The sequence below is a fragment of the Oncorhynchus mykiss genome, unplaced genomic scaffold (genome assembly GCF_057628025.1).
Source record: "Oncorhynchus mykiss isolate SJ-2025 unplaced genomic scaffold, ASM5762802v1 scaffold101, whole genome shotgun sequence".
NCBI classification, from domain to species: Eukaryota; Metazoa; Chordata; class Actinopteri; order Salmoniformes; family Salmonidae; genus Oncorhynchus; species Oncorhynchus mykiss.
The window spans coordinates 2,538,216-2,682,394 of NW_028322100.1; the positions used below are offsets into that span (position 1 = coordinate 2,538,216).

The following is a 144,179-nucleotide window of genomic DNA, read 5'->3' on the forward strand; positions in this document are numbered from 1 at the left end:
CTGCATCCCTTATGGGGTCCTATGCTCAGCCCTGTAGAGCAGTGCCTGCATCCCTTATGGGGTCCTATGCTCAGCCCTATAGAGCAGTGTCTGCATCCCTTATGGGGTCCTATGCTCAGCCCTATAGAGCAGTGCACTGCATCCCTTATGGGGTCCTATGCTCAGCCCTATAGAGCAGTGCACTGTATAGGCAATAGGGCACCAGCTGGGACTCAGCCTGGTACTGGTTCCTCCAGATCCATATTTTTCTGTGATGGTCACGTTCATTTTTGATTCACAAAGTTCAACACAGTGACTGAAATGACATTAAAGAAAGGGGTTAAAGTCGACCAGGGAGGGGAGGGGATATCATGATATCGAAGATCTTCAACGGTTTACGTTTTTAAGTGTTTGAATTTTACTGAACAAATATATATAAACACAACATGTAAAAGTGTTGTTCCCATGTTTCATGAGCTGAAATAAAATATCAGAGAAATGTTTTCATACGCACAAAAATGTGTATTATTTCTCTTCAATGTTGTGTACACATTTGTTTACCTGCCTGTTAGTGAGCATTTCTCCTTTTGCCAAGATAATCCATCCACCTGACAGGTGTGGCATATCGAGATGATTAAACAGCACGTTCATCTTACAACCTGGCTCGAGATTGTAACAAACAATGGGAAACAACACATAAATTTATCCCATAAATAATGTAAACACTCACAACAATAATCAGATGAGGCATGAAGGTCAATAAATTAGGTGTCAACTGCCAAAGTCACAACGAAACATCAATAAGATATGCATGGAGAGAGGAATCGCTTGCTGAATGGGGAAACGGTGGCTTTATGCCACAGCTGACCTTTCACAGGCGTGCCCTATCAGCACTGACCACCCTCCCAGCTCCGCCCATCTCTCCTACTCCACCTATTAATCTCCTGCAGGAAGTAAGCTCAGCAAAACCCAGTAGACAGAGCAGGGAGGGGCCGACACAATCATTACACAGGTGCACCTTGTGCTGGGGACAATAAAAGGCCACTCTAAAATGTGCAGTTTTGGCACATAACACAATGCCACAGATGTCTCATGTTTTAAGGGGGCATGCAATTGGTATGTTGACTACAGGAATATCCACCAGAGCTGTTGCCAGATACAGTATTTGAATGTTCATTTCTCTACCAACGTCGTTTTAGAGAATTTGGCAGCACTTCCAACCGGCTTCACAACTGCTGACCACGTGTAACCACGCCAGCCCAGGACCTCCACATCCTTCTTCACCTGCGGGATCATCTGAGACCAGCCCCCCGGGCACAGCAGATGAAACTGAGGAGTATTTAAGTCTGTAATAAAACTATTTTGTGGAGAAAAACTCATGATGATTGGCTGGGCCTGGCTCCCCAGTGGGTGGACCTATGCCCTCCCAGGCCCACCCATGGCTACACCCCTACCCAGTCGTGTGAAATCCATAGATTAGGGCCTAATTAATTTGTTTCAATTAACTGATTTCCTTTTATGAACTATAACGCTGTAAAATTGCATAATTGTGTTGCTTGTTGAGTTTATATTTTTCTTCGGTATAGATATGGAAATAAGAAATGTGAAGGAGGTTGCTTCTCAAACGGCACCCTATTCCCTATGTAGTGTAGTGCACTATTTCCCATAGGGCTCTGGTCAAAAGTAGTGCACTATAAAGGGAATAGGGTGCCATTTGTGAAATGTAATGTAGGTAAGAGGTTAAAGAGCAGAGTCTTAGATCATACCTTATCATGGTTTCAGTATTATCACTGTTATAGGTAGTATCACAGTTATCCTGTATGTTGGCCTAACATCCTGTATGCTGGCCTAACATCCTGTATGCTGGCCTAACATCCTGTATGCTGGCCTAACATCCTGTATGCTGGCCTAACATCCTGTATGCTGGCCTAACATCCTGTATGCTGGTCTAACATCCTGTATGTATGCATATTTGTTCACTTGAGATTGAAATGTAAAAATGTCAGCATATTTATTTTGTCTGGTTAAAGTAGTGATCTGCGAGGGGAGACAATGTGCCCGCTGACATCTCTGATGTCACGCTGGTTGTTGGGAGGCACAAACGCTTCCTGGCAACCCTGGCAAGGTGAGGCAGCTCTGATGCATGACCCCTCCATCACACCAGTGGATCCTCTTCAGCTGGAATTGGTGGCAGAGATAGGTAGACCTTGATCTCTTCTTCTGGGGTGGTCGGAATCTGACCCTCTTCACCTCTCTGCTGCCTTGTTGAGGTAATCTTTCTCAGCAACCAGCCAGGCTATTCCCCTCCGATGCCGCTGTGAGGGTGTTGGTGGTGGTGGTGGAGGTGCTGCTGGTGCTTTGTGGTTCTTCCCTGAATTGTGCAGCTGTCAGCTTCAAGGCCTCCTGGACATAGCTGTCAGCTTCAAGGCCTCCTGGACACAGCTGTCAGCTTCAAGGCCTCCTGGACACAGCTGTCAGCTTCAAGGCCTCCTGGACACAGCTGTCAGCTTCAAGGCCTCCTGGACACAGCTGTCAGCTTCAAGGCCTCCTGGACAACAGCTGTCAGCTTCAAGGCCTCTTGGACACAGCTGTCAGCTTCAAGGCCTCCTGGACACAACTGTCAGCTTCAAGGCCTCTTGGACACAGCTGTCAGCTTCAAGGCCTCCTGGACACAGCTGTCAGCTTCAAGGCCTTTCATCTCCTTGGTCAGGGATGGCTCCATAGGAGTCTTGTATGGGAGTCCTGTATAGGAGTCTGGTACATGAGTCTGGTATAGGAGTCTGGTACATGAGTCTGGTACAGGAGTCTGGTACATGAGTCTGGTATAGGAGTCTGGTATAGGAGTCTGGTACATGAGTCTGGTATAGGAGTCTGGTATAGGAGTCTGGTATAGGAGTCTGGTACATGAGTCTGGTACATGAGTCTGGTATAGGAGTCTGGTATAGGAGTCTGGTACATGAGTCTGGTATAGGAGTCTTGTATGGGAGTCCTGTATAGGAGTTTTGTATAGGAGTCTGGTACATGAGTCTGGTATAGGAGTCTGGTACATGAGTCTGGTATAGGAGTCTGGTACATGAGTCTGGTATAGGAGTCTGGTACATGAGTCTGGTATAGGAGTCTGGTATAGGAGTCTGGTACATGAGTCTGGTACATGAGTCTGGTACAGGAGTCTGGTATAGGAGTCTGGTACATGAGCCTGGTACATGAGTCTGGTATAGGAGTCTGGTATAGGAGTCTGGTACATGAGTCTGGTATAGGAGTCTTGTATGGGAGTCCTGTATAGGAGTCTGGTATAGGGGTTTGGTACATGAGTCTTGTATAGGAGTTTTGTATAGGAGTCTGGTACATGAGTCTGGTATAGGAGTCTGGTACATGAGTCTGGTACATGAGTCTGGTATAGGAGTCTGGTATAGGAGCCAATAGTGTTTCTCCTGTCGGAATACTTTTACAACCAAGTCGACTGCCGGATTTTAAATGAAAAAAAGATGTTGGTTTGGTGACTAAACTACATAACGTGTTATCGTCTGCAACGGTAGGCTAGGACACATTACATTTTAAACAATGTTTTTTTTCTGATAACTAGTTAATTGCATCTGCCGTGGAGCCCAGTTTCATAAAATGACTATAATTCCCAGCTGCTTGCCGTCGTTTTGAAGTAATCACGAAAAAACAGGCCTTATTTTAGGTCATTTTTCACCCTGCCAGCTCCTATTGGTTCTATTGAGCACCGTGGCAACAACTCGTCTTCCGAACGTTCTATTCCCAGACCATTGTTCTATGTCACAATGCCTGCTTCACTTTCATTGGCTATGAGACCTGATCACGTTGTTGGTAGTTCAAATGACTCATGGAACTATGAGGTCGTCCCATTGTTTCCTATAGGGGAAATATAGGCATGTCTGTATATTTAGACAAATATCTCGCAATGTGTATATTTAGATTTTTTTTTCAAGTTAGTCGTCAATTTAATCATGAGAATCTCCTCTTTGTAATGATGTAAGTCTGGGCAGCGAGCTCGGATGTCATCAAATGCTAGCCCCAAAATACGTTTTGCCTTGGAAAGCTGAGCTCCCCCCATTGTTTTCCTACGGAGAGGCATGCCGGTCTATATTCAAAACGGGTTTTAATCAGGAGAATCTCCTCTTTGTAATGATGTAAGTCTGGGCAGCGAGCTCGTTTGTCATCGATTACTAGACCAGAAATAATCAGAAGTGTTCATTTCTTCCCTACTTTCTCATTACGCAGACATAAGCACAGTTGACACCATCGAGTGTTTTTTTTCCAGTTTCTTGAGACGAACAGATTGTAGTGGTAAAAAAAAAGGGATATAATTTTTTGTGCAGTTTAGGCGAAATGGTATTCTAAGCATCACTCCAGTCAAAACAGGCTGTGCGAACATTCAAATCCATTCATTCATACCTGCTCTCTCTATCAAGTCATATGTAGATCATATCTGCTCTCTCTATCAAGTCATATGTAGATCATACCTGCTCTCTATATCAAGTCATATGTAGATCATACCTGCTCTCTATATCAAGTCATATGTAGATCATACCTGCTCTCTCTATCAAGTCATATGTAGATCATACCTGCTCTCTCTATCAAGTCATATGTAGATCATATCTGCTCTCTCTATCAAGTCATATGTAGATCATACCTGCTCTCTATATCAAGTCATATGCAGATCATACCTGCTCTCTATATCAAGTCATATGTAGATCATACCTGCTCTCTCTATCAAGTCATATGATTATCATACCTGCTCTCTCTATCAAGTCATATGTAGATCATACCTCATCTCTATATCAAGTCATATGTAGATCATACCTGCTCTCTATATCAAGTCATATGTAGATCATACCTGCTCTCTCTATCAAGTCATATGTAGATCATACCTGCTCTCTCTATCAAGTCATATGTAGATCATACCTGCTCTCTATATCAAGTCATATGTAGATCATACCTGCTCTCTATATCAAGTCATATGTAGATCATACCTGCTCTCTCTATCAAGTCATATGTAGATCATACCTGCTCTCTCTATCAAGTCATATGTAGATCATACCTGCTCTCTATATCAAGTCATATGTAGATCATACCTGCTCTCTATATCAAGTCATATGTAGATCATACCTGCTCTCTATATCAAGTCATATGTAGATCATACCTGCTCTCTCTATCAAGTCATATGTAGATCATACCTGCTCTCTCTATCAAGCCATATGTAGATCATACCTGCTCTCTATATCAAGTCATGTGTAGATCATACCTGCTCTCTCTATCAAGTCATGTGTAGATCATACCTGCTCTCTCTATCAAGTCATATGTAGACCATACCTGCTCTCTCTATCAAGTCATATGTAGATCATACCTGTTCTCTATATCAAGTCATGTGTAGATCATACCTGCTCTCTATATCAAGTCATGTGTAGATCATACCTGCTATCTCTATCAAGTCATGTGTAGATCATACCTGCTCTCTATATCAAGTCATGTGTAGATCATACCTGCTATCTCTATCAAGTCATATGTAGATCATACCTCATCTCTATATCAAGTAATATGTAGATCATACCTGCTCTCTATATCAAGTCATATGTAGATCATACCTGCTCTCTCTATCAAGTCATATGTAGATCATACCTGCTCTCTATATCAAGTCATATGTAGATCATACCTGCTCTCTCTATCAAGCCATTTGTAGATCATACCTGCTCTCTATATCAAGTCATATGTAGATCATACCTGCTCTCTATATCAAGTCATATGTAGCTCATACCTGCTCTCTCTATCAAGTCATATGTAGATCATACCTGCTCTCTATATCAAGTCATATGTAGATCATACAAGCTCTCTCTATCAAGTCATATGTAGATCATACCTGCTCTCTCTATCAAGTCATATGTAGATCATACCTGCTCTCTATATCAAGTCATATGTAGATCATACCTGCTCTCTATATCAAGTCATATGTAGATCATACCTGCTCTCTATATCAAGTCATATGTAGCTCATACCTGCTCTCTCTATCAAGTAATATGTAGATCATACCTCATCTCTATATCAAGTCATATGTAGATCATACCTGCTCTCTCTATCAAGTCATATGTAGATCATACCTGCTCTCTCTATCAAGTCATATGTAGATCATACCTGCTCTTTGCTGTAAAACATTTCTGTAGGAGCAAAAGAAAGGTACTTCCTTTTTAATCAGGAAAATGGCATAAGCTCCTGCCAAGTTAAAACGGTAGAACGATAAAGAAAATAAGAAATGTAGAAAAGAAAGAGGTTATCTGATGGTTATCCCACGAAGAAGACATTCCCTGATGGTTATCCCACGAAGAAGACATTCTCTGATGGTTATCCCACGAAGAAGACATTCCCTGATGGTTATCCCACGAAGAAGACATTTCCCGATGGTTATCCCACGAAGAAGACATTCCCTGATGGTTATCCCACGAAGAAGACATTCGCTGATGGTTATCCCACAAAGAAGACATTCTCTTTCACTTTTCTCACACTAGATTAAGTCCTGTATAGTCATTACCCTCCAAGGTGGAACAGTGTCTGTCTCACAACTTCAACACATTTCTATAGAAGTCTATAGAAGTCAGTTCTGTATATTCCATCACGTAAATCTGGTGTTGTAAAATCCTCCCTGTGCACATGGTGTCCTATTGGGATAATCCTTTACAAAGCCATTTCAGATCATATGAAGGTGAAAATGATTCTGTCATGTCGAGGAAGGGAGAAAAAAAACAAGGTTATATATTGACCAGTAGTGAGTGACGTTTAGAATTCTAAGGTTCTATCTGCAAAAAAATGACTCAGAGATAATTGGCTTACATTTCAGAACCCCCATTGATTTGAATAGTGTGAGATTGATTTTTTTTTAAATCTTGTATTATTTAAATTGAAAGACATGACTTGGTGTAATTAGATGAGGTGGAGAACATTGCACAGAACAAGGCTATGTTAATAAATACATGTTGACAGAAATCCCAAGCTCTTGTCATATAATTACAGATGCACACATCAACATTCACACAGTTACAACATACATAAGGGGAAATACAACACTCCTCCATAACTGTAAACTCTGACAGTACGGCCAAGCATTGACCGTCCCTCCCCACAGTCATCCAACATGGACGTAGCAGCTGGACGTGTCACATGAAAGTCTGGCTATCATCATCGTTTCATTTATTCCCGTCCTCTGGTGAAGAATCCCTCTCTTACTATGCCTCTCACTGTTGACTTGTCTGGCGCTGGCAGGTAGGGGTGTTATAGCTCATCCTGTGAGCTCAATGAAGTTCAGTGTAATGGCTGTTGCTTTTACCGGAGGCTCCCCGTGGGCCGGCTTAAATCGGAGATTTTTCATGACGGACGTGTTAGGGGCATATCTGTCCACAGCTGTAACTCCTGTATCTAACTCTCTGTGTTGCTTTCAATGGCTGTCCTTCACTCAAGTAGTGCTTAACTATGACTAGATTACATGAGCTGATTTAAGTAGTAGTAGTAGTAATAGTAGTAGTAGTAGTAGAAATAGAAGTAGTACTGGTGGTAGTAGTAGTAGTAGTAGAAATAGAAGTAGTAGTAGTAGTAGAAATAGAAGTAGTACTGGTGGTAGTAGTAGTAGTAGTAGAAATAGAAGTAGTAGTAGAAATAGAAGTAGTACTGGTGGTAGTAGTATTAGTAGTACTGGTGGTAGTAGTAGTAGTAGTACTGGTGTCAGTAGTAGTAGTAGTAGTAGTAGAAATAGAAGTAGTACTGGTGGTGGTAGTAGTAGTAGTACTGGTGGTAATAGAAGTAGTACCAGTGGTAGTAGTAGTAATAGTAGTAGTAGTAGTAGAAATAGAAGTAGTACTGGTGGTAGTAGTAGTAGTAGTAGAAATAGAAGTAGTAGTAGTAGTAGAAATAGAAGTAGTACTGGTGGTAGTAGTAGTAGTAGTAGAAATAGAAGTAGTAGTAGTAGTAGAAATAGAAGTAGTACTGGTGGTAGTAGTAGTAGTAGTAGAAATAGAAGTAGTAGTAGAAATAGAAGTAGTACTGGTGGTAGTAGTATTAGTAGTACTGGTGGCAGTAGTAGTAGTAGTACTGGTGTCAGTAGTAGTAGTAGTAGTAGTAGAAATAGAAGTAGTACTGGTGGTGGTAGTATTAGTAGTACTGGTGGTAGTAGTAGTAGTAGTACTGGTGTCAGTAGTAGTAGTAGTAGTAGTAGAAATAGAAGTAGTACTGGTGGTGGTAGTAGTAGTAGTACTGGTGGTAATAGAAGTAGTACCAGTGGTAGTAGTAGTAGTAGTAGTAGTAGTAGTAGAAATAGAAGTAGTACTGGTGGTAGTAGTAGTAGTAGTACTGGTGGTAATAGAAGTAGTACCAGTGGTAGTAGTAGTAGTAGTAGTAGTAGTAGTAGAAATAGAAGTAGTACTGGTGGTAGTAGTAGTAGTAGTAGTAGTTTATGGATCCCATCTTGATGTTAATCTTCCTTCAAACTTTCCTCTCATCTAATTGGAGGACAAATAACAAACTGTCGTCCTAATTGGACCCCTAGTCCCTATCTAGTGCACTACTTTTGACCAAGGCCCATAGGGGTCTCTGATCAAATGTAGTGCACTAGATAGGTAGTGTCCCGCACTCTATTCTCTAAGTAACAACCTAATTACAGTAGACTAGGAGCTGAATAAATCACACAGAAAGGTGTTTATCTACCACAAAGACTTGATGGATTAATACTTGGCTCGGTGAGTGTGTCATCTAGCTGTAATAACAGAGCGTTCGTTACTGGTAAAACACTAACACACTCTCCATTACACTGATCTCCCTTCGCAGTATGGTTAATGAATTAGGATCTTGTTCAGTTTAATGTTTTAATAATATTTCAATCATTAATGTCTAAAGCTATTACGTCTTTAATTCATTGGGTAGTCCGTTTTCATTTATCTAACTAAAAAAAGTGGAGTTAATTTGTCTTTTGGCTGTTTCAATTGCTTAGTCTGGAAGTAGAATGTTAGTGTATTCATGTGTTGTTGCTAACTTTTTGTATTGAACAAAATATATCTAGGGGACTTTTTAAATCATAAATCATGCTCTCCCACTGACCCCACGCACTCCTGCTTAAACCCATCTCTCTCTCTCTCTCTCTCTCTGTATCTTTGCCCCATCCATCTATCTTTGCTCCACCCCCTTTACCACATGTTGTGTTACTTAACCGATCTATCCTCTGGCTAAGTAACGATATGATCCTGTGGAATAATGAATCATGTGCATCATAATAAAGATTACATTATTTCACTAGGCAATGTACCCAAATGTGATGCCCTCTGTGCAAAGGATTTATTCATTCCTCATTAATATATTCTGAAAGATTCAGTTCCAGACAGACTGAGAAGGACATAAGTCCTCATAGACCACAAAGGAAGTCCTCATAGACCACAAAGGAAGTCCTCATAGACCATAAAGGAAGTCCTCAGAAACCACAAAGGAAGTCCTCATAGACCACAAAGGAAGTCCTCATAGACCATAAAGGAAGTCCTCAGAAACCACAAAGGAAGTCCTCATAGACCATAAAGGAAGACCTCATAGACCACAAAGGAAGTCCTCATAGACCATAAAGGAAGTCCTCAGAAACCACAAAGGAAGTCCTCAAAAACCACAAAGGAAGTCCTCATAGACCATAAAGGAAGTCCTCATAGACCACAAAGGAAGTCCTCATAGACCACAAAGGAAGTCCTCATAGACAACAAAGGAAGTCCTCATAGACCACAAAGGAAGTCCTCATAGACCACAAAGAAAGTACTCATAAACCACAAAGGAAGTCCTCATAAACCACAAAGCTTACAGGTGCATTTCTCTGTGAGGAAAATAGCCAATTCCCCTAACAGGTATTCAACAGGAATGGGAGTAGATGATGAAGTGATCCATCCCCAGTCAGGCAGCTCTGCTCAGAGAAATCCATCCGTCTGGTTCTCTGTTGGAGGCCTTCTCTCCTGTAGTTATCTAGTAATGATTCCTGGGCAACGATTCTATTCCATAACCATGTATGTGGCCCGAATGGAACCTTACATTCCCTCTATAGTGCACTAGTCTTGACCAGGGCCCATAGGGTAGTGCACTAATTAGTGAATCAGTTGCCATTTGGGATACAGACCATGTGATATGGCAACAGACCCAGGTCCTGTAGGTCAGTTAGACAACACATGTAAGCAGTCATTCACCCTCTGGGGAACATAATGACTTTATCCATCAAGTCCAAAGACCTTAGAAGATGATTGACTAGTTTAAGAAACAAATCTGGATTTTCTTCAAGTATTTGCTTGTTTTTATTTATTTATTTGTGCTTTAAATACATAAAAAAAATCCCAACCATCTTCATTTGACAATAACACGATAACCAAACCGGATGCGCGCCATTGTGCGCAAATAGATTTTGTCCCCCCACATCAAACGCGATCACGACACGTAGGTTGAAATATCAAAACAAACTCGAAAAGTATCAAAGGTGGAAAAGCATTAAACATTCATGGCAATTTATCTAGCCAGCTTGCTGTTGCTAGCAAATGTGTCCTATTTAGCTAGCCAGCTTGCAGTTGCTAGCAAATGTGTCCTATTTAGCTAGCCAGCTTGCTGTTGCTAGCAAATGTGTCCTATTTAGCAAGCCAGCTTGCAGTTGCTAGCAAATGTGTCCTATTTAGCTAGCCAGCTCGCTGTTGCTAGCAAATGTGTCCTATTTAGCTAGCCAGCTTGCAGTTGCTAGCAAATGTGTCCTATTTAGCTAGCCAGCTTGCAGTTGCTAGCAAATGTGTCCTATTTAGCTAGCCAGCTTGCTGTTGCTAGCAAATGTGTCCTATTTAGCTAGCCAGCTTGCTGTTGCTAGCAAATGTGTCCTATTTAGCTAGCCAGCTTGCTGTTGCTAGCAAATGTGTCCTATTTAGCCAGCTTGCTGTTGCTAGCAAATGTGGCCTATTTAGCTAGCCAGCTTGCAGTTGCTAGCAAATGTGGCCTATTTAGCTAGCCAGCTTGCAGTTGCTAGCAAATGTGTCCTATTTAGCTAGCCAGCTTGCTGTTGCTAGCAAATGTGTGCTATTTAGCTAGCCAGCTTGCTGTTGCTAGCAAATTTGTCCTATTTAGCTAGCCAGCTCGCTGTTGCTAGCAAATTTGTCCTATTTAGCTAGCCAGCTCGCTGTTGCTAGCAAATGTGTCCTATTTAGCTAGCCAGCTTGCTGTTGCTAGCTAATGTGTCCTATTTAGCCAGCCAGCTTGCTGTTGCTAGCAAACGTGTCCAATTTAGCTAGCCAGCTTGCTGTTGCTAGCAAATGTGTCCAATTTAGCTAGCCAGCTTGCTGTTGCTTGCTAATTTGTCCTATTTAGCTAGCCAGCTTGCTGTTGCTTGCTAATTTGTCCTGGAATATAAACGTTGAGTTGTTATTTTACCTGAAATGTACAAGTTCCTCTACTCCGACAATTAATCCACATAAAACAGTCAACCAAATCATTTCTAGTCATCTCTCCCCCTTCCAGGCTTTTTCTTCTTCGAACTTATATGGCGATTGGAATCTAACTTTCATAGGTGTAGTACAATGACTGACTGACCTCCGTTCATCTTTCAGTCATCCACGTGGGTATAACCCGTGAGGAGATGGCACGTGGGTATCTGCTTCTATAAACCAACGAGGTGGGAGATGGGAGAGGCATGACTTGCACGACGTTCAGCCTCACAAATAGAACTGACTTCTATTTTAGCGCCTGGCAACGTAGACACTCGTTGGCGCACGCGAGCAGTGTGGGTGCAATGATTGAATAACATGTATGTGTACATTTATTTTGCAACGCTCGCGCATGGTGTGGCCAGCATGTCTGGGTGTTATTGGTCAGCTCAATGTGATGTAACCTATAGGTAACCCTGTCTGGGTGTTATTGGTCAGCACCATGTGATGTAACCTATAGATAACCCTGTCTGGTCAGCTACATGTGATGTAACCTATAGATAACCCTGTCTGGTCAGCTACATGTGATGTAACCTATAGATAACCCTGTCTGGTCAGCTACATGTGATGTAACCTATAGGTAACCCTGTCTGGTCAGCTCCATGTGATGTAACCTATAGATAACCCTGTCTGGTCAGCTACATGTGATGTAACCTATAGATAACCCTGTCTGGGTGTTATTGGTCAGCTACATGTGATGTAACCTATAGGTAACCCTGTCTGGTCAGCTACATGTGATGTAACCCTGTCTGGGTGTTATTGGTCAGCTACATGTGATGTAACCTATAGGTAACCCTGTGTGGTCAGCTCCATGTGATGTAACCTATAGATAACCCTGTCTGGTCAGCTACATGTGATGTAACCTATAGGTAACCCTGTCTGGTCAGCTACATGTGATGTAACCTATAGATAACCCTGTCTGGGTGTTATTGGTCAGCTACATGTGATGTAACCTATAGATAACCCTGTCTGGTCAGCTACATGTGATGTAACCTATAGATAACCCAGTCTGGTGTTATTGGTCAGCTCCATGTGATGTAACCTATAGGTAACCCTGTCTGGTCAGCTACATGTGATGTAACCCTGTCTGGGTGTTATTGGTCAGCTACATGTGATGTAACCTATAGGTAACCCTGTCTGGTCAGCTCCATGTGATGTAACCTATAGATAACCCTGTCTGGTCAGCTACATGTGATGTAACCTATAGATAACCCTGTCTGGTGTTATTGGTCAGCTACATGTGATGTAACCTATAGATAACCCTGTCTGGGTATTATTGGTCAGCTACATGTGATGTAACCCTGTCTGGGTGTTATTGGTCAGCTACATGTGATGTAACCTATAGATAACCCTGTCTGGTCAGCTACATGTGATGTAACCTATAGATAACCCAGTCTGGTGTTATTGGTCAGCTCCATGTGATGTAACCTATAGGTAACCCTGTCTGGTCAGCTACATGTGATGTAACCCTGTCTGGGTGTTATTGGTCAGCTACATGTGATGTAACCTATAGGTAACCCTGTCTGGTCAGCTCCATGTGATGTAACCTATAGATAACCCTGTCTGGTCAGCTACATGTGATGTAACCTATAGATAACCCTGTCTGGGTGTTATTGGTCAGCTACATGTGATGTAACCTATAGATAACCCTGTCTGGTCAGCTACATGTGATGTAACCTATAGATAACCCAGTCTGGTGTTATTGGTCAGCTCCATGTGATGTAACCTATAGGTAACCCTGTCTGGTCAGCTACATGTGATGTAACCTATAGGTAACCCTGTCTGGTCAGCTACATGTGATGTAACCTATAGATAACCCTGTCTGGGTGTTATTGGTCAGCTACATGTGATGTAACCCTGTCTGGGTGTTATTGGTCAGCTACATGTGATGTAACCTATAGGTAACCCTGTCTGGTCAGCTCCATGTGATGTAACCTATAGATAACCCTGTCTGGTCAGCTACATGTGATGTAACCTATAGATAACCCTGTCTGGGTGTTATTGGTCAGCTACATGTGATGTAACCTATAGATAACCCTGTCTGGGTATTATTGGTCAGCTACATGTGATGTAACCCTGTCTGGGTGTTATTGGTCAGCTACATGTGATGTAACCTATAGATAAGCCTGTCTGGTCAGCTACATGTGATGCAACCTATAGGTAACCCTGTCTGGTCAGCTACATGTGATGTAACCTATAGATAACCCTGTCTGGTCAGCTACATGTGATGTAACCTATAGGTAACCCTGTCTGGGTGTTATTGGTCAGCTACATGTGATGTAACCCTGTCTGGGTGTTATTGGTCAGCTACATGTGATGTAACCTATAGGTAACCCTGTCTGGTCAGCTACATGAGATGTAACCTATAGATAACCCTGTCTGGTGTTATTGGTCAGCTACATGTGATGTAACCTATAGATAAGCCTGTCTGGTCAGCTACATGTGATGCAACATATAGGTAACCCTGTCTGGTCAGCTACATGTGATGTAACCTATAGATAACCCTGTCTGGGTGTTATTGGTCAGCTACATGTGATGTAACCTATAGGTAACCCTGTCTGGTCAGCTCCATGTGATGTAACCTATAGATAAGCCTGTCTGGTCAGCTACATGTGATGCAACATATAGGTAACCCTGTCTGGTCAGCTACATGTGATGTAACCTATAGGTAACCCTGTCTGGGTGTTATTGGTCAGCTACATGTGATGTAACCTATAGATAACCCTGTCTGTGTGTTATTGATTTATTTGCCACGTGTGCTGAATCAACCTTACAGTGAAAAGCTTTCTTACAGGCTCTAACCAACAGTGCAAACAAGGGTGAACAATAGATAAGTAAATAAATAAAAACAACAGTAAAAAGACAGACTATATACAGTAGAGAGGTTATATACAGTAGAGAGGCTATATACAGTAGAGAGGCTATATACAGTAGAGAGGCTATATACAGTAGAGAGGCTATATACAGTAGAGAGGTTATATACAGTAGAGAGGCTATATACAGTAGAGAGGTTATATACAGTAGAGAGGCTATATACAGTAGAGAGGCTATATACAGTAGAGAGGCTATAGACAGTAGAGAGGCTATAGACAGTAGAGAGGCTATATACAGTAGAGAGGCTATATACAGTAGAGAGGTTATATACAGTAGAGAGGCTATATACAGTAGAGAGGCTATAGACAGTAGAGAGGCTATATACAGTAGAGAGGGTATATACAGTAGAGAGGCTATATACAGTAGAGAGGCTATATACAGTAGAGAGGTTATATACAGTAGAGAGGCTATATACAGTAGAGAGGCTATATACAGTAGAGAGGCTATATACAGTAGAGAGGCTATAGACAGTAGAGAGGCTATATACAGTAGAGAGGGTATATACAGTAGAGAGGCTATATACAGTAGAGAGGTTATATACAGTAGAGAGGCTATATACAGTAGAGAGGCTATATACAGTAGAGAGGCTATATACAGTAGAGAGGCTATATACAGTAGAGAGGGTATATACAGTAGAGAGGCTATATACAGTAGAGAGGCTATATACAGTAGAGAGGCTATATACAGTAGAGAGGCTATATACAGTAGAGAGGCTATATACAGTAGAGAGACTATATACAGTAGAGAGGCTATATACAGTAGAGAGGCTATATACAGTAGAGAGGCTATATACAGTAGAGAGGCTATATACAGTAGAGGGGCTATATACAGTAGAGAGGCTATATACAGTAGAGAGGCTATAGACAGTAGAGAGGCTATATACAGAAGAGGGGCTATATACAGTAGAGAGGCTATATACAGTAGAGAGGCTATAGACAGTAGAGAGGCTATATACAGTAGAGAGGCTATAGACAGTAGAGAGGCTATATACAGTAGAGAGGCTATAGACAGTAGAGAGGTTATATACAGTAGAGAGGCTATATACAGTAGAGAGGCTATATACAGTAGAGAGGCTATATACAGTAGAGAGGCTATATACAGTAGAGAGGTTATATACAGTAGAGAGGCTATATACAGTAGAGAGGTTATATACGGTAGAGAGGCTATAGACAGTAGAGAGGTTATATACAGTAGAGAGGCTATATACAGTAGAGAGGCTATAGACAGTAGAGAGGTTATATACAGTAGAGAGGCTATATACAGTAGAGAGGCTATATACAGTAGAGAGGCTATAGACAGTAGAGAGGTTATATACAGTAGAGAGGCTATATACAGTAGAGAGGCTATATACAGTAGAGAGGCTATAGACAGTAGAGAGGCTATATACAGTAGAGAGGCTATAGACAGTAGAGAGGTTATATACAGTAGAGAGGCTATATACAGTAGAGAGGCTATATACAGTAGAGAGGCTATATACAGTAGAGAGGTTATATACAGTAGAGAGGCTATATACAGTAGAGAGGTTATATACAGTAGAGAGGCTATAGACAGTAGAGAGGTTATATACAGTAGAGAGGCTATATACAGTAGAGAGGTTATATACAGTAGAGAGGCTATAGACAGTAGAGAGGTTATATACAGTAGAGAGGCTATATACAGTAGAGAGGCTATATACAGTAGAGAGGCTATATACAGTAGACAGGCTATATACAGTAGAGAGGCTATATACAGTAGAGAGGCTATAGACAGTAGAGAGGTTATATACAGTAGAGAGGCTATATACAGTAGAGAGGTTATATACAGTAGAGAGGCTATAGACAGTAGAGAGGTTATATACAGTAGAGAGGCTATATACAGTAGAGAGGTTATATACAGTAGAGAGGCTATAGACAGTAGAGAGGTTATATACAGTAGAGAGGCTATATACAGTAGAGAGGCTATATACAGTAGAGAGGCTATAGACAGTAGAGAGGCTATATACAGTAGAGAGGCTATATACAGTAGAGAGGTTATATACAGTAGAGAGGCTATAGACAGTAGAGAGGTTATATACAGTAGAGAGGCTATATACAGTAGAGAGGCTATATACAGTAGAGAGGCTATATACAGTAGACAGGCTATATACAGTAGAGAGGCTATATACAGTAGAGAGGCTATATACAGAAGAGAGGCTATATACAGTAGAGAGGCTTTATATAGTAGAGAGGCTATAGACAGTAGAGAGGCTATAGACAGTAGAGAGGCTATATACAGTAGAGAGGCTATATACAGTAGAGAGGCTATATACAGTAGAGAGGCTATATACAGTAGAGAGGTTATATACAGTAGAGAGGCTATATACAGTAGAGAGGCTATATACAGTAGAGAGGCTATATACAGTAGAGAGGTTATATACAGTAGAGAGGCTATATACAGTAGAGAGGCTATATACAGTAGAGAGGCTATATACAGTAGAGAGGCTATATACAGTAGAGAGGTTATATACAGTAGAGAGGCTATATACAGTAGAGAGGCTATATACAGTAGAGAGGCTATATACAGTAGAGGGGCTATATACAGTAGAGAGGCTATATACAGTAGAGAGGCTATAGACAGTAGAGAGGCTATATACAGTAGAGGGGCTATATACAGTAGAGAGGCTATATACAGTAGAGAGGCTATAGACAGTAGAGAGGCTATATACAGTAGAGAGGCTATAGACAGTAGAGAGGCTATATACAGTAGAGAGGCTATAGACAGTAGAGAGGCTATATACAGTAGAGAGGCTATAGACAGTAGAGAGGCTATATACAGTAGAGAGGCTATAGACAGTAGAGAGGTTATATACAGTAGAGAGGCTATATACAGTAGAGAGGCTATATACAGTAGAGAGGCTATATACAGTAGAGAGGCTATATACAGTAGAGAGGTTATATACAGTAGAGAGGCTATATACAGTAGAGAGGCTATAGACAGTAGAGAGGTTATATACAGTAGAGAGGCTATATACAGTAGCGAGGCTATATACAGTAGAGAGGCTATAGACAGTAGAGAGGCTATATACAGTAGAGAGGCTATAGACAGTAGAGAGGTTATATACAGTAGAGAGGCTATATACAGTAGAGAGGCTATATACAGTAGAGAGGCTATATACAGTAGAGAGGCTATATACAGTAGAGAGGCTATAGACAGTAGAGAGGCTATATACAGTAGAGAGGCTATAGACAGTAGAGAGGTTATATACAGTAGAGAGGCTATATACAGTAGAGAGGCTATATACAGTAGAGAGGCTATATACAGTAGAGAGGTTATATATAGTAGAGAGGCTATATACAGTAGAGAGGTTATATACAGTAGAGAGGCTATAGACAGTAGAGAGGTTATATACAGTAGAGAGGCTATATACAGTAGAGAGGTTATATACAGTAGAGAGGCTATAGACAGTAGAGAGGTTATATACAGTAGAGAGGCTATATACAGTAGAGAGGCTATATACAGTAGAGAGGCTATATACAGTAGACAGGCTATATACAGTAGAGAGGCTATATACAGTAGAGAGGCTATAGACAGTAGAGAGGTTATATACAGTAGAGAGGCTATATACAGTAGAGAGGCTATATACAGTAGAGAGGCTATATACAGTAGAGAGGCTATATACAGTAGAGGGGCTATATACAGTAGAGAGGCTATATACAGTAGAGAGGCTATAGACAGTAGAGAGGCTATATACAGTAGAGAGGCTATATACAGTAGAGAGGCTATAGACAGTAGAGAGGCTATATACAGTAGAGAGGCTATAGACAGTAGAGAGGCTATATACAGTAGAGAGGCTATAGACAGTAGAGAGGCTATATACAGTAGAGAGGCTATAGACAGTAGAGAGGCTATATACAGTAGAGAGGCTATAGACAGTAGAGAGGTTATATACAGTAGAGAGGCTATATACAGTAGAGAGGCTATATACAGTAGAGAGGCTATATACAGTAGAGAGGCTATATACAGTAGAGAGGTTATATACAGTAGAGAGGCTATATACAGTAGAGAGGTTATATACAGTAGAGAGGCTATAGACAGTAGAGAGGTTATATACAGTAGAGAGGCTATATACAGTAGAGAGGCTATAGACAGTAGAGAGGTTATATACAGTAGAGAGGCTATATACAGTAGAGAGGCTATATACAGTAGAGAGGCTACAGACAGTAGAGAGGTTATATACAGTAGAGAGGCTATATAAAGTAGAGAGGCTATATACAGTAGAGAGGCTATAGACAGTAGAGAGGCTATATACAGTAGAGAGGCTATAGACAGTAGAGAGGTTATATACAGTAGAGAGGCTATATACAGTAGAGAGGCTATATACAGTAGAGAGGCTATATACAGTAGAGAGGCTATATACAGTAGAGAGGTTATATACAGTAGAGAGGCTATATACAGTAGAGAGGTTATATACAGTAGAGAGGCTATAGACAGTAGAGAGGTTATATACAGTAGAGAGGCTATATACAGTAGAGAGGTTATATACAGTAGAGAGGCTATAGACAGTAGAGAGGTTATATACAGTAGAGAGGCTATATACAGTAGAGAGGCTATATACAGTAGAGAGGCTATATACAGTAGACAGGCTATATACAGTAGAGAGGCTATATACAGTAGAGAGGCTATAGACAGTAGAGAGGTTATATACAGTAGAGAGGCTATATACAGTAGAGAGGTTATATACAGTAGAGAGGCTATAGACAGTAGAGAGGTTATATACAGTAGAGAGGCTATATACAGTAGAGAGGTTATATACAGTAGAGAGGCTATAGACAGTAGAGAGGTTATATACAGTAGAGAGGCTATATACAGTAGAGAGGCTATATACAGTAGAGAGGCTATAGACAGTAGAGAGGCCATATACAGTAGAGAGGCTATATACAGTAGAGAGGTTATATACAGTAGAGAGGCTATATACAGTAGAGAGGTTATATACAGTAGAGAGGCTATATACAGTAGAGAGGCTATATACAGTAGAGAGGCTATATACAGTAGACAGGCTATATACAGTAGAGAGGCTATATACAGTAGAGAGGCTATATACAGTAGAGAGGCTATATACAGTAGAGAGGCTTTATATAGTAGAGAGGCTATAGACAGTAGAGAGGCTTTATACAGTAGAGAGGCTATAGACAGTAGAGAGGCTATATACAGTAGAGAGGCTATATACAGTAGAGAGGCTATATACAGTAGAGAGGCTATATACAGTAGAGAGGCTATATACAGTAGAGAGGTTATATACAGTAGAGAGGCTATATACAGTAGAGAGGCTATAGACAGTAGAGAGGCTATATACAGTAGAGAGGTTATATACAGTAGAGAGGCTTTATACAGTAGAGAGGCTATAGACAGTAGAGAGGCTATATACAGTAGAGAGGTTATATACAGTAGAGAGGCTATAGACAGTAGACAGGCTATATACAGTAGAGAGGCTATAGACAGTAGTGAGGCTATATACAGTAGAAAGGCTATAGACAGTAGACAGGCTATATACAGTAGAGAGGCTATATACAGTAGAGAGGCTATATACAGTAGACAGGCTATATACAGTAGAGAGGTTATATACAGTAGAGAGGCTATATACAGTAGAGAGGCTATATACAGTAGAGAGGCTATATACAGTAGAGAGGTTATATACAGTAGAGAGGCTATATACAGTAGAGAGGCTATAGACAGTAGAGAGGCTATATACAGTAGAGAGGTTATATACAGTAGAGAGGCTTTATACAGTAGAGAGGCTATAGACAGTAGAGAGGCTATATACAGTAGAGAGGCTATATACAGTAGAGAGGCTATATACAGTAGAGAGGCTATATACAGTAGAGAGGCTATATACAGTAGAGAGGTTATATACAGTAGAGAGGCTATAGACAGTAGAGAGGCTATATACAGTAGAGAGGTTATATACAGTAGAGAGGCTTTATACAGTAGAGAGGCTATAGACAGTAGAGAGGCTATATACAGTAGAGAGGTTATATACAGTAGAGAGGCTATATACAGTAGAGAGGCTATAGACAGTAGAGAGGCTATATACAGTAGAGAGGTTATATACAGTAGAGAGGCTTTATACAGTAGAGAGGCTATAGACAGTAGAGAGGCTATATACAGTAGAGAGGCTATATACAGTAGAGAGGCTATATACAGTAGAGAGGCTATATACAGTAGAGAGGTTATATACAGTAGAGAGGCTATATACAGTAGAGAGGCTATAGACAGTAGAGAGGCTATATACAGTAGAGAGGTTATATACAGCAGAGAGGCTTTATACAGTAGAGAGGCTATAGACAGTAGAGAGGCTATATACAGTAGAGAGGCTATATACAGTAGAGAGGCTATATACAGTAGAGAGGCTATATACAGTAGAGAGGCTATATACAGTAGAGAGGTTATATACAGTAGAGAGGCTATAGACAGTAGAGAGGCTATATACAGTAGAGAGGCTATAGACAGTAGAGAGGCTATATACAGTAGAGAGGCTATATACAGTAGAGAGGCTATAGACAGTAGAGAGGCTATATACAGTAGAGAGGCTATAGACAGTAGAGAGGCTATATACAGTAGAGAGGCTATATACAGTAGAGAGGCTATAGACAGTAGAGAGGCTATATACAGTAGAGAGGCTATATACAGTAGAGAGGCTTTATATAGTAGAGAGGCTATATACAGTAGAGAGGCTATATACAGTAGAGAGGCTATAGACAGTAGAGAGGCTATATACAGTAGTGAGGCTATAGACAGTAGAGAGGCTATAGACAGTAGAGAGGCTATATACAGTAGAGAGGCTATAGACAGTAGAGAGGCTATAGACAGTAGAGAGGCTATATACAGTAGAGAGGCTATAGACAGTAGAGAGGCTATATACAGTAGAGAGGCTATATACAGTAGAGAGGCTATAGACAGTAGAGAGGCTATATACAGTAGAGAGGCTATATACAGTAGAGAGGCTATATACAGTAGAGAGGTTATAGACAGTAGAGAGGCTATATACAGTAGAGAGGCTATATACAGTAGAGAGGCTATAGACAGTAGAGAGGCTATATACAGTAGAGAGGCTATATACAGTAGAGAGGCTATATACAGTAGAGAGGCTATATACAGTAGAGAGGCTATATACAGTAGAGAGGCTATATACAGCAGAGAGGCTATATACAGTAGAGAGGCTATATACAGTAGAGAGGCTATAGACAGTAGAGAGGCTATATACAGTAGAGAGGCTATATACAGTAGAGAGGCTATATACAGTAGAGAGGCTATATACAGTAGAGAGGCTATATACAGTAGAGAGGCTATATACAGTAGAGAGGCTATATACAGTAGAGAGGCTATATACAGTAGAGAGGCTATAGACAGTAGAGAGGCTATATACAGTAGAGAGGCTATATACAGTAGAGAGGCTATATACAGTAGAGAGGCTATATACAGTAGAGAGGCTATATACAGTAGAGAGGCTATATACAGTAGAGAGGCTATATACAGTAGAGAGGCTATAGACAGTAGAGAGGCTATATACAGTAGAGAGGCTATATACAGTAGAGAGGCTATATACAGTAGAGAGGCTATATACAGTATAGAGGCTATATACAGTAGAGAGGCTATATACAGTAGAGAGGCTATAGACAGTAGAGAGGCTATATACAGTAGAGAGGCTATATACAGTAGAGAAGCTATAGACAGTAGAGAGGCTATATACAGTAGAGAGGCTATATACAGTAGAGAGGCTATATACAGTAGAGAGGCTATATACAGTAGAGAGGCTATATACAGTAGAGAGGCTATATACAGTAGAGAGGCTATAGACAGTAGAGAGGCTATATACAGTAGAGAGGCTATAACAGTAGCGTGGCTATATACAGTAGAGAGGCTATATACAGTAGAGAGGTTATATACAGTAGAGAGGCTATATACAGTAGAGAGGTTATATACAGTAGAGAGGCTATATACAGTAGAGAGGCTATATACAGTAGAGAGGCTATATACAGTAGAGAGGCTACATACAGTAGAGAGGCTATATACAGTAGAGAGGCTATATACAGTAGAGAGGCTATATACAGTAGAGAGGCTATATACAGTAGACAGGCTATATACAGTAGAGAGACTATATACAGTAGAGAGGCTATATACAGTAGAGAGGCTATATACAGTAGAGAGGCTATATACAGTAGAGAGGCTATATACAGTAGAGAGGCTATAGACAGTAGAGAGGCTATATACAGTAGAGAGGTTATATACAGTAGAGAGACTATATACAGTAGAGAGGCTATATACAGTAGAGAGGCTATATACAGTAGAGAGGCTATATACAGTAGAGAGGCTATATACAGTAGAGAGGCTATATACAGTAGAGAGGCTATATACAGTAGAGAGGCTATATACAGTAGAGAGGCTATAACAGTAGCGTGGCTATATACAGTAGAGAGGCTATATACAGTAGAGAGGTTATATACAGTAGAGAGGCTATATACAGTAGAGAGGCTATATACAGTAGAGAGGCTATATACAGTAGAGAGGCTATATACAGTAGAGAGGCTACATACAGTAGAGAGGCTATATACAGTAGAGAGGCTATATACAGTAGAGAGGCTATATACAGTAGAGAGGCTATATACAGTAGACAGGCTATATACAGTAGAGAGACTATATACAGTAGAGAGGCTATATACAGTAGAGAGGCTACATACAGTAGAGAGGCTATATACAGTAGAGAGGCTATATACAGTAGAGAGGCTATATACAGTAGAGAGGCTACATACAGTAGAGAGGCTATATACAGTAGAGAGGCTATATACAGTAGAGAGGCTATATACAGTAGAGAGGCTATATACAGTAGAGAGGCTATATACAGTAGAGAGGTTATATACAGTAGAGAGGTTATATACAGTAGAGAGGCTTCATACAGTAGAGAGGCTATATACAGTAGAGAGGCTTTATACAGTAGAGAGGCTATATACAGTAGAGAGGTTATATACAGTAGAGAGGCTATATACAGTAGAGAGGCTTTATAGAGTAGAGAGGCTATATACAGTAGAGAGGCTATATACAGTAGAGAGGCTATATACAGTAGAGAGGCTATATACAGTAGAGAGGCTACATACAGTAGAGAGGCTATATACAGTAGAGAGGCTATATACAGTAGAGAGGCTACATACAGTAGAGAGGCTATATACAGTAGAGAGGCTATATACAGTAGAGAGGCTATATACAGTAGAGAGGCTATATACAGTAGACAGGCTATATACAGTAGAGAGGCTATATACAGTAGAGAGGCTATATACAGTAGAGAGGCTACATACAGTAGAGAGGCTACATACAGTAGAGAGGCTATATACAGTAGAGAGGCTATATACAGTAGAGAGGCTATATACAGTAGAGAGGCTATATACAGTAGAGAGGTTATATACAGTAGAGAGGTTATATACAGTAGAGAGGCTTTATACAGTAGAGAGGCTATATACAGTAGAGAGGCTTTATACAGTAGAGAGGCTATATACAGTAGAGAGGTTATATACAGTAGAGAGGCTATATACAGTAGAGAGGCTTTATACAGTAGAGAGGCTATATACAGTAGAGAGGCTATATACAGTAGAGAGGTTATATACAGTAGAGAGGCTTTATACAGTAGAGAGGCTATATACAGTAGAGAGGCTTTATACAGTAGAGAGGCTATATACAGTAGAGAGGTTATATACAGTAGAGAGGCTATATACAGTAGAGAGGCTATAGACAGTAGAGAGGCTATATACAGTAGAGAGGCTATATACAGTAGAGAGGCTATATACAGTAGAGAGGCTATAGACAGTAGAGAGGCTATATACAGTAGAGAGGCTATATACAGTAGAGAGGCTATAGACAGTAGAGAGGCTATATACAGCAGAGAGGCTATATACAGTAGAGAGGCTATATACAGTAGAGAGGCTATATACAGTAGAGAGGCTATAGACAGTAGAGAGGCTATATACAGTAGAGAGGCTATATACAGTAGAGAGGCTATAGACAGTAGAGAGGCTATATACAGTAGAGAGGCTATATACAGTAGAGAGGCTATATACAGTAGAGAGGTTATATACAGTAGAGAGGTTATATACAGTAGAGAGGTTATATACAGTAGAGAGGGTTTATACAGTAGAGAGGCTATATACAGTAGAGAGGCTTTATACAGTAGAGAGGCTATATACAGTAGAGAGGTTATATACAGTAGAGAGGCTATATACAGTAGAGAGGCTATAGACAGTAGAGAGGCTATATACAGTAGAGAGGCTATATACAGTAGAGAGGCTATATACAGTAGAGAGGCTATAGACAGTAGAGAGGCTATAGACAGTAGAGAGGCTATATACAGTAGAGAGGCTATATACAGTAGAGAGGCTATATACAGTAGAGAGGCTATATACAGCAGAGAGGCTATATACAGTAGAGAGGCTATATACAGTAGAGAGGCTATATACAGTAGAGAGGCTATAGACAGTAGAGAGGCTATATACAGTAGAGAGGCTATATACAGTAGAGAGGTTATATACAGTAGAGAGCCTATAGACAGTAGAGAGGCTATATACAGTAGAGAGGCTATAGACAGTAGAGAGGCTATATACAGTAGAGAGGCTATATACAGTAGAGAGGTTATATACAGTAGAGAGGCTATAGACAGTAGAGAGGCTATATACAGTAGAGAGGCTATATACAGTAGAGAGGTTATATACAGTAGAGAGGCTATATACAGTAGAGAGACTATATACAGTAGAGAGGTTATATACAGTAGAGAGGCTATATACAGTAGAGAGGCTATATACAGTAGAGAGGCTATATACAGTAGAGAGGCTATATACAGTAGAGAGGCTATATACAGTAGAGAGGCTATAGACAGTAGAGAGGCTATATACAGTAGAGAGGTTATATACAGTAGAGAGACTATATACAGTAGAGAGACTATATACAGTAGAGAGGCTATATACAGTAGAGAGGCTATATACAGTAGAGAGGCTATATACAGTAGAGAGGCTATATACAGTAGAGAGGCTATATACAGTAGAGAGGCTATAGACAGTAGAGAGGCTATATACAGTAGAGAGGCTATATACAGTAGAGAGGCTATAGACAGTAGAGAGGCTATATACAGTAGAGAGGCTATATACAGTAGAGAAGCTATAGACAGTAGAGAGGCTATATACAGTAGAGAGGCTATAGACAGTAGAGAGGCTATATACAGTAGAGAGGTTATATACAGTAGAGAGGCTATATACAGTAGAGAGGCTATATACAGTAGAGAGGCTATATACAGTAGAGAGGCTATATACAGTAGAGAGGCTATATACAGTAGAGAGGCTATAGACAGTAGAGAGGCTATATACAGTAGAGAGGTTATATACAGTAGAGAGACTATATACAGTAGAGAGGCTATATACAGTAGAGAGGCTATATACAGTAGAGAGGCTATATACAGTAGAGAGGCTATATACAGTAGAGAGGCTATATACAGTAGAGAGGCTATATACAGTAGAGAGGCTATATACAGTAGATAGGCTTTATACAGTAGAGAGGCTATATACAGTAGAGAGGCTATATACAGTAGAGAGGCTATATACAGTAGAGAGGCTATATACAGTAGAGAGGCTATAGACAGTAGAGAGGCTATATACAGTAGCGAGGCTATAACAGTAGCGTGGCTATATACAGTAGAGAGGCTATATACAGTAGAGAGGTTATATACAGTAGAGAGGCTATATACAGTAGAGAGGCTATATACAGTAGAGAGGCTATATACAGTAGAGAGGCTATATACAGTAGAGAGGCTATATACAGTAGAGAGGCTACATACAGTAGAGAGGCTATATACAGTAGAGAGGCTATATACAGTAGAGAGGCTACATACAGTAGAGAGGCTATATACAGTAGAGAGGCTATATACAGTAGAGAGGTTATATACAGTAGAGAGGCTATAGACAGTAGAGAGGCTATATACAGTAGAGAGGCTATATACAGTAGAGAGGTTATATACAGTAGAGAGGTTATATACAGTAGAGAGGCTTTATACAGTAGAGAGGCTATATACAGTAGAGAGGCTTTATACAGTAGAGAGGCTATATACAGTAGAGAGGTTATATACAGTAGAGAGGCTATATACAGTAGAGAGGCTATATACAGTAGAGAGGCTATATACAGTAGAGAGGCTATATACAGTAGAGAGGCTATATACAGTAGAGAGGCTATATACAGTAGAGAGGCTATATACAGTAGAGAGGTTATATACAGTAGAGAGACTATATACAGTAGAGAGGCTATATACAGTAGAGAGGCTATATACAGCAGAGAGGCTTTATATAGTAGAGAGGCTATAGACAGTAGAGAGGCTATAGACAGTAGAGAGGCTATATACAGTAGAGAGGCTATATACAGTAGAGAGGCTATATACAGTAGAGAGGCTATATACAGTAGAGAGGTTATATACAGTAGAGAGGCTATATACAGTAGAGAGGTTATATACAGTAGAGAGGCTATAGACAGTAGAGAGGTTATATACAGTAGAGAGGCTATATACAGTAGAGAGGTTATATACAGTAGAGAGGCTATAGACAGTAGAGAGGTTATATACAGTAGAGAGGCTATATACAGTAGAGAGGCTATATACAGTAGAGAGGCTATATACAGTAGACAGGCTATATACAGTAGAGAGGCTATATACAGTAGAGAGGCTATAGACAGTAGAGAGGTTATATACAGTAGAGAGGCTATATACAGTAGAGAGGTTATATACAGTAGAGAGGCTATAGACAGTAGAGAGGTTATATACAGTAGAGAGGCTATATACAGTAGAGAGGTTATATACAGTAGAGAGGCTATAGACAGTAGAGAGGTTATATACAGTAGAGAGGCTATATACAGTAGAGAGGCTATATACAGTAGAGAGGCTATAGACAGTAGAGAGGCTATATACAGTAGAGAGGCTATATACAGTAGAGAGGTTATATACAGTAGAGAGGCTATAGACAGTAGAGAGGTTATATACAGTAGAGAGGCTATATACAGTAGAGAGGCTATATACAGTAGAGAGGCTATATACAGTAGACAGGCTATATACAGTAGAGAGGCTATATACAGTAGAGAGGCTATATACAGAAGAGAGGCTATATACAGTAGAGAGGCTTTATATAGTAGAGAGGCTATAGACAGTAGAGAGGCTATAGACAGTAGAGAGGCTATATACAGTAGAGAGGCTATATACAGTAGAGAGGCTATATACAGTAGAGAGGCTATATACAGTAGAGAGGTTATATACAGTAGAGAGGCTATATACAGTAGAGAGGCTATATACAGTAGAGAGGCTATATACAGTAGAGAGGTTATATACAGTAGAGAGGCTATATACAGTAGAGAGGCTATATACAGTAGAGAGGCTATATACAGTAGAGAGGCTATATACAGTAGAGAGGTTATATACAGTAGAGAGGCTATATACAGTAGAGAGGCTATATACAGTAGAGAGGCTATATACAGTAGAGGGGCTATATACAGTAGAGAGGCTATATACAGTAGAGAGGCTATAGACAGTAGAGAGGCTATATACAGTAGAGGGGCTATATACAGTAGAGAGGCTATATACAGTAGAGAGGCTATAGACAGTAGAGAGGCTATATACAGTAGAGAGGCTATAGACAGTAGAGAGGCTATATACAGTAGAGAGGCTATAGACAGTAGAGAGGCTATATACAGTAGAGAGGCTATAGACAGTAGAGAGGCTATATACAGTAGAGAGGCTATAGACAGTAGAGAGGTTATATACAGTAGAGAGGCTATATACAGTAGAGAGGCTATATACAGTAGAGAGGCTATATACAGTAGAGAGGCTATATACAGTAGAGAGGTTATATACAGTAGAGAGGCTATATACAGTAGAGAGGCTATATACAGTAGAGAGGCTATAGACAGTAGAGAGGTTATATACAGTAGAGAGGCTATATACAGTAGAGAGGCTATATACAGTAGAGAGGCTATAGACAGTAGAGAGGCTATATACAGTAGAGAGGCTATAGACAGTAGAGAGGTTATATACAGTAGAGAGGCTATATACAGTAGAGAGGCTATATACAGTAGAGAGGCTATATACAGTAGAGAGGCTATATACAGTAGAGAGGCTATAGACAGTAGAGAGGCTATATACAGTAGAGAGGCTATAGACAGTAGAGAGGTTATATACAGTAGAGAGGCTATATACAGTAGAGAGGCTATATACAGTAGAGAGGCTATATACAGTAGAGAGGTTATATATAGTAGAGAGGCTATATACAGTAGAGAGGTTATATACAGTAGAGAGGCTATAGACAGTAGAGAGGTTATATACAGTAGAGAGGCTATATACAGTAGAGAGGTTATATACAGTAGAGAGGCTATAGACAGTAGAGAGGTTATATACAGTAGAGAGGCTATATACAGTAGAGAGGCTATATACAGTAGAGAGGCTATATACAGTAGACAGGCTATATACAGTAGAGAGGCTATATACAGTAGAGAGGCTATAGACAGTAGAGAGGTTATATACAGTAGAGAGGCTATATACAGTAGAGAGGCTATATACAGTAGAGAGGCTATATACAGTAGAGAGGCTATATACAGTAGAGGGGCTATATACAGTAGAGAGGCTATATACAGTAGAGAGGCTATAGACAGTAGAGAGGCTATATACAGTAGAGAGGCTATATACAGTAGAGAGGCTATAGACAGTAGAGAGGCTATATACAGTAGAGAGGCTATAGACAGTAGAGAGGCTATATACAGTAGAGAGGCTATAGACAGTAGAGAGGCTATATACAGTAGAGAGGCTATAGACAGTAGAGAGGCTATATACAGTAGAGAGGCTATAGACAGTAGAGAGGTTATATACAGTAGAGAGGCTATATACAGTAGAGAGGCTATATACAGTAGAGAGGCTATATACAGTAGAGAGGCTATATACAGTAGAGAGGTTATATACAGTAGAGAGGCTATATACAGTAGAGAGGTTATATACAGTAGAGAGGCTATAGACAGTAGAGAGGTTATATACAGTAGAGAGGCTATATACAGTAGAGAGGCTATAGACAGTAGAGAGGTTATATACAGTAGAGAGGCTATATACAGTAGAGAGGCTATATACAGTAGAGAGGCTACAGACAGTAGAGAGGTTATATACAGTAGAGAGGCTATATAAAGTAGAGAGGCTATATACAGTAGAGAGGCTATAGACAGTAGAGAGGCTATATACAGTAGAGAGGCTATAGACAGTAGAGAGGTTATATACAGTAGAGAGGCTATATACAGTAGAGAGGCTATATACAGTAGAGAGGCTATATACAGTAGAGAGGCTATATACAGTAGAGAGGTTATATACAGTAGAGAGGCTATATACAGTAGAGAGGTTATATACAGTAGAGAGGCTATAGACAGTAGAGAGGTTATATACAGTAGAGAGGCTATATACAGTAGAGAGGTTATATACAGTAGAGAGGCTATAGACAGTAGAGAGGTTATATACAGTAGAGAGGCTATATACAGTAGAGAGGCTATATACAGTAGAGAGGCTATATACAGTAGACAGGCTATATACAGTAGAGAGGCTATATACAGTAGAGAGGCTATAGACAGTAGAGAGGTTATATACAGTAGAGAGGCTATATACAGTAGAGAGGTTATATACAGTAGAGAGGCTATAGACAGTAGAGAGGTTATATACAGTAGAGAGGCTATATACAGTAGAGAGGTTATATACAGTAGAGAGGCTATAGACAGTAGAGAGGTTATATACAGTAGAGAGGCTATATACAGTAGAGAGGCTATATACAGTAGAGAGGCTATAGACAGTAGAGAGGCCATATACAGTAGAGAGGCTATATACAGTAGAGAGGTTATATACAGTAGAGAGGCTATATACAGTAGAGAGGTTATATACAGTAGAGAGGCTATATACAGTAGAGAGGCTATATACAGTAGAGAGGCTATATACAGTAGACAGGCTATATACAGTAGAGAGGCTATATACAGTAGAGAGGCTATATACAGTAGAGAGGCTATATACAGTAGAGAGGCTTTATATAGTAGAGAGGCTATAGACAGTAGAGAGGCTTTATACAGTAGAGAGGCTATAGACAGTAGAGAGGCTATATACAGTAGAGAGGCTATATACAGTAGAGAGGCTATATACAGTAGAGAGGCTATATACAGTAGAGAGGCTATATACAGTAGAGAGGTTATATACAGTAGAGAGGCTATATACAGTAGAGAGGCTATAGACAGTAGAGAGGCTATATACAGTAGAGAGGTTATATACAGTAGAGAGGCTTTATACAGTAGAGAGGCTATAGACAGTAGAGAGGCTATATACAGTAGAGAGGTTATATACAGTAGAGAGGCTATAGACAGTAGACAGGCTATATACAGTAGAGAGGCTATAGACAGTAGTGAGGCTATATACAGTAGAAAGGCTATAGACAGTAGACAGGCTATATACAGTAGAGAGGCTATATACAGTAGAGAGGCTATATACAGTAGACAGGCTATATACAGTAGAGAGGTTATATACAGTAGAGAGGCTATATACAGTAGAGAGGCTATATACAGTAGAGAGGCTATATACAGTAGAGAGGTTATATACAGTAGAGAGGCTATATACAGTAGAGAGGCTATAGACAGTAGAGAGGCTATATACAGTAGAGAGGTTATATACAGTAGAGAGGCTTTATACAGTAGAGAGGCTATAGACAGTAGAGAGGCTATATACAGTAGAGAGGCTATATACAGTAGAGAGGCTATATACAGTAGAGAGGCTATATACAGTAGAGAGGCTATATACAGTAGAGAGGTTATATACAGTAGAGAGGCTATAGACAGTAGAGAGGCTATATACAGTAGAGAGGTTATATACAGTAGAGAGGCTTTATACAGTAGAGAGGCTATAGACAGTAGAGAGGCTATATACAGTAGAGAGGTTATATACAGTAGAGAGGCTATATACAGTAGAGAGGCTATAGACAGTAGAGAGGCTATATACAGTAGAGAGGTTATATACAGTAGAGAGGCTTTATACAGTAGAGAGGCTATAGACAGTAGAGAGGCTATATACAGTAGAGAGGCTATATACAGTAGAGAGGCTATATACAGTAGAGAGGCTATATACAGTAGAGAGGTTATATACAGTAGAGAGGCTATATACAGTAGAGAGGCTATAGACAGTAGAGAGGCTATATACAGTAGAGAGGTTATATACAGCAGAGAGGCTTTATACAGTAGAGAGGCTATAGACAGTAGAGAGGCTATATACAGTAGAGAGGCTATATACAGTAGAGAGGCTATATACAGTAGAGAGGCTATATACAGTAGAGAGGCTATATACAGTAGAGAGGTTATATACAGTAGAGAGGCTATAGACAGTAGAGAGGCTATATACAGTAGAGAGGCTATAGACAGTAGAGAGGCTATATACAGTAGAGAGGCTATATACAGTAGAGAGGCTATAGACAGTAGAGAGGCTATATACAGTAGAGAGGCTATAGACAGTAGAGAGGCTATATACAGTAGAGAGGCTATATACAGTAGAGAGGCTATAGACAGTAGAGAGGCTATATACAGTAGAGAGGCTATATACAGTAGAGAGGCTTTATATAGTAGAGAGGCTATATACAGTAGAGAGGCTATATACAGTAGAGAGGCTATAGACAGTAGAGAGGCTATATACAGTAGTGAGGCTATAGACAGTAGAGAGGCTATAGACAGTAGAGAGGCTATATACAGTAGAGAGGCTATAGACAGTAGAGAGGCTATAGACAGTAGAGAGGCTATATACAGTAGAGAGGCTATAGACAGTAGAGAGGCTATATACAGTAGAGAGGCTATATACAGTAGAGAGGCTATAGACAGTAGAGAGGCTATATACAGTAGAGAGGCTATATACAGTAGAGAGGCTATATACAGTAGAGAGGTTATAGACAGTAGAGAGGCTATATACAGTAGAGAGGCTATATACAGTAGAGAGGCTATAGACAGTAGAGAGGCTATATACAGTAGAGAGGCTATATACAGTAGAGAGGCTATATACAGTAGAGAGGCTATATACAGTAGAGAGGCTATATACAGTAGAGAGGCTATATACAGCAGAGAGGCTATATACAGTAGAGAGGCTATATACAGTAGAGAGGCTATAGACAGTAGAGAGGCTATATACAGTAGAGAGGCTATATACAGTAGAGAGGCTATATACAGTAGAGAGGCTATATACAGTAGAGAGGCTATATACAGTAGAGAGGCTATATACAGTAGAGAGGCTATATACAGTAGAGAGGCTATATACAGTAGAGAGGCTATAGACAGTAGAGAGGCTATATACAGTAGAGAGGCTATATACAGTAGAGAGGCTATATACAGTAGAGAGGCTATATACAGTAGAGAGGCTATATACAGTAGAGAGGCTATATACAGTAGAGAGGCTATATACAGTAGAGAGGCTATAGACAGTAGAGAGGCTATATACAGTAGAGAGGCTATATACAGTAGAGAGGCTATATACAGTAGAGAGGCTATATACAGTATAGAGGCTATATACAGTAGAGAGGCTATATACAGTAGAGAGGCTATAGACAGTAGAGAGGCTATATACAGTAGAGAGGCTATATACAGTAGAGAAGCTATAGACAGTAGAGAGGCTATATACAGTAGAGAGGCTATATACAGTAGAGAGGCTATATACAGTAGAGAGGCTATATACAGTAGAGAGGCTATATACAGTAGAGAGGCTATATACAGTAGAGAGGCTATAGACAGTAGAGAGGCTATATACAGTAGAGAGGCTATAACAGTAGCGTGGCTATATACAGTAGAGAGGCTATATACAGTAGAGAGGTTATATACAGTAGAGAGGCTATATACAGTAGAGAGGCTATATACAGTAGAGAGGCTATATACAGTAGAGAGGCTATATACAGTAGAGAGGCTATATACAGTAGAGAGGCTATATACAGTAGAGAGGTTATATACAGTAGAGAGGCTATATACAGTAGAGAGGCTATATACAGTAGAGAGGCTATATACAGTAGAGAGGCTATATACAGTAGAGAGGCTACATACAGTAGAGAGGCTATATACAGTAGAGAGGCTATATACAGTAGAGAGGCTATATACAGTAGAGAGGCTATATACAGTAGACAGGCTATATACAGTAGAGAGACTATATACAGTAGAGAGGCTATATACAGTAGAGAGGCTATATACAGTAGAGAGGCTATATACAGTAGAGAGGCTATATACAGTAGAGAGGCTATAGACAGTAGAGAGGCTATATACAGTAGAGAGGTTATATACAGTAGAGAGACTATATACAGTAGAGAGGCTATATACAGTAGAGAGGCTATATACAGTAGAGAGGCTATATACAGTAGAGAGGCTATATACAGTAGAGAGGCTATATACAGTAGAGAGGCTATATACAGTAGAGAGGCTATATACAGTAGAGAGGCTATAACAGTAGCGTGGCTATATACAGTAGAGAGGCTATATACAGTAGAGAGGTTATATACAGTAGAGAGGCTATATACAGTAGAGAGGCTATATACAGTAGAGAGGCTATATACAGTAGAGAGGCTATATACAGTAGAGAGGCTACATACAGTAGAGAGGCTATATACAGTAGAGAGGCTATATACAGTAGAGAGGCTATATACAGTAGAGAGGCTATATACAGTAGACAGGCTATATACAGTAGAGAGACTATATACAGTAGAGAGGCTATATACAGTAGAGAGGCTACATACAGTAGAGAGGCTATATACAGTAGAGAGGCTATATACAGTAGAGAGGCTATATACAGTAGAGAGGCTACATACAGTAGAGAGGCTATATACAGTAGAGAGGCTATATACAGTAGAGAGGCTATATACAGTAGAGAGGCTATATACAGTAGAGAGGTTATATACAGTAGAGAGGTTATATACAGTAGAGAGGCTTCATACAGTAGAGAGGCTATATACAGTAGAGAGGCTTTATACAGTAGAGAGGCTATATACAGTAGAGAGGTTATATACAGTAGAGAGGCTATATACAGTAGAGAGGCTTTATAGAGTAGAGAGGCTATATACAGTAGAGAGGCTATATACAGTAGAGAGGCTATATACAGTAGAGAGGCTATATACAGTAGAGAGGCTACATACAGTAGAGAGGCTATATACAGTAGAGAGGCTATATACAGTAGAGAGGCTACATACAGTAGAGAGGCTATATACAGTAGAGAGGCTATATACAGTAGAGAGGCTATATACAGTAGAGAGGCTATATACAGTAGACAGGCTATATACAGTAGAGAGGCTATATACAGTAGAGAGGCTATATACAGTAGAGAGGCTACATACAGTAGAGAGGCTACATACAGTAGAGAGGCTATATACAGTAGAGAGGCTATATACAGTAGAGAGGCTATATACAGTAGAGAGGCTATATACAGTAGAGAGGTTATATACAGTAGAGAGGTTATATACAGTAGAGAGGCTTTATACAGTAGAGAGGCTATATACAGTAGAGAGGCTTTATACAGTAGAGAGGCTATATACAGTAGAGAGGTTATATACAGTAGAGAGGCTATATACAGTAGAGAGGCTTTATACAGTAGAGAGGCTATATACAGTAGAGAGGCTATATACAGTAGAGAGGTTATATACAGTAGAGAGGCTTTATACAGTAGAGAGGCTATATACAGTAGAGAGGCTTTATACAGTAGAGAGGCTATATACAGTAGAGAGGTTATATACAGTAGAGAGGCTATATACAGTAGAGAGGCTATAGACAGTAGAGAGGCTATATACAGTAGAGAGGCTATATACAGTAGAGAGGCTATATACAGTAGAGAGGCTATAGACAGTAGAGAGGCTATATACAGTAGAGAGGCTATATACAGTAGAGAGGCTATAGACAGTAGAGAGGCTATATACAGCAGAGAGGCTATATACAGTAGAGAGGCTATATACAGTAGAGAGGCTATATACAGTAGAGAGGCTATAGACAGTAGAGAGGCTATATACAGTAGAGAGGCTATATACAGTAGAGAGGCTATAGACAGTAGAGAGGCTATATACAGTAGAGAGGCTATATACAGTAGAGAGGCTATATACAGTAGAGAGGTTATATACAGTAGAGAGGTTATATACAGTAGAGAGGTTATATACAGTAGAGAGGGTTTATACAGTAGAGAGGCTATATACAGTAGAGAGGCTTTATACAGTAGAGAGGCTATATACAGTAGAGAGGTTATATACAGTAGAGAGGCTATATACAGTAGAGAGGCTATAGACAGTAGAGAGGCTATATACAGTAGAGAGGCTATATACAGTAGAGAGGCTATATACAGTAGAGAGGCTATAGACAGTAGAGAGGCTATAGACAGTAGAGAGGCTATATACAGTAGAGAGGCTATATACAGTAGAGAGGCTATATACAGTAGAGAGGCTATATACAGCAGAGAGGCTATATACAGTAGAGAGGCTATATACAGTAGAGAGGCTATATACAGTAGAGAGGCTATAGACAGTAGAGAGGCTATATACAGTAGAGAGGCTATATACAGTAGAGAGGTTATATACAGTAGAGAGGCTATAGACAGTAGAGAGGCTATATACAGTAGAGAGGCTATAGACAGTAGAGAGGCTATATACAGTAGAGAGGCTATATACAGTAGAGAGGTTATATACAGTAGAGAGGCTATAGACAGTAGAGAGGCTATATACAGTAGAGAGGCTATATACAGTAGAGAGGTTATATACAGTAGAGAGGCTATATACAGTAGAGAGACTATATACAGTAGAGAGGTTATATACAGTAGAGAGGCTATATACAGTAGAGAGGCTATATACAGTAGAGAGGCTATATACAGTAGAGAGGCTATATACAGTAGAGAGGCTATATACAGTAGAGAGGCTATAGACAGTAGAGAGGCTATATACAGTAGAGAGGTTATATACAGTAGAGAGACTATATACAGTAGAGAGACTATATACAGTAGAGAGGCTATATACAGTAGAGAGGCTATATACAGTAGAGAGGCTATATACAGTAGAGAGGCTATATACAGTAGAGAGGCTATATACAGTAGAGAGGCTATAGACAGTAGAGAGGCTATATACAGTAGAGAGGCTATATACAGTAGAGAGGCTATAGACAGTAGAGAGGCTATATACAGTAGAGAGGCTATATACAGTAGAGAAGCTATAGACAGTAGAGAGGCTATATACAGTAGAGAGGCTATAGACAGTAGAGAGGCTATATACAGTAGAGAGGTTATATACAGTAGAGAGGCTATATACAGTAGAGAGGCTATATACAGTAGAGAGGCTATATACAGTAGAGAGGCTATATACAGTAGAGAGGCTATATACAGTAGAGAGGCTATAGACAGTAGAGAGGCTATATACAGTAGAGAGGTTATATACAGTAGAGAGACTATATACAGTAGAGAGGCTATATACAGTAGAGAGGCTATATACAGTAGAGAGGCTATATACAGTAGAGAGGCTATATACAGTAGAGAGGCTATATACAGTAGAGAGGCTATATACAGTAGAGAGGCTATATACAGTAGATAGGCTTTATACAGTAGAGAGGCTATATACAGTAGAGAGGCTATATACAGTAGAGAGGCTATATACAGTAGAGAGGCTATATACAGTAGAGAGGCTATAGACAGTAGAGAGGCTATATACAGTAGCGAGGCTATAACAGTAGCGTGGCTATATACAGTAGAGAGGCTATATACAGTAGAGAGGTTATATACAGTAGAGAGGCTATATACAGTAGAGAGGCTATATACAGTAGAGAGGCTATATACAGTAGAGAGGCTATATACAGTAGAGAGGCTATATACAGTAGAGAGGCTACATACAGTAGAGAGGCTATATACAGTAGAGAGGCTATATACAGTAGAGAGGCTACATACAGTAGAGAGGCTATATACAGTAGAGAGGCTATATACAGTAGAGAGGTTATATACAGTAGAGAGGCTATAGACAGTAGAGAGGCTATATACAGTAGAGAGGCTATATACAGTAGAGAGGTTATATACAGTAGAGAGGTTATATACAGTAGAGAGGCTTTATACAGTAGAGAGGCTATATACAGTAGAGAGGCTTTATACAGTAGAGAGGCTATATACAGTAGAGAGGTTATATACAGTAGAGAGGCTATATACAGTAGAGAGGCTATATACAGTAGAGAGGCTATATACAGTAGAGAGGCTATATACAGTAGAGAGGCTATATACAGTAGAGAGGCTATATACAGTAGAGAGGCTATATACAGTAGAGAGGTTATATACAGTAGAGAGACTATATACAGTAGAGAGGCTATATACAGTAGAGAGGCTATATACAGCAGAGAGGCTATATACAGTAGAGAGGCTATAACAGTAGAGAGACTATGTAAAGTAGAGAGGCTATATACAGTAGAGAGGCTATATACAGTAGAGAGGCTATATACAGTAGAGAGGCTATATACAGTAGAGAAGCTATAGACAGTAGAGAGGCTATATACAGTAGAGAGGCTATATACAGTAGAGAGGCTATATACAGTAGAGAGGCTATATACAGTAGAGAGGCTATATACAGTAGAGAAGCTATAGACAGTAGAGAGGCTATATACAGTAGAGAGGCTATAGACAGTAGAGAGGCTATATACAGTAGAGAGGTTATATACAGTAGAGAGGCTATATACAGTAGAGAGGCTATATACAGTAGAGAGGCTATATACAGTAGAGAGGCTATATACAGTAGAGAGGCTATAGACAGTAGAGAGGCTATATACAGTAGAGAGGTTATATACAGTAGAGAGACTATATACAGTAGAGAGGCTATATACAGTAGAGAGGCTATATACAGTAGAGAGGCTATATACAGTAGAGAGGCTATATACAGTAGAGAGGCTATATACAGTAGAGAGGCTATATACAGTAGAGAGGCTATAGACAGTAGAGAGGCTATATACAGTAGAGAGGCTATAACAGTAGCGTGGCTATATACAGTAGAGAGGCTATATACAGTAGAGAGGTTATATACAGTAGAGAGGCTATATACAGTAGAGAGGCTATATACAGTAGAGAGGCTATATACAGTAGAGAGGCTATATACAGTAGAGAGGCTACATACAGTAGAGAGGCTATATACAGTAGAGAGGCTATATACAGTAGAGAGGCTATATACAGTAGAGAGGCTATATACAGTAGACAGGCTATATACAGTAGAGAGACTATATACAGTAGAGAGGCTATATACAGTAGAGAGGCTATATACAGTAGAGAGGCTATATACAGTAGAGAGGCTATATACAGTAGAGAGGCTACATACAGTAGAGAGGCTATATACAGTAGAGAGGCTATATACAGTAGAGAGGCTATATACAGTAGAGAGGCTATATACAGTAGAGAGGTTATATACAGTAGAGAGGCTTTATACAGTAGAGAGGCTATATACAGTAGAGAGGCTATATACAGTAGAGAGGCTATATACAGTAGAGAGGCTACATACAGTAGAGAGGCTATATACAGTAGAGAGGCTATATACAGTAGAGAGGCTATATACAGTAGAGAGGCTATATACAGTAGAGAGGTTATATACAGTAGAGAGGTTATATACAGTAGAGAGGCTTTATACAGTAGAGAGGCTATATACAGTAGAGAGGCTTTATACAGTAGAGAGGCTATATACAGTAGAGAGGTTATATACAGTAGAGAGGCTATATACAGTAGAGAGGCTTTATACAGTAGAGAGGCTATATACAGTAGAGAGGCCATATACAGTAGAGAGGCTATATACAGTAGAGAGGCTATATACAGTAGAGAGGCTACATACAGTAGAGAGGCTATATACAGTAGAGAGGCTATAGACAGTAGAGAGGCTATATACAGTAGAGAGGTTATATACAGTAGAGAGGCTATATACAGTAGAGAGGCTATATACAGTAGAGAGGCTATATACAGTAGAGAGGCTATATACAGTAGAGAGGCTATAGACAGTAGAGAGGCTATATACAGTAGAGAGGTTATATACAGTAGAGAGACTATATACAGTAGAGAGGTTATATACAGTAGAGAGGCTATATACAGTAGAGAGGCTTTATACAGTAGAGAGGCTATATACAGTAGAGAGGCTATATACAGTAGAGAGGCTATATACAGTAGAGAGGCTATATACAGTAGAGAGGCTATAGACAGTAGAGAGGCTATATACAGTAGAGAGGCTATAACAGTAGCGTGGCTATATACAGTAGAGAGGCTATATACAGTAGAGAGGCTATATACAGTAGAGAGGCTATATACAGTAGAGAGGCTATATACAGTAGAGAGGCTATATACAGTAGAGAGGCTACATACAGTAGAGAGGCTATATACAGTAGAGAGGCTATATACAGTAGAGAGGCTATATACAGTAGAGAGGCTATATACAGTAGACAGGCTATATACAGTAGAGAGACTATATACAGTAGAGAGGCTATATACAGTAGAGAGGCTATATACAGTAGAGAGGCTATATACAGTAGAGAGGCTATATACAGTAGAGAGGCTACATACAGTAGAGAGGCTATATACAGTAGAGAGGCTATATACAGTAGAGAGGCTATATACAGTAGAGAGGCTATATACAGTAGAGAGGTTATATACAGTAGAGAGGCTTTATACAGTAGAGAGGCTATATACAGTAGAGAGGCTATATACAGTAGAGAGGCTATATACAGTAGAGAGGCTACATACAGTAGAGAGGCTATATACAGTAGAGAGGCTATATACAGTAGAGAGGCTATATACAGTAGAGAGGCTATATACAGTAGAGAGGTTATATACAGTAGAGAGGCTTTATACAGTAGAGAGGCTATATACAGTAGAGAGGCTTTATACAGTAGAGAGGCTATATACAGTAGAGAGGTTATATACAGTAGAGAGGCTATATACAGTAGAGAGGCTTTATACAGTAGAGAGGCTATATACAGTAGAGAGGCCATATACAGTAGAGAGGCTATATACAGTAGAGAGGCTATATACAGTAGAGAGGCTACATACAGTAGAGAGGCTATATACAGTAGAGAGGCTATATACAGTAGAGAGGCTACATACAGTAGAGAGGCTATATACAGTAGAGAGGCTATATACAGTAGAGAGGCTATATACAGTAGAGAGGCTATATACAGTAGACAGGCTATATACAGTAGAGAGACTATATACAGTAGAGAGGCTATATACAGTAGAGAGGCTACATACAGTAGAGAGGCTATATACAGTAGAGAGGCTATATACAGTAGAGAGGCTTTATACAGTAGAGAGGCTACATACAGTAGAGAGGCTATATACAGTAGAGAGGCTATATACAGTAGAGAGGCTATATACAGTAGAGAGGCTATATACAGTAGAGAGGCTATATACAGTAGAGAGGCTATATACAGTAGAGAGGTTATATACAGTAGAGAGGTTATATACAGTAGAGAGGCTTTATACAGTAGAGAGGCTATATACAGTAGAGAGTCTTTATACAGTAGAGAGGCTATATACAGTAGAGAGGTTATATACAGTAGAGAGGCTATATACAGTAGAGAGGCTTTATACAGTAGAGAGGCTATATACAGTAGAGAGGCTATATACAGTAGAGAGGTTATATACAGTAGAGAGGCTTTATACAGTAGAGAGGCTATATACAGTAGAGAGGCTTTATACAGTAGAGAGGCTATATACAGTAGAGAGGCTATATACAGTAGAGAGGCTATATACAGTAGAGAGGCTATAGACAGTAGAGAGGCTATATACAGCAGAGAGGCTATATACAGTAGAGAGGCTATATACAGTAGAGAGGCTATATACAGTAGAGAGGCTATATACAGTAGAGAGGCTATATACAGTAGAGAGGCTATATACAGTAGAGAGGTTATATACAGTAGAGAGGCTATAGACAGTAGAGAGGCTATATACAGTAGAGAGGCTTTATACAGTAGAGAGGCTATATACAGTAGAGAGACTATATACAGTAGAGAGGTTATATACAGTAGAGAGGTTATATACAGTAGAGAGGTTATATACAGTAGAGAGGCTTTATACAGTAGAGAGGCTATATACAGTAGAGAGGCTTTATACAGTAGAGAGGCTATATACAGTAGAGAGGTTATATACAGTAGAGAGGCTATATACAGTAGAGAGGCTATAGACAGTAGAGAGGCTATATACAGTAGAGAGGCTATATACAGTAGAGAGGCTATATACAGTAGAGAGGCTATAGACAGTAGAGAGGCTATAGACAGTAGAGAGGCTATATACAGTAGAGAGGCTATATACAGTTGAGAGGCTATATACAGTAGAGAGGCTATAGACAGTAGAGAGGCTATATACAGCAGAGAGGCTATATACAGTAGAGAGGCTATATACAGTAGAGAGGCTATATACAGTAGAGAGGCTATAGACAGTAGAGAGGCTATATACAGTAGAGAGGCTATATACAGTAGAGAGGTTATATACAGTAGAGAGGCTATAGACAGTAGAGAGGCTATATACAGTAGAGAGGCTATAGACAGTAGAGAGGCTATATACAGTAGAGAGGCTATATACAGTAGAGAGGTTATATACAGTAGAGAGGCTATAGACAGTAGAGAGGCTATATACAGTAGAGAGGCTATATACAGTAGAGAGGTTATATACAGTAGAGAGGCTATAGACAGTAGAGAGGCTATATACAGTAGAGAGGCTATATACAGTAGAGAGGTTATATACAGTAGAGAGGCTATATACAGTAGAGAGGCTATATACAGTAGAGAGGTTATAGACAGTAGAGAGGCTATATACAGTAGAGAGGCTATATACAGTAGAGAGGCTATATACAGTAGAGAGGCTATATACAGTAGAGAGGCTACATACAGTAGAGAGGCTATATACAGTAGAGAGGCTATATACAGTAGAGAGGCTATATACAGTAGAGAGGTTATATACAGTAGAGAGGCTTTATACAGTAGAGAGGCTATATACAGTAGAGAGGCTATATACAGTAGAGAGGCTATATACAGTAGAGAGGCTACATACAGTAGAGAGGCTATATACAGTAGAGAGGCTATATACAGTAGAGAGGCTATATACAGTAGAGAGGCTATATACAGTAGAGAGGTTATATACAGTAGAGAGGCTTTATACAGTAGAGAGGCTATATACAGTAGAGAGGCTTTATACAGTAGAGAGGCTATATACAGTAGAGAGGTTATATACAGTAGAGAGGCTATATACAGTAGAGAGGCTTTATACAGTAGAGAGGCTATATACAGTAGAGAGGCCATATACAGTAGAGAGGCTATATACAGTAGAGAGGCTATATACAGTAGAGAGGCTACATACAGTAGAGAGGCTATATACAGTAGAGAGGCTATATACAGTAGAGAGGCTACATACAGTAGAGAGGCTATATACAGTAGAGAGGCTATATACAGTAGAGAGGCTATATACAGTAGAGAGGCTATATACAGTAGACAGGCTATATACAGTAGAGAGACTATATACAGTAGAGAGGCTATATACAGTAGAGAGGCTACATACAGTAGAGAGGCTATATACAGTAGAGAGGCTATATACAGTAGAGAGGCTTTATACAGTAGAGAGGCTACATACAGTAGAGAGGCTATATACAGTAGAGAGGCTATATACAGTAGAGAGGCTATATACAGTAGAGAGGCTATATACAGTAGAGAGGCTATATACAGTAGAGAGGTTATATACAGTAGAGAGGTTATATACAGTAGAGAGGCTTTATACAGTAGAGAGGCTATATACAGTAGAGAGTCTTTATACAGTAGAGAGGCTATATACAGTAGAGAGGTTATATACAGTAGAGAGGCTATATACAGTAGAGAGGCTTTATACAGTAGAGAGGCTATATACAGTAGAGAGGCTATATACAGTAGAGAGGTTATATACAGTAGAGAGGCTTTATACAGTAGAGAGGCTATATACAGTAGAGAGGCTTTATACAGTAGAGAGGCTATATACAGTAGAGAGGCTATATACAGTAGAGAGGCTATATACAGTAGAGAGGCTATAGACAGTAGAGAGGCTATATACAGCAGAGAGGCTATATACAGTAGAGAGGCTATATACAGTAGAGAGGCTATATACAGTAGAGAGGCTATAGACAGTAGAGAGGCTATATACAGTAGAGAGGCTATATACAGTAGAGAGGTTATATACAGTAGAGAGGCTATAGACAGTAGAGAGGCTATATACAGTAGAGAGGCTTTATACAGTAGAGAGGCTATATACAGTAGAGAGACTATATACAGTAGAGAGGTTATATACAGTAGAGAGGTTATATACAGTAGAGAGGTTATATACAGTAGAGAGGCTTTATACAGTAGAGAGGCTATATACAGTAGAGAGGTTATATACAGTAGAGAGGCTATATACAGTAGAGAGGCTATAGACAGTAGAGAGGCTATATACAGTAGAGAGGCTATATACAGTAGAGAGGCTATATACAGTAGAGAGGCTATAGACAGTAGAGAGGCTATAGACAGTAGAGAGGCTGTATACAGTAGAGAGGCTATATACAGTAGAGAGGCTATATACAGTAGAGAGGCTATAGACAGTAGAGAGGCTATATACAGCAGAGAGGCTATATACAGTAGAGAGGCTATATACAGTAGAGAGGCTATATACAGTAGAGAGGCTATAGACAGTAGAGAGGCTATATACAGTAGAGAGGCTATATACAGTAGAGAGGTTATATACAGTAGAGAGGCTATAGACAGTAGAGAGGCTATATACAGTAGAGAGGCTATAGACAGTAGAGAGGCTATATACAGTAGAGAGGCTATATACAGTAGAGAGGTTATATACAGTAGAGAGGCTATAGACAGTAGAGAGGCTATATACAGTAGAGAGGCTATATACAGTAGAGAGGTTATATACAGTAGAGAGGCTATAGACAGTAGAGAGGCTATATACAGTAGAGAGGCTATATACAGTAGAGAGGTTATATACAGTAGAGAGGCTATATACAGTAGAGAGGCTATATACAGTAGAGAGGTTATAGACAGTAGAGAGGCTATATACAGTAGAGAGGCTATATACAGTAGACAGGCTATATACAGTAGAGAGGTTATATACAGTAGAGAGGCTATAGACAGTAGAGAGGCTATATACAGTAGAGAGGCTATATACAGTAGAGAGGCTATATACAGTAGAGAGGTTATATACAGTAGAGAGGCTATAGACAGTAGAGAGGCTATATATAGTAGAGAGGCTATAGACAGTAGAGAGGCTATATATAGTAGAGAGGCTATAGACAGTAGAGAGGCTATAGACAGTAGAGAGGCTATATACAGTAGAGAGGCTATATACAGTAGAGAGGTTATATACAGTAGAGAGGCTATAGACAGTAGAGAGGCTATATATAGTAGAGAGGCTATAGACAGTAGATAGGTTATATACAGTAGAGAGGCTATAGACAGTAGAGAGGCTATATACAGTAGACAGGCTATATACAGTAGAGAGGCTATATACAGTAGAGAGACTATATACAGTAGAGAGGCTATAGACAGTAGAGAGGCTATATACAGTAGACAGGCTATATACAGTAGAGAGGCTATATACAGTAGAGAGGTTATATACAGTAGAGAGGCTATATACAGTAGAGAGACTATATACAGTAGAGAGGCTTTAGACAGTAGAGAGGCTTTATATAGTAGACAGGCTATATACAGTAGAGAGGCTATATACAGTAGCGAGGTTATATACAGTAGAGAGGCTATATACAGTAGAGAGACTATATACAGTAGAGAGGCTTTAGACAGTAGAGAGGCTTTATATAGTAGACAGGCTATATACAGTAGAGAGGTTTTATACAGTAGAGAGGTTATATACAGTAGAGAGGCTATATACAGTAGCGAGGCTATATATAGTAGAGAGGCTATAGACAGTAGAGAGGTTATATACAGTAGAGAGGTTATATACAGTAGAGAGGCTATATACAGTAGCGAGGCTATATACAGTAGAGAGGCTATATACAGTAGAGAGGCTATAGACAGTAGAGAGGCTATATACAGTAGAGAGGCTATAACAGTAGCGTGGCTATATACAGTAGAGAGGCTATATACAGTAGAGAGGTTATATACAGTAGAGAGGCTATATACAGTAGAGAGGCTATATACAGTAGAGAGGCTATATACAGTAGAGAGGCTATATACAGTAGAGAGGCTACATACAGTAGAGAGGCTATATACAGTAGAGAGGCTATATACAGTAGAGAGGCTATATACAGTAGAGAGGCTATATACAGTAGACAGGCTATATACAGTAGAGAGACTATATACAGTAGAGAGGCTATATACAGTAGAGAGGCTACATACAGTAGAGAGGCTATATACAGTAGAGAGGCTATATACAGTAGAGAGGCTATATACAGTAGAGAGGCTACATACAGTAGAGAGGCTATATACAGTAGAGAGGCTATATACAGTAGAGAGGCTATATACAGTAGAGAGGCTATATACAGTAGAGAGGTTATATACAGTAGAGAGGCTTTATACAGTAGAGAGGCTATATACAGTAGAGAGGCTTTATACAGTAGAGAGGCTATATACAGTAGAGAGGTTATATACAGTAGAGAGGCTATATACAGTAGAGAGGCTTTATACAGTAGAGAGGCTATATACAGTAGAGAGGCTATATACAGTAGAGAGGCTATATACAGTAGAGAGGCTATATACAGTAGAGAGGCTATATACAGTAGAGAGGCTATATACAGTAGAGAGGCTATATACAGTAGAGAGGTTATATACAGTAGAGAGGCTATATACAGTAGAGAGGCTATATACAGCAGAGAGGCTATATACAGTAGAGAGGCTATAACAGTAGAGAGACTATATACAGTAGAGAGGCTATATACAGTAGAGAGGCTATATACAGTAGAGAGGCTATATACAGTAGAGAGGCTATATACAGTAGAGAAGCTATAGACAGTAGAGAGGCTATATACAGTAGAGAGGCTATATACAGTAGAGAGGCTATATACAGTAGAGAGGCTATATACAGTAGAGAAGCTATAGACAGTAGAGAGGCTATATACAGTAGAGAGGCTATAGACAGTAGAGAGGCTATATACAGTAGAGAGGTTATATACAGTAGAGAGGCTATATACAGTAGAGAGGCTATATACAGTAGAGAGGCTATATACAGTAGAGAGGCTATATACAGTAGAGAGGCTATATACAGTAGAGAGGCTATAGACAGTAGAGAGGCTATATACAGTAGAGAGGTTATATACAGTAGAGAGGCTATATACAGTAGAGAGGCTATATACAGTAGAGAGGTTATATACAGTAGAGAGGCTATATACAGTAGAGAGGCTATATACAGCAGAGAGGCTATATACAGTAGAGAGGCTATAACAGTAGAGAGACTATATACAGTAGAGAGGCTATATACAGTAGAGAGGCTATATACAGTAGAGAGGCTATATACAGTAGAGAGGCTATATACAGTAGAGAAGCTATAGACAGTAGAGAGGCTATATACAGTAGAGAGGCTATATACAGTAGAGAGGCTATATACAGTAGAGAGGCTATATACAGTAGAGAAGCTATAGACAGTAGAGAGGCTATATACAGTAGAGAGGCTATAGACAGTAGAGAGGCTATATACAGTAGAGAGGTTATATACAGTAGAGAGGCTATATACAGTAGAGAGGCTATATACAGTAGAGAGGCTATATACAGTAGAGAGGCTATATACAGTAGAGAGGCTATATACAGTAGAGAGGCTATAGACAGTAGAGAGGCTATATACAGTAGAGAGGTTATATACAGTAGAGAGGCTATATACAGTAGAGAGGCTATATACAGTAGAGAGGCTATATACAGTAGAGAGGCTATATACAGTAGAGAGGCTATATACAGTAGAGAGGCTATATACAGTAGAGAGGCTATATACAGTAGAGAGGCTATAGACAGTAGAGAGGCTATATACAGTAGAGAGGCTATATACAGTAGAGAGGTTATATACAGTAGAGAGGTTATATACAGTAGAGAGGCTTTATACAGTAGAGAGGCTATATACAGTAGAGAGGCTTTATACAGTAGAGAGGCTATATACAGTAGAGAGGTGATATACAGTAGAGAGGCTATATACAGTAGAGAGGCTTTATACAGTAGAGAGGCTATATACAGTAGAGAGGCTATATACAGTAGAGAGGCTATATACAGTAGAGAGGCTATATACAGTAGAGAGGCTACATACAGTAGAGAGGCTATATACAGTAGAGAGGCTATATACAGTAGAGAGGCTACATACAGTAGAGAGGCTATATACAGTAGAGAGGCTATATACAGTAGAGAGGCTATATACAGTAGAGAGGCTATATACAGTAGACAGGCTATAAACAGTAGAGAGACTATATACAGTAGAGAGGCTATATACAGTAGAGAGGCTACATACAGTAGAGAGGCTATATACAGTAGAGAGGCTATATACAGTAGAGAGGCTATATACAGTAGAGAGGCTACATACAGTAGAGAGGCTATATACAGTAGAGAGGCTATATACAGTAGAGAGGCTATATACAGTAGAGAGGCTATAGACAGTAGAGAGGCTATATACAGTAGAGAGGCTATATACAGTAGAGAGGTTATATACAGTAGAGAGGTTATATACAGTAGAGAGGCTTTATACAGTAGAGAGGCTATATACAGTAGAGAGGCTTTATACAGTAGAGAGGCTATATACAGTAGAGAGGTGATATACAGTAGAGAGGCTATATACAGTAGAGAGGCTTTATACAGTAGAGAGGCTATATACAGTAGAGAGGCTATATACAGTAGAGAGGCTATATACAGTAGAGAGGCTATATACAGTAGAGAGGCTACATACAGTAGAGAGGCTATATACAGTAGAGAGGCTATATACAGTAGAGAGGCTACATACAGTAGAGAGGCTATATACAGTAGAGAGGCTATATACAGTAGAGAGGCTATATACAGTAGAGAGGCTATATACAGTAGACAGGCTATAAACAGTAGAGAGACTATATACAGTAGAGAGGCTATATACAGTAGAGAGGCTACATACAGTAGAGAGGCTATATACAGTAGAGAGGCTATATACAGTAGAGAGGCTATATACAGTAGAGAGGCTACATACAGTAGAGAGGCTATATACAGTAGAGAGGCTATATACAGTAGAGAGGCTATATACATTAGAGAGGCTATATACAGTAGAGAGGCTATATACAGTAGAGAGGTTATATACAGTAGAGAGGTTATATACAGTAGAGAGGCTTTATACAGTAGAGAGGCTATATACAGTAGAGAGGCTTTATACAGTAGAGAGGCTATATACAGTAGAGAGGTGATATACAGTAGAGAGGCTATATACAGTAGAGAGGCTTTATACAGTAGAGAGGCTATATACAGTAGAGAGGCTATATACAGTAGAGAGGCTATATACAGTAGAGAGGCTATATACAGTAGAGAGGCTACATACAGTAGAGAGGCTATATACAGTAGAGAGGCTATATACAGTAGAGAGGCTACATACAGTAGAGAGGCTATATACAGTAGAGAGGCTATATACAGTAGAGAGGCTATATACAGTAGAGAGGCTATATACAGTAGACAGGCTATATACAGTAGAGAGACTATATACAGTAGAGAGGCTATATACAGTAGAGAGGCTACATACAGTAGAGAGGCTATATACAGTAGAGAGGCTATATACAGTAGAGAGGCTATATACAGTAGAGAGGCTACATACAGTAGAGAGGCTATATACAGTAGAGAGGCTATATACAGTAGAGAGGCTATATACATTAGAGAGGCTATATACAGTAGAGAGGCTATATACAGTAGAGAGGTTATATACAGTAGAGAGGTTATATACAGTAGAGAGGCTTTATACAGTAGAGAGGCTATATACAGTAGAGAGGCTTTATACAGTAGAGAGGCTATATACAGTAGAGAGGTTATATACAGTAGAGAGGCTATATACAGTAGAGAGGCTTTATACAGTAGAGAGGCTATATACAGTAGAGAGGCTATATACAGTAGAGAGGTTATATACAGTAGAGAGGCTTTATAAATTAGAGAGGCTATATACAGTAGAGAGGCTTTATACAGTAGAGAGGCTATATACAGTAGAGAGGTTATATACAGTAGAGAGGCTATAGACAGTAGAGAGGCTATATACAGTAGAGAGGCTATATACAGTAGAGAGGCTATATACAGTAGAGAGGCTATAGACAGTAGAGAGGCTATAGACAGTAGAGAGGCTATATACAGTAGAGAGGCTAGACAGTAGAGAGGCTATATATAGTAGAGAGGCTATAGACAGTAGAGAGGTTATATACAGTAGAGAGGCTATAGACAGTAGAGAGGCTATATACAGTAGACAGGCTATATACAGTAGAGAGGCTATATACAGTAGAGAGACTATATACAGTAGAGAGGCTATAGACAGTAGAGAGGCTATATACAGTAGACAGGCTATATACAGTAGAGAGGCTATATACAGTAGAGAGGTTATATACAGTAGAGAGGCTATATACAGTAGAGAGACTATATACAGTAGAGAGGCTTTAGACAGTAGAGAGGCTTTATATAGTAGACAGGCTATATACAGTAGAGAGGCTATATACAGTAGAGAGGTTATATACAGTAGAGAGGCTATAGACAGTAGAGAGACTATATACAGTAGAGAGGCTTTAGACAGTAGAGAGGCTTTATATAGTAGACAGGCTATATACAGTAGAGAGGTTATATACAGTAGAGAGGTTATATACAGTAGAGAGGCTATATACAGTAGCGAGGCTATATATAGTAGAGAGGCTATAGACAGTAGAGAGGTTATATACAGTAGAGAGGTTATATACAGTAGAGAGGCTATATACAGTAGCGAGGCTATATACAGTAGAGAGGCTTTATATAGTAGACAGGCTATATACAGTAGAGAGGTTATATACAGTAGAGAGGTTATATACAGTAGAGAGGCTATATACAGTAGCGAGGCTATATACAGTAGAGAGGCTTTATATAGTAGACAGGCTATATACAGTAGAGAGGTTATATACAGTAGAGAGACTATATACAGTAGAGAGGCTATATACAGTAGAGAGGCTATATACAGTAGAGAGGCTATATACAGTAGAGAGGCTATATACAGTAGCGAGGCTATATACAGTAGAGAGGCTTTATATAGTAGACAGGCTATATACAGTAGAGAGGTTATATACAGTAGAGAGACTATATACAGTAGAGAGGCTATATACAGTAGAGAGGCTATATACAGTAGAGAGGCTATATACAGTAGAGAGGCTATATACAGTAGAGAGGTTATATACAGTAGAGAGGCTATATACAGTAGAGAGGCTATATACAGTAGAGAGGTTATATACAGTAGAGAGGCTATATACAGTAGAGAGGCTATATACAGTAGAGAGGTTATATACAGTAGAGAGGCTTTATATAGTAGAGAGGCTATATACAGTAGAGAGGCTATAGACCGTAGAGAGGTTATATACAGTAGAGAGGCTATATACAGTAGAGAGGCTATAGACAGTAGAGAGGTTATATACAGCAGAGAGGCTATATACAGTAGAGAGGCTATAGACAGTAGAGAGGTTATATACAGTAGAGAGGTTATATGCAGTAGTGAGGCTATATACAGTAGAGAGGTTATATACAGTAGAGAGGCTATATACAGTAGAGAGGTTATATACAGTAGAGATGCTATATACAGTAGAGAGGCTATATACAGTAGAGAGGCTATAGACAGTAGAGAGGCTATAGACAGTAGAGAGGCTATATACAGTAGAGAGGCTATAGACAGTAGAGAGGCTATAGACAGTAGAGAGGCTATAGACAGTAGAGAGGCTATAGACAGTAGTGAGGCTATATACAGTAGAGAGGTATATACAGTAGACAGGCTATATACAGTAGAGAGCCTATAAACAGTAGAGAGGCTATAACAGTAGAGGGGCTATATACAGTAGAGAGGCTATAACAGTAGAGGGGCTCTATACAGTAGAGAGGCTTTATATAGTAGACAGGCTATATACAGTAGAGAGGTTATATACAGTAGAGAGGTTATATACAGTAGAGAGGCTATATACAGTAGCGAGGCTATATACAGTAGAGAGGCTTTATATAGTAGACAGGCTATATACAGTAGAGAGGTTATATACAGTAGAGAGACTATATACAGTAGAGAGGCTATATACAGTAGAGAGGCTATATACAGTAGAGAGGCTATATACAGTAGAGAGGCTATATACAGTAGCGAGGCTATATACAGTAGAGAGGCTTTATATAGTAGACAGGCTATATACAGTAGAGAGGTTATATACAGTAGAGAGACTATATACAGTAGAGAGGCTATATACAGTAGAGAGGCTATATACAGTAGAGAGGCTATATACAGTAGAGAGGCTATATACAGTAGAGAGGTTATATACAGTAGAGAGGCTATATACAGTAGAGAGGCTATATACAGTAGAGAGGTTATATACAGTAGAGAGGCTATATACAGTAGAGAGGCTATATACAGTAGAGAGGTTATATACAGTAGAGAGGCTTTATATAGTAGAGAGGCTATATACAGTAGAGAGGCTATAGACCGTAGAGAGGTTATATACAGTAGAGAGGCTATATACAGTAGAGAGGCTATAGACAGTAGAGAGGTTATATACAGCAGAGAGGCTATATACAGTAGAGAGGCTATAGACAGTAGAGAGGTTATATACAGTAGAGAGGTTATATGCAGTAGTGAGGCTATATACAGTAGAGAGGTTATATACAGTAGAGAGGCTATATACAGTAGAGAGGTTATATACAGTAGAGATGCTATATACAGTAGAGAGGCTATATACAGTAGAGAGGCTATAGACAGTAGAGAGGCTATAGACAGTAGAGAGGCTATAGACAGTAGAGAGGCTATATACAGTAGAGAGGCTATAGACAGTAGAGAGGCTATAGACAGTAGAGAGGCTATAGACAGTAGAGAGGCTATAGACAGTAGTGAGGCTATATACAGTAGAGAGGTATATACAGTAGACAGGCTATATACAGTAGAGAGCCTATAAACAGTAGAGAGGCTATAACAGTAGAGGGGCTATATACAGTAGAGAGGCTATAACAGTAGAGGGGCTCTATACAGTAGAGAGGCTATAACAGAGAGGCTATATACAGTAGAGAGGCTATATACAGTAGACAGGCTATAACAGTACCGAGGCTACATACAGACATTGAGGTAGTATGTACATGTAGGTATGGTTAAAGTGATTATGCGTTTTTGATGAACAGAGAGTAGCAGTAGCGTAAAAGAGGGGTTGGTGGGTGGTGGGACACAATGCAGATAGCCCCATTAGCCAATGTGCGGGAGCACTGGTTGGTCGGCCCAATTTAGGTAGTATGTACATTAGCGTATAGTTAAAGTGGCTGATAGAGGTGGTGTAGAAACTGCTCCATTGTGATGAGATTTAGCTGTCTATCAAAACCTCCCTATGTTAAAATGAGTTCTATTTGCTGTTTAAAATGTTTGTTACATTATTTTGAGATGTTTTTAGGATTTTTCCCATCAACCCTCATGCCACAAAACAATGTCGCAGAAACGATTCCCAAATTAATTTATTTCAGGCTCTCTCTCTCTGCTTCCTACCACTTGTCAATGTCAGAGAGGAGCACGTCTTCTCATCTATTTATAGGAGCCAGGTGTTGTTTTCAAAGTTTAATGTGTCTTCTTCCTGCTTGAATGATATCTGCTTCATTTAGCTGTCGACTTCCAATTCAATTCACTTCGAGGTAAATGTTATGTAATTCAGATTTGACTTGACATAAATAAACTTGACTTGACTGACAATGTTTCGACAAAGATACTTGACTGACAATGTTTCGACAAAGATACTTGACTGACAATGTTTCGACAAAGATACTTGACTGACAATGTTTCGACAAAGATACTTGACTGACAATGTTTCGACAAAGATACTTGACTGACAATGTTTCGACAAAGATACTTGACTGACAATGTTTCGACAAAGATACTTGACTGATAATGTTTCGACACAGATACTTGACTGACAATGTTTCGACAAAGATACTTGACTGACAATGTTTCGACAAAGATACTTGACTGACAATGTTTCGACAAAGATACTTGACTGACAATGTTTCGACAAAGATACTTGACTGACAATGTTTCGACAAAAGATACTTGACTGACAATGTTTCGACAAAGATACTTGACTTACAATGTTTCGACAAAGATACTTGACTGACAATGTTTCGACAAAAGATACTTGACTGACAATGTTTCGACAAAGATACTTGACTGACAATGTTTCGACAAAGATACTTGACTGACAATGTTTCGACAAAGACACTTGACTGACAATGTTTCGACAAAGATACTTGACTGACAATGTTTCGACAAAGATACTTGACTGACAATGTTTCGACAAAAGATACTTGTACGACAGTGATAAAAAGAAATCTGCAGAAATTTTGAGATAACTCACATGCTCTGAATATAAATATATTCTTGCTCATGTAACAGTACAAATTTAGACCGTCCCCTCGCCCATACCCGGGCGCGAACTAGGGACCTTCTGCACACATCAACAGTCACCCTCGAAGCATCGTTACCCATCGCTCCACGAAAGCCGCGGCCCTTGCAGAGCAAGGGGAACTACTACTTCAAGGTCTCAGAGCAAGTGACGTCACTGATTGAAACGCTATTTAGCGCCCACGCTAACTAAGCTAGCCGTTTCACATCCGTTACACTCACCCCCCTTTTGACCTTCCTCCGCAGCAACCAGTAATCCGGGTCAACAGCATCAATGTAACAGTACAAATTTAAACCGTCCCCTCGCCCATACCAGGGCGCGAACCAGGGACCTTCTGCACACATCAACAACTGACACCTACGAAGCGTCGTTACCCATCGCTCCACAAAAGCCGCGGCCCTTGCAGAGCAAGGGGAACTACTACTTCAAGGTCTCAGAGCAAGTGACGTCACTGATTGAAACGCTATTTAGCGCCCACGCTAACTAAGCTAGCCGTTTCACATCCGTTACACTCACTCACTCAATTACATTTCTTTTTTGAAAAATAAACAGTGAAACAACTGTACAATGCGCCCTCCTTCTCTGAAAGAAATTGTCCGCACAGACAAGCTTTGTTGTATAATGCCTGAGTCAGCTTGTTGTCTGAGTCAGCTTGTTGTCTGAGTCAGCTTGTTGTCTGACTCAGCTTGTTGTCTGATTTAGCTTGTTGTCTGAGTCAGCTTGTTGTCTGAGTCAGCTTGTTGTCTGAGTCAGCTTGTTGCCTGAGTCAGCTTGTTGTCTGAGTCAGCTTGTTGTCTGAGTCAGCTTGTTGTCTAGGTAACGGAGCCATCCTAGCTTCTCTATCAGGTGTGTTCAAGATGTCACCCTACATAGTGAACTGTTATTTAACAATAAAAAACCAGATCCACAATAAATCTACATTTCCATAACGACTTCCTTATTCACAGCTACCGAGCGGCACAGCGTTTTAAGGTACTGCATCACAGTGCAAGAGGCGTTTCTGGTTCAAATGCAGGCTGTGTCACATCCAGCTGGAATTGGGATTCTCATAGGGCGGTGCACAATTGGCCCAGCGTTGTCCGTCTGTGTTTTGGCCGGGGTAGGCCATCATTGTAAATAAGAATTTGTTCTTAAAACTGACGATATATTGTTTTAATTGGGCTGGAAGTTCAAATATAAGAGGCATTAATTGTGGTTAGTTCTAAAGTCAATCTCATTCTTTAGGGCTCGTAGTTCGCCTCATGAAATCAGCTGTAGAGGTGGGTGTCAAGCCCTGGTATAAGTATTTTGTGTTTTCTTTATTATTTTGGTCAGGCCAGGGTGTGACATGAGTTTATTTATGTGGTGTATTTAGTCTTGTTTTTTTTTGTAGGTATTGGGATTGTAGTATAGTGGGGTTTTCTAGAAAAGTCTATGGTTGCCTGGAGTGGTTCTCAATCAGAGGCAGGTGTTTATCGTTGTCTCTGATTGGGAACCATATTTAGGCAGCCATCTTCTTTGAGTGTTTCGTGGGTGATTGTTCCTGTCTCTGTGTTAGTTGGCGCCAGATTAGGCTGTTTAGGTTTTCGCGGTACGGTTGTTGTTTTGTATTGTTCGTGTTCTTTCTTTATTAAACATGTGAACAAAACTACCACGCTGCATTTTGGTCCGATCCTCCTTGTCAGAGGAGGAGATAGAAGAAAACCGTTACAGTGGGTGTCAGTCATGAAATACGGTTATTCTCATCAGATATTAGCTTTATTGGGTGAAATACGGTTATTCTCATCAGATATTAGCTTTATTAGGTGAAATACGGTTATTCTCATCAGATATTAGCTTTATTAGGTGAAATACGGTAAATTCTCATCAGATATTAGCTTTATTGGGTGAAATACGGTTATTCTCATCAGATATTAGCTTTATTAGGTGAAATACGGTTATTCTCATCAGATATTAGCTTTATTAGGTGAAATATGGTTATTCTCATCAGATATTAGCTTTATTAGGTGAAATACGGTTATTCTCATCAGATATTAGCTTTATTAGGTGAAATATGGTTATTATCATCAGATATTAGCTTTATTAGGTGAAATATGGTTATTCTCATCAGATATTAGCTTTTTAGGTGAAATACGGTAAATTCTCATCAGATATTAGCTTTTTAGGTGAAATATGGTAAATTCTCATCAGATCCCTCTTCTAGCAGTAATCAGTGTCTCTCAGTCTGTTTGACTCTTCTCCTCCCCATGCGGCAGGGTAGCCTAGTGGTTAGAGTGGTGGACTAGCAACTGGAAGGTTGCAAGTTCAAACCCCTGAGCTGACAAGGTACAAATCTGTCGTTCTGCCCTGAACAGGCCGTCATTGTAAATAAGAATTTGTTCTTAACTGACTTGCCTAGTTAAATAAAGGTACAAAAATATATATTTTAAAAAATGCAGACGATGTCCTTTGTTCTGGGTTAATCACAGCCACCTTGTTTGGAGGTCTCCACATACCCTTTCCTCCTCAGCTGTCCATAATTCTAGTTGTGTTCTGTGTCAGCTTTTTAATAGTCCTGTTAAGCCTTGCCCAACGAGGCTGGACTTGATTTGTTGGTTCCCTCTGCACGTTGGCTCCCAGGACTACAGGCTCATTGATTTCATAGGCTGGGAGGAATCATTAATGCCCTGCTTCTCAAGCCGTTTAAACAGGATAATAGAACACACTCTGTGGAAGGTAAATTAAAAAATAGCTCTTCTGAGCAGAGGACAAACACTCTTCTTTTTCTTCTGTCCCTCATTTCTCTCCTTTAAACTGGGATATAATACATGTTTGGTTACAGTCCAGACTCCGGGACCTTTAGACTCTTCGGGTCAACAAAGCTCCAATTAAAACAGAGCTGTAGGTAAACAGAGCTCCAATTAAAACAGAGCTGTAGGTAAGCAGAGCTCCAATTAAAACAGCATTGTGGGTAAACAGAGCTCCAATTAAAACAGAGCTGTGGGTAAACAAAGCTCCAATTAAAACAGAGCTGTGGGTAAACAGAGATCCAATTAAAACAGCATTGTGGGTAAACAGAGCTCCAATTAAAACAGCATTGTGGGTAAACAGAGCTCCAATTAAAACAGCATTGTGGGTAAACAGAGCTCCAATTTAAACAGCATTGTGGGTAAACATAGCTCCATTCCAGAAATGATTATTATGCAGTCGATGGGCTCTCTCTCTCTCTTTCTCTCTCATTACAACGTTACCACCTACCGATCCATCCCCTGGCACCTCTATTGCTCTCAGCTCTCACCCAGCGTTCATTTACATAAAAAATCAAAATTAAACAAACTTTATTTAACTAGGCAAGTCAGTTAAGAACAAATTGTTATTTACAATGACGGCCTATCGGGGAACAGTGGGTTTAACTGCCTTGTTCAGAGGCAGAACGACAGATTTTTTTTACCTTGTCTGCTCGGGGATTCGATCCAGCAATCTTTTGGTTATTGGCCCACTATGCTAACCACTAGGCTACCTACCAACCCCTCACTGTTATGAGAGGACGGGAGACAGATGCTGGAATCACATGCTAAAATAATCTCTGTATCAACAGGAGAGTAATGAGAGGACGGGAGACAGATGCTGGAATCACATGCTAAACTAATCTCTCTATCAACAGGAGAGTAATGAGAGGACGGGAGACAGATGCTGGAATCACATGCTAAAATAATCTCTGTATCAACAGGAGAGTAATGAGAGGACGGGAGACAGATGCTGGAATCACATGCTAAAATAATCTCTGTATCAACAGGAGAGTAAATAAATAAACTGTAAAATACCAATAACGTTGTGTTGAAACCCACAGCGATGGAGTAACTAGAGTAAAACAGTAAAACACACGTGAATTGAGAATAAATTGAGAGACAATCCAACCTCTATTTTTACCTTAATTTAACTAGGCAAGTCAGTTAAGAACAAGTTCTTATTTTCAATGACAGTCCAAGAACAGTGGGTTAAACTGCCTTGTTCAGAGGCAGCACGACATATTTGTACCTTGTCAGCTCAGGGGTTTGAACTTGCAACCTTCACGGTTACTAGTCCAACGCTCTAACCACTAGGCTACCATGCCACCCCTATGAATATATCCTGTGGTCTACATGAAGGTGATGATCCTCTCACCCAGTTATGTGAGGTGATTAAACCCCATTTGCGTTCCACAGGGGTCATTAGATGTGCTACAGATAAGAGTACCCCTTAATGATCCTGTTGACACAACGTGTCCTCTCTCTGTGTTTACACCCTACTCCTTTGATAATGGCTTCCTAATGGTCCTGTTTCACCACTCTGACATGCTTCGTCCAATGGATCTCTGTAATAATGTTGTAAGGAAGCAGTGTGACACGGTGCTATTATTGTCGTCCGGATGGCAGCAATGAGGCGCATCCCAAATGGCAGCTGTACAGATGCAGGATCTTAATTTGATCACCATGTTTGCAGGATAACTTTTTTCCTGCAATACAGGAAATGTAAAATGTGTAGTGTTATTTGAGGATTAAAAAGGATTCTTAAGGTTTGTCATTTTCACTTCCAAATTTCAACAACAACAACAACAACAACAACAACAACAACAACAACAACAACAAAAATTACAAAAATGTCCATTAATTATAATCTACATAATAATTCACATTTCCTATGGCTGCAGAAATATTTGACTTCTGTAGCAAACTGGCTCAAATTAAGATCCTACGTCTGTATTCATTTGTCTGTATTACAGTGGGGCAAAACAGTATTTAGTCAGCCAACAATAATGTGCAAGTTCTCCCACTTAAAAAGGTGAGAGAGGCCTGTAATTTTCATCATAGGTACACTTCAACTATGAAGAAAAAAAATCCAGAAAATCGTAATAGATTGTAATAGATTATCTTTGTTCTGGACCAGGGTTGTAATAGTTAATTGTTGTTCTGGACCAGGTTTTAATAGATAATCTTTCATCTTTGTCATGTCGCCTTTAACCTGTCCACAGAGCACCTTGCTACTCCAGCTGCCCTGGGTTCTCTCCCCCTCCCACCATCCCCCTCTCCCTCTCCTGTCCCCCTCCAGCTGCTCTGGGTTATCTCCCTCTCCTGTCCCCCTCCAGCTGCTCTCTCTCCAGTCCCCCCTCCACCCTCTCTCTCTCTCTCTCTCCTGTCTCCCTCCAGCTGCCCTGAGCTCTCTCCCCCTCCCACCATCCCCCTCTCCCTCTCCTGTCCCCCTCCAACTGCTCTCTCCCCAGTCCCCCCTCTACCCCCCCCCCCCACCCCCCCTCTCTCTCCACAATGACAAGGGAAACAGGAGGACAGCTACTGGGTGGCCAATCAGTTACTCTCTCACACACTCTTGTTCTCTCTCTCACTCTGCCTCTGTCACGTCAAACAGCAGCAGATTTCTTTCAAGGAAAAATCTACTTTTTGCAACACAGGTTTTGAGGGCAGAACATTCTACTTTTTGCAACACAGGTTTTGAGGGCAGAACATTCAGTTCATAACGATTATTCAGACTCCTCTCTCAGATAGAATTCCCTCACTCAGACCAGAGACCTAATTCTCTCCCAGCGTGATAGAGAAAGTTTAGATGGATAAATAAATATACGTTCATGTTTTAAAGGAATGGTATTATTTGCACGGGGATTTGAGGGCCGGCAGAACATTGGGTTCAATCATTCAGAATCCTCTCACTAGGACTCTGCTTCTCTGTCTCTCCTAGCAGGATAGATAGTCATATACGTACATACATACATACATACATACATACATACATGTATATGTGTCTATATATATATATATTTATATATACAGTACATATATATATATATATATATATATATATATGTGTATACTGTATATGTATATGGATATATATATATATATATATATATATATATATATATATATATATATATCCATATACATATACAGTATACACATATACATGACCAAAAGTATGTGGACACCTGCTTGTCGAACATCTAATTCCAAAATCATGGGCATTAATATGGAGTTGGGCCCCACCTTTGCTGCTATAACAGCCTCCACTCTGCTGGGAAGGCTTTCCACTAGATGTTGGAACATTGCTGCGAGGACTTGCTTCCATTCAGCCACAAGAGCATTAGTGAAGTCGGGCACTGATGTTGGGCCATAAGGCCTGGCTCACAGTGGCATCCCAATTCATCCCAAAGGTGTTCGATGGGGCTCTGTGCAGGCCAGTCAAGTTTCTTTCATTCCGATCTCAACAAACCATTTCTGCATGGAGTACCGTGAAACAGTATTTCAAATTTTCTCTACTTTTGCATATTTTTATACTGAATGTTATGATATTCAACCAAAACCTAATATTAGATAAAGGGAACCTGAGTGAACAAAATAACACAACAATTACATACTTGTTTCATTTATTTCATAAACAAAGTTATGCAACACCCAATAATGCCCCCGTGTGAAAACGTAATTGCCCCCCTTACACTCAAAAACGGGCTGCGCCACCTTTAGCTGCAATGACTCCATCCAAACACTTCCTGTAGTTGTTGATCAGTCCACCTTTAGCTGCAATGACTCCAACCAAACACTTCCTGTAGTTGTTGATCAGTCCACCTTTAGCTGCAATGACTCCAACCAAACACTTCCTGTAGTTGTTGATCAGTCCACCTTTAGCTGTAATGACTCCAACCAAACACTTCCTGTAGTTGTTGATCAGTCCACCTTTAGCTGCAATGACTCCAACCAAACACTTCCTGTAGTTGTTGATCAGTCCACCTTTAGCTGCAATGACTCCAACCAAACACTTCCTGTAGTTGTTGATCAGTCCACCTTTAGCTGCAATGACTCCAACCAAACACTTCCTGTAGTTGTTGATCAGTCCACCTTTAGCTGCAATGACTCCAACCAAACACTTCCTGTAGTTGTTGATCAGTCCACCTTCAGCTGCAATGACTCCAACCAAACACTTCCTGTAGTTGTTGATCAGTCTCTCACATCATTTTGGAGGGATTTTGGCCAACTCTTCCATACAGAACTGCTTTAACTCAGTGACATTTGTGAGTTTTCAAGCATGAACTGTTCATTTCAAGTCCTGCAACAACATCTCAATTGGGATTAGGTCTGGACTTTGACTAGGCCATTCCAAAACTTCAATTTTTAAAATGTTCTTTTAAGCCATTTTCATGTTGACTTGATTGTGTGTTTTGGATCATTGCCTTCCTGCATGACCCAACTGCAGTTCAGCTTCAGATCACAGACAGATGGCCTGACATCCTCCTGTAGAATTCTCGGATACAGAGCAGAATTCATGGTTCCTTCTATTAAGGCAAGTCGCCAGGTCCTGAGGCAGCAAAGCCTCCCCAAACCATCACACTACCACCACCATGCTTGACCGTTGGCATGAGGTTCTTACTGTGGAATGCACTGTTTAGTTTTAACCAGACATAATGGGACCCATCTCGTCCGTACTTTTGACTTATCTGTCCATAGAACATTCTTCCAAGAGTCTTGATGATCATCCAGGTGCCTCCAGGTGGCTCCAGAGACCGTTTTGAAATAAATCTTAATCACCAAAGCTTTTTGTTGAACATTTTTTATTTTTATATCAAGTTTGAGAGGAGTAAAACAGTGAGCTGACATTCCCTTTTTATCTCTGCATTGTAGACGGGCCCACATTATTTCACCGTGCAGGAGGAAGACCCACATTATTTAACCATGTAGGAGGCAGACCCACATTATTTAACCGTGCAGGAGGCAGGCCCACATTATTTAACCGTGCAGGAGGCAGACCCACATTATTTAACCATGCAGGAGGCAGACCCACATTATTTAACCATGCAGGAGGCAGGCCCACATTATTTAACCGTGCAGGAGACAGGCCCACATTATTTAACCATGTAGGAGGCAGGCCCACATTATTTAACCGTGCAGGAGGCAGGTCCACATTATTTTAACCGTGCAGGAGGCATGCCCACATTATTTAACCGTGCAGGAGGCAGGCCCACATTATTTTAACCGTGCAGGAGGCATGCCCACATTATTTAACTGTGCAGGAGGCAGGCCCACATTATTTTAACCGTGCAGGAGGCATGCCCACATTATTTAACCGTGCAGGAGGCATGCCCACATTATTTAACCGTGCAGGAGGCAGGCCCACATTATTTAACTGTGCAGGAGGCAGGCCCACATTATTTTAACCGTGCAGGAGGCAGACCCACATTATTTAACCGTGCAGGAGGCAGGCCCACATTATTTAACTGTGCAGGAGGCAGGCCCACATTATTTTAACCGTGCAGGAGGCAGACCCACATTATTTAACTGTGCAGGAGGCAGGCCCACATTATTTTAACCGTGCAGGAGGCAGACCCACATTATTTAACCGTGCAGGAGGCAGACCCACATTATTTAACTGTGCAGAAGCATGTCAAGAAGCAGGGCAGCTTGGTCGGGTCGTGTTTCGAAGAACGCATGGCTCTCGACTTTCTCCTCTCCTGAGTCTGTACGGGAGTTGCAGCAATGGGACAAGACTGGAACTACCATTTTGGATTCGATGAAATTTGGGAGAAAAAAGGGGTAAAAAAAACGATATAATAACTGATTGCTTGGTTTTTGTTACATTTTATTACAACTAAACTTAGAATGATTCACCTTCCCGGTGTTATGGTGACAACATCCGTGCCAAGCTTGCATTAACTCTTCTAGAGATGTGTGAATGTGATCTGACCTGTAAGATGGTTCTGATTATGTCCATAAATCATAGGCCTATTGGGGAGCAGTATACCGGTGAGTGGACATACTCCCTTTATCTTTATATTGGATCTTTGTCCTTTATATTGGATCTTTGTCCTTTATATTGGATCTTTGTCCTTTATATTGGATCTTTGTCCTTTATATTGGATCTTTGTCCTTTATGTTGGATCTTTGTCCTTTATGTTGGATCTTTGTCCTTTATATTGGATCTTTGTCCTTTATGTTGGATCTTTGTCCTTTATATTGGATCTTTGTCCTTTATGTTGGATCTTTGTCCTTTATATTGGATCTTTGTCCTTTATATTGGATCTTTGTCCTTTATATTGGATCTTTGTCCAGCGCCTGTGAAAGGTTTGGATGTGTCTAAATCCCTCTATAGTCTGAGTGGTTTTAATATTACATGAGAGAAATGATGGTGCCTGTTTTGTTGTTTTGTTTAGAATTGGATTAGTTATACATTGTCTTTTTTAGGCCTTGTGGCAGATTAATCAGAATTAGTTGGGTAACATAGATAAGATGTTTTATTTGCATCATATGCTTATGTGAGATACTTGTCATTAGAACGTTTCACTTTGGACAATAGGGTTGGCAGTTTGCACTTATCCCTTCTCAGCTAGGACTCAGTCACTTGGGGCCCAGAGAGGGGAGAGGTCAGACTTGTCTTCATATGTGAATGTATCTGTTAAAACATCTGGTGCTATGCAGAATATCAGAAGGGTAGGAGGACACAATGGAACATTGTCTTCTTATGTGAATGTGTCTTTACCTATTCTTAAACTATGTGAAGGGATGGTGTGATTAATGGGGAACCAATGAATTGTCTCCCTAATGTCTGTACGCCAGTCACTCCCTAGGCAGTGTCTGGAACCATTGTATTACCCTCTGATGTTGCACTTATCTTGAGATAGTATATGACCTAGAGGCTCACTCCCCTCAGTGAGCTTGTCCAGGAGTGTGGTGTATTTGAGATGGGAGTATCTAAAGTTGACAATTGATATATGCCATTGGAAGAGGTGATGTTTTGGTACTAAGAAGTACCAGGAACGAGATTAGAACCTCGTCTGAATGATAATTTATAGCTAATGCTATCTGGCTATGGGATACTCCTTTCTCAAGTACAAGGCCCTTTGTGAAGAGTTTCTGAGCTCTGTGGTTGGTCATGTAAGTTGAGAGGGGTGGATCTTTGCTATAAAAGATCTCAGTTGCCATTATGTTGACGCTCAACTTTTCATTAGATATAGTGAACTGTTGAAAGTTAAATGCTATTGCAAAAGCTTCATTATTATTAAAGGTGAAGTTTAAGTATAACTCTGACTGGTGTGTGGTTTGTAACTCTCCTCATTTAGTAATACAGGAAATTAATCTACAACAGCCTCATCAATAATGAATGTTTGGTATGTCCATGCTCAGCCATAATGTCAGTAGGCCTAGCCCCTATATCAGTGTGAATGATATTGAAGCCATTCAAATACTTAGAACAATGTGGACAGTTAACATATTTAGCACAGATGCATCTATCTCCATTTTGTTATTTAGTTTCTGTAAACCATTTAACAAACTATAACGGGACTAACCATGAAATTGGAGTTGTTTCCAAGGTAACACATTAAAAGACCGTAAATACACAACTTGAAACAAACACATATTTCGCCATGGAGCACGTTCTGATTGGCCAGTGAGGGGCCAAGCCTTCGACAAAAACACACAACTTGTTAATTCATCAAAACCCAGCCCTTTCGAGGGCAACGCCAGTAAGTGAAAATAGCAACAATATTTCTGACACAATCTTGAACCTGTAGTGCTCCCACCTGCATTGTAGATGTACCATTGTAGATGTACCATTGTAGATGTACCACTGTAGATGTACCATAGTAGATGTACCACTGTAGATGTACCATTGTAGATGTACCATAGTAGATGTACCATAGTAGATGTACCATTGTAGATGTACCATTGTAGATGTACCATTGTAGATGTACCATTGTAAATCAGGGCTGATTTCAAGGTTTTACTGCTAACCCACAAAGCATTACATGGGCTTGCTCCTACCTATCTCTCTGATTTGGTCCTGCCGTACATACCTACACGTACGCTACGGTCACAAGACGCAGGCCTCCTAATTGTCCCTAGAATTTCTAAGCAAACAGCTGGAGGCAGGGCGTTCTCCTATAGAGCTCCATTTTTATGGAATGGTCTTCCTGCCCATGTGAGAGACGCAAACTCGGTCTCAACCTTTAAGTCTTTACTGAAGACTCATCTCTTCTCTTGATTGAGTGTAGTCTGGCCCAGGAGTGTGAAGGTGAACGGAAAGGCTCTGGAGCAACGAACCGCCCTTGCTGTCTCTGCCTGGCCGGTTCCCCTCTTTCCACTGGGATTCTCTGCCTCTAACCCTATTACAGGGGCTGAGTCACTGGCTTACTGGTGCTCTTTCATGCCGTCCCTAGGAGGGGTGCGTCACTTGAGTGGGCTGAGTCACTGATGTGATCTTCCTGTCTGGGTTGGCGCCCCCCCCTTGGGTTGTGCCGTGGCGGAGATCTTTGTGGGCTATACTCGGCCTTGTCTCAGGATGGTAAGTTGGTGGTTGAAGATATCCCTCTAGTGGTGTGGGGGCTGTGCTTTGGCAAAGTGGGTCGGGTTATATCCGTCATTGTAAATAAGAATTTGTTCTTTCTTTCTTCTTTTTACCTTTATTTAACCAGGCAAGTCAGTTAAGAACAAATTCTTATTTTCAATGACAGCCCCTGTTCAGGGGCAGAACAACAGATTTGTACCTTGTCAGCTTGGGGGTTTGAACTTGCTCTAACCACTAGGCTACCTTGCCGCCCCTACTGACTTGCCTAGTTAAATTAAAATTACAAAAAAAACGTATATCCCGCTGTGATGATGTTTCTTATTTAAAGCCTTGGCTTCAGTGATGAGATGTTCTCAGTCCGTGTGGGTCTTGGAAGACACTGTTTTGAGGCTGTCTGTCCAGAGTTATCCCCAATGCTGAATTTAAACATGCATTAGGCTATCAACGTAGAATCCACAGAGAGCATTGGATGTTAATCATGCAGCAATAAGGAAGGGGATTGGAGGTCACTGTTGACTTTTGACATTGACTCGTTTGTGTTTTACAACAAAATAATTGACATGGTTGAGTGAAGGGGGGCAAATAATTACTTAGGCGAAGTGGATTCGCTTTAAATGAGGACGTGCACGTTTTAAATACATCCCTAATCAACTGTTTTGATTTCCCCTTTGAGTGGACTTATGGGATGTCTATTTAAATCTAGAATGTAGCCTTCGATTTTCCTCATTTACTTGATCTACGTCCCAAATAGAAGCCTACTCCCTTTATAGTGCAACACCTCTGAGAGAGGGAAGGAGGGAGCGAGAGAGAGAGAGAGAGAGAGAGAGAGAGAGAGGAGAGAGAGAGAGACAGATAGAGAGACAGAGAGAGAGAGAGAGAGACAGAGAGAGAGAGAGAGAGAGAGAGACAGAGAGAGAGAGAGAGAGACAGAGAGAGAGAGAGAGAGAGAGAGAGAGAGAGAGACAGACAGAGAGAGAGAGAGAGAGAGAGAGACAGAGAGAGAGAGAGAGACAGAGAGAGAGACAGAGAGAGAGAGAGAGAGAGACAGAGAGAGAGAGAGAGAGACAGAGAGAGAGACAGAGAGAGAGAGAGAGAGAGACAGACAGAGAGAGAGAGAGAGAGAGACAGAGAGAGAGAGAGAGAGACAGAGAGAGAGACAGAGAGAGAGAGAGAGAGACAGAGAGAGAGAGAGAGAGGAGAGAGAGAGAGAGACAGAGAGAGAGATAGAGAGAGAGAGAGAGAGAGAGGAGCTGACAGAACATCGCTGTTTGCTCATTGTTGAATTATTTAGGAAAACAACAAGGTTTCTGTTCAATATGAACATCAACTCTGTGTGACTATGACAACCGGCACGTTGGAGACTCCATTCTGCCAGTCAGACAGACAATGTCAACATAACGTGGACGGGATGAAATCCAAGTCCTCATTCAACTTCAAATCCAATTGGACGATAAACACCCACCCACCTACCCCACACCATTATACCATTTGGGACTAATATTGTGTTACTGGTAGCTGTGAGATTGTAATCAGTAGGTATCAAACAGAGAAACTCCCATCCTGACATGTTGTAATCAGTAGGTATCACACAGAGACACTCCCATCCTGACATGTTGTAATCAGTAGGTATCACACAGAGAGACTCCCATCCTGACATGTTGTAATCAGTAGGTATCACACAGAGACACTCCCATCCTGACATGTTGTAATCAGTAGGTATCACACAGAGAGACTCCCATCTTTACATGTTGTAATCAGTAGGTATCACACAGAGAGACTCCCATCCTGACATGTTGTAATCAGTAGGTATCACACAGAGAGACTCCCATCTTGACATGTTGTAATCAGTAGGTATCACACAGATAGACTCCCATCCTGACATGTTGTAATCAGTAGGTATCACACAGAGAGACTCCCATCCTGACATGTTGTAATCAGTAGGTATCAAACAGAGAAACTCCCATCCTGACATGTTGTAATCAGTAGGTATCACACAGAGACACTCCCATCCTGACATGTTGTCATCAGTAGGTATCACACAGAGAGACTCCCATCCTGACATGTTGTCATCAGTAGGTATCACACAGAGAGACTCCCATCCTGACATGTTGTAATCAGTAGGTATCACACAGAGAGACTCCCATCCTGACATGTTGTAATCAGTAGGTATCACACAGAGAGACTCCCATCCTGACATGTTGTAATCAGTAGGTATCACACAGAGAGACTCCCATCCTGACATGTTGTAATCAGTAGGTATCACACAGAGACACTCCCATCCTGACATGTTGTAATCAGTAGGTATCACACAGAGAGACTCCCATCCTGACATGTTGTAATCAGTAGGTATCACACAGAGAGACTCCCATCCTGACATGTTGTAATCAGTAGGTATCACACAGAGAGACTCCCATCCTGACATGTTGTAATCAGTAGGTATCACACAGAGAGACTCCCATCTTGACATGTTGTAATCAGTAGGTATCACACAGAGAGACTCCCATTCTGACATGTTGTAATCAGTAGGTATCACACAGAGAGACTCCCATCCTGACATGTTGTAATCAGTAGGTATCACACAGAGAGACTCCCATCCTGACATGTTGTAATCAGTAGGTATCACACAGAGAGACTCCCATCCTGACATGTTGAAATCAGTAGGTATCACACAGAGAGAATCCCATCCTGACATGTTGTAATCAGTAGGTATCACACAGAGAGACTCCCATCCTGACATGTTGTAATCAGTAGGTATCACACAGAGAGACTCCCATCCTGACATGTTGTAATCAGTAGGTATCACACAGAGAGACTCCCATCCTGACATGTTGTAATCAGTAGGTATCACACAGAGACACTCCCATCCTGACATGTTGTAATCAGTAGGTATCACACAGAGAGACTCCCATCCTGACATGTTGTAATCAGTAGGTATCACACAGAGAGACTCCCATCCTGACATGTTGTAATCAGTAGGTATCACACAGAGAGACTCCCATCCTGCCATGTTGTAATCAGTAGGTATCACACAGAGAGACTCCCATCCTGACATGTTGTAATCAGTAGGTATCACACAGAGAGACTCCCATCCTGACATGTTGTAATCAGTAGGTATCACACAGAGAGACTCCCATCTTTACATGTTGTAATCAGTAGGTATCACACAGAGAGACTCCCATCCTGACATGTTGTAATCAGTAGGTATCACACAGAGAGACTCCCATCTTGACATGTTGTAATCAGTAGGTATCACACAGAGAGACTCCCATCTTGACATGTTGTAATCAGTAGGTATCACACAGAGACACTCCCATCCTGACATGTTGTAATCAGTAGGTATCACACAGAGAGACTCCCATCCTGACATGTTGTAATCAGTAGGTATCACACAGAGAGACTCCCATCTTGCCATGTTGTAATCAGTAGGTATCACACAGAGAGACTCCCATCCTGACATGTTGTCATCAGTAGGTATCACACAGAGAGACTCCCATCCTGACATGTTGTAATCAGTAGGTATCACACAGAGAGACTCCCATCTTGACATGTTGTAATCAGTAGGTATCACACAGAGAGACTCCCATCCTGACATGTTGTAATCAGTAGGTATCACACAGAGAGACTCCCATCTTTACATGTTGTAATCAGTAGGTATCACACAGAGAGACTCCCATCCTGACATGTTGTAATCAGTAGGTATCACACAGAGAGACTCCCATCCTGACATGTTGTAATCAGTAGGTATCACACAGAGACACTCCCATCCTGACATGTTGTAATCAGTAGGTATCACACAGAGAGACTCCCATCTTTACATGTTGTAATCAGTAGGTATCACACAGAGAGACTCCCATCCTGACATGTTGTAATCAGTAGGTATCACACAGAGAGACTCCCATCTTGACATGTTGTAATCAGTAGGTATCACACAGATAGACTCCCATCCTGACATGTTGTAATCAGTAGGTATCACACAGAGAGACTCCCATCCTGACATGTTGTAATCAGTAGGTATCAAACAGAGAAACTCCCATCCTGACATGTTGTAATCAGTAGGTATCACACAGAGACACTCCCATCCTGACATGTTGTCATCAGTAGGTATCACACAGAGAGACTCCCATCCTGACATGTTGTCATCAGTAGGTATCACACAGAGAGACTCCCATCCTGACATGTTGTAATCAGTAGGTATCACACAGAGAGACTCCCATCCTGACATGTTGTAATCAGTAGGTATCACACAGAGAGACTCCCATCCTGACATGTTGTAATCAGTAGGTATCACACAGAGAGACTCCCATCCTGACATGTTGTAATCAGTAGGTATCACACAGAGACACTCCCATCCTGACATGTTGTAATCAGTAGGTATCACACAGAGAGACTCCCATCCTGACATGTTGTAATCAGTAGGTATCACACAGAGAGACTCCCATCCTGACATGTTGTAATCAGTAGGTATCACACAGAGAGACTCCCATCCTGACATGTTGTAATCAGTAGGTATCACACAGAGAGACTCCCATCTTGACATGTTGTAATCAGTAGGTATCACACAGAGAGACTCCCATTCTGACATGTTGTAATCAGTAGGTATCACACAGAGAGACTCCCATCCTGACATGTTGTAATCAGTAGGTATCACACAGAGAGACTCCCATCCTGACATGTTGTAATCAGTAGGTATCACACAGAGAGACTCCCATCCTGACATGTTGAAATCAGTAGGTATCACACAGAGAGAATCCCATCCTGACATGTTGTAATCAGTAGGTATCACACAGAGAGACTCCCATCCTGACATGTTGTAATCAGTAGGTATCACACAGAGAGACTCCCATCCTGACATGTTGTAATCAGTAGGTATCACACAGAGAGACTCCCATCCTGACATGTTGTAATCAGTAGGTATCACACAGAGACACTCCCATCCTGACATGTTGTAATCAGTAGGTATCACACAGAGAGACTCCCATCCTGACATGTTGTAATCAGTAGGTATCACACAGAGAAACTCCCATCCTGACATGTTGTAATCAGTAGGTATCACACAGAGAGACTCCCATCCTGCCATGTTGTAATCAGTAGGTATCACACAGAGAGACTCCCATCCTGACATGTTGTAATCAGTAGGTATCACACAGAGAGACTCCCATCCTGACATGTTGTAATCAGTAGGTATCACACAGAGAGACTCCCATCTTTACATGTTGTAATCAGTAGGTATCACACAGAGAGACTCCCATCCTGACATGTTGTAATCAGTAGGTATCACACAGAGAGACTCCCATCTTGACATGTTGTAATCAGTAGGTATCACACAGAGAGACTCCCATCTTGACATGTTGTAATCAGTAGGTATCACACAGAGACACTCCCATCCTGACATGTTGTAATCAGTAGGTATCACACAGAGAGACTCCCATCCTGACATGTTGTAATCAGTAGGTATCACACAGAGAGACTCCCATCTTGCCATGTTGTAATCAGTAGGTATCACACAGAGAGACTCCCATCCTGACATGTTGTCATCAGTAGGTATCACACAGAGAGACTCCCATCCTGACATGTTGTAATCAGTAGGTATCACACAGAGAGACTCCCATCTTGACATGTTGTAATCAGTAGGTATCACACAGAGAGACTCCCATCCTGACATGTTGTAATCAGTAGGTATCACACAGAGAGACTCCCATCGTTACATGTTGTAATCAGTAGGTATCACACAGAGAGACTCCCATCCTGACATGTTGTAATCAGTAGGTATCACACAGAGAGACTCCCATCCTGACATGTTGTAATCAGTAGGTTTCACACAGAGACACTCCCACCCTGACATGTTGTAATCAGTAGGTATCACACAGAGACACTCCCACCCTGACATGTTGTAATCAGTAGGTATCACACAGAGAGACTCCCATCCTGACATGTTGTAATCAGTAGGTATCACACAGAGACACTCCCATCCTGACATGTTGTAATCAGTAGGTATCACACAGAGAGACTCCCATCCTGACATGTTGTAATCAGTAGGTATCACACAGAGACACTCCCATCCTGACATGTTGTAATCAGTAGGTATCACACAGAGAGACTCCCATCTTTACATGTTGTAATCAGTAGGTATCACACAGAGAGACTCCCATCTTGACATGTTGTAATCAGTAGGTATCACACAGAGAGACTCCCATCCTGACATGTTGTAATCAGTAGGTATCACACAGAGAGACTCCCATCCTGACATGTTGTAATCAGTAGGTATCACACAGAGAGACTCCCATCCTGACATCTTGTAATCAGTAGGTATCACACAGAGAGACTCCCATCTTGACATGTTGTAATCAGTAGGTATCACACAGAGAGACTCCCATCTTGACATGTTGTAATCAGTAGGTATCACACAGAGAGACTCCCATCTTGACATGTTGTAATCAGTAGGTATCACACAGAGAGACTCCCATCCTGACATGTTGTAATCAGTAGGTATCACACAGAGAGACTCCCATCCTGACATGTTGTAATCAGTAGGTATCACACAGAGACACTCCCATCTTGACATGTTGTAATCAGTAGGTATCACACAGAGAGACTCCCATCTTGACATGTTGTCATCAGTAGGTATCACACAGAGACACTCCCATCTTGACATGTTGTAATTGAATGTGTGAATTCTGCTAAGCAGTTTGTTTCCCTTGTGCTAATAATGCAGCCCAGAGTCAGTCACACACACACAGACACACACACACACACACACACACACACACACACACACAGACACAGACACAGACACAGACACAGACACAGACACACACACAGACACACACACAGACACAGACACAGACACACACACACACACACACACACACAGTTTGCCAGATTCCTGTCATAAGCGTTTTGACGAGGCACCTCTACGGGTTGACTCTCTCTCTCTGAGGAGCTGTAAAAGCTGTCACTCTGTTGACTGAGGGAGGCCTTTAATTACAAGCATCAATCTTTACCCTTGATTTAGTCATTTATTTAAATGATTTACCCTTTGACCACACACAGACACGAACACACACACACACACACACACACAGATGCACGCAAGCACACACACACACACACACACACACACAGAGAGAGAGATGCACGCAAGCACACACACACACACACACACAGATGCACGCAAATACACACACACACACACACACAGAGAGAGAGAGATGCACGGAAGCACACACACACACATACAGACACTTGGGATGCAGACAATGTAACAAGTTGAAGCATTCATCTGTGCAGGTCAGATGTATTCTCCACTAAAACTGGAAAAGACATGAAATTATCAGATTGGACAGACTCTAAACCGGACTTGTGAATTGGCAGCCGGAACGATCTTTTGCTGCGAGCAGCTGAGGTATAAAATTGATATTTTGTAAAAAAAAATTCCCCCGAATTTGTGATTTCCGGAACCCCTCAGATGGAATAAAATTAATACGCGATGACCTCAGAGCCAGGAGAGCCCCTGTGTGTGCTCCCTAAAAAATACACTGTGAATGATTGAGCCCTTTACAATCAAGAGTGGTCACTCTTAACCATCTTGGCATTCCTATCCCTGTTGCTCTTATCAATGTGAGAAGTTTGGACTGTTTTTTTTCTGAATGTTTAACCAGTGGTGCTGTTAGAGATACAGACAGATGAATAAGACAAGAGGACATTCAGGAGAGGAGAGGAGAGGAGAGGAGAGGAGAGGAGAGGAGAGGAGAGGAGAGGAAAGGAGAGGAGAGGAATCTCCAGGAGTATGGAATGGCCTCTTACCTGCTAACTCATTGGCCACTCTGATTGGCCATTCTAAAGCCATCCTTCTGTTTCCCTTGTCAATGTGGAAGCCCGAGAGACCACTAACACCCTGGGGGCAGACCTACGCTGGTACACTCCAGGAATGTCAACAGGCTGGTACTCAGAGAAAAAACACTAAGTCAGCTTTTTAGCTAAAACCACAATCTCACATATTTTATACTCCACTCTTTTCTTTCTAACTCCTTATACTCTGCCTAAATCAGAGAGAGAGAGAGAGAGAGAGAGAGAGAGAGACACAGAGGGAGAGACACACAGAGAGAGAGAGAGACGCAGAGAGAGAGAGACACAGAGAGAGAGACACAGAGAGCGAGAGAGAGAGAGACACATAGAGAGAGAGAGACACACACAGAGAGAAGGAGACAGAGAGAGAGAGAGAGAGAGAGAGAGAGAGAGAGAGAGCGAGCGAGAGAGCACGAACCAACCCTCTAAGGGTTCTTCATCTATACTAGGACAAACGGAACATGACTGGACCAAGAGACAAGGCTTGTCAGAATTGTAAATCACACGTATGCAACTTCAAGACCGAATGCCTGGGAGTGGTTTGAGTGTGGAGGGGAAAACTGACAACTAGCTGTCATTGGCAGAGAGTTTTTGGAATTTGCTTTCTTATTGGTCCATCAACTAATTAGGCCAGCCTGGTTATGTCACCGGGCAGGCCAAAACTCCATCCCACCAAAACAGGCAGACATTTCAGGAGTCTTTTTCAAACAGCTCTTCCACTAAGGAAAGGGGGATCACTATAAGGGCATGATCATTATTTTCAACATTTTATTATCATTCCAGTCTCATAGTGTGGAAATATGTATAAAACACAGTGAAAAATCTTTTTTTTAATGTTTAAATCTCCACTGAGAGTTGTCCTTTTAGGGATCTTATAAAACAGGCCAAAGTCTATTGTTATTGAAGCAAACCTTCAGTGTTAACCCGGTTACAATGTGAGGTAACAGACAAAGGCCAGTTCGTTAAGAGACAGAGGATGGTTTATTTTAGTGACCCCTCGCTCGTATTGAGGATGACAACGCTGTGTGTACAACCAAGAGATACACCGTCATCAAGACCTCCTACACTGAAATCCATGACAATCCCCTTAATTATTTAACATTAAAACCAACTGCAATTCATAGACATTTCTTACTATGTATCTCTCCTCAGGTTGCTATTCTTCAGTCTTTGGCGAAGGCTGTTTTTTCCCAGTACGTTACGGCTGAAACAACTGTCCTGCAGTCCACAGCACTTTTCACACGTTTCTCAGAGACCTTAATCGGTTCACTTCGTTTTTCAAGCCAAATAGAAGCAACGGTCTGTCTGTCTGTCTGTCTGTCTGTCTGTCTGTCTGTCTGCCCGCCCGCCCGTCCGTCTGTCTGCCTGTCTGTGGGCTCTGTCTGTCTGTCTGCCTGCCTGCCTGTCTGTCTGTCTGCCTGTCTGCCTGCCCGTCTGTCTGCCTGCCCGTCTGTCTGCCTGTCTGCCTGCCCGTCTGTCTGCCTGCCCGTCTGTCTGTCTGTCTGTCCGTCCGTCTTTGTTCAGGTGCTAAAGAGTGCAGGCAGGCATATATCTAACATGCGGCTGGATCAATACCGAGAGCCAATTATTTCACCCAGCCCTGCATCATTACATGTACGAGTGGACAGACATCGTCCCCTCCACTCCTCACTGCTTGGCTTTAGACTCTACCTGCCTTCCAAATGGCACCCTATTCCCTATGAGGTGCACTACTTTCGACCAGATCCCTGTGGGCCCTGGTTGTCACGTTCGTTATAAGGATCAGACCAAGTCGCAGCGTGGTATAGGTACGTCCTTATTTATTTAAAGAATTTAACACTGAACAAACTAACAAAATAACAAAACGAAACGCTATACAAACGAGTGCTGACAGGCAGCTACACATAGTCAAGATCCCACAACAGAAAGTGGGAAACAGGGCTGCCTAAATATGATGCCCAATCAGAGACAACGAGAAACAGCTGTCTCTGATTGGGAACCGTATCAGGCCAACATAGAAATACAAAAAAAAAACTAGACCAACAACAACCCTACACATACAACACTAGAGTACCCACCCTAGTCACACCCTGACCTAACCAAAATATATAGACAAATATAATATGTATAACAGAGATATCTAAGGTCAGGGCGCGACACTGGTCAAAAGTACTGCACTATATAGGGAGTATGGTGCCGTTTGGGACGCAGGCCATAGACGTTGGGTCTCAGGCTCCTCATTTCACATGCGAGACACACATTGTTGATGTCTATGTACTCCCATTTCCCTGACAGTGAAGGACTGACTGTCTCCTCTCTAAATGTCACAGGGTTCAGACTTGTCAAGGAGGGAGGGAGGGAGGGAGGGAGGGAGGGAGGGGGGGGGGCTTGTCTGTTCTGTGTTTTGCTGAATGGTCAGTCTAATTGACCATAGAGCTGTAGTCTGGAGGCCTCTAGTAAAAAGTGTTTCCTGAGTGGAGGCGAGGATCCATTCTGTGTAGAAGATGACACCCTCATCTACTCCTCAGACGACGCCACAGGAAGTGGAACCCGATCGATTTGGAAAAAACGCAGAATTGGTTTGTCAAACGGTCTGTAGAAACGACGTCAACGGGCCGTTCAACAACAAACAGACTCTTACATGCTATACCTACCACACACTAGTCAGTGGGGCCAGGGTGCACACTAAGGCAAGACGCTGGAGGCCGATTTAATAACATCAATACTTCAGAATGACACAATACATCTGCTCCTTTCTTGCACTTAACACTGGCACCTGTCTTACCAGCATTGACTTTTGTTCATAGCTGCTTTCTAGAAGGGACATCTTTACTTACAGGTGTAGGATCTTCATTTGACCGGTTCAGCACAGCAGGAAAATAATCCTGGAGCGGCAGGACATGTGAATTATCATGTGGATTATAATTAATGGACATTTTATGTAAGAGTTGATACGTTCTTCGTAAGGAAAAATCGGAAAATTTCTAAGTGGAAATTACAAACCAGAGAACCTGAGAACCTCAACGCACACAGCTAACCATAAACCTGATTTATAAATATACCTTACACACAGCTAACCATAAACCTGATTTATAAATATACAGTACACACAGCTAAACATAAACCTGATTTATAAAATATACCTTACACACAGCTAACCATAAACCTGATTTATAAATACACCTTACACACAGCTAACCATAAACCTGATTTGTAAAATATACCGTACACACAGCTAACCATAATCCTGATTTATAAAATATACATTACACACAGCTAACCAGAAACCTGATTTGTAAAATATACCATACACACAGCTAACCATAATCCTGATTTATAAAATATACCTTACACACAGCTAACCATAAACCTGATTTATAAATACACCTTACACACAGCTAACCATAAACCTGATTTGTAAAATATACCGTACACACAGCTAACCATAATCCTGATTTATAAAATATACATTACACACAGCTAACCAGAAACCTGATTTGTAAAATATACCGTACACACAGCTAACCATAATCCTGATTTATAAAATATACATTACACACAGCTAACCAGAAACCTGATTTGTAAAATATACCGTACACACAGCTAACCATAATCCTGATTTATAAATATACCTTACACACAGCTAACCCTAAACCTGATTTATAAAATATACATTACACACAGCTAACCATAAACCACTCTGTGGGCATGACCCTATTCCCTACATAGGGCACTACTTCTGGCTAGAGCCCTATTCCCTACATAGGGCACTACTTCTGGCTAGAACCCTATTCCCTACATAGGGCACTACTTCTGGCTAGAACCCTATTCCCTACATAGGGCACTACTTCTGGCTAGAACCCTATTCCCTACATAGGGCACTACTTCTGGCTAGAACCCTATTGCCTACATAGTGCACTACTTCTGGCTAGAACCCTATTGCCTACATAGTGCACTACTTCTGGCCAGAGCCCTATTCCCTACATCGGGCACTACTTCTGGCTAGAACCCTATTGCCTACATAGTGCACTACTTCTGGCCAGAGCCCTATTCCCCACACAGGGCACCACTGGCCGGAGCCCTATTCCCTACATAGGGCACTACTGGCCGGAGCCCTATTCCCTACATAGGGCACTACTTCTGGCTAGAACCCTATTCCCTACATAGGGCACTACTTCTGGCCAGAGCCCTATTCCCTACATAGGGCACTACTTCTGGATAGAACCCTATTGCCTACATAGTGCACTACTTCTGGCCAGAGCCCTATTCCCTACATAGTGCACTACTTCTGGCTAGAGCCCTATTCCCTACATAGGGCACTACTTCTGGCTAGAGCCCTATTCCCTACATAGGGCACTACTTCTGGCTAGAGCCCTATTCCCTACATAGGGCACTACTTCTGGCTAGAGCCCTATTCCCTACATAGTGCACTACTTCTGGCTAGAGCCCTATTGCCTACATAGTGCACTACTTCTGGCTAGAGCCCTATTCCCTACATAGGGCACTACTTCTGGCTAGAGCCCTATTCCCTACATAGGGCACTACTTCTGGCTAGAGCCCTATTCCCTACATAGGGCACTACTTCTGGCCAGAGCCCTATTGCCTACATAGTGCACTACTTCTGGCTAGAGACCTATTCCCTACATAGGGCACTACTTCTGGCTAGAGCCCTATTCCCTACATAGGGCACTACTTCTGGCTAGAGCCCTATTCCCTACATAGGGCACTACTTCTGGATAGAACCCTATTGCCTACATAGTGCACTACTTCTGGCCAGAGCCCTATTCCCTACATAGTGCACTACTTCTGGCTAGAGCCCTATTCCCTGCATAGGGCACTACTTCTGGCCAGAGCCCTATTCCCTACATAGGGCACTACTTCTGGCCAGAGCCCTAGGTAGACTAGCGGGTTGGCAGGAAGACTAGCGGTGCGGCAGGTAGACCAGCGGGGCGACAGGTAGACCAACGGGGCGACAGGTAGACCAGCGGGCGGGAGGTTGACTAGAGGTGTGGCAGGCAGACCAGCGGGGCGGCAGACAGACCAGCGGGGCGGCAGACAGACCAGCGGGGCGGCAGGCAGACCAGCGGGGCGGCAGGCAGACCAGCGGTTAGGAGCGTTGGGCCAGTAACCGAAAGGTTGCTGTTTCAAAATCCCAGAGCCGACTAGGTGAAATATCTGTTGATGTGCCCTTGAGCAAGGAAATTGACCCTAATTTCCTCAATGGTCTCTGTCGATAATAGCTGATTCCTGGCTCTGACCCCACTCTCCGAAGGTGTCTGAGTGGGATGTGCAAAAAATATATTTTCCAATGCACTTTTACACGTGTGAAATAGGACAAATGTAAGCACACACCTAATTAATTTCTAAATGTGTTACTTTCGTAGAGAGAGTCGAGCCAGAGCTGGAATATCCTCCAAAAAACCATCCACCATGTTTACAAATTCTGAGCTTTCCTCTCATTGGGAAAAGATGCAGCCGTCTGAATCCATTTTGGGAGACCCAGCAGTAAAATGTTTGGCCCCAAAGCAATTGATATTCCCCTCCATTTTACGCTCACTTCTGATTGGAGATTGTGTGTGATACTAAGAGGCTCGAGTGAACGCATTACTGCTCCTTCCGTCCTTCCCTCCTGCCTGCCTGTCGTTTGTCCTGATGACTAAAAGCCTTGGTGCTTTTCAACATTCAGAGACAAATTAATGGTATGCAGCTCGTAACCAGAGCAAAGTGTCCCGGAGGAGATAGGAAACTCTAGCAGCACTTTGAGCTTCTCTTCACATTCATATAGGCTGGTTAGTTAGATTACAAGAGGATGGTACAGGATATAAAGACTGAGTGGGTTAGATTACTAGAGGATGGTGCTGGATATAAAGACTGAGTGGGTTAGATTACTAAAGGATGGTGCAGGATATAAAGACCTAGTGGGTTAGATAGATTACTAGAGGATGGTGTTGGAGGTAAAGACTGAGTGGGTTAGATTACTAGAGGATGGTACAGGATATAAAGACTGAGTGGGTTAGATAGATTACTAGAGGATGGTGCAGGATATAAAGACTGAGTGGGTTAGATAGATTACTAGAGGATGGTACAGGATATAAAGACTGAGTGTGTTAGATTACTAGAGGATGGTACAGGATATAAAGACTGAGTGGGTTAGATAGATTACTAGAGGATGGTACAGGATATAAAGACTGAGTGGGTTAGATAGATTACTAGAGGATGGTGTTGGAGGTAAAGACTGAGTGGGTTAGATTACTAGAGGATGGTACAGGATATAAAGACTGAGTGGGTTAGATAGATTACTAGAGGATGGTGCAGGATATAAAGACTGAGTGGGTTAGATAGATTACTAGAGGATGGTACAGGATGTAAAGACTGAGTGGGTTAGATAGATTACTAGAGGATGGTACAGGATGTAAAGACTGAGTGGGCTAGATAGATTACTAGAGGATGGTACAGGATATAAAGACTGAGTGGGTTAGATAGATTACTAGAGGATGCTACAGGATATAAAGACTGAGTGGGTTAGATAGATTACTAGAGGATGGTGCTGGATGTAAAGACTGAGTGGGTTAGATAGATTACTAGAGGATGGTACAGGATATAAAGACTGAGTGGGATAGATTACTAGAGGATGGTACAGGATATAAATACTGAGTGGGTTAGATTACTAGAGGATGGTACAGGATATAAAGACTGAGTGGGTTAGATAGATTACTAGAGGATGGTACAGGATATAAAGACTGAGTGGGTTAGATAGATTACTAGAGGATGGTGCTGGATGTAAAGACTGAGTGGGTTAGATAGATTACTAGAGGATGGTACAGGATATAAAGACTGAGTGGGATAGATTACTAGAGGATGGTGCTGGATGTAAAGACTGAGTGTGTTAGATTACTAGAGGATGGTACAGAATATAAAGACTGAGTGGGTTAGATAGATTACTAGAGGATGCTACAGGATATAAAGACTGAGTGGGTTAGATAGATTACTAGAGGATGGTACAGAATATAAAGACTGAGTGGGCTAGATAGATTACTAGAGGATGGTACAGAATATAAAGACTGAGTGGGTTAGATAGATTACTAGAGGATGGTGCTGGATATAAAGACTGAGTGGGTTAGATAGATTACTAGAGGATGGTACAGGATATAAAGACTGAGTGTGTTAGATTACTAGAAGATGGTACCGGATATAAAGACTGAGCGGGTTAGATAGATTACTAGAGGATGGTGCTGCATATAAAGACTGAGTGGGTTAGATTACTAGAGGATGGTACAGGATATAAAGACTGAGTGGGTTAGATAGATTACTAGAGGATGGTGCTGGATGTAAAGACTGAGTGGGTTAGATTACTAGAGGATGGTACAGGATATAAAGACTGAGTGGGTTCGATAGATTCCTAGAGGATGGTACAGGATATAAGACTGAGTTTTAGATGAACTGTCTTCAAAGTAATGACTCGGGACATAGGGTTTGATATGAAAGCCTATTTTAGTAATAATAGTTGTTCACGTTACAATTAACAACTTTAGATTCTACAGAGCAATGAAAAGTAAGTTGCTAGCTAAAGTCAGGATAATCACGTGTCACTTGCACATAACTGGCGCATTCTCTCTACTTCCCGTCGCAAGGCATTCTGGAACTTGCAGTCAAAAGCGTAATTCAATACTAACCAATACAACAAAATATGTATGTACTCCAATACCTTGACTTTGTTGTCCTTAAGCCATTTTGACACAACTTTGTAAGTATGCTTGGGGTCATTGTGCATTTGGAAGACCCATTTGCAACAAAGCTTTAACTTCCTGACTGATGTCTTGAGATGTTGCTTCAATATATCCACATAATTGCCCTCCCTCATGATGCTATCTACAGTATTTTGTGAAGTGCACCAGTCCCTCCTGCAGCAAAGCACCACCACAACATGATGCGGCCACCCCCGTGCTTCACAGTTGGGATGGTGTTCTTCGGCTTGCAAGCCTCCCCTTTCTCCTCCAAACATAACGGTCATTATGGCCAAACAGTTCTATTTTTGTTTCATCAGAACAGAGGACATTTCTCCAAAAAGTACGATCTTTGTCCCCATGTGCAGTTGCAAACTGTAGTTTGGCTTTTTTTATGGCTGTTTAGGAGCAATGGCTTCTTCCTTGCTGAGCAGCCTTTCAGGTTATGTCGATATAGGACTCATTTTACTGTGGATATAGATACTTTTGTACCTGTTTCCTCCAGCATCTTCACAAGGTCCTTTGCCTGTTGTTCTGGGATTGATTTGCACTTTTCGCACCAAAGCATGTTATTCTCTAGGAGACAGAACGCGTCTCCTTCCTGAGCGGTAGGACAACTGTGTGTTCCCATGGTGTTTATATTTGCATACTATTGTTTGTACAGATGAACGAGGTACCTTCAAGCTTTAGGAAATTGCTCCCAAGGATGAACGAGACTGGTGGAGGTCTCCACTCTTTTTTACTGAGGTCTTGGCTGATTTCTTTTGATTTTCCCATCATGTCAAGCAAAGAGGCACTGAATTTGAAGGTAGGCCTTGAAATACATCCACAGGTACACCTCCAATTGACTCAAATGATGTCAATTAGCCTATCAGAAGCTTCTAAAGCCATGACATCATTTTCTGCGATGTTCCAAGCTGTTTAAAGGCACAGTCAACTTAGTGTATGTAAACTTCTGACCCACTGGAATTGTGATACAGTGAATTATAAGTTAAATATTCTGTCTGTAAACAATTGTTGGAAAAATGACTTGTGTCATGCATGAAGTAGATTAATAACCGACTTGCCAAAACTATAGTTTGTTAAACAAAGAAATTTGTGGAGTGGTTGAAAAACGAGTTTTAATGACACCAACCTAAGTGTATGTAAACTTCTGACTTCAACTGTAGAAGGCTAAAATCACATTTAGTCTTTGTACAAAGTTTAGTTTCATATTTAATCATATAACTTTCACAACATTTAGATGTAAATCTGATCACTTGGAAATATACACGTTCAGAGATACAGTAATGTTGTTCTACTGTCCTTCTTTACATCATAAATTAGTAAAGAATTCAACATGATTGTTCTTTAATTTACCACCTTATTTGTGTTAGGAATATTGTGTCGTTCTCCACTTTAGGATGTCGTAGTTTTGGCTGTAGGATTCTCCTTCTAACAAAAGTTTTTTTTTCCCCACAATCCTGTAGAGCCAGAAGGTAGAGTTTTTTGCAAGGTATTTAGGACTGCCGTAAAACTGTCCAACTCCATCCCTCTCAGCCTCTGAGGGAGAGAGAGGAGTCTGTAGAGAGGAACCACTTTAACCTGATCCTTCGGATCCTCACAGGAGAGTCATTACAACAGTGTGTGTAGTAATCTAACATGTCACTGTCCATGTTGACAGCTTCTGTACAGTAAGTCACTTAGGTTGAGAAGGTGCCACTGTCCATGTTGATAGCTTCTGTACAGTAGGTCACTTAGGTTGAGAAGGTGTCACTGTCCATGTTGACAGCTTCTGTACAGTAAGTCACTTAGGTTGAGAAGGTGCCACTGTCCATGTTGACAGCTTCTGTACAGTAAGTCACCTAGGTTGAGAAGGTGCCACTGTCCATGTTGACAGCTTCTGTACAGTAAGTCACTTAGGTTGAGAAGGTGTCACTGTCCATGTTGACAGCTTCTGTACAGTAAGTCACTTAGGTTGAGAAGGTGTCACTGTCCATGTTGACAGCTTCTGTACAGTAAGTCACTTAGGTTGAGAAGGTGCCACTGTCCATGTTGACAGCTTTTGTACAGTAAGTCACCTAGGTTGAGAAGGTGTCACTGTCCATGTTGACAGCTTCTGTACAGTAAGTCACTTAGGTTGAGAAGGTGCCACTGTCCATGTTGACAGCTTCTGTACAGTAAGTCATTTAGGTTGAGAAGCTGTCACTGTCCATGTTGACAGCTTCTGTACAGTAAGTCACTTAGGTTGAGAAGGTGTCACTGTCCATGTTGACAGCTTCTGTACAGTAAGTCACTTAGGTTGAGAAGCTGTCACTGTCCATGTTGACAGCTTCTGTACAGTAAGTCACTCAGGTTGAGAAGGTGTCACTGTCCATGTTGACAGCTTCTGTACAGTAAGTCACTTAGGTTGAGAAGGTGTCACTGTCCATGTTGACAGCTTCTGTACAGTAAGTCACCTAGGTTGAATGCGTATTACAGTCCATGTTGACAGCTTCTGTACAGTAAGTCACTTAGGTTGAGAAGCTGTCACTGTCCATGTTGACAGCTTCTGTACAGTAAGTCACTTAGGTTGAGAAGGTGCCACAGTCCATGTTGACAGCTTCTGTACAGTAAGTCACTTAGGTTGAGAAGCTGTCACTGTCCATGTTGACAGCTTCTGTACAGTAAGTCACTTAGGTTGAGAAGGTGTCACTGTCCATGTTGACAGCTTCTGTACAGTAAGTCACTTAGGTTGAGAAGGTGCCACTGTCCATGTTGACAGCTTCTGTACAGTAAGTCACCTAGTTTGAATGCGTATTACTGTCCATGTTGACAGCTTCTGTACAGTAAGTCACTTAGATTGAGAAGGTGTCACTGTCCATGTTGACAGCTTCTGTACAGTAAGTCACTTAGATTGAGAAGGTGTACTGTCCATGTTGACAGCTTCTGTACAGTAAGTCACCTAGGTTGAATGCGTATTACTGTCCATGTTGACAGCTTCTGTACAGTAAGTCACTTAGGTTGAGAAGGTGTCACTGTCCATGTTGACAGCTTCTGTACAGTAAGTCACTTAGGTTGGGAAGGTGCGTCTGCTAATTGGCTATGTTAATAAGTTTAATTTTAAGTTGTTGTCGACTGGATTGCTTTGTGCGTCACAGAACATGACAGGTGCCATTACCAGTACAGTGATGTCCAATCACTCTGCTGCTGTGTTCTGACTAGGTTTCTGTCAGCCAATCACCTTCTAGACTTCACCAGCATCATACACTGGCACAGGCCTTCACCACGTCCTCTCTGGTTGTTATTTTCGTTGGACGCGGACTCTCCCTCTTCTGTGACACCAACATGTTTCATCCCCATTTCCATTTATTTCTCCTTGTCCTCTCTGCCCTTCGGCTCCTCCGGACTGACACGACATCCCTCTCTCTTCCAATCAGGAAAGAGATCCGTCACTATTATGGATGGCAGCAGGCAGGACATTATCACAGTTACAGAGTTGGCGAATAAGAAGCCAGAACAATGTTCCATGGGGTTTCTAGAACCCAGCCCATAGGAGTTCTGTTGATCTCCAGTCCAAGATGGCTGATTAAATAATGAGTAATCCATGTTGTCTCCCTGGCCTCTTCTCTTTTAAAAATAGGGAGCTGGTTAACTCAGAGAGACACAGTTGATTGGTCCTTTCACATAAGGACAGAATGGATTGGTCTTTTCACAACAGAGGGGCGGTTCTGATTAGTTCTATTCACACAGGGATGCTACTGATTGGTTCATTTCATAAAGGTACGGTTCTGGGCTGATTTCCCAAAAGTTTTGTGGAATCATTAAAACATCTTCGTAAGAGTATCTTTTAAATGTTCGAGCCGTTTTCCCAAAACCATCTTTATTAAAGTTTCACTTGAATTCGTTAGTAATCTAACGCCTGCCTCAGACCACTCATAGAACAGTGGACCTTAGATCACCGTTTGCCCTCCCACAACACTTTGCACAGAGAAACTATCAGCTAAACATAGAATGAACATCTGTCTCTCTGTGACCACCAAAAACTCTGTCGTTGAATATAAGTAGCTTAAAAAGTATCATATAAACAAGGGCAATTTGTTCTGTTTAATGAAAACTGAGATAACCTAATTATGTAATAGCTAGATTATTAGGCTAAATAGTGACATCACTTTCATGTATGTGCAATCGATAGACCTACCTAATATTAAGCCATTAGGCTACATCTGAGATGCTTCAACATTCACATCTGTTAGGCCTATAGGCTATTGTTATCTAACAGATCACGCATTACACTGTAGCCTGACCAGTAACCTAAAGGTCAACTATTAGGACTATAGGCTAATGTTATCTAACAGATCACGCATTACACTGTAGCCTGACCAGTAACCTAAAGGTCAACTATTAGGACTATAGGCTAATGTTATCTAACAGATCACGCATTACACTGTAGCCTGACCAGTAACCTAAAGGTCAACTATTAGGACGACGGCAATGTTGCTTCACTTGATACGTCATATTTCATTATTTAATGATTTAATTGAGGCATATCTATAGGTCTACTTGAAGCCCAAGTCCTGTATGCCATTAGGCTACTATGATTTGTTGAGCAATTATGAAAACCATATCCTACTTTTAGGTCAGGTTGATATTTTCAAAGTGAATAAGGGAACAGGCGATGTTGACTTTGGCTTTATTCATTCTTGCTCACCGTTTACACAAACTGAAGAAATGCCGAATTTACATAACCCAACATTGCCTACAGAATAGCTCGAGAAAACCCTTAGAATACATAACACACTTACAATACAGAACACATGGCTATAATAATAATACTATAATAATACTTTAATAATAATACTACTATAATAATATAATAATAATACTATAATAATATAATATAATAATACTATAATAATACTATAATAATAATACTATAATAATACAAACACTTAGAATACAGAACACATAATACAAACACTTAGAATACATAACACATGGCCCACATAAAACAAACACTTAGAATACAGAACACATGGCTATAATAATACAAACACTTAGAATACAGAACACATGGCTATAATAACACAAACACTTAGAATACAGAACACATGGCTATAATAATACAAACACTTATAATACAGAACACATGGCTATAATAACACAAACACTTAGAATACAGAACACATGGCTAACATAATACAACACTTAGAATACAGAACACATGGCTATAATAACACAAACACTTAGAATACAGAACACATGGCCCACATAATACAAACACTTAGAATACAGAACACATGGCTAACATAATACAACACTTAGAATACAGAACACATGGCTAACACAATAAAACACTTAGAATACAGAACACATGGCTAACATAATAAAACACTTACAATACAGAACACATGGCTAACACAATACAACACTTAGAATACAGAACACACGGCTAACATAATAAAACACTTACAATACAGAACACATGGCTAACATAATACAACACTTACAATACAGAACACATGGCTAACATAATACAACACTTAGAATACAGAACACACAATACAAACACTTAGAATACAGAACACACAATACAAACACTTAGAATACAGAACACATAATACAACACTTAGAATACAGAACACATGGCTAACAACATACAACTTAAACACATAAAGGCTAAACAACATTTATTGTCATGATGGGAAAACTGTGTTTGTCACCTGTGCTCCCTCTCCGGCCTCTTGGTCACCAGGCTGCTCGTTGTGGCGCACACCTGTCACCATCGTTAGGCGCACCTGCGCGTCATCAGACTCACCTGGACTCCATCACCTCCCTGATTACCTTTCCTATAAATGTCACTCCCTTTGGTTCCTTCCCCAGGCGTTATTGTTTCTGTCTCCGTGTCATGTCTGTGCGATGTTCGTGTTTTCTTGTTTTATATTATGTTGCGTTTAGTTATTAAAACACTCCCTCTCTGAAGTTGTTTCCCAACTCTCAGTGCACATCGTTACAGTATTGCAAAAAAAAAGGAATAAAAAAACATGACTTTGCATAGCCATGAATCATTTAGGAGTTACAGCGAGCTCTTTAGTCTATATTCTGGAATCATTTTCAGAATGGGACAACTCCTGTTACGACACAGTTAAGATTCACTTGGTAACGAGTGCACTGCGTGGTGTTTTGGGAAATGGGTGTGACATCGTTGCCAGTTATTTCTACGATGCATCGTTAAAACAGAACACATGGCGGCAGGGTGGCCTAGTGGTTAGAGCGTTGGACTAGTAACCGAAAGGTTGCAAGTTCGAATCCCCGAGCTGACAAGGTACAAATATGTTGTTCTGCCCCTGAACAGGCAGTTAACCCACTGTTCCTAGGCCGTCATTGAAAATAAGAATTTGTCCTTAACTGACTTGCCTAGTAAAATAAAGGTAAAAAAAAAACACTTGTAACCATAAACTCCAATACTGTCGGGAAACTGGGACCTTATTGGTTCCTTCAACACAGGAACAGCTCTGATTGTTTCTTTTCACACAGTAGCATTACTGATTGGTTCCTTTTTCATAGGAACATTTATGATTGATTCCTTTCATACGGAGACTATTCTGATTGGTTCCTTTCACACTAGCAGGAAAAGTTCTAATTGTTTATTTTCACAGAGGGATAGGCCTAATTTGGTTCTTCCTTTTGCGTGGGATGACAGGGATTCGACTTTCTCTGTGCCTCTGTCTGGACTTGGGATGACAGGGATTCGACTTTCTCTGTGCCTCTGTCTGGACTTGGGATGACAGGGATTCGACTTTCTCTGTGCCTCTGTCTGGACTTGGGATGACAGGGATTTGACTTTCTCTGTGCCTCTGTCTGGACTTGGGATGACAGGTATTCGACTTTCTCTGTGCCTCTGTCTGGACTTGGGATGACAGGGATCTGACTTTCTCTGTGCCTCCGTCCGGACTTGGGATGACAGGGATCTGACTTTCTCTGTGCCTCCGTCCGGACTTGGGATGACAGGGATCTGACTTTCTCTGTGCCTCCGTCCGGACTTGGGATGACAGCGATCTGACTTTCTCTGTGCCTCCGTCCAGACTTGGGAATGTTTTACATATTCTACATCACTACTCTATCAGCAGGCTTATTGGCAGCTGTTTCATAAACCACTGATTCCGCTGTTTCATAAACCACTGATTCCGCTGTTTCATAAACCACTGATTCCGCTGTTTCATAAACCACTGATTCCGCTGTTTCATAAACCACTGATTCCGCTGTTTCATAAACCACTGATTCCGCTGTTTCATAAACCACTGATTCAGCTGTTTCATAAACCACTGATTCAGCTGTTTCATAAACCACTGATTTCGCTGTTTCATAAACCACTGATTCAGCTGTTTCATAAACCACTGATTCAGCTGTTTCATAAACCACTGATTCAGCTGTTTCATAAACCACTGATTCCGCTGTTTCATAAACCACTGATTCCGCTGTTTCATAAACCACTGATTTCGCTGTTTCATAAACCACTGATTTCGCTGTTTCATAAACCACTGATTGACTGTCCACTGGGATGCCAAAGTATGATGATCAAACTACAATGCTCTGAATGTAGCATACACACCAAGGAAAAATTATGTGCACTGCAGACACTCTTTCTAGAGCTGTGGTACCCAAAGGCTTTAGCGAACACCACTGCAGACGCTCTTTCTAGAGCTGTGGTACCCAGAGGCTTTAACGAACACCACAGCAGACGCTCTTTCTAGAGCTGTGGTACCCAGAGGCTTTAGCGAACACCACAGCAGACGCTCTTTCTAGAGCTGTGGTACCCAGAGGCTTTAACAAACACCACAGCAGATGCTCTTTCTAGAGCTGTGGTACCTAGAGGCTTTAGCGAACACCCCAGCAGACGCTCTTTCTAGAGCTGTGGTACCCAGAGGCTTTAGCGAACACCACAGCAGATGCTCTTTCTAGAGCTGTGGTACCCAGAGGCTTTAGCGAACACCACAGCAGACACTCTTTCTAGAGCTGTGGTACCTAGAGGCTTTAGCGAACACCCCAGCAGACGCTCTTTCTAGAGCTGTGGTACCCAGAGGCTTTAGCGAACACCACAGCAGATGAAGAAGTGAGAGCATGATCACTACAGCATTTCCAGTCGAAAATGCAAAGATGGAAATCACACGGACAGAGACAGAAAAAAGACACAACACTGACAAACCTGAAGGAAACAATCAATAACGGATGGTCTAACATGAAACAAGCCTGCTCACAAGACATAACTGAATACTGGAACTGCAGAGCTGAGCTGACAGAAGTCAGAAACATGGTCTACAAAAAAAAGCTAAATAGTAATTACAAAAAGTCTGAGGAATATATATTTTGTTAAAGATAAATGAAGGGCACTTAGGAACCGAGAAGTGCAACAAGAGAGCATGTGAAGTAATGTATTGGCCCAGAATGAACCAAAATGCGATAGACAAAGTATCAAATTGTACTACATACCAAGCAACCAGAGCCGTTAAAGGCCCCACCCTGCACCTGAGAGATCACACCAAAATGTAGGAGCTGAGCTTTTCCCATGTAATGCAATGGTTTACCTTGTGGTCACAGACTCCTGCTCCCTGGATCCAGAGGTTAGGAGGCTGAACCCCACCACTGCAGACACTGTGGGAACCTGGATGAAACTGGATCCAGAGGTTAGGAGGCTGAACCCCACCACTGCAGGCACTGTGAGAACCTGGATGAAACTGGATCCAGAGGTTAGGAGGCTGAACCCCACCACTGCAGACACTGTGAGAACCTGGATGAAACTGGATCCAGAGGTTAGGAGGCTGAACCCCACCACTGCAGGCACTGTGAGAACCTGGATGAAACTGGATCCAGAGGTTAGGAGGCTGAACCCCACTACTGCAGACACTGTGAGAATCTGGATGAAACTGGATCCAGAGGTTAGGAGGCTGAACCCCACCACTGCAGACACTGTGAGAACCTGGATGAAATCCATATTCTCCAGACAAGAGGGTTGGCAAGTGAAGTCTTCAGTGATAATGGCAACGCAATTCTCTAATGCAAAGTTCAAACATTTCAACAAAAGTCCACACATCCCACAATCAAACGGACTGGTGGAGAAATCTGAATCTTCTGATCCCCTTGAGACATGCCAGGCTCATCTTCTGAACCCCCTGAGACTTGCCAGTCACATCTTCTGAACCCCCTGGGACCTGCCTGTCACATCTTTTGACCCCCCCAGGAACCTGCCTGTCACATCTTCTGAACCCCCTGGGACATGCTAGTCTCATCTTCTGAACCCCCTGAGACATGCCAGTCACATTTTCTGAACCCTCTGAGACATGCCAGTCACATCTTCTGAACCCCCTGAAACATGCCAGTCTCATCTTCTGAACCCCCTGAGACATGCCAGTCACATCTTCTGAACCCCCTGAGACATGCCAGTCACATCTTCTGAACCCCCTGAGACATGCCAGTCTGATCTTCTGAACCCCCTGAGACATGCCAGTCACATCTTCTGAACCCCCCGGGACATGCCAGTCACATCTTCTGAACCCCCTGAGACATGCCAGTCACATCTTCTGGACCCCCTGAGACATGCCAGTCTCATCTTCTGGACCCCCTGAAACATGCCTATCACATCTTTTGACCCCCTTGGGACATGCCATTCACATCTTCTTAACCCCCTGAAACATGCCAGTCTCATCTTCTGAACCTCTTGGGACATGCCATTCACATCTTCTGAACCCCCTGAGACATGCCAGTCTCATCTTCTGGACCCCCTGAAACATGCCTATCACATCTTTTGACCCCCTTGGGACATGCCATTCACATCTTCTGAACCCCCTGAGACATGCCAGTCTCATCTTCTGGACCCCCTGAAACATGCCTATCACATCTTTTGAACCTCTTGGGACATGTCATTCACATCTTCTGAACCCCTTGAGACATGCCATTCACATCTTCAGAACCAACTGGCTGAAGCCGTCTAGAAATCGGTTTGATAACATTGGTTATGGACAGGTCAATGGTTATGGACAGGTCATTGGTTATGGACAGGTCAATGGTTATGGACAGGTCATTGGTTATGGACAGGTCATTGGTTATGGACTGGTCATTGGTTATGGACAGGTCATTCGTTATGGACAAGTCATTGGTTATAGACAGGTCATTGGTTATGGACAGGTCATTGGTTATGGACAGGTCAATGGTAATAGACAGGTCATGGACAGGTCATTGGTTATGGACAGGTCATTGGTTTATGGACAGGTCATTGGTTATGGACAGGTCATTGGTTTATGGACAGGTCATTGGTTATAGACTGGTCATTGGTTATGGACAGGTCATTGGTTATGGACTGGTCATTGGTTATGGACAGGTCATTGGTTATGGACAGGTCATTGGTTATAGACAGGTCATTGGTTATGGACAGGTCATTGGTTATGGACAGGTCATTGGTAATAGACAGGTCATGGACAGGTCATTGGTTATGGACAGGTCATTGGTTTATGGACAGGTCATTGGTTATGGACAGGTCATTGGTTCATGGACAGGTCATTGGTTATAGACTGGTCATTGGTTATGGACAGGTCATGAACTGGTCATTGGTTATGGACAGGTCATTGGTCATGGACAGGTCATGGACAGGTCATTGGTTATTAACAAGTCATTGGTTATGGACAGGTCATTGGTTATGAACAGGTCATTGGTTATAGACTGGTCATTGGTTATGGACAGGTCATTGGTTATTGACAGGTCATTGGTTATGGACAGGTCATTGGTTATGGACAGGTCATTGTTTATGGACAGGTCATTGGTTATGAACAGGTAATTGTTTATGGACAGGTCATTGGTAATAGACAGGTCATGGACAGGTTATGGACAGGTCATTGGTTATGGACAGGTCATTGGTTATGGACAGGTCATTGGTTATGGACAGGTCATTGGTCATGGACAGGTCATTGGTCATGGACAGGTCATTGGTTATGAACTGCACATTATCTGTAAACCTGGTGCAATGAATCACTTCTGAGATTCTTGTTTTTGTTGTATATAGTCTCTGTCCAAAATAAACGTATTAAACAAATGACCAAATGATAACACCCCTCTCCTCTCTGTGGCTGATTGGAGAGCTGATGTATCGGCGTTACTGTGGCACGCAGAGACCAGAGTGTTTGGTAACAGAACGACTTCCCCATCCACCGACGTAGAGCTCGTAAAGCGTCATGAATGTAAATGTGCTCAGAGAATCTTGATGGGCGTTAAAAAAATGAATGAATTACTTCACTGGTTGAACTTCAAACACTTTTATTAAATGTATCACCCCCCCCCCCCCCCCCCCCCCACAGTCATATACTGATATATTTCATACATTTATCTTTTAATCTCACCCTTTTTAAATGGACTTTCCCGGCTCCCTTCCCATGAATGTCCCTACTGAAGACACAGCATGAGTATCTCACGGCATCACCTGAGATGTGGTTTAGATGACAAGACACAGATCAGAGGGAACGTTTACAAGACACCATTGGATTCATTTCATTTTGTTTTGTGAAAAGTTTTCTACGTTTTTGTTCCAAGGACGGGAGTTTATTTTAGTTGAAGGTCCTGTGAAAGCGCTGTTGTTTTAATTAGAACGATCAAAACTGTTAATTGTTTGCTTTGTGACACTCCGCAACAGATCTGATTCGTGAAGAATAAGTGGTCTATTTACTGTCAGTTCATCATCTCTAATTGTTTAGACTGAGAAAGAGCTCATCATCTCTGTTTAGACTGAGAAGGAGTTAATCATCTTTAACTGTTTTAGACTGGGAAGGAGTTAATCATCTTTAACTGTTTAGACTGGGAAGGAGTTAATCATCTTTAACTGTTTAGACTGGGAAGGAGTTAATCATCTTTAACTGTTTAGACTGGGAAGGAGTTAATCATCTTTAACTGTTTAGACTGAGAAAGAGTTGATCATCTCTGTTTAGACTGAGAAAGACTTCATAATCTCTAATTGTTTAGAAATTATGGCAGCATCTGTTTTTCATTTGTGGCTTGTTTCTCGTCAAAATGCTAATAGCGATGTTGTATTGATCGATATTTCTGCATGGTTTGGGGGAGAAAAAAACACAATCAGTTAGTATAGTCATGTCTTAAAATGTGACAGTCTTAATTTCATTAGGATCTCCCTGATATTTCAATACCAGTCTTTTGCCTTGGCACTTGCCTATCAGGAAGCCACTTTTTAATGGTGGGATTTTCAGGTGTGGAAAAACAGGAGAAAAATAGTTGGATTTTAGGGGGGTTTCTGTAGCAAATAGAAGTTATGTAACGCTAGACAAGGATGAACAACTACCTCATAGTTCAATATCCCATTTCAAATCTATCAAGCAGAATTTCCCCTCAAATCTGGTTCGGGTGAAGGTAGTCATTGTACCTCTCGTATCCAGGAAGTTAGCCACCCAAAGACAAACAAAATTGACTAATTAACTACTGTATGCCGTCTACACGGCAACCGTCAGCTTGGAATGGTTCTGTTGCTAGGCTAATCCAGCCGTGTAATAGCCATGACCGCCTCTGGAGAGAAAGGATCATGTTGTTCCTTTTTCTATTGTTTTATGAGAGTTAGTTTCGGAGGAGTGGTTTAAAGAATGAAAGTATATATTTTACATTCCACCTAGTTGTCAATCCCTCTTACTGAATCATTGTTATCATGAGTGTATGTTATGTAATCATTCAGGTCGTTCAACATTGTGGCTCCTTCAGAGCCATTACCATTTGTCACCGTTCTGTCTGTATTGATTACAAAGGCCTCTGAGTTCACAGTTTCTCTGCCACATAAAAAGTGATGTTTATCTATCAGTATGTTCTGTCAGAGAGATGAGGTTCTGTCCATGTGCTGTCTACAGTGTGTATGAGAGAGTGTGTATGAGCCAGTGTATATGAGACAGTGTGTATGAGACAGTGTGTATGAGACAGTGTGTATGAGACAGTGTGTATGTCTCACACGGTGGCTGTTTAAATCCTGTCAGAACAGCTTCGTCTGATTGGTCTGATTTATATAAGTAATTTATGCCAAATCTGTCATTCGTAACCGGCATGGCCAATTAAATCAGCACAACGTAACCTCGTCGTTAATCAGAATAAATTAACATCCCTATGAGCGAGCACAAGATGTCTTACTGGTTGAAAAATATGTATTTTTTGTAATAAAAAAATAAAAAAATAAACATTATTTCAATGTTTTGTGCTCTACTACTCATTAAACATCAATGGAATAGTCACGACAGAGCTGCCTTACGGTCCAGTATGTGACTATGGCTCGCTGGGAACTCAGGACCTTCACTTGTGCTGTTATTTCTCACAGCAATGAACGGTAGGTACCATTGGATAATATCCCACAGTAAAAGGCTGACTGTCTAACTGGGACAATTAAAGCGGATTAGCTTCCTCAAGGGGACCACAACAATGGCTGGCCAGGGACTCTACCTGCTCTCTTTAACAACCTCACAGTAACACTGCCTCTATATTACGCACTATGTCACTATATTAGACTACACACTATGTCACTATGTTAGACTACACACTATGTCACTATGTTAGACTACACACTATGTCACTATGTTAGACTACGCACTATGTCACTATATAAGACTACACACGTTGTCACTATATTACACACTATGTCACTATATTAGACTACACACACTGTCACTATATTACACACTATGACACTATATTAGACTACACACTATGTCACTATATTAGACTACACACTATGTCACTATACTAGACTACATACTATGTCTCTATATTACACACTATGTCACTATAATAGACTACACACACTGACTCTATATTACACACTATGTTACTATATTAGACTACACACTATGTCACTATAGTAGACTACACACTATGTCACTATATTAGACTACACACTATGTCACTATATTAGACTACACACTATGTCACTATACTAGACTACACAGTATGTCACTATATTAGACTACACACTATGTCACTATACTAGACTACACACTATGTCACTATACTAGACTACACACTATGTCACTATACTATACTACACTACACACTATGTCACTAAACTATACTACACACTATGTCACTATACTATACTACACACTATGTCACTATACTAGACTACACACTGTCACTACACTAGACTACACACTATGTCACTATACTAGACTACACACTATGTCACTATATTAGACTACACACTATGTCACTATATTAGACTACACACACTGTCTCTATATTACACACTATGTCACTATATTAGACTACACACTATGTCACTATATTAGACTACACACTATGTCACTATGTTAGACACTATGTCATTATATTAGACTGCACACTATGCCACTATATTAGACACTATGTCATTATATTAGACACTATGTCACTATATTAGACACTATGTCAGTATATTAGACTTCACACTATGCCACTATATTAGACACTATGTCACTATATTAGACTTCACACTATGCCACTATATTAGACACTATGTCACTATATTAGACACTATGTCACTATATTAGACACTATGTCAGTATATTAGACTTCACACTATGCCACTATATTAGACACTATGTCAGTATATTAGACACTATGTCACTCTGTTACACACTACAGCAGTTATTCTTGATGTTGGAATAATACTGTGAAATGTGCAAATGATTATAATCCACTCATAGTGTTGAGCTGTTTGAAAAGACCGACTGAAATATCAGCCTGTTTTGGCGAGATGGCGTTTTGGCCTCCCATGGTGACGTCACCAGGTGACCAGGTGACAAGTTAGTTAATTGACCAATAGGAACGAGAGTTCCAAACCTCTCTGCCAATAAGAGCTAGTTTTCAGTTTTCTCCACCCCACTCGGACCACTCCCAGCCAGTCGTAGTAAAATGTATGCTTGAGAATTTGCTCTTCGCTAAGAAGCTATTTTTGTTTAGTTATGACCATTTAATTAAAACAATCACGGTAAGGTACTTAATTGTTACCCAGAAACGATTTGGTGTTGAGATAAAAACGGCTGTAACTAGTCTGTATACATGTTTTATTAAACATGTCTGCTCTGTGTCATGTTTATGGGCTCCTGAGTGGCGCAGCGGTCTAAGGCACTGCATCTCCGTGCTAGAGGAGTCACTACAGACCCTGGTTCGATTCCAGGCTGAATCACAACCGGCCGTGATTGAGTGTCCCATAGGGCGGCTCACAATTGACCCTGTGTCGTCCGGGTTTGGCCGGGGTAGACCTTCATTGTAAGTAAGAATTTGTTATTAACTGGCTTGCCTTTTTAAATAATAATAATAAATAAAATGTTTGTCAACATGCTGTTCTTATTAAATCCATGGAGATATATGCTGTTGTTAAAGCGTTAGGTTAGGCCAAGAAGGCCATAGAATATTTTCATCGTTCAGAAAGGCTCTCGTACATCCGAGGTATCTGGTTGCAGGTGTGTGGGAATAATGTGATTACTTTCTCTTGCTCATATAAAATTCAAGCTTACAGTTGCAAGAAACAAGTATGTGAACCCTTTGGAATTACCTGGATTTCTGGCATAAATTGGTCAAAGAATGTGATCTGATCTTCAAGTCAAAACAATAGATAAAAGCAGTGTGTTTACAGTGTAGGTTGGGAAAAGTATATGAACCCCTGGGCTAATGACTTCTCCAAAAGATAATTGGAGTCAGGACTCAGCTAACCTGGTGTCCAATCAATGAGATGAGATTGGAGATGTTGGTTAGAGCTGCCCTGCCCTATAAAAAACACTCACAAAATGTGAGTTTGGTTTTCACATGAAGCGCTGCCTGATGTGAATCATGCCTCGAACAGAAGAGACCTCAGAAGACCTAAGATTAAGAATTGTTACAAAAGTATCTCTAAAAGCCTTGATGTTCATCAGTCCATAGTTAGACAAATTGTCTATAAACGGAGAACGTTCCGCATTGTTACTACTCTCCCTAGGAGTGGCCATCCTGCAACGATGACTGCAAGAGCACAGCGCAGAATGATCAATGAGGTTATGAAGAATCCTAGTGTCAGCTAAAGACCTACAGAAATCTCTGGAACATGCTAACATCTCTGTTGATGAGTCTACGATACGTAAAACACTGAACAAGAATGGTGTTCATGGGAGGACACCACGGAAGAAGCCACTGGTGTCCAAAAAAAATGTTGCTGCACGTCTGAAGTTTGCAAAAGAGCTCCTGGATGTTCCACAGCCCTACTGGCAAAATATTCTGTGGACAGATGAAACCATAGTTGAGTTGTTTGGAAGGAACACACGACACTGTGTGGAGAGAAAAAAGGCACAGCACACTACCATCAAAACCTCATCCCAACTGTAAAGTATGGTGGAGGGAGCTTCATGGTTTGGGGCTGCCTCAGGGCCTCGACAGCTTGCTATCATCGAGGGAAAAATGAATTGCCATGTTTATCAAGACATATTGCAGGAGAATGTAAGGCTATCTGTCCACCAATTGAAGCTCAACATAAGTTGGGTGACGCAACAGGACAACAACCCAAAACACAGAAGTAAATCAGCAATAGAATTGCTTCAACAGAAGAAAATACACCTTCTGGAGTGGCCCAGTCAGAGTCCTGACCTAAACCCGATTGAGATGCTGTGGCATGACCTCGAGAGCGGTTCACACCAAACATCCCAAGAATATTGCTGAATTGAAACAGTTTTGTAAAGAGGAATGGTCCAAAATTACTCCTGACCGTTGTGCAGGTCTGATACGCAACTACAGAAAACGTTTAGTTGAGGTTATTGCTGCCAAAGGAGGGTCAACCAGTTATTAAATCCAAGGGTTCACATTCTTTTTCCAACCTGCACTGTGAGTGTTTACACTGTGTGTTCAATAAAGACATCAAAACATATAATTGTTTGTGTGTTATAAGTTTAAGCATACTGTGTTTGTCTGTTGATGTGACCTAGATGATGATCAGATCAAATTTTATGACCAATTTATGCAGAAATCCAGGTAATTCCAAAGGGTTCACATACAGTACTTTATGCAGAAATCCAGGTCATTCCAAAGGGTTCACATACAGTTCTTTGACTTGCCACTGTATATGTCGGTCTCTTGACCTTTTTTTTCTCCACAAATATAGATGGACACTCTCTATTTTGAAATGTTCAGTGTTCTATTCTACAGTAAAGCAGTGGACTGGAATGTTCAGTGTTCTATACTACAGTAAAGCAGTGGACTGGAATGTTCAGTGTTCTATACTACAGTAAAGCAGTGGACTGTGGACTGGAATGTTCAGTGTTCTATACTACAGTAAAGCAGTGGACCGTGGACTGGAATGTTCAGTGTTCTATTCTACAGTAAAGCAGTGGACTGTGGACTGGAATGTTCAGTGTTCTATACTACAGTAAAGCAGTGGACTGGAATGTTCAGTGTTCTATACTACAGTAAAGCAGTGGACTGTGGACTGGAATGTTCAGTGTTCTATTCTACAGTAAAGCAGTGGACTGTGGACTGGAATGTTCAGTGTTCTATTCTACAGTAAAGCAGTGGACCGTGGACTGGAATGTTCAGTGTTCTATACTACAGTAAAGCAGTGGACTGTGGACTGGAATGTTCAGTGTTCTATACTACAGTAAAGCAGTAGACCGTGGACTAGAATGTTCAGTGTTCTATTCTACAGTAAAGCAGTGGACCGTGGACTGGAATGTTCAGTGTTCTATTCTACAGTAAAGCAGTGGACTGTGGACTGGAATGTTCAGTGTTCTATACTACAGTAAAGCAGTGGACTGTGGACTGGAATGTTCAGTGTTCAATACTACAGTAAAGCAGTGGACTGTGGGCTGGAATGTTCAGTGTTCTATAATACAGTAAAGCAGTGGACTGAAATGTTCAGTGTTCTATACTACAGTAAAGCAGTGGACTGTGGACTGGAATGTTCAGTGTTCTATACTACAGTAAAGCAGTGGACTGTGGACTGGAATGTTCAGTGTTCTATTCTACAGTAAGGCAGTGGACCGTGGACTGGAATGTTCAGTGTTCAATACTACAGTAAAGCAGTGGACTGTGGACTGGAATGTTCAGTGTTCTATTCTACAGTAAAGCAGTGGACTGTGGGCTGGAATGTTCAGTGTTCAATACTACAGTAAAGCAGTGGACTGTGGGCTGGAATGTTCAGTGTTCAATACTACAGTAAAGCAGTGGACTGTGGACTGGAATGTTCAGTGTTCTATAATACAGTAAAGCAGTGGACCGCGGACTGGAATATTCAGTGTTCTATACTACAGTAAAGCAGTGGACTGAAATGTTCAGTGTTCTATACTACAGTAAAGCAGTGGACTGTGGGCTGGAATGTTCAGTGTTCAATACTACAGTAAAGCAGTGGACTGTGGACTGGAATGTTCAGTGTTCTATAATACAGTAAAGCAGTGGACCGTGGACTGGAATGTTCAGTGTTCTATACTACAGTAAAGCAGTGGACTGAAATGTTCAGTGTTCTATACTACAGTAAAGCAGTGGACTGTGGACTGGAATGTTCAGTGTTCTATAATACAGTAAAGCAGTGGACTGAAATGTTCAGTGTTCTATACTACAGTAAAGCAGTAGACCGTGGACTGAAATGTTCAGTGTTCTATACTACAGTAAAGCAGTGGACTGTGGACTGGAATGTTCAGTGTTCTATTCTACAGTAAAGCAGTGGACTGTGGACTGGAATGTTCAGTGTTCTATTCTACAGTAAAGCAGTGGACCGTGGACTGGAATGTTCAGTGTTCTATACTACAGTAAAGCAGTGGACCGTGGACTGGAATGTTCAGTGTTCTATTCTACAGTAAAGCAGTAGACCGTGGACTAGAATGTTCAGTGTTCTATTCTACAGTAAAGCAGTGGACCGTGGACTGAAATGTTCAGTGTTCTATACTACAGTAAAGCAGTGGACTGTGGGCTGGAATGTTCAGTGTTCAATACTACAGTAAAGCAGTGGACTGTGGACTGGAATGTTCAGTGTTCTATAATACAGTAAAGCAGTGGACCGTGGACTGGAATGTTCAGTGTTCTATACTACAGTAAAGCAGTGGACTGTGGACTGAAATGTTCAGTGTTCTATACTACAGTAAAGCAGTGGACTGTGGACTGGAATGTTCAGTGTTCTATAATACAGTAAAGCAGTGGACTGAAATGTTCAATGTTCTATACTACAGTAAAGCAGTAGACCGTGGACTGAAATGTTCAGTGTTCTATACTACAGTAAAGCAGTGGACTGTGGACTGGAATGTTCAGTGTTCTATTCTACAGTAAAGCAGTGGACTGTGGACTGGAATGTTCAGTGTTCTATTCTACAGTAAAGCAGTGGACCGTGGACTGGAATGTTCAGTGTTCTATACTACAGTAAAGCAGTGGACCGTGGACTGGAATGTTCAGTGTTCTATTCTACAGTAAAGCAGTAGACCGTGGACTAGAATGTTCAGTGTTCTATTCTACAGTAAAGCAGTGGACCGTGGACTGGAATGTTCAGTGTTCTATTCTACAGTAAAGCAGTAGACCGTGGACTGGAATGTTCAGTGTTCTATACTAGCTAAATTGTCTTAAATGTTTAATGATTTTTGACCTGTCCCCAAATTAATATAATTTGTTCAGAGTTTGTTTTGATATTTCAACCTGCATTGCCTGATTGTGTCTGGTGTAGGGGTTACAACATCAACCTGCGTGATCTGATTGTGTCTGGTGTGGGGGTTACAACATCAACCTGCGTGACCTGATTGTGTCTGGTGTGGGGGTTACAACATCAACCTACGTGACCTGATTGTGTCTGGTGTGGGGGTTACAACATCAACCTGCGTGACCTGATTGTGTCTGGTGTGGGGGTTACAACATCAACCTGCGTGACCTGATTGTGTCTGGTGTGGGGGTTACAACATCAACCTGCGTGACCTGATTGTGTCTGGTGTGGGGGTTACAACATCAACCTGCGTGACCTGATTGTGTCTGGTGTGGGGGTTACAACATCAACCTGCGTGACCTGATTGTGTCTGGTATGGGGGTTACAACATCAACATGCGCGCGAAGGCTCACGTACGGTTAGGTCAGCATGTATAACCAAGACTCAAAACTGTTTTCATGGCAGCTAAATGAAATAAACCTAATTACCTAAACATTAAAAAGCCGTTATCACCATGCAGAGCAGCAGCAGACAGTGTACACATGTAAATCATAGAGAATAACACAGCTGTGGACAGCTATACAATTATAGTACTTAAAAGCATAATGTATAAGCCAGTTAATTGCAATATATTGACAGAGGACATTTAAATGAATGTGTGGAGTTCCAAATGGTACACTATTCCCTACATAGTGCACTTCTTTTCACCAGAGAACTATGGACCCAGGTTAAAAGTAGTACACTATATAGACAATAGGGTGCCATTTGGAACACATATTGGTGTTCATTCTGAAAATAAATCTGGCATTTGAACCAATCAGCATTCTGTCTGTATTTTTTGCAAATGCCATTTATTTTGTTCATTAACATCAAAACAAAAACAGACAAAGCACCAGCCACAGAAGTAAACACTTACCTTAACGCTCCTGGTCATCAACTGTCATTAACAGAAGTAAACACTTACCTTAAAGCTGCTGGTCATCAACTGTCATTAACAGAAGTAAACACTTACCAAGATGGTAGCCAATCAGTCTGTCCAGTTTTATGTGTGATCCTTGAGATGAGAGTTTTAAGAGTTTTAATGACCATGATCCTGTTTACTGACGCAAATACATTTTATGTGAAGGTGGATGCTGTATATAACAACTATTAGTTGTAGGTCTCAGTCTCTATTTTACTTGTACAATGGTTTCGGATTGAGAAGGCTTTTATTTATTTTTTACACCTTTCTGGAGTTTGACCTTGCCTTGTCAGGAGCGTCTGTCTGCGGGCAAGGCCTACTACCCGAGAGCAGGTGCGCACTGAAGGCTAGGAGCGGAGAAGGTTATCCTGATGCACCGTGGGCAGTGGTAAAATCTAAATTGTTCTGCACAATGTTTACTGGTCGTTGCACACCTGTGCTGAAATACCTCTAAAAACCGGCATTATGTATCTGTGCTCTTTCCTCAATGCCATCCTGGATTAAATAGGCTGAATGATCAATGGGTGAGTGAATTATCTTCGCTTTATGACCGACAATTTGCAAACACTCCGATACCATCATGTCAATACCACCAGGAACTTGGTCTCTCTCTAAAATTACATTTGTACCACTCTCAAACGCCACTGGGACCTACACTTGATGGCATACTTCCAAAATCTCAAACTATTGAATAACTTTTTTTTCTGTGTCAAAATACTCAGTTTTATTGACAATGATGCCGGCTCCACCAAGTCCTCACGCATTGGGCAACTGAGATATACTGTTGTGCTTTTATTGTTGATCTCTGGTAATGTGCGACCAAACCCTGGGCCGGTAGATACCATGCAATCTCTACCGACTCCCTGTGATTTTAAAAACAGAGCAGGTTTTGGCCTCTTGCATGTTCATGTCAGAAGTCTATTTCCAGAAATAGACATGATTTAGAATATGGGCCGAAACGACAAAATGCAGACGTAATGGTTTAACCAGAAACATAACTAATGAAATCTGTGTTAAATAACTGGATTTCTGTTGATGGGTACGCGGTTTTAAGAACAGATCGGATGAGTCTGCTCTTACAGATCGCTCTCGGCTGCTACAGATAAGGATCGGATGAGTCCGTTCTAAAAAACGGAGAGGGGTTGCAATGTATGTCCGAGTTTAACGCCTCTGAAATTCTCTTGATTACCAAAGCCAAACATTTTGAATTGCTTGCGGTTAAAGTCAACGTATATAAGACCTCCCACGTCACTGTGGTCAGCTGCTATAGACCGCCCTCGGCTGCTACAAACCGCCCTCGGCCTCTGCAGACCGCCCTCGGCTGCTACAGACCGCTCTCGGCTGCTACAGACCACTCTCGGCTGCTGCAGACCGTCCTCGGCTTCTGCAGACCGCCCTCGGCTGCTACAGACCACTCTTGGCTGCTACAGACCACTCTCGGCTGCTACAGACCACTCTCGGCTGCTACAGACCACTCTCGGCTGCTACAGACCGTCCTTCGGCTGCTACAGACCGCTCTCGGCTGCTACAAACCGCTCTCGGCTGCTACAGACCGCTCTCGGCTGCTACAGACCGCCCTCGGCTGCTACAGACCGCCCTCGGCTGCTACAGACCGCTCTCGGATGCTACAAACCGCCCTCGGCTGCTACAGACCGCCCTCGGCTGCTACAGACCACTCTCGGCTGCTACAGACCACTCTCGGCTGCTACAGACCGCTCTCGGCTGCTACAGACCGCCCTCGGCTGCTACAGACCGCCCTCGGCTGCTACAGACCGCCCTCGGCTGCTACAGACCACTCTCGGCTGCTACAGACCACTCTCAGCTTCTACAGACCGTCCTTTGGCTTCTACAGACCGCTCTTGGCTGCTACAAACCGCTCTCGGCTGCTACAGACCGCTCTCGGCTGCTACAGACCGCCCTCGGCTGCTACAGACCGCCCTCGGCTGCTACAGACCGCTCTCGGCTGCTGCAAACCGCCCTCGGCTGCTACAGACCGCTCTCGGCTGCTGCAAACCGCCCTCGGCTGCTACAGACCGCCCTCGGCTGCTACAGACCACTCTCAGCTTCTACAGACCGTCCTTCGGCTGCTACAGACCGCTCTCGGCTGCTACAAACCGCTCTCGGCTGCTACAGACCGCTCTCGGCTGCTACAGACCGCCCTCGGCTGCTACAAACCGCCCTCGGCTGCTACAGACCGCCCTCGGCTGCTACAGACCACTCTCAGCTTCTACAGACCGTCCTTCGGCTGCTACAGACCGCTCTCGGCTGCTACAAACCGCTCTCGGCTGCTACAAACCGCTCTCGGCTGCTACAGACCGCCCTCGGCCTCTGCAGACCGCCCTCGGCTGCTACAGACCGCCCTCGGCTGCTACAGACCACTCTCGGCTGCTACAGACCACTCTCGGCTGCTACAGACCGCTCTCGGCTGCTACAGACCGCCCTCGGCTGCTACAGACCGCCCTCGGCTGCTACAGACCTCCCTCGGCTGCTACAGACCGCTCTCGGCTGCTGCAAACCGCCCTCGGCTGCTACAGACCGCCCTCGGCTGCTACAGACCACTCTCGGCTGCTACAGACCACTCTCGGCTGCTACAGACCACTCTCGGCTGCTACAGACCACTCTCAGCTTCTACAGACCGTCCTTCGGCTTCTACAGACCGCTCTTGGCTGCTACAAACCGCTCTCGGCTGCTACAGACCGCTCTCGGCTGCTACAGACCGCCCTCGGCTGCTACAGACCGCCCTCGGCTGCTACAGACCGCTCTCGGCTGCTGCAAACCGCCCTCGGCTGCTACAGACCGCTCTCGGCTGCTGCAAACCGCCCTCGGCTGCTACAGACCGCCCTCGGCTGCTACAGACCACTCTCGGCTGCTACAGACCACTCTCGGCTGCTACAGACCGCTCTCGGCTGCTACAGACCGCCCTCGGCTGCTACAGACCGCCCTCGGCTGCTACAGACCGCCCTCGGCTGCTACAGACCGCTCTCGGCTGCTGCAAACCGCCCTCGGCTGCTACAGACCGCCCTCGGCTGCTACAGACCACTCTCGGCTGCTACAGACCACTCTCGGCTGCTACAGACCACTCTCAGCTTCTACAGACCGTCCTTCGGCTTCTACAGACCGCTCTCGGCTGCTACAAACCGCTCTCGGCTGCTACAGACCGCTCTCGGCTGCTGCAAACCGCCCCCGGCTGCTACAGACCGCTCTCGGCTGCTGCAAACCGCCCTCGGCTGCTACAGACCGCCCTCGGCTGCTACAGACCACTCTCAGCTTCTACAGACCGTCCTTCGGCTGCTACAGACCGCTCTCGGCTGCTACAAACCGCTCTCGGCTGCTACAGACCGCTCTCCGCTGCTACAGACCGCCCTCGGCTGCTACAAACCGCCCTCGGCTGCTACAGACCGCCCTCGGCTGCTACAGACCACTCTCAGCTTCTACAGACCGTCCTTTGGCTGCTACAGACCGCTCTCAGCTGCTACAAACCGCCCTCGGCTGCTACAGACCGCCCTCGGCTGCTACAGACCGCCCTCGGCTGCTACAGACCGCCATCGGCTGCTGCCATCCGCCCTCGGCTGCTACAGACCGCCCTCGGCTGCTACAAACCGCCCTCGGCTGCTACAGACCGCCCTCGGCTGCTACAAACCGCCCTCGGCTGCTACAGACCGCCCTCGGCTGCTACAGACCGCTCTCGGCTGCTACAGACCGCCCTCGGCTTCGGGAAACGCGCTTACCTCTCTTTCTGATGTCCCGCACAAGTTAAATGACTCTGATTTCATTCATTTAGGAGATTATACTTACATCTGTACCAGACTCTTTTAAAGAACTGTGTGACTCTCTGAATCTCGATCAATTAATTAATGCACCCACAAGGCCCGAATCCCAGAGCACCTGACAAATCAACGCTATTGGACATTATTCTAACGAATACCCCTCACAAATACACACCGGCTGGGATATTCTGTGATGTCAGTGATGAAATACACACCGACTGGGATATTCTGTGATGATGTCAGTGATCACTCTGCAATTGCTTGTGCTAGAAATACAAAAATGACCAAAGCCAATCCCCGTTATATTTTTAAAAGACATTTTAGACAGGTTTATGAGCAAGCGTTCTTACGTGATCTGTACCATAATATAGACAGAGTAAGTCTGATTCCCGATGTTGACTGCCTGGGACTATTTTTATATGAAATGTGTGTCGATTTGTGATAAGCCCCTGTGAAGAAATTTTGAATCAGTGGAGGGAACAATCCCTGCTTTTCAGATAACTTGGCAGAATTAATTAGAAAGAAAGATATATCTTGGGCTCAAGCTAGACTAACAAATGCTCCTGTTGACTGGGCCTCCTTCAGAGCGCTAAGAAACAAATACACAGGATTGATCAGGAAGTCCAAATAGGAGTACTATTTAAATGCAGTCACAGAGAACCTAAACAACCCTACCAAGTTCTGGAAGCTAATCAAATCAGTGTCAGGTTCTAATGGCCTTCCTGACCATTTAATAACGGATTCTAATGAAGTGAAGGATAAAGCCCATATTGTAGGGGTTTTAACAAGCACTTCATATCTGCTTGTTCAGTTTCTAATAATGGTGGGAACCAGGCCTCTAATGTAAGCTCTGTTACAGTCAACTATGATATAGGCCCTCATGTCAACCATTTGAACTTTGAGCCTGTTTCTTATCCTGAGGTCTTTAAAGCATTAAAGGCTACAGACCCCCTACCTCTTAAAGATAGCAGCTGGTATTATTACTGAACCTGTGGCTCATATTTTCAATTTGAGTCTCTTGACCAATTCCATACCCAGCATTTTGGAAATCAGCTTATGTCCTCCCACTGCTAAAGGGAGGAGATCCCTCAGATGCTAATAACTATTGTTATATCTCTAAACTCCCTATCCTGGCCAACGTCTGTGAATCCCTATAGTGAACTCACAGTTAAAAAATATCTTCATTGAAAAGAACATACTGAGTGGGGTTCTGTCTGGCTTTAGATCGGGGCACAGCACCACACCTGCAGCTATGGCAGTGGCAAATGACATCATTAACATCATTAACATCATAATGGCTGCAGGGGCAGTATTGGGTAGCTTGGATGAAAAGGTGCCCATTGTAAACGGCCAGCTCCTCAGTCTCAGTTGCTAATATATGCATATTATTATTTGAATTGGATAGACACTCTAAAGTTTCCAAAACTGTCAAAATATTGTCTGTGAGTATAACATAACTGATATTGCAGGCGAAACCCTGAGGAAAATCAAAACAGGAAGTGGCTTCTATTTTGAAAACTCCATGTTCCATAGCCTCCCTTTGCTCCATTTAAAGGGATATGAACCAGATTCCTTTTCCTATCGCTTCCTCAAGGTGTCAACAGTTTTCAGACATAGTTTCAGGCTTTTATTTTGAAAAATGAGCCAGAACGATAACATCGCGTCAAGTGGTCACATGAGTTTTGCTCGCGCAACAGAGTTTGGATAGCTATTGCTTTTCCCTCTCCTACTGTGAAAGACATTTGCGGATGATATATTATCGATTATATATTTTAAAAACAATCTGAGGATTGATTATAAAAAACGTTTGACATGTTTCTGTGGACATTATGGATACTATTTGGAATTTGTCTGTGTTGTCATGGCCGCTTTTTCCTGTGGATTTCTGAAAATAACGCGACAAACAAACGGAGGTATTTTGGATCTAAAAATAATCTTTATGGAACAAAAGGAACATTTGTTGTGTAACTGGGAGTCTCGCGAGTGAAAACATCCGAAGATCATCAAAGGTAAACAATTCATTTGATTGCTTTTCTGATTTTCGTGACCGAGCTACCTGATGCTAAATTAACTTAATGTTTTATCGTGCGATCGATAAACTTACACAAACACTTGGATTGCTTTCGCTGTAAAGCATCATTTCAAAATCTGACACGACAGGTGGATTAACAAATATTGCTATATTGCACTTGTGATTTCATGAATATAGATATTTATAGTAATATTTATTGTATGTAGCGCTATGCTATTCAGCGGTTGTTGATGACACTTATCCCGATATCGCGATTGCAGCCATGACAAGTTAATGGACTTGATAAAAAGCAACGTTGTGCTGCTCTGTTTGTGGATTTATCAAAAGGCCTTTGATTCAGGTGACCATGAATTGTTGCTAGCTAGACTCAGAAACATTGGTCTCAGTGAAGGGACAGTACATTGGTTTAGGAACTGACAGAACACAATGTGTATATACTGACAATCACAAGTCTAGTTTTTGTTTAAGATTAATAGAGGTGTGCCCCAGGGTTCTATTTTAGCTCCTGTGTTGTTCTCAATCTTTATTGGTTTATCTGGTTTCCGAGCTGGTCATGGGTGCACTTCAGCCACGCTCAAGGTCCTAAACGATATCATAACCGTCATGACAGCCTCGCCTGGTTCACCAACTACTACTCTGATAGAGTTCAGTGTGTCAAATTGGAGGGCCTGTTGTCCGGACCTCTGGCAGTCTCTATAGGGTGCCACAGGGTTCAATTCTCGGGCCGACTCTTTTCTCTGTACATATCAATGATGTCGCTCTTGCTACTGGTGATTCTCTGATCCACCTCTACGCAGACGACACCATTCTGTAGACTTCTGGCACCTCCTTGGACACTGTGTTAACTAACATCCAGATGATCTTCAATACCATACAACACTCCTTCCTTGGCCTCCAACTGCTCTTAAATGCAAGTATAACTAAATGCATGCTCTTCAACCGATCGCTGCCCGCACCTGCCCGCCCGTCCAGCATCACTAGTCTGGACGTTTCTGACTAAGAATATGTGTACAACTACAAATACCTAGGTGTCTGGTTAGACTGTGAACTCTCCTTCCAGACTCACATTAAGCATCTCCAATCCAAAATGAAATCTAGAATCGACTTCCTATTTCGCAACAATGCATCCTTCACTCATGCTGCCAAACATACCCTCGTGAAACTCACTATCCTACCGATCCTTGACTTCGGCGATGTAATTTACAAAATAGCCTGCAACACTCTACTCAGCAAATTGGATGCAGTCTATCACAGTGCCATCCGTTTTGTCACCAAAGCCCCATATCCTACCCACCACTGCGACCTGTATGCTCTCATTGGCTGGCCCTCGTTTCATATTTGTCGCCAAACCCACTGGTTCCAGTTCATCTATAAGTCTTTGCTAGGTAAAGCCCCGCCTTATCTCAGCTCACTGGTCACCATAGCAGCACCCACCCGTAGCACGCGCTCCAGCAGGTATATTTCACTGGTCAACCCCAAAGTAAATTCCTCCTTTGGCCGCCTTTCCTTCCAGTTCTCTGCTGCCAATAACTGGAACGAATTGCAAAAATCACTGAAGCTGGAGACTCATATCTCCATCACTAATTTTAAGCATCAGCTGTCAGAGTGACTCACAGATCATTGTATCTGTAAATAGCCCATCCAACTACCTCATGCCCATATTTTTTTCTCCTTTGCACCCCAGTATCTCTACTTGCACATTCATCTTCTGCACATCTATCACTCCAGTGTTTAATGCTAAATTGTAATTACTTCGCCACTGCGGCCTATTTATTGCATTACCTCCCTAATCTTACCTCATTTGCACACACTGTATATAGACTTTTCTATTGTGTTATTTACTGTACGCTTGTCTATTCCATGTGTAACTGTGTTGTTGTTTGTGTTGCACTGCTTTGCTTTATCTTGGCCAGGTCGCAGATGTAAATGAGAACTTGTTCTCAACTGGCCTACCTGGTTAAATAAAGGTGAATAAAATAAATAATAATGATTTTGGGAAATGGGATGCAACCAGCGAAGTTCCATCTATATGCAGATGATTCATGTCTATATTAATATTCTCCTTTTCTGGTTCAGGCTGTTGAAGAGCTCCACACTGCGTTTCAGTCACTGCAGGCCTCCCTTTATGGTCTCGAATGTACAAAAAAACTAAATTCATGACCTTTACCAGAGCCTGGCATTGTCACATCTGGTGGCTTATCCATTGAAAAAGTGTCATCCTACAAATACCTAGGTATACCTAGGACAAGTTGTCCTTTAAAGGTCATGTGGATAATCTTGTGACAAAGCTTAAATTGAAATTGGGTTTTTATTTTCGTAATAAGGCTTGCTTCCCGCTTATGGCTAGAAAGAAGCTTGTTCAGGCCATTTTTCTCTCTGTTATTAATTATGGTGACTTGCTGTTTATCATGCATCCTCCTCTGTCTTACAGAGACTGGACTCTGTTTATCATGCAGCCTCCTCTGTCTGACAGAGACTGGACTCTGTTTATCATGCAGCCTCCTCTGTCTTACAGAGACTGGACTCTGTTTATCATGCAACCTCTGTCTGACAGAGACTGGACTCTGTTTATCATGTAGCCTCCTCTGTTTATCATGCAGCCTCCTCTGTCTTACAAAGACTGGACTCTGTTTATCATGCATCCTTGCACTTTATTAAAAAAATGCCAAGTCCCTCACCCACCATTGCACATTGTACCAAATGGTAGGTTAGACCTCACTTTATATGCGCAGAAAGCTACATTTGTATGTGTTCATCTACAAAGCCCTTTTGGGTCAACTCCCTCTTTACCTCTGTAGTCTAGTCTCCTTCACCACCAGCAGTTACCCTACCCGGTCTGCTAGTGGTTGCTACTTAAAGTCCCCAGGACATTCACAGTATTAGGCAAGACTGCCTTCTCTTCCTGTGCACCAGAGGCATGGAATATTCTACAATCCATGCTTCATCTAGATGTGTTAGTGCCTCTGAATGGAATAGTCTACAATCCATGCTTCATCTAGATGTGTTAGTGCCTCTGAATGGAATAGTCTACAATCCATGCTTCATCTAGATATGTTAGTGCCACTGAATGAATTTAAAATAGTGATGGGAGACTCTGTGACAGAGGAGTGTAAATGCTTTATTTAGGCTGGATCATGTTGTTGTCTTGTCGTATGTTTTAATTCTGTAATGTATTGATTGTTGCTGCCTTCTTGGCCAGGTCCTTCCTTGAAAAAGAGACTCTGGGTCACAATGGGCTTTTCCTGGTTAAATAAAGGTCAAATAAATGCAAATTGTTGATGATATTTTTTTAGGGTTTTACCAGAAGTGGCCAATAATCCCAGCTTTCTTTGTCTGTCGATGACCAGGAGCTTTGGGGTAAGTGTTTATGACTGCAAACCTGCAATATGTGGCTGTTTTGATTGCATGAACCATGCCAAACAATACTGTTGATTTTCATAAGCAACAAAGTATTCATCTTTATGAGAAGTGATTGACTTTTAGGAGGGTGTGTGAGTTCTTTATCCAACCTACAGAAGAGGCCATTGAATCCAGCTTGCTTAGTCTGTTAATGACAGGTGATGACCAGGATCTTTTAGGTAAGTGTTTACTTCTGTTAATGACAGTTGATGACCAGGATCTTTAAGGTAAGTGTTTACTTCTGTTAATGACAGTTGATGACCAGGAGCTTTAAGGTAAGTGTTTACTTCTGTTAATGACAGTTGATGACCAGGAGCTTTAAGGTAAGTGTTTACTTCTGTTAATGACAGTTGATGACCAGGAGCTTTAAGGTAAGTGTTTACTTCTGTTAATGACAGTTGATGACCAGGAGCTTTAAGGTAAGTGTTTACTTCTGTTAATGACAGCTGATGACCAGGATCTTTAAGGTAAGTGTTTACTTCTGTTAATGACAGTTGATGACCAGGAGCTTTAAGGTACGTGTTTACTTCTGTTAATGACAGCTGATGACCAGGAGCTTTGGGGTAAGTGTTTATGACTGCAGACCTGCAATATGTGGCTGTCTTGATTGCATGAACCATGCCAAACAATACTGTTGATTTTCATCAGCAACAAAGTATTCATCTTTATGAGAAGTGATTGACTTTTAGGAGGGTGTGTGAGTTCTTTATCCAACCTACAGAAGAGGCCATTGAATCCAGCTTGCTTAGTCTGTTAATGACAGTTGATGACCAGGATCTTTAAGGTAAGTGTTTACTTCTGTTAATGACAGTTGATGACCAGAAGCTTTTATTAAATGTAACTAGGCAAGTAATTTAAGGACAAATTCTTATATTCAATGACGGTCTAGGAACAGTGTTTTTTTTGCCTGTTCAGGGGCAGAACAACATATTTTTTTTACCTTATCAGCTCGGGGATTCGATCATGCAACCTTTAAGGTTACTAGTCCAACACGCTAACCACTAGGCTACCTGCGCTAACCACTAGGCTACCTGCTCTAACCACTAGGCTACCTGCTCTAACCACTAGGCTACCTGGTTCTAACCACTAGGTTACCTGGTTCTAACCACTAGGCTACCTGCTCTAACCACTAGGCTACCTGCTCTAACCACTAGGCTACCTGGCTCTAACCACTAGACTACCTGGCTCTAACCACTAGGCTACCTGGCTCTAACCACTAGGCTACCTGCGCTAACCACTAGGCTACCTGCTCTAACCACTAGGCTACCTGGTTCTAACCACTAGGTTACCTGGTTCTAACCACTAGGCTACCTGCTCTAACCACTAGGCTACCTGCTCTAACCACTAGGCTACCTGGTTCTAACCACTAGGCTACCTGGTTCTAACCACTAGGCTACCTGGCTCTAACCACTAGGCTACCTGCACTAACCACTAGGCTACCTGCTCTAACCACTAGGTTACCTGCTCTAACCACTTGGCTACCTGGTTCTAACCACTAGGTTACCTGGTTCTAACCACTAGGCTACCTGGCTCTAACCACTAGGTTACCTGCGCTAACCACTAGGCTACCTGCTCTAACCACTAGGCTACCTGCTCTAACCACTAGGCTACCTGCTCTAACCACTAGGCTACCTGGCTCTAACCACTAGGCTACCTGCTCTAACCACTAGGCTACCTGGCTCTAACCACTAGGCTACCTGCTAGGCTACCTGCTCTAACCACTAGGCTACCTGCTGCCCCAATGATGTCTGATTACGTTGTTGACAACAGCACGGTTGTGATACGTAGGAACTGCATGGATCAGATGAATCCCGAACAGCAGAACAGTGAGTAATGTTTGTGTACCAAATGACACCTTATTCACCATATAGTGCACTAAACAGGGAATATGGGGCTGTTTGGGATGACAGACCCACAGGTACGGGAGAACCAAGAACACACAGGACACATTATTCCTTGTATTTTGGCCATTGACTCTGATGTGAGTTGTGCGCAGCACATCTGTTAACAGTGCAATTTAAACAATGTCAATCACCTTGTTTTGCATGCGGGATAATAACAGTCTGCTGTACCAACCACAGGAAGTCGGTGGCACCCTGATTGGGGAGAAAGGAGTCTGATTTATAATGACTGATTGTGAAACAGCCACCACAAACACAGAGAGGCTGCTGCCTACCTACAGACTAGATATCATTGGCCACTTTATTAAATGGATCACTAGTCACTTTAATAATGCCACTTTAAGAATGTTTACATATCTCGCATTACTCATCTCATATATATATATACTGCATCCTTCACTATCTATTCTTTACTATCTATTGCAGCTTAACCTCTCTGTCACTGCTCATCTATATATATTTTATATATTTCATCTCATCCCATTCCTTTACTAGATTGTGTGTATTAGGTTTTGTTGTGGAATTTGTTAGATATTATGTTTTGTTGTGGGATTTGTTAGATATTCCACATTGTTGTGGAATGTGATAGATATTCCACATTGTTGTGGAATTTGTTAGATAATCCACATTGTTGTGGAATTTGTTAGATAATCCACATTGTTGTGGAATTTGTTAGATAATCCACATTGTTGTGGAATTTGTTAGATATTAGGTTTTGTTGTGGAATTTGTCAGATATTCCACATTGTTGTGGAATTTGTTAGATATTAGGTTTTGTTGTGGAATTTGTCAGATATTCCACATTGTTGTGGAATTTGTTAGATATTCCACATTGTTGTGGAATTTGTTAGATATTAGGTTTTGTTGTGGAATTTGTCAGATATTCCACATTGTTGTGGAATTTGTTAGATATTAGGTTTTGTTGTGGAATTTGTTAGATAATCCACATTGTTGTGGAATTTGTTAGATAATCCACATTGTTGTGGAATTTGTTAGATAATCCACATTGTTGTGGAATTTGTTAGATAATCCACATTGTTGTGGAATTTGTTAGATATTCCACATTGTTGTGGAATTTGTTATATATTCCACATTGTTGTGGAATTTGTTAGATAATCCACATTGTTGTGGAATTTGTTAGATAATCCACATTGTTGTGGAATTTGTTAGATAATCCACATTGTTGTGGAATTTGTTAGATATTAGGTTTTGTTGTGGAATTTGTCAGATATTCCACATTGTTGTGGAATTTGTTAGATATTAGGTTTTGTTGTGGAATTTGTCAGATATTCCACATTTTTGTGGAATTTGTTAGATATTCCACATTGTTGTGGAATTTGTTAGATATTAGGTTTTGTTGTGGAATTTGTCAGATATTCCACATTGTTGTGGAATTTGTTAGATATTAGGTTATGTTGTGGAATTTGTCAGATATTCCACATTGTTGTGGAATTTGTTAGATATTAGGTTTTGTTGTGGAATTTGTTAGATATTCCACATTGTTGTGGAATTTGTTAGATATTAGGTTTTGTTGTGGAATTTGTTAGATATTCCACATTGTTGTGGAATGTGATAGATATTCCACATTGTTGTGGAATTTGTCAGATATTCCACATTGTTGTGGAATTTGTAAGACATTACCTGTTCAGATATTACTGCACTCTCAGATTTAGAAGCACAAGCATTTCGCTACACACGCAATAACATCTGCCAACCATGTTTATGTGACCAATACAATTTGATTTGACTGGACCGGAATCAGTGGAATGGTATGGAATACATCTAACGCATGGTTTCCATGGTTTCCAGGTGTTTGACGCCATTCCGTCTGCTCCGTTCCGGTCATTCTTATGAGCCGTCCTGCTCTCAGCAGCCTCCTGTCGTACCGACACAGTTCTTATCTGACAGTGTGTGATCCAGCGGGACATTTAACTACCAGCCTGATGTGAAATCTCACGTCTGTTCTCTCTCACATCACATACATGTAAAGTGCTGACATTTAGCTGTTAAAACATACAGAGAGGAGAGAGCAGAGTGAGAGACCTGGGTCTTGTTCATTAGGACCCCGAACAGAAGGAAATGGACTAAAACAGGGAGCGACGACTTGAGCTTGTCCATTTAAGAAAGGCACATTTTTGTGTTCTGTTGTAAATGGGTTCAAACAGTTTTTCTGTTGCACGCCCTAATGAATACAACCCGTGTTTCACGGTGAGGGGTGAGAAGGCCAGAGTCAATCAGTCCAACTAATGAACACTTTCTCACGACAACGTGACACCTTCCAGAGAGCTGCTGCTTCCTTGGCAATTTCAATATTTTCCACATTCCTCCAGGTTGTTTTATTATGTTGTGGCACTCAGTCCACTACTCCACCCACGTCGATGCTACTGGAGGCTAGAGATCAATCAAACACTGTGTGGCTCAAGTTCACACTGACATAAAGCCTGGGCTTCTCCCCTCTCTGACATAAAGCCTGGGCTTCTCCCCTCTCTGACATAAAGCCTGGTCTTCTCTCCTCTGTGACATAAAGTCTGGGCTTCTCCCTTCTGTGACATAAAGCCTGGTCTTCTCTCCTCTGACATAAAGCCTGGGCTTCTCTCCTCTCCGACATAAGGCCTGGGCTTCTCCCCTCTCTGACATAAAGCCCGGGCTTCTCTCCTCTCTGACATAAAGCCTGGGCTTCTCTCCTCTCTGACATAAAACCTGGGGTTCTCTCCTCTCTGACATAAAGCCTGGGCTTCTCTCCTCTGTGACATAAAGCCTGGGCTTCTCTCCTCTGTGACATAAAGCCTGGGCTTCTCTCCTCTGACACAAAGCCTGGGCTTCTCTCATCTCTGACATAAAGCCTGGGCTTCTCCCCTCTCTGACAGAAAGCCTGGGCTTCTCTCCTCTCTGACATAAAGCCTGGGCTTCTCTCCTCTCTGACATAAAGCCTGGGCTTCTCCCCTCTCTGACATAAAGCCTGGGCTTCTCTCCTCTCTGACATAAAGCCTGGGCTTCTCTCCTCTCTGACATAAAGCCTGTGCTTCTCTCCTCTCTGACATAAAGCCTGGGCTTCTCCCCTCTCTGACATAAAGCCTGGGCTTCTCTCCTCTGTGACATAAAGTCTGGGCTTCTCCCCTCTCTGACATAAAGCCTGGGCTTCTCCCCTCTCTGACATAAAGCCTGGGCTTCTCTCCTCTCTGACATAAAGCCTGGGCTTCTCTCCTCTCTGACATAAAGCCTGGGCTTCTCTCCTCTCTGACATAAAGCCTGGGCTTCTCCCCTCTCTGACATAAAGCCTGGGCTTCTCTCCTCTCTGACATAAAGCCTGGGCTTCTCCCCTCTCTGACATAAAGCCTGGGCTTCTCTCCTCTCTGACATAAAGCCTGGGCTTCTCCCCTCTCTGACATAAAGCCTGGGCTTCTCTCCTCTCTGACATAAAGCCTGGGCTTCTCCCCTCTCTGACATAAAGCCTGGGCTTCTCCCCTCTCTGACATAAAGCCTGGTCTTCTCTCCTCTGTGACATAAAGTCTGGGCTTCTCCCTTCTGTGACATAAAGCCTGGTCTTCTCTCCTCTGACATAAAGCCTGGGCTTCTCTCCTCTCCGACATAAGGCCTGGGCTTCTCCCCTCTCTGACATAAAGCCTGGGCTTCTCTCCTCTCTGACATAAAGCCTGGGCTTCTCTCCTCTCTGACATAAAGCCTGGGCTTCTCCCCTCTCTGACATAAAACCTGGGGTTCTCTCCTCTCTGACATAAAGCCTGGGCTTCTCTCCTCTCTGACATAAAGCCTGGGCTTCTCCCCTCTCTGACATAAAGCCTGGGCTTCTCTCCTCTCTGACATAAAGCCTGGGCTTCTCCCCTCTCTGACATAAAGCCTGGGCTTCTCTCCTCTCTGACATAAAGCCTGGGCTTCTCCCCTCTCTGACATAAAGCCTGGGCTTCTCTCCTCTCTGACATAAAGCCTGGGCTTCTCCCCTCTCTGACATAAAGCCTGGGCTTCTCTTCTCTCTGACATAAAGCCTGGGCTTCTCTCCTCTCTGACATAAAGCCTGGGCTTCTCTCCTCTCTGACATAAAGCCTGTGCTTCTCTCCTCTCTGACATAAAGCCTGGGCTTCTCCCCTCTCTGACATAAAGCCTGGGCTTCTCTCCTCTGTGACATAAAGTCTGGGCTTCTCCCCTCTCTGACATAAAGCCTGGGCTTCTCCCCTCTCTGACATAAAGCCTGGGCTTCTCTCCTCTCTGACATAAAGCCTGTGCTTCTCTCCTCTCTGACATAAAGCCTGGGCTTCTCCCCTCTCTGACATAAAGCCTGGGCTTCTCTCCTCTGTGACATAAAGTCTGGGCTTCTCCCCTCTCTGACATAAAGCCTGGGCTTCTCCCCTCTCTGACATAAAGCCTGGGCTTCTCTCCTCTCTGACATAAAGCCTGGGCTTCTCTCCTCTCTGACATAAAGCCTGGGCTTCTCTCCTCTCAGACATAAAGCCTGGGCTTCTCCCCTCTCTGACATAAAGCCTGGGCTTCTCTCCTCTCTGACATAAAGCCTGGGCTTCTCCCCTCTCTGACATAAAGCCTGGGCTTCTCTCCTCTCTGACATAAAGCCTGGGCTTCTCTCCTCTCTTTCTCTTATTTTCTTGTCTGTGCAGCTCCTGTCCTCCTGTCCTCCTGTCCTCCTCTCCTCCTGTCCTCCACATTGAGAAAACAGGAGTTTGTTTGAAGTACCCAGCTCTCCCCAGACCACTTCGCTATTGGCAGGGACAGGAGGGAGGAGGGGTAAGGGACAGGGGGGAGGGGTAATGGACAGGGGGAGAGGGGTAATGGAGAGGGGGTAAGGGACAGGGGGAGGGGTAATGGACAGGGGTAGAGGGGTTATGGACAGGAACAGGGGTGAGAAGGGTAAGGAACAGGGGGAGGAGGGTAAGGAACAGGGGGAGGAGGGTAAGGAACAGGGGAGGAGGGTAAGGAACAGGGGGAGGAGGGTAAGGAACAGGGGGAGGAGGGTCATGAACAGGGGGAGGATGGTAAGGAACAGGGGAGGAGGGTAATGAACAGGGGGAGGAGGGTAAGGAACAGGGGGAGGAGGGTAAGGAACAGGGGGAGGAGGGTAAGGAACAGGGGGAGGAGGGTAAGGAACAGGTGGAGGAGGGTCATGAACAGGGGGAGGATGGTAAGGAACAGGGGAGGAGGGTAATGAACAGGGGGAGGAGGGTAAGGAACAGCGGGAGGAGGGTAAGGAACAGGGGGAGGAGGGTCATGAACAGGGGGATGATGGTAAGGAACAGGAGAGGAGGGTAATGAACAGGGGGAGGAGGGTAAGGAACAGGGGGAGGAGGGTAAGATACAGGGGGAGGAGGGTAAGATACAGGGGGAGTAGGGTAAGTTACATGGGGAGGAGGGTAAGTTACAGGGGGAGGAGGGTAAGATACAGGGGGAGTAGGGTAAGTTACATGGGGAGGAGGGTAAGGAACAGGGGGGGGAGGGTAAGTTATAGGGGGAGGAGGGTAAGGAACAGGGGGAGGAGGGTAAGATACAGGGGGAGGAGGGTAAGATACAGGGGGAGTAGGGTAAGATACAGGGGGAGGAGGGTAAGTTACAGGGGGAGGAGGGTAAGTTACATGGGGAGGAGGGTAAGTTACAGGGGGAGGAGGGTAAGTTACAGGGGGAGGAGGGTAAAGCCATCTGCAAGTTTCCATCTGAAACAGTTTGTTTATATTATATTATGATGACATCGCCTGATATTTCTTGTTTCTTTCTGTCTTTTGTTTTTTTTTCAGCTGTTCACACAATAACTTCTGGAGGCCGAAGTTTAGTAGCCAAAAGTCTACACCCCTTCATCAGTGATTGGTCAACAGTAGGGATTCTTCAATCAAGTGTTTATTGTCATTCAACGATAGAAGACTCATTTTCATGAGAAAAAAAATGTCACTTGAGAAATACTGCCAAACATCTTAGTTTGATGTAACTATTTTGAGGAAGTGTATACTGGCTATGGCGTCTCAAGAGGGACAAACAGTACTATTGATGCTTTTAACTTGTTTTTTAAGCGACAGTGTTTTTAAGGGCGTAAAGCGAGGCTCAGACATTCACTTGGCCTGACTGAGTTCTGCTAGGAGCAAACCTAACCTAGTAGGTAGACGCCCTTAAGGGAGAGGGCCGCGGTGGAAAGAGCTCTTCGCCTGAACTGAAACCTGGTAAGCATCCAAAACGGCACACTATTCACCTACATAGTGCTTTAGGCGCTGGTCAAACGCAGGGAATAGGATGCCATTGGAGACGCAGACCCTACTTTTTCACACTGGGGAACACAGAGCAGATAGGCTGAGATAAAGTGAGGCCAATCTCCCAGGCACAGAATCACAAATGACCTGGAAATGATCTATAGTGAACTGTGGGGCAATGACAAGGACCTGGCTGGGGAACAGAGCAATGACAAGGACCTGGCTTCACTGCTTTTGAATCAGAACATGTCCCTGTTTATTTATGCATGCACACACACACACACACACACACACACACACAGAGGATGCACTGGGGCTGGTGAGAGGATGGACTGGGGCTGGTTAGAGGATGGACTGGGGCTTGTGAGAGGATGGACTGGGGCTGGTGAGAGGATGGACTGGGGCTGGTGAGAGGATGGACTGGGGCTGGTGAGAGGATGGACTGGGGCTGGTGAGAGAATGGTCTGGGAGGGATGAGAGGATTGGCTGGGAGGGATGAGAGGATTGGCTGGGAGGGATGAGAGGATTGGCTGGGAGGGATGAGAGGATTGGCTGGGAGGGATGAGAGGATGGACTGGGGCTGGTGAGAGAATGGTCTGGGAGGGATGAGAGGATGGTCTGGTGCTGGTGAGAGGATGGTCTGGGAGGAATGAGAGGATGGTCAGGGAGGGATGAGAGGATAGTCTGTGAGGGATGAGAGAATGGTCTGGGAGGGATGAGAGGATAGTCTGGGAGGGATGAGAGGATGGTCTGGGGCTGGTGAGAGGATGGTCTGGGGCTGGTGAGAGGATGGTCTGGGGCTGGTGAGAGGATGGTCTGGGGCTGGAGAGAGGATGAACTGGGGCTGGTGAGAGGATGGTCTGGGGCTGGAGAGAGGATGAACTGGGGCTGGTGAGAGGATGGTTTGGGGCTGGAGAGAGGATGGTTTGGGGCTGGAGAGAGGATGGTCTGGGGGGGATGAGAGGATGGACCGGGGCTGGGGCTGGTGACAGGATTGTATCGAGTCACAGATCTAGGGAAGGGTACCAAAAAATGACTACAGCATTGAAGGTCCCCAAGAACACAGTGGCCCCTGTCATTCTCCAAATGAAAGAGGTTTTGAACCACCAAGACTCTTCCTAGAGCTAGCCAGCCTGACAAATTGAGCAATCGGGGGAGAAGGGCCTTGTTCAGAGAGCAGACCAAGAACCCAATGGTTACTCTGACAGAGCTCTAGAGTTCCACTGTTGAGATGGGAGAACCTTCCAGAAGGACAACTGCCTCTGGTGCCCTCCACCAATCAGGCCTTTATGGTAGAGTGGCCAATTGGAAGCCACTCCTCAGTAAAAGGCACATGACTGCCCATTTGGAGTTTGCCAAAAGGACTCTCAGACCATGGAGAAACAATAATCTCTGGTCTGATGAAAACAGCCTAGTGGTTAGAGCGTTGGACTAGTAACCGAAAGGTTCCAAGTTCAAATCCCCGAGCTGACAAGGTACAAATCTGTCATTCTGCCCCTGAACAGGCAGTTCAGTTATTTGTCACATGCGCTCAATACAACAGGCTTTACTGTGAAATGGCCGTCATTGAAAATAAGAATTTGTTCTTAACGTCAGTTAAGCCTAGTAAAATAAAAGGTTTGGGGTCAGTTCCTTTTCAAATCCAGTCATTTCAGACTGTTAACCAAATTTCAATGCAACATTTTCCTCATTGGAAAAAGCATTGAAGATCATTTGGAATGTCAGTGTACTTCCTGAATTGACACCAACTCTGCTGAACAGTACAACAACATAGAAAGGCTGGGTATCCTTTACCCACCGGGAACACCACATCATTTCAACGTGGATAACTGGGTAATGTTTGGTTGAGACGCTGACGAATGAGATTACAACCTGTATTCCGGCCACATTAAAAGACAGCCAAGAGTTAGTTGAATTGCCAATGTTTTATCACAGTTCTCTCAACATTCTAAAAACACAACAAACATTCTAAAAGCACAACCAACATTCTAAAAACACAACCAACATTCTAAAAGCACAACCAACATTCTAAAAGCACAACCAACATTCTAAAAGCACAACCAACATTCTAAAAACACAACCAACATTCTAAAAACACAACCAACATTCTAAAAACACAACCAACATTCTAAAAGCACAACCAAATTCCAAGAAAAAAACTATTTTAGATGTTTTGTTTATTTATATGACAGATTCAAATCAAATTGTATTTGTCACATGCTGTGTAATCAACAGACTAACAGTGAAAACATTGTAGTTTGCATCCTTGAACCTTTTGTGTTGGTTGTCGAGAGAAACAGAAGCTTTAACTGTCATTCACGTGTACGTTCTCTGGCTCATTCTAAAAACAACCTTCATATCAGTTACCCATTAACCATACATCTGACAGGCCAAGTGCGCCCCCCCTTCCTGTTCATACAACGACCAATAGAAGAATCCTTTACCATCGATGGTTGCCTGGTCTTTGGCGCCACCTGGTGGTTGAAGTGTTCCTGTCCCCATTCCAAATGGAATCCTATTCAAATCTAATTTTATTTGTCACATGCGCTCAATACAACAGGGGTAATAGACTTTACTGTGAAATGCTTACTATCAAGCCCTTAACTAACAATGCAGTTCAAGAAATAGTCAAGAAAATATTTAGTAAATAAACTAAAGTTAAAAATAAATATATAGAGATAAAAAGTAACAAGAAATGTACCTATTCCCTGTGTAGTGCACTACTTTAGGACCTAATCAAAAGTAGTGCACTGCATTATATAAGGAATAGTTAGCCATTTGGGACTCCCTTTTGACTGGATGAAGCTCAATCAGTAGGGTGTGATGAATGAACAAGAACGGAGAGATTCCAGGAGAAACGAAAGGATCCCAAGCCATCTCTCTCTCTCTCTCTAGTCACTCTCTCTTAGTCGCTCTTTGTTTTTCTCTCTGTTTCTTGTGTGTGTCTCAGTCTCCCCTCCCTCCATCTCTCCCTCCCTCCATCCCCCCCCCCTGTCTCTATAGAGTGGGTTTGCCTGCTTTAATCACCACTATATATTTGCATTGTGGGATTCTGGAAGTGTTTTCAGGGACAGCCAGCGTGCGGCATGCCCACCTTGGCCAGCGCATCAGAGCAATACTAATACCCTCAGAAATACAATCAATCCAGAGCTATCCAGCTGGAAAAAAAGTCCCTTCCACTTGGAATCGAAGGTATTTTAATGGTTTTTAGGCACTGAATTCACTACGGGCCTCCGGAGAGACTTGGAAACTGAAATTGTGCGAAAGGGAGACACAGACATTAAAACGGTTCTTGCATTCGAGAGAGAAATCTTTGGCTGGGGGGGGGGGGGAAATGGAATGTTTTTTTTTTCTTCATGGCATTAAATCCCTTCCATTAGTTCTACACAATAAGGCAACAAGGGGAATTTGTAAAGAGTGTATCGTCTCAGCATTCCTCTTACGACTGAAAGGAATTTGAATTCCAAGCCGATGAAATGCCATAGACGTCAGAAATATGGTCTTGTTAAAATTGAGGGCAGTTGACTGTTCATTTCTTTGTAAATATTTCAATATCAAGTCATCTATTCTTCAAGCCAAGGCGTAGCCTGTGTGTCTTGTACTGTACTAGGAAATGGAGAGTCCTGGTTGGTTCCTGTCTGGTTACACTTCATCATAACACTAGACTCACATTCTCTCACTCTCTCTATCCCTTTCTCTCCCTCGCTCTCCAACTCTCCCTCCCCCTTCACTGAATAATGGAAAAAAAATGAATGAATAGAAACTACTGGTACTCCAAATAACGTTCTTTCCCTGTAAACTTACAGTTAAGGACCATACCATTACAGCAGAGAGATGAAAGGGACCAGAGAGAGAGAGAGAGAGAGACAGAGACAGAGAGAGAGACAGAGAGAGACTAGAGAAAGAGAGACTAGAGAGAGAGAGACTAGAGAGAGAGAGACTAGAGAGAGAGACAGAGAGAGAGAATAGAGGGAGAGAGAGAGGGAGAGAGAGAGAGAGAGAGACTAGAGAGACTAGAAAGCGAGAGACTAGAGAGAGAGAGAGAGAGACAGAGAGAGAGAATAGAGGGAGAGAGAGAGGGGGAGAGAGAGAGAGAGAGAGAGAGAGACTAGAGAGACTAGAGAGAGAGAGACTAGAGAGAGAGAGAGAGGGAGAGAGAGAGACTAGAGAGAGAAAGACTAGAGAGAGAGAGACTAGAGAGAGAGAGACTTGAGAGAGACTAGAGAGAGAGACTAGAGAAAGAGAGACTAGAGAGAGAGACTAGAGAGAGAGACTAGAGAGAGAGACTAGAGAGAGAGACTAGAGAGATAGACTAGAGAGGGAGAGAGAGAGAGACTAGAGAGAGACTAGAGAGTGAGAGTAGAGAGAAAGACTAGAGAGAGAGAGCGACTAGAGAGAGAGAGACTAGAGAGAGAGCGACTAGAGAGGACAGGGGCTTGTGAACCCCTGCTCCTCAGTCAAAATCGACCTCGAGGCCTACCAAGTAACATGGACTCATAAATTATGTTGCAAGGTTAAAAACAAAGTAATGAACATTCTTCATCAGTACAGTGACCTCGTTTTCATATCATGGATATAAGTTAGAAAAAAAATAAAAAATAAAGTACCTCCACTTTGCACGTTGTCAGATAAGATCCTTTGAAATATTTCAGTGTTATTTTGTCTTGATCAAATAGTCAGTTCTCAATAATATTGTGCTTGGTGCCTTCCAGCATATTTCTAATGTTGTGATCCATTATCTTTCCCCCTCGCTGTCACATTGGGAGCACAGTCTTCTGAAAGTGTATGTATCTCTGAGTCCCAAACGACATCCTATTCCCACAGAGGATCCCTATTCCCTATGTAGTACACTACTTTTGACCAGAGCCCTATGGGGAATAGGGTGCCTATGGGGGAATAGGGTACCATTTGGAACTCGACCCTATGTATGTAAATGTGTCTTTGAGCTATTTGACGAAGCATATTAATAGCAGGCGCTTCCTGTGACATAAAAATACCACGATGGCGCACAACCAGTGTGTCATGTCAACCGCTGTGATAATTACACAACCAGTGTGTCATGTCAACCGCTGTGATAATTACACAACCAGTGTGTCATGTCAACCGCTGTGATAATTACACAACCAGTGTGTCATGTCAACCGCTGTGATAATTACACAACCAGTGTGTCATGTCAACCGCTGTGATAATTACACAACCAGTGTGTCATGTCAACCGCTGTGATAATTACACAACCAGTGTGTCATGTCAACCGCTGTGATAATTACACAACCAGTGTGTCATGTCAACCGCTGTGATAATTACACAACCAGTGTGTCATGTCAACCGCTGTGATAATTACACAACCAGTGTGTCATGTCAACCGCTGTGATAATTACACAACCAGTGTGTCATGTCAACCGCTGTGATAATTACACAACCAGTGTGTCATGTCAACCGCTGTGATAATTACACAACCAGTGTGTCATGTCAACCGCTGTGATAATTACACAACCAGTGTGTCATGTCAACCGCTGTGATAATTGCACAACCAGTGTGTCATGTCAACCGCTGTGATAATTACACAACCAGTGTGTCATGTCAACCGCTGTGATAATTACACAACCAGTGTGTCATGCCAACCGCTGTGATAATTACACAACCAGTGTGTCATGTCAACCGCTGTGATAATTACACAACCAGTGTTTCATGTCAACCGCTGTGATAATTACACAACCAGTGTGTCATGTCAACCGCTGTGATAATTACACAACCAGTGTGTCATGTCAACCGCTGTGATAATTACACAACCAGTGTGTCATGTCAACCGCTGTGATAATTACACAACCAGTGTGTCATGTCAACCGCTGTGATAATTACACAACCAGTGTGTCATGTCAACCGCTGTGATAATTACACAACCAGTGTGTCATGTCAACCGCTGTGATAATTACACAACCAGTGTGTCATGTCAACCGCTGTGATAATTACACAACCAGTGTGTCATGTCAACCGCTGTGATAATTACACAACCAGTGTGTCATGTCAACCGCTGTGATAATTACACAACCAGTGTGTCATGTCAACCGCTGTGATAATTACACAACCAGTGTGTCATGTCAACCGCTGTGATAATTACACAACCAGTGTGTCATGTCAACCGCTGTGATAATTACACAACCAGTGTGTCATGTCAACCGCTGTGATAATTACACAACCAGTGTGTCATGTCAACCGCTGTGATAATTACACAACCAGTGTGTCATGTCAACCGCTGTGATAATTACACAACCAGTGTGTCATGTCAACCGCTGTGATAATTACACAACCAGTGTGTCATGTCAACCGCTGTGATAATTACACAACCAGTGTGTCATGTCAACCGCTGTGATAATTACACAACCAGTGTGTCATGTCAACCGCTGTGATAATTACACAACCAGTGTGTCATGTCAACCGCTGTGATAATTACACAACCAGTGTGTCATGTCAACCGCTGTGATAATTACACAACCAGTGTGTCATGTCAACCGCTGTGATAATTACACAACCAGTGTGTCATGTCAACCGCTGTGACGGATTACCTATTTACCATTTTAGCAACAAACAAAAAATACATAGGCATTAAACAATATATACAGGAACAACCCTCCCTCCGCCAGCTCAAAGCAACCAACCACATGAACAGCCAGAGATGATGGGCCAAACAACGGATCTAAGTCCTCTGAAACGCAGCCCGTGTGAAAAATAAAATGTATTATTATTTTGAAAGTTAATGCAGCTAGTAAACTCTGTGACGTTGTTTTTCTATTGACTTTGAAGCTGTGTAAACGAATGAATACCCATTATAATGATTATCATCATGGGTGACTTTAATGGATTTCTAGCAGAGGGGTTCCATATGGGTAAATGATGTCAGCTAGGATCTACAGCATTGTCTGTGTACCATAAAGAATATAGAATATATACAGTTTACAAGGGACACCACGAAATCTGATCGGCTCCTACAGACAGTGAGTCACATGACCGTGGCTACGTATATGAAGCAGACAGACGGGCATCGAGGCATTCAGTTACTGTTTGATTGATTGGGCAAAACGAGTGACCTATTGTGCATTCGGAAAGTATTCAGACCCCTTGAATTTTTCCACATTTTGTTACGTTACAGCCTTATTCTGAAATGGATTCAATTGTGGATTTTTTCCCCTCATCAATCTATGCACGATACCCCATAATGATTAAGCAGAAACAGTTTACATTTTTTTTTATAAACTGAAATATCACATTTAAATAAGTATTCAGACCCTTTACTCAGTACTTTGTTGAAGCACTTTTGGCAACGATTACAGTCTTGAGTCTTCTTGGGTATGACGCTACAAGCTTGGCACACCTGTATTTGGGGAGTTTCTCCCATTATTCTCCGCTGATCCTCTCAAGCTGTCAGGTTGGATAGGGGGCGTCCATCCTCTCACCAGCCCCAGACCATCCTCTCATCCCTCCCAGACTATCCTCTCATTGCTCCCAGACCATCCTCTCACCAGCCCCAGACCATCCTCTCATCCCTCCCAGACCATCCTCTCACCAGCCCCAGACCATCCTCTCATCCCTCCCAGACCATCCTCTCACCAGCCACAGTCAATCCTCTCACCAGCCCCAGTCCATCCTCTCACATGCCCCAGTCCACCCTCTAACCAGCCCCAGACCATCCTCTCACCAGCCCCAGTCCATCCTCTCACCAGCCCCAGTCCATCCTCTAACCAGCCCCAGTCCATCCTCTAACCAGCCCCAGTCCATCCTCTAACCAGCCCCAGTCCATCCTCTAACCAGCCCCAGACCATCCTCTCACCAGCCCCAGTCCATCCTCTCACCAGCCCCAGTCCATCCTCTCACCAGCCCCAGTCCATCCTCTCACCAGACCATCCTCTCTCCAGCCCCAGACCATCCTCTCACCAGCCCCAGACCATCCTCTCACCAGCCCCTGACCATCCTCTCACCAGCCCCAGTCCATCCTCTCTCCAGCCCCAGTCCATCCTCTCACCAGGCCCAGTCCATCCTCTCACCAGCCCCAGACCATCGTCTCACCAGCCCCAGTCCATCCTTTCACCAGCCCCAGTCCATACTCTCTCCAGCCACAGACCATCCTCTCACCAGGCCTAGACCATCCTCTCATCCCCCCCAGACTATCCTCTCATTCCTCCCAGACCATCCTCTCACCAGCCCCAGTCCATCCTCTCATCCCTCCCAGACCATCCTCTCACCAGCCCCAGTCCATCCTCTCTCCAGCCCCAGTCCATCCTCTCTCCAGCCCCAGTCCATCCTCTCACCAGCCCCAGATCATCCTCTCATCTATCCCAGACTATCCTCTCATCCCTCCCTGACCATCCTCTCACCAGCCCCAGACCATCCTCTCATTCATATCATGACATAGGCCCAGCCATAGAAATATCATGACATAGGCCCAGCCATAGAAATATCATGACATAGGCCCAGCCATAGAAATATCATGACATAGGCCCAGCCATAGAAATATCATGACATAGGCCTAGCCATAGAAATATCATGACATAGCCCTCTGTAATCATCAGTCATCACACACACCTGGATCTCATCACCTCGATTCCCTTCCCTCTATCTAGCCCTCTGTAGTCATCACACACACCTGGATCTCATCACCTCGATTCCCTTCCCTCTATCTAGCCCTCTGTAATCATCAGTCATCACACACACCTGGATCTCATCACCTCTCATTCCCTTCCCTCTATCTAGCCCTCTGTAATCATCAGTCATCACACACACCTGGATCTCATCACCTCGATTAACTTCCCTCTATCTAGCCCTCTGTAACCTCAGTCATCAGACAGTATTGGGTTACGTTCATTACTCTGCTGCTGTTTAACTATTATCTAGTCCTCTGTAACCTCAGTCATCAGACAGTATTGGGTTACGTTCATTAAAGGAAGGAAAACTGACTCCGTAATGGGACTGGCAATCTTTCTGACAATTGAGAAACAGATGTACTACCTTGATTAGGAAAATCCAAATCAAGATATTTTAAATTTTTTAAGCTCCATCTCTGATCCTTCTAAATGTTGGAAAAACAGTAAATGCACTCTTCTTCCCTTCCTGAGCAAGTTCTGTCTGACTCTGCCACCATAACTGAGAATAATTAAATAAGTGATGCTTTTAATGATAATTGTATCGTGGCAGGCGTTTTGTTTGAGGGAAACGGTGGTGTAATTGATCCTGGTCAGTCCATCTACAGGTCTTCCCACTGCCAGCCTCTCAGCTGACTCAACGGTTAACCCATCAACTTCTAGTGAATCTTTGTTTTCATTTCAACAATTTACTATCTGTGATGTGTTACATGCCTTGATTAAGATGTATGTTTAAAACAAATCCACTGGGGAGGATATGCTTGATCCATTTTTTTATCCATTTTTGCCCCCGATTGCTGAATCATTAACCCATATTTTTTTACCTGATGAGGATATCTGGTACTATCCAGATATCTGGTACTATCTGATACTATCCAGATATCTGGTACTATCCAGATATCTGGTACTATCTGGTACTATCCAGATATCTGGTACTATCTGGTACTATCCAGATATCTGGTACTATCTGGTACTATCCAGATATCTGGTACTAAGGTTTGGAAGGCGGCCCAAGGTGGTGAACCTTGTGACCTAAATAATGAATCTCCCTATTTCTTTCTTGCCTCGCTAAAATATAAAAAATCTTCATAGATTCTCAGCTAAGACCTTATCTTTGAAATGTATTGTAAATGTAAATCAGTCAGGTTTTAGACCAGGTCATAGACCTATCTCTGCTGCATCCCTAGTTATAAATGGTGTGGTTAACTGTATGGATAAAAGGCAATTTTGTGCTGCTCTTTTCATTGACAAATCAAATCAAAATCAAATAAAATGTATTTATATAGTCCTTCGTACATCAGCTGATATCTCAAAGTGCTGTACAGAAACCCAGCCTAAAACCTCAAACAGCAAGCAATGCAGGTGTAGAAGTACATAGAAGACCTTTCAAAGGCTTTCAACACTGTTGATCCCTCACTGCTAATTCAGAGAGTTTTCTTCATTTGGCCTAGACCAGGCTGCATGTAACTGGTTTAGAAATGACTTGACAGATAGAACTCAACGTGTATCTACTGATGGTGTTAAATCAGGTCTCCTGGACATTACTAAAGGTGTCCCGCAGGGGTCAGTTCTGGGTCCTGTACATTGGTGTTAAATCAGGTTTCCTGGACATTACTAAAGGTATCCCACAGGGGTCAGGTCTGGGTCCTGTACATTTGAGTGTTTACATTAACAATATCGACTTGTCTTTTTAAAAACAATGTAACCTGTACTTGTATGCCGATTATACTGTTGCTCCCACGGTTGACCAGGCTCTATCTGAACTACAGTCTGCCTTCGTTGTATTACAGAAAAACTTTACTGACCTAAAATTAGTTTTTGAATGCAGGTAAAACTAAGTATATGTTGTTCTCTAGAGTGCATAAAAATAACTCTGATTTCAGCACATGTACTTCGGATGGTGTCCATAATGATCGTGTCCCTGCTAACAAATGTCTGGGCATCTGGAACGAAGAAAGGCTTAGTGAAGACGCTGAGAATAAAAATGGGCTTCTTTTAACAGAAATAGGTCCTGCCTCTCGCTAAATAGTAGAACGCAGGTTATTCGGTCGACGTTCCTGTCGGTCCTAGACTAAGGCCAATCAAAATGATCGAGGTCCTTATTACTGATGAATGTGATGTTCTGCCGCCTCTTGGTGAATTCAGAAAGATGATCGAGGTCCTTATTACTGATGAATGTGATGTTCTGGCGCCTCTTGGTGCATTCAGAAAGATGATCGAGGACCTTATTACTGATGAATGTGATGTTCTGGCGCCTCTTGGTGCATTCAGAAAGATGATCGAGGTCCTTCTGTTCTTTATACTTGTATTTTGTATTTACATTGATGTGTGTATTCTCTGTCCCTCAGGGCTCATTTGTAAAAGAGACCTTGGTCTCAGTATGAAACCCTGATAAAATAAAGGGCCAATTACATATTTTTGGCTGGGCCTATGTCATGATATTTCTATGGCTAGGCCTATGTCATGATATTTCTATGGCTGGGCCTATGTCATGATATTTCTATGGCTGGGCCTATGTCATGATATTTCTATGGCTGGGCCTATGTCATGATATTTCTATGGCTGGGCCTATGTCATGATATTTCTATGGCTAGGCCTATGTCATGATATTTCTATGGCTGGGCCTATGTCATGATATTTCTATGGCTGGGCCTATGTCATGATATTTCTATGGCTAGGCCTATGTCATGATATTTCTATGGCTGGGCCTATGTCATGATATTTCTATGGCTGGGCCTATGTCATGATATTTCTATGGCTGAGCCTATGTCATGATATTTCTATGGCTGGGCCTATGTCATGATATTTCTATGTCTAGGCCTATGTCATGAAATGTATCATGCTCACATTGCTAAATAGTCCGATAAAACATCTGTTAATGTAATCATTCGCAATGCATCTTAATAAACCAATATCCCACAAGTCAAAGAAGGGGTGGAACAGTTGTTGTTTTTTTACGGTGGTCTCCAGAGCTCATCCTCACGATTTGGGATGATATAAAAACGCTGGAGGGAGTCTGAATATATTGACACCACGACATCATCACCGCCAGCTCTGAGGAAACAGACAGATGCATATTTATAGCACCGGCTGCAGACAGACGGGGTGATAGAGCTTCTCTGGAGGGGAGAACGTTCTATTCTAAAGACCAATCATGTCTTGACTCTCAGAAACATATTCTGCATGGAAAAATGGCTCAATGTAATGAGCATAAACCTGAATAGCTGAATCACAACTGGTAATGAGAGCACTTATCCAACAGAAGCCTAAAGGATGGACATTTATTTCTGGAAGCTACACACACACACAGTACTGACACAAAACGTCTCTGATCTACCAAATGTTACTTCCTGTCTAGGAAGGAAGGTAGCCTCTCTCTCTCTCTCTCTCTCTCTCTCTACGAAACCTCTCTGATCTACCAAATGTTACTTCCTGTCTAGGAAGGAAGGAAGCCTCTCTCTCTCTCTCTCTACGAAACCTCTCTGATCTACCAAATGTTACTTCCTGTCTAGGAAGGAAGGAAGCCTCTCTCTTTCTCTCTCGCTCTCTACGAAACGTATCTGATCTACCAAATGTTACTTCCTGTCTAGGAAGGAAGGAAGCCTCCCTCTCTCTCTCTCTCTCTCTATGAAACATCTCTGATCTACCAAATGTTACTTCCTGTCTAGGAAGGAAGGTAGCCTCCCCCTCTCTCTCTCTCTACGAAACCTCTCTGATCTCCCAAATGTTACTTCCTGTCTAGAAAGCTATTTGAGCTCATGACATCTTTATGAATTGATATATTTTAATCATGGGTCTGCACTGCAATTTAGGATTTAACAACAGTAGAAATTCCACCATTCCGTACAAGATGCCGTCCTAAAACCAATCTAAACAAACAATGAAAAATGCATACAAAGATGGGGTATATAGTGGAACAGATCTGCATTACAATATACACTGCTCAAAAAAATAAAGGGAACACTTAAACAACACAATGTAAAAATCAAACTGTCCACTTAGGAAGCAACATGGATCGACAACAAATTTCACACGCTGTTGTGCAAATGGAATAGACAACAGGTGGAAATTAGAGGTATTTAGCAAGACACCCCCAATAAAGGAGTGGTTCTGCAGGTGGGGACCACAGACCACTTCTCAGTTCCTATGCTTCCTGGCTGATGTTTTGGTCACTTTTGAATGCTGGCGGTGCTTTCACTCTAGTGGTAGCATGAGACGGAGTCTACAACCCACACAAGTGGCTCAGATAGTGCAGCTCATCCAGGATGGCACATCAATGCGAGCTGTGGCAAGAAGGTTTGCTGTGTCTGTCAGCGTAGTGTCCAGAGCATGGGGGCGCTACCAGGAGACAGGCCAGTACAACAGGAGACGTTGCCCTCCTACGGCCTCCTCCACAACCCAGCAGCAGGACCGCTACCTCTGCCTTTGTGCAAGGAGGAGCAGGAGGAGCACTGCCAGAGCCCTGCAAAATGACATCCAGCAGGCCACAAATGTGCATGTGTCTGCTCAAACGGTCAGAAACAGACTCCATGAGGGTGGTATGAGGGCCCGACGTCCACAGGTGGGCGTTGTGCTTACAGCCCAACACCGTGCAGGACGTTTGGCATTTGCCAGAGAACACCAAGATTGGCAAATTCGCCACTGGCCCCTGTGCCCTTCACAGATGAAAGCAGGTTCCCACTGAGCACATGTGACAGACGTGACAGTCTGGAGACGCCGTGGAGAACGTTCTGCTGCCTGCAACATCCTCCAGCATGACCGGTTTGGCGGTGGGTCAGTCATGGTGTGGGGTGGCATTTCTTTGGGGGGCTGCACAGCCCTCCATGTGCTCGCCAGAGGTAGCCTGACTGCCATTAGGTACCGAGATGAGATCCTCAGACCCCTTGTAAGACCATATGCTGGTGCGGTTGGCCCTGGGTTCCTCCTAATGCAAGACAATGCTAGACCTCATGTGGCTGGTGTGTCAGCAGTTCCTGCTAGAGGAAGGCATTGATGCTATGGATTGGCCCGCCCGTTCCCTAGACCTGAATCCAATTGAGCACATCTGGGGCATCATGTCTCGCTCCATCCATGATGCTTTAGTCCAGGTCTGGTAGGAGATCCCTCAGGAGAACATCCGCCACCTCATCAGGAGCATGCCCAGGCGTTGTAGGGAGGTCATACAGGCACGTGGAGGCCACACACACTACTGAGCCTAATTTTTACTTGTTTTAAGGACATTACATCAAAGTTGGATCAGCCTGTAGTGTGGTTTTCCACTTTAATTTTGAGTGTGACTCCAAATCCAGAACTCCATGGGTTGGATAAATTTGATTTCCATTGATAATTCTTGTGTGATTTTGTTGTCAGCACATTCAACTATGTAAAGAAAAAAGTATTTAATAAGAATATTTCATTCATTCGGATCTAGGATGTGTTATTTTAGTGTTCCCTTTATTTTTCTGAGCAGTGTGTATACAGGCCCAGTCACAACATGTTGTTGGGTTATTGGACAGACTAAATGAGTGCTCCACCTGGTGGTTGATCTAGGGAATTACACTTTGGTGTCTAAACACGTTATAAACACCTATTAACATCTAACAGCATCTCTCTCTGTCAGCAGTCACTAACAGACAGTATCTCTCTCTGTCAGCAGTCACTAACAGACAGCATCTCTCTGTCAGCACTCACTAACAGGCAGCATCGCTCTGTCAGCAGTCACTAACAGACAGCATCTCTCTCTGTCAGCAGTCACTAACAGGCAGCATCTCTCTGTCAGCAATCACTAACAGGCAGCATCACTCTGTCAGCAATCACTAACAGACAGCATCTCTCTGTCAGCAATCACTAACAGGCAGCATCACTCTGTCAGCAGTCACTAACAGACAGAATCTCTCTCTGTCAGCAGTCACTATCAGGCAGCCTCTCTCTGTCAGCAATCACTAACAGGCAGCATCTCTCTGTCAGCACTCACTAACAGAGAGCATCTCTCTCTGTCAGCAGTCACTAACAGACAGCATCTCTCTGTCAGCAGTCACAATCAGACAGCATCTCTCTGTCAGCAATCACTAACAGGCAGCATCTCTCTGTCAGCACTCACTAACAGACAGCATCTCTCTCTGTCAGCAGTCACTAACAGACAGCATCTCTCTGTCAGCAGTCACAATCAGACAGCATCTCTCTGTCAGCAATCACTAACAGACAGCATCTCTATGTCAGCAGTCACAATCAGACAGCATATCTCTCTGTCAGCAGTCACTAACAGACAGCATCTCTCTCTGTCAGCAGTCACTATCAGGCAGCATCTCTCTGTCAGCAGTCACCAACAGATAGCATCTCTCTCTGTCAGCAGTTACTAACAGGCAGCATCGTTCTGTCAGCAGTCACTAACAGGCAGAATCTCTCTGTCAGCAGTCACTATCAGGCAGCATCTCTCTCTGTCAGCAGTCACTAACAGACAGCATCTCTCTCTGTCATCAGTTACTAACAGGCAGCATCGTTCTGTCAGCAGTCACTATCAGGCAGCATCTCTCTGTCAGCAGTCACTAACAGACAGCATCTCTCTCTGTCAGCAGTCACTAACAGACAGCATCTCTCTGTCAGCAGTCACTAACAGACAGCATCTCTCTCTGTCAGCAGTCACTAACAGGCAGCATCTCTGTCTGTCAGCAGTAACTAACAGGCAGCATCGCTCTGTCTGCAGTCACTAACAGACAGCATCTCTCTCTGTCAGCAGTCACTAACAGACTGCATCACTCTCTGTCAGCAGTCACTAACAGACAGCATCTCTCTGTCAGCAGTCACTAACAGACTGGAATAACAACATGGCAATCTGAGTGATTTGGTGGAGAGGAGACAGTCCTCCTGAGCACAGTCATGTGGAGAGAGGATGTGTGTGTGTGTGTGTGTGTTAGTGTTTAAGAGAGAGAGGGAGCAAGAGAGAGCGGTGTGTTGAGTAAATACCATGGTATGTGAGGAGGCTGGGATGAGTAGAGGTGGAAGAGGAAATTGAGGAGGGGAGGGAGAGAAGGAGGAGGGGAGGGAGAGAAGGGCCTCAGTCAGTCACACAGTGGATTTAGTGGAGAACCAGAATTACCTCAGGAGACACACAGATGTACTCCAAGTCAGGAGAGGAAAATGAGGAGGAGTAGGGAGGATGAGGGGAAAATGTGTATCAGGTGAGGTGAGCACACGGACATCCGGCTCACCACCGTCAATTAATATGAATGCTTTGTTTACTCTTATTGACTCCGGTGTGCAGAGCACCGACCGACCCACCGACCGACCGACCCACCGATCGACCCACACACACTTCATTACCCAGACTCTGTGGCTGTGGGTCTCACTCTGGATAAATGAGGGCCCTGCCTTTCCAGCAAATGTCTACATGTAACACCATCTCTTCTGTATTAAGTGATTGTGCATGCTTAAATAAATAAAGGTTAAATTAAATAAAAGGTTCAAGAAATAAAGGTTGGATAAAAGAAAGGTTAAATAAATGCTTCTGTGAGATAACAGGGAAGACTGATCCGGGGGATGTACCTGCTGAATGTCTTATTGATCCACACTGAATCATTCTATAGCTAGAGGACTCCTGATATCTCCAGAAGTGATGTCTTTATCTGTTGTCGTCTAGTACTGTCTTTTTGCTAGCTAGGTCCATCTACTTTAAGTGCTGCCTGTCTTCCCAGTGGTCTACTTGGTGTGTGAACTGCTGACTGATCATAACTTGCAGATAGTTGTTGACACATCAACCAGGATCAAGGGGCGGGGCAATTTGTGACACGTGTTGGTAATTAGTGGCTGTATTGGAGGGGGAGTGGTTTCACCTCTCCTAGGTAGTCAGCAATTAGTACAGGGAGGTGTGGTCTTCACCTCTGTTAGGTCATTCGTTCTTCAGTCTCCCCTGGTTTCTCAGCAGCAGCTGTAAGCGGCGGAGGAAGTCTAGGTCTCTGGCAGAGTTTGTAACTGCCGATCTGCGGTCAAGAACACAGAGTTCATCTCAGCCTATGCTGCCCTTCAGTCCCTAGACATTTTTGGCCCTGATTGAGACATGGATCACCCCAGAGAACACTGCTACTCCAGCTGCTCTCTCTTCATCTGACTACCTTTTCTCTCCTAGTCCGAGAACATCTGGTTGTCGAGATGGTAACACAGGGCTACTCATTTCTCCTAAGTGGAAACTTCAAGTGGGCTTTTTACTGAGGAGTGGCTTCTGTCTGGCCACTATCATAAAGGCCTGATTGGTTGAGTGCTGCAGAGAAGGTTGGCCTTCTGGAAGGTTCTCCCATCTCCACAGAGGAGCTCTGTCAGAGTGACCATTGGGTTCTTGGGTCACCTCCCTGACCAAGGCCCTTCTCCTCCGATTGCTCAGTTTGACCGACCAGCCAGCCAGCTTTAGGAAGAGTCTTGGTGGTTCCAAAATGCTTCCATTTAAAAATGGAGGCCACTGTGTTCTTGGGGACCTTGAATGCTGCAGAAATGTTTTGGTACCCTTCCCCAGATCCGTGCCTCGACACAATTCTGTCTCGGAGCTCTACGGACATTTCCTTCGACCTCATGGCTTGGTTTTTGCTCTGACACACACTGTCAACTGTGGGACCTTATATAGACAGGTATGGGTCTTTCCAAATCATGTCCAATCAATTGAATTTACCACAGGTTGATTCCAATCAAGTTGTAGAAACATCTCAAGGATGATCAATGGAAACAGAAACACAACCAAGCCGCACTGCTTCTTAACAGAGGAGGAAACACCATTCCCCTAGCGACCTGGACAGCGCGCATTGCGCCCAGCCCGCCACAGGAGTCGCTGGTGTGCGATGAGACAAGGATATCCCTACCGGCCAATTCTTCCCTAACCCGGACGATGCTAGGCCAATTGTGCGTCGCCCCACGGACCTCCCGGTCGCGGCCGGCTGCGACAGAGCCTGGGCTCGAACCCAGAGTCTCTGGAGGCACAGCTGGCGCTGCGGTGGTCTGAATACTTTCTGAATGCACCATAACCATGGAAATGTAATAAAACGATAAACAACACAATCTATAGCAGGGGTTCACAAACGTTGTCACTAAGGTTCTAGTTCTTTGCTCTGACTGCTGTGTTCACTAAGGTTCTAGTTCTTTGCTCTGACTGCTGTGTTCACTAAGGTTCTAGTTATTTGCTCTGACTGCTGTGTTCACTAAGGTTCTAGTTCTTTGCTCTGACTGCTGTGTTCTCTAAGGTTCTAGTTCTTTGCTCTAGCTGCTGTGTTCTAAGGTTCTAGTTCTTTGCTCTGACTGCTGTGTTCTCTAAGGTTCCAGTTCTTTGCTCTGACTGCTGTGTTCTAAGGTTCTAGTTCTTTGCTCTGACTGCTGTGTTCTCTAAGGTTCTAGTTCTTTGCTCTGACTGCTGTGTTCTCTAAAGTTCTAGTTCTTTGCTCTGACTGCTGTGTTCTCTAAGGTTCTAGTTCTTTGCTCTGACTGCTGTGTTCTAAGGTTCTAGTTCTTTGCTCTGACTGCTGTGTTCTCTAAGGTTCTAGTTCTTTGCTCTGACTGCTGTGTTCTCTAAGGTTCTAGTTCTTTGCTCTGACTGCTGTGTTCACTAAGGTTCTAGTTCTTTGCTCTGACTGCTGTGTTCACTAAGGTTCTAGTTATTTGCTCTGACTGCTGTGTTCACTAAGGTTCTAGTTCTTTGCTCTGACTGCTGTGTTCTCTAAGGTTCTAGTTCTTTGCTCTGACTGCTGTGTTCTCTAAGGTTCTAGTTCTTTGCTCTGACTGCTGTGTTCTCTAAGGTTCTAGTTCTTTGCTCTGACTGCTGTGTTCTCTAAGGTTCAAAAGACAAATAAGGAAACCAGTCAGGTAGCATCATGGATGACTTTATTATATTTGCAGCTGGTGACAGAATGCTGTTTGATCAATCAGGTTAATTTGGACACCTGTGCTAAGTTCAGAAAAATCAATGGATGGATAATATACCATGTATTTCAGAGAGGGGTAGAGAAAAGGGTAGAGAGGGGAAGAGGAGGATAGAGAGGGGAAGAGGAGGGTAGAGAGGGGAAGAGGAGGGTAGAGAGGGGAAGAGGATAGAGAGGGGAGGAAGATGGAGAGGGGAAGAGGATAGAGAAGGGAAGAGGGTAGAGAGGGGAAGAGGATAGAGAAGAGAAGAGGATAGAGAGGGGAAGAGGAGGGTAGAGAGGGGAAGAGGAGGGTAGAGAGGGGAAGAGGAGGGTAGAGAGGGGAAGAGGAGGGTAGAGAGGGGAAGAGGAGGGTAGAGAGGGGAAGAGGAGGGTAGAGAGGGGAAGAGGAGGATAGAGAGGGGAAGAGGAGGGTAGAGAGGGGAAGAGGAGGGTAGAGAGGGGAAGAGGAGGGTAGAGAGGGGAAGAGGAGGGTAGAGAGGGGAAGAGGAGGGTAGAGAGGGGAAGAGGAGGGTAGAGAGGGGAAGAGGAGGGTAGAGAGGGGAAGAGGAGGGTAGAGAGGGGAAGAGGAGGGTAGAGAGGGGAAGAGGAGGGTAGAGAGGGGAAGAGGAGGGTAGAGAGGGGAAGAGGAGGGTAGAGAGGGGAAGAGGAGGATAGAGAGGGGAAGAGGAGGATAGAGAGGGGAAGAGGATGGTAGAGAGGGGAAGAGGAGGGTAGAGAGGGGAAGAGGATAGAGAGGGGAAGAGGAGGGTAGAGATGGGAAGAGGAGGGTAGAGAGAGGGCGAAGAGGTTAGAGAGAGGAAGAAGAGGGTAGAGAGAGGAAGAAGAGGGTAGAGAGGGGAAGAAAATGGTAGAGAGAGGAAGTAGAGGATAGAGAGAGGAAGAAGAGGGTAGAGAGAGGGCGAAGAGGTTAGAGAGAGGGCGAAGAGGTTAGAGAGAGGAAGAACAGGGCAGAGAGAGGAAGAAGAGGGTAGAGAGGGGAAGGAAGAGTGCAGTAGTCCATAGCTCATTCCCATCACAGTACTACAGGAACCTAGCATTCACCCCTCAGGACAGAAGAAAGGTCTCCACTGTCTTTAAGCTCCTGTAAAAACACAGAACACATGTCAATACAGGTCTGATCTTCATACCAGCTGATACATGAGAAAATAACAGCCTACTGGACCTGTCATGTAACCTTCCAACAGCATCAGAAACAAATACTGTATTGATGCACAATAACTATGTATAGATACACAGAGAACTACTGTCTCATTAAACTATGTATAGATACACAGAGAACTCCTGTCTCATTAAACTAACTATGTATAGATAGATACACAGAGAACTACTGTCTCATTAAACTATGTATAGATACACAGAGAACTACTGTCTCATTAAACTATGTATAGATACACAGAGAACTCCTGTCTCATTAATCTAACTATGTATAGATACACAGAGAACTACTGTATCATTAAACTATGTATAGATACACAGAGAACTCCTGTCTCATTAAACTATGTATAGATACACAGAGAACTCCTGTCTCATTAAACTATGTATAGATACACAGAGAACTACTGTCTCATTAAACTATGTATAGATACACAGAGAATTACTGTCTCATTAAACTATGTATAGATAGATACACAGAGAACTACTGTCTCATTAAACTAACTATGTATAGATACACAGAGAACTACTGTCTCATTAAACTAACTATGTATAGATACACAGAGAACTACTGTCTCATTAAACTAACTATGTATAGATACACAGAGAACTACTGTCTCATTAAACTATGTATAGATACACAGAGAACTACTGTCTCATTAAACTAACTATGTATAGATACACAGAGAACTACTGTATCATTAAACTATGTATAGATACACAGAGAACTACTGTCTCATTAAACTATGTATAGATACACAGAGAACTACTGTCTCATTAAACTATGTATAGATACACAGAGAACTACTGTCTCATTAAACTATGTATAGATACACAGAGAACTCCTGTCTCATTAATCTAACTATGTATAGATACACAGAGAACTACTGTCTCATTAAACTATGTATAGATACACAGAGAACTCCTGTCTCATTAAACTATGTATAGATACACAGAGAACTCCTGTCTCATTAATCTAACTATGTATAGATACACAGAGAACTACTGTCTCATTAAACTATGTATAGATACACAGAGAACTCCTGTCTCATTAATCTAACTATGTATAGATACACAGAGAATTACTGTCTCATTAAACTATGTATAGATAGATACACAGAGAACTACTGTCTCATTAAACTAACTATGTATAGATACACAGAGAACTACTGTCTCATTAAACTAACTATGTATAGATACACAGAGAACTACTGTCTCATTAAACTAACTATAGATACACAGAGAACTACTGTCTCATTAAACTATGTATAGATACACAGAGAACTACTGTCTCATTAAACTATGTATAGATACACAGAGAACTACTGTCTCATTAAACTATGTATAGATACACAGAGAACTCCTGTCTCATTAAACTAACTATGTATAGATACACAGAGAACTACTGTCTCATTAAACTAACTATGTATAGACGCACACTGGGGACTTTACTATCTCAATGTTGTGTAACCTTCCCTTAGCATGGCTTAATGTAGTTCACTAAGAAACCTTGGTATTTACATTACACCAATCTTTTCCTCTGTGCTTTTTACTACCGAGGATGACCTTCCTGCCCTTCCATGCTGCCTGTCTGACTGTACACGGCATGACGACATTAAGCAGGCTAAGAAAACAGAACACGGTGCTTTAGTGACACCTGGTGGAGAGTCTGTGGTACTGCTGTTGCCTCTGTCTATGACACTGTGACATACCTGGCTGATCCTATAAGGGTTGGTTTCCCCCAGACACCAGATTCAGCCTAGTTTAGGACTAAAAAGCTATTTTAAAATGGACGATCTCCATTGTAAATGGTTTATAGACATATTCAGACTAGTCCAGAACTAAGTGGAGGTAATAAGCGCAATTGTGGTCTGAGGTGTAAAACAAAAATCACTTCTCACCTTCACAATGTCCAGCCCGCCAATGAGTTCCCCATTGACGTATAGCTGAGGGTACGTTGGCCAGTTTGAGTACGTCTTTAGACCCTGTCTAACCTGGACGTTGGTGATTGGAAGATAAATGAAGAAAACCATGTTAACATGTAGAAAGACATCCTTAGGTTTCACCAACATGGTTTTGCAAATGTCATAGACAGAAACAGCCTCTTTTACCTCCTCATCTTCCAGGATATCAAAGGTGCTATATTCCACCCTGTAAACAGGAAACACAGGGAAGATACTAACCATCATATTATAAACACAGGGAAGATATAATGAACTGTTCATGATCATGATATAGTGGTGTAAACCTCACCCTACGCTGTTCATGATCATGATATAGTGGTGTTACCTCACCCTACGCTGTTCATGATCATGATATAGTGGTGTAAACCTCCCCCTGAGCTGTTCATGATCATGATATAGTGGTGTTACCTCACCCTAAGTTGTTCATGATCATGATATAGTGGTGTTACCTCACCCTGGGCTGTTCATGATCATGATATAGTGGTGTTACCTCACCCTGCGCTGTTCATGATCATGATATAGTGGTGTTACCTCACCCTGCGCTGTTCATGATCATGATATAGTGGTGTTACCTCACCCTGCGCTGTTCATGATCATGATATAGTGGTGTTACCTCACCCTGCGCTGTTCATGATCATGATATAGTGGTGTTACCTCACCCTGCGCTGTTCATGATCATGATATAGTGGTGTTACCTCACCCTGCGCTGTTCATGATCATGATATAGTGGTGTTACCTCACCCTGGGCTGTTCATGATCATGATATAGTGGTGTTAACTCACCCTGAGCTGTTCATTATCTTCAGTATTGTGATATAGTGGTGTTATGTCACCCTGAGCTGTTCATTATCGTGATATAGTGGTGTTATGTCACCCTGAGCTGTTCATTATCTCCAGTATCGTGATATAGTGGTGTTATCTCACCCTGAGCTGTTCATTATCTCCAGTATCGTGATATAGTGGTGTTATCTCACCCTGAGCTGTTCATTATCTCCAGTATCGTGATATAGTGGTGTTATCTCACCCTGAGCTGTTCATTATCTCCAGTATTGTGATATAGTGGTGTTACCTCACCCTGAGCTGTTCATTATCTCCAGTATCGTGATATAGTTGTGTTATGTCATCCTGAGCTGTTCATTATCGTGTTATAGTGGAATTACCTCACCCTGAGCTGTTCATTATCTCCAGTATTGTGATATAGTGGTGTTATCTCACCCTGAGCTGTTCATTATCTCCAGTATCGTGATATAGTGGTGTTCTCACCCTGAGCTGTTCATTATCTCCAGTATTGTGATATAGTTGTGTTATGTCACCCTGAGCTGTTCATTATCGTGTTATAGTGGTGTTACCTCACCCTGAGCTGTTCATTATCTCCAGTATTGTGATATAGTGGTGTTATCTCACCCTGAGCTGTTCATTATCTCCAGTATCGTGATATAGTGGTGTTATCTCACCCTGCGCTGTTCATTATCTCCAGTATCGTGATATAGTGGTGTTCTCACCCTGAGCTGTTCATTATCTCCAGTATTGTGATATAGTTGTGTTATGTCACCCTGAGCTGTTCATTATCTCCAGTATCGTGATATAGTGGTGTTATCTCACCCTGAGCTGTTCATTATCTCCAGTATCGTGATATAGTGGTGTTATCTCACCCTGAGCTGTTCATTATCTCCAGTATTGTGATATAGTGGTGTTATCTCACCCTGCGCTGTTCATTATCTCCAGTATCGTGATATAGTGGTGTCATCTCACCCTGAGCTGTTCATTATCTCCAGTATCGTGATATAGTGGTGTTATCTCACCCTGAGCTGTTCATTATCTCCAGTATCGTGATATAGTGGTGTCATCTCACCCTGAGCTGTTCATTATCTCCAGTATCGTGATATAGTGGTGTCATCTCACCCTGAGCTGTTCATTATCTCCAGTATCGTGATATAGTGGTGTTATGTCACCCTGAGCTGTTCATTATCTCCAGTATCGTGATATAGTGGTGTTATCTCACCCTGAGCTGTTCATTATCTCCAGTATCGTGATATAGTGGTGTCATCTCACCCTGAGCTGTTCATTATCTCCAGTATCGTGATATAGTGGTGTCATCTCACCCTGAGCTGTTCATTATCTCCAGTATCGTGATATAGTGGTGTTATGTCACCCTGAGCTGTTCATTATCTCCAGTATCGTGATATAGTGGTGTTATCTCACCCTGAGCTGTTCATTATCTCCAGTATCGTGATATAGTGGTGTCATCTCACCCTGAGCTGTTCATTATCTCCAGTATCGTGATATAGTGGTGTCATCTCACCCTGAGCTGTTCATTATCTCCAGTATCTGAAGACTGAATCCACATTTGGCTTGCTACAGATACAGGAAGAAAAACAGACTTTAGAAACCAAACAGATAACTTAATCATACCCATATCTTAACATACCCATATCTTAACAAAGAACATACACTTTATAATCAACATTTAAACTCAATTCAGATCCTTCAACGGGTGAGTCCACACAAAACCATTTTATTGTGGAACAAAATCACAGGAAGCAAATGTTTCTGGTCTTCCATTTTTTTTTTTTTTTTTTTTTTTTTAAAGACAAAGATAATTTCAAATAGCCAATATAAAAATGTAGCTTTCTGAGTGAGTAGGAGAAATGCTTTCAAGATAACACATGTTTTTTTTTAAGTGTGCGGCCTAGTGGTTAGAGCGTTGGGCCAGTAACCCGAAAGGTTGCCGGATCGAATCCCCGAGCTAAAAATATGTCATTCTGAACAAGGCCCTGTTCCTAGGCCGTCAGTGTAAATAAGAATTTGTTCTTAACTGACTTGCCTCGTTGGGGCGGCAGGGTAGCCTAGTGGTTAGAGCGTTGGACTAGTAACCGGAAGGTTGCGAGTTCAAACCCCCGAGCTGACAAGGTACAAATCTGTCGTTCTGCCCCTGAACAGGGCAGTTAACCCACTGTTCCTAGACCGTCAATGTAAATAAGAATTTGTTCTTAACTGACTTGCCTCGTTATTCCCTCCAGGAATGAAACCAAACTCAAGCTTTCATTGAGCAAGTTTCCACTGCTATTGGTTTCACAGGACCCCACTTAGAAACGGTCTTTTAGGAAAAGGAAATATAGATCCATATCTACAGATAGGAACCCCAGCGAGTGAAAAGGGAGAGACGGGATTCACAGGGGACCTGGTTTAAACTACTCTGAAGATATCTCTTCATCTGTGAGCAGCACCAATCAATATGAAGAGGTAGGAGGGGGGAGGTACTCCTGAATCATTAGTGTGTGTGTCTGGGGGGGGGGGGGGGGGGACTCCTGAACCATTAGTGCCTGTGTGTGTGTGTGTGTGAGGTGCTCTGTGAGGTGCAGAACATTATTGATTTCAGATTAGCCTCAATTCTGTTGAAATGTATGCAATACCAATTGTCCTTATCTACTAGATTGGCAGAGTATATAGGCCAACTGGTACCTCTTGAAGTAATGTACTGGAGTTATGTTAGAATAGTATTATATAGTATTATATAGGCCAACTGGTACCTCTCTTGAAGTAATGTACTGGAGTTACATTAGAATAGTATTATATAGTATTATATAGGCCAACTGGTACCTCTCTTGAAGTAATGTACTGGAGTTATGTTAGAATAGTATTATATAGGCCAAAATACAAGCCTGTATGTTTGTGCATAGCATTTATTAATGATTAGCTGCAATTGTATTCAAGTCCTATTCTCCTTTTCTATTCCATTTTATATATATATATATATATAAAATGTATAAAATGTATATGTATAAAATGTATAAATATATATATATATATATATATATATATATATATATACATATATTTCTTTTAATTAGGCAAGTCAGCTAAGAACAAATTCTTATTTACAATGACGGCCTAGGAACAGTGGAATAACTGCCTTGTTCAGGGGCAGAATGACAGAATTTTTCCTTGTCAGCTCGGGTATTCG

At 42.3% G+C, this 144,179-nt stretch overlaps 1 protein-coding gene across 4 annotated transcripts in view; it reads right to left on the minus strand.

Annotated features, from left to right (window-relative positions):
- Positions 1–137,042: 137,042 nt before the first annotated feature.
- LOC149970063 (glutaredoxin 3-like) overlaps positions 137,043–144,179 on the minus strand; it is a 37,006-nt gene continuing 29,869 nt past the window's right edge. For 3 of the 4 annotated variants that reach the window (XM_090228822.1, XM_090228823.1, XM_090228820.1), the window contains 4 exons: positions 142,518–142,570; positions 140,364–140,403; positions 140,154–140,246; positions 137,043–138,181 (listed from right to left, as the gene is read on the minus strand). In XM_090228822.1, the coding sequence (XP_090084948.1) occupies positions 138,131–138,181; positions 140,154–140,246; positions 140,364–140,403; positions 142,518–142,570 (237 nt within the window). In that variant the 3' untranslated portion in view covers positions 137,043–138,130. Of the gene's footprint in view, positions 138,182–140,153; positions 140,247–140,363; positions 140,404–141,089; positions 141,198–142,517; positions 142,571–144,179 lie in introns of those variants that run through there. The other variant, XM_090228821.1, reaches the window with a different exon arrangement.